General features: G+C 41.8%; 12 protein-coding genes across 30 annotated transcripts; 3 read left to right on the forward strand and 9 right to left on the reverse strand.

Annotated features, from left to right (window-relative positions):
• LOC8075255 lies at positions 19,043-20,109 on the reverse strand. The gene is made up of 4 exons (XM_002447724.2): positions 19,785-20,109; positions 19,626-19,703; positions 19,444-19,542; positions 19,043-19,275 (listed from the first exon to the last, which is right to left on the reverse strand). The coding sequence occupies exons 1-4, from the start codon at positions 19,924-19,926 to the stop codon at positions 19,118-19,120; spliced, it is 477 nt and encodes a 158-aa protein (XP_002447769.1). The 5' UTR covers positions 19,927-20,109; the 3' UTR covers positions 19,043-19,117.
• Positions 27,225-30,983, reverse strand: LOC110436468 (serine/arginine repetitive matrix protein 1-like). The gene is made up of 3 exons (XM_021463569.1): positions 30,723-30,983; positions 28,246-28,836; positions 27,225-27,715 (listed from the first exon to the last, which is right to left on the reverse strand). Exons 1-3 carry the CDS (start codon positions 30,981-30,983, stop codon positions 27,686-27,688), a joined length of 882 nt encoding a protein of 293 aa, XP_021319244.1. The 3' UTR covers positions 27,225-27,685.
• Positions 39,306-41,095, forward strand: LOC8075256 (arogenate dehydratase/prephenate dehydratase 6, chloroplastic). Its single transcript, XM_002446352.2, has one exon. It carries the CDS (start codon positions 39,582-39,584, stop codon positions 40,878-40,880), a length of 1,299 nt encoding a protein of 432 aa, XP_002446397.1. The 5' UTR covers positions 39,306-39,581; the 3' UTR covers positions 40,881-41,095.
• Positions 49,353-51,333, forward strand: LOC8072697. The gene has a single exon (XM_021462667.1). The coding sequence runs from the start codon at positions 49,908-49,910 to the stop codon at positions 51,027-51,029; it is 1,122 nt and encodes a 373-aa protein (XP_021318342.1). The 5' UTR covers positions 49,353-49,907; the 3' UTR covers positions 51,030-51,333.
• Positions 69,324-71,358, forward strand: LOC8072954 (cytochrome P450 77A4). The gene has a single exon (XM_002446354.2). The coding sequence runs from the start codon at positions 69,359-69,361 to the stop codon at positions 70,991-70,993; it is 1,635 nt and encodes a 544-aa protein (XP_002446399.1). The 5' UTR covers positions 69,324-69,358; the 3' UTR covers positions 70,994-71,358.
• Positions 76,677-78,264, reverse strand: LOC8072955. Its single transcript, XM_002447725.2, has 4 exons — positions 77,696-78,264; positions 77,410-77,520; positions 77,207-77,287; positions 76,677-77,065 (listed from the first exon to the last, which is right to left on the reverse strand). The coding sequence occupies exons 1-4, from the start codon at positions 77,936-77,938 to the stop codon at positions 76,991-76,993; spliced, it is 510 nt and encodes a 169-aa protein (XP_002447770.1). The 5' UTR covers positions 77,939-78,264; the 3' UTR covers positions 76,677-76,990.
• LOC110436172 (DNA-binding protein S1FA2) lies at positions 79,784-81,981 on the reverse strand. 4 transcript variants are annotated; one of them, XM_021462526.1, is made up of 3 exons: positions 81,847-81,981; positions 81,691-81,749; positions 79,784-80,234 (listed from the first exon to the last, which is right to left on the reverse strand). In XM_021462526.1, the coding sequence occupies exons 2-3, from the start codon at positions 81,715-81,717 to the stop codon at positions 80,019-80,021; spliced, it is 243 nt and encodes an 80-aa protein (XP_021318201.1). In that variant the 5' UTR covers positions 81,718-81,749; positions 81,847-81,981; the 3' UTR covers positions 79,784-80,018. The 4 variants fall into 4 exon arrangements, with proteins under 4 accessions (XP_021318201.1, XP_021318203.1, XP_021318202.1 ...); XM_021462528.1 differs by having other exon boundaries at positions 81,691-81,726; positions 81,847-81,958; XM_021462527.1 differs by having other exon boundaries at positions 81,691-81,731; positions 81,847-81,954.
• LOC110436171 lies at positions 82,869-89,368 on the reverse strand. 14 transcript variants are annotated; one of them, XR_002453902.1, is made up of 5 exons: positions 87,938-89,361; positions 87,768-87,824; positions 87,572-87,621; positions 87,280-87,375; positions 82,869-86,261 (listed from the first exon to the last, which is right to left on the reverse strand). XR_002453902.1 is itself a non-coding variant. In XM_021462524.1 (4 exons), the coding sequence occupies exons 1-4, from the start codon at positions 89,203-89,205 to the stop codon at positions 86,651-86,653; spliced, it is 273 nt and encodes a 90-aa protein (XP_021318199.1). In that variant the 5' UTR covers positions 89,206-89,368; the 3' UTR covers positions 82,869-86,650. The 14 variants fall into 14 exon arrangements, 2 of the variants coding, with proteins under 2 accessions (XP_021318199.1, XP_021318198.1); XR_002453899.1 differs by having other exon boundaries at positions 82,869-86,056; positions 86,157-86,656; positions 87,572-89,362; XR_002453900.1 differs by having other exon boundaries at positions 82,869-86,013; positions 86,157-86,656; positions 87,572-89,361.
• On the reverse strand, positions 90,955-94,310 carry LOC8075257 (F-box/FBD/LRR-repeat protein At1g13570). The gene is made up of 3 exons (XM_002447726.2): positions 93,441-94,310; positions 93,204-93,344; positions 90,955-91,792 (listed from the first exon to the last, which is right to left on the reverse strand). Exons 1-3 carry the CDS (start codon positions 94,308-94,310, stop codon positions 91,397-91,399), a joined length of 1,407 nt encoding a protein of 468 aa, XP_002447771.1. The 3' UTR covers positions 90,955-91,396.
• LOC8075258 (1,4-alpha-glucan-branching enzyme 2, chloroplastic/amyloplastic) lies at positions 95,908-105,726 on the reverse strand. Its single transcript, XM_002447727.2, has 22 exons — positions 105,325-105,726; positions 104,746-104,867; positions 104,282-104,502; positions 103,840-103,938; positions 103,705-103,747; positions 103,457-103,516; positions 103,001-103,081; positions 102,786-102,902; positions 102,411-102,494; positions 101,681-101,802; positions 101,370-101,489; positions 100,618-100,747; positions 100,429-100,539; positions 100,095-100,223; positions 99,496-99,599; positions 98,854-98,998; positions 97,827-97,974; positions 97,605-97,705; positions 97,365-97,442; positions 96,949-97,104; positions 96,562-96,636; positions 95,908-96,460 (listed from the first exon to the last, which is right to left on the reverse strand). Exons 1-22 carry the CDS (start codon positions 105,464-105,466, stop codon positions 96,365-96,367), a joined length of 2,484 nt encoding a protein of 827 aa, XP_002447772.1. The 5' UTR covers positions 105,467-105,726; the 3' UTR covers positions 95,908-96,364.
• On the reverse strand, positions 106,912-113,563 carry LOC8075259 (putative pentatricopeptide repeat-containing protein At1g74580). 3 transcript variants are annotated; one of them, XM_021462367.1, is made up of 6 exons: positions 111,781-113,563; positions 111,601-111,693; positions 109,933-110,000; positions 109,497-109,676; positions 108,651-108,857; positions 106,912-108,097 (listed from the first exon to the last, which is right to left on the reverse strand). In XM_021462367.1, the coding sequence occupies exon 1, from the start codon at positions 113,494-113,496 to the stop codon at positions 111,883-111,885; it is 1,614 nt and encodes a 537-aa protein (XP_021318042.1). In that variant the 5' UTR covers positions 113,497-113,563; the 3' UTR covers positions 106,912-108,097; positions 108,651-108,857; positions 109,497-109,676; positions 109,933-110,000; positions 111,601-111,693; positions 111,781-111,882. The 3 variants fall into 3 exon arrangements, with proteins under 3 accessions (XP_021318042.1, XP_021318043.1, XP_021318044.1); XM_021462368.1 differs by having other exon boundaries at positions 109,497-109,694; XM_021462369.1 differs by lacking the exons at positions 106,912-108,097; positions 108,651-108,857; positions 109,497-109,676; positions 109,933-110,000 and adding an exon at positions 110,333-110,599.
• On the reverse strand, positions 108,765-110,526 carry LOC110436469. The gene is made up of 4 exons (XM_021463570.1): positions 110,517-110,526; positions 109,933-110,000; positions 109,497-109,676; positions 108,765-108,857 (listed from the first exon to the last, which is right to left on the reverse strand). The coding sequence occupies exons 1-4, from the start codon at positions 110,524-110,526 to the stop codon at positions 108,765-108,767; spliced, it is 351 nt and encodes a 116-aa protein (XP_021319245.1).

The raw sequence follows: 121,662 nt of genomic DNA on the forward strand, positions 1-121,662 counted from the left end.
GGCTTGAAGGATGTGACATTTGAGAAAGACAAGCTTTGTAGTGCATGTCAAGCCGGCAAGCAAGTTGCAAACACTCATCCAACAAAGGCCTATCTCTCTACTTCAAGAGTGCTTGAGCTACTTCACATGGATTTATTTGGACCAACCACATATGGTAGTCTTGGAGGCAACAAATATTGCTTGGTCATAGTTGATGATTTCTCCCGGTACACTTGGACATTCTTTTTGCAAGACAAGGCCGAAGTTGCATCAATATTCAAGAAGTTTGCAAAGAATGCCCAAAATCAATTTGATGTCAAGATCAAGAAGATTAGAAGTGACAATGGCAAAGAGTTTGACAACACCAACATTGAAGAGTATTGTGATGAAGTGGGAATCAAGCATGAGTTCTCCTCAACATACACACCACAACAAAATGGGGTTGTAGAAAGAAAGAACCGGACATTGATCACCTTGGCAAGAACAATGCTAGATGAGTATAACACTTCGGAGAAAATGTGGGCCGAGGCAATCAACACCGCATGCTATGCTTCAAACCGGCTCTTTCCTCACAAGTTCCTAGAGAAGACACCTTATGAGTTGCTCAATGGGAAGAAGCCCGATGTCTCATTCTTTAGAGTGTTTGGATGCAAATGCTACATCTACAAGAAGCGCCAACACTTGGGAAAGTTCCAAAGAAGATGTGACATTGGCTACTTGGTTGGCTATTCATCAAAGTCAATGGCATATAGGGTCTTTAACCATGCCACAAACATGGTTGAAGAAACATTTGATGTTGAATTTGATGAAACTAATGGCTCCCAAAGAGCAAGTGATAATCTTGATGATGTAGGTGGTGAACCATTGAGGGATGCCATGAAAAACATGCCGGTGGGGGACATCAAGCCAAAAGAAGAAGATGATGATGTGCAAGTCATTGAGCCACCATCCACCTCACATAGTCCACAAGACGAAGACAAGGATGTGAGAGATGCTCATGAAGACACTCAAGTCACTCTTGAGCAAGCGGTGGCACAAGCACAAGATGTTGATGCTCCCCAACCTACCCCCCAAGTGGCACCAAGAAGAACATCACATCTCCTCCAAGATCACTCTCAAGATCTCATCATCGGGAGCCCATCACATGGTGTAACTACTCGTTCTAGACATGCTTTATTTATTGAACATCATGCTTTTGTGTCTCTTGAAGATGAACCAAAGACCATAGAGGAAGCTCTTCGTGATGCGGATTGGATCATGGCCATGCAAGAGGAGTTGAACAACTTCTCTCGCAACCAAGTATGGACACTTAAAGAGCGACCCAAAGATGCAAGAGTGATTGGAACAAAGTGGGTCTTCCGGAACAAGAAGGATGATCAAGGCAAAGTGGTGCGCAACAAGGCAAGGCTCGTGGCAAAAGGCTTTTCACAAGTGGAAGGTCTTGACTTCGGTGAAACCTTTGCACCGGTGGCAAGACTTGAAGCAATCCGTATCCTACTTGCATATGCATCTAGTCATGATATCAAGTTATTTCAAATGGATGTGAAAAGTGCCTTTTTGAATGGATATATTAATGAGCTTGTCTATGTTGAGCAACCCCCCGGTTTTGAAGACCCTAGGTACCCCAAACATGTCTACCGGTTGTCCAAGGCTCTCTATGGTCTCAAGCAAGCTCCTAGAGCATGGTATGAAAGGCTTAGGGACTTCCTCATTGAGAAGGGCTTCAAGATTGGGAAAGTTGACACAACACTCTTCACCAAGAAAATGAATGGGGAAATCTTCATTTGCCAAGTTTATGTTGATGATATTATTTTTGGCTCTACTAATGAAGATTTTTGCAAGGAATTTGGTGATTTGATGTCCAAGGAGTTTGAGATGTCCATGATTGGCGAGCTATCCTTCTTCCTAGGATTTCAAGTCAAGCAAATGAAGGAAGGAGTTTTCATCTCTCAAGAGAAGTACACACAAGATCTTCTCAAGAGTTCAAGATCATGGATTGCAAGCCAATCAAGACTCCCATGGCATCAAATGGGCATCTCGACTTGGATGAGGGAGGTAACCCAATTGACAAGACTCTCTATCGCTCCATGATAGGAAGTCTCCTCTACCTCACCGCATCTAGGCCCGATATCATGTTTAGTGTGTGTATGTGTGCTAGATATCAAGCAATGCCTATGGAATCTCACTTGATTGCGGTCAAGAGAATTCTTAGGTATCTAAAATACACACCTGGCCTAGGTTTGTGGTATCCCAAAGGTGCAAGATTCCAACTTGTAGGCTATTCCGATTTGGATTATGCCGGGTGCCGGATTGATAGAAAAAGCACATCCGGAGGGTGCCACTTCCTAGGTAGATCACTTGTCTCTTGGATGTCAAAGAAACAAAATAGTGTTGCCTTGTCAACGGCCGAGGCGGAATACATTGCCGCCGGTGCTTGATGTGCACAAATACTCTACATGAAACAAACTTTGCTAGACTATGAAGCAGTACTAGACAAAGTACCTTTGTTGTGTGACAACAAAAGTGCCGTAAAACTTGCAAACAACCCGGTTCAACACACCCGCACAAAACATATTGATATCCGCCACCACTTCCTTAGGGATCATGTTGCTAAAGGTGACATATCTCTAGAGAATGTGGGAACGGAAAATCAATTGGCGGATATCTTCACAAAACCCCTAGATGAAGCTAGGTTTTGTATGTTAAGAAATGAACTTAATGTGCTTGATCTCTCTAACTTCACTAAAAGATAAAAGTTGTGTGTTGAAACTTGTAAATAGCTTTTGTTTTGCATGTCATGCATACTTAAATCTAAAAAAAAACAACTTGCATGTAGGGTTTGTCTAACATGGTTAAGATAACCCCTTTGTGTGTGTGAAAAAGCTTAACCTTGGATCAAACTTGACAAGCATTAGTTTACTTTCAAGTATTGCATCACAACTCATATCATATGCATGCTTGTTAGTTGACCGTTTCTTTTCGGTTATTCGTTGAGCATCCGCTGTGTTCGTCCATAGATAGGGGGAGCATTCAAAGCTCATTATGATTCAAACCCATAGCTTTATGGCCATATGATGCTCCTTGGTGATTTTCTCGAACTATTTTCGTAAAAACTATTAAGCCTATGGCTAAATATTTGTGAAAATTTGAGGGTTTGAGAGAAGTCACCCATACCAGTTCCATTTGGTGTTAATTTGTGTGTTATTGAAGATGGAACTTGGTTCAGACGATGCAGCTCGCTTCGAGGCCGTGCCGAGGGACTCCACTGCTTCACCTCCTCCACCGACTTCTTAGGCTTTTGGCTCTTGATGCCAAAGGGGGAGAGAGTGTGAGTATGAGAGTTAGGAGTTAGGGGGAGCTAGAGAGCTAGAGAGCTTGAGAGGGTCCCTATTCTTTTGAGATACTTTTATGTGTGCCACTCCATCATGCATCATGTCTATGTTTATGCATTGCACCTGTGAGAGTTACTATGGTTGTGAGACATGACTTGTGCTTTTTATGATATCCTAATGTCATGTATTTTGGCTCATATTTCTTTTGCTTCCGTATTTTACTCCGATGTACTTATGAGCCTTGTGTTTATTATCCTGTTCTATACCACTCACATATTTGGATGCAGTGTATTGGAATTGGTGGATATAAGCATGACTAATCCCCTTGCTCTTATTGTAACATGCTTATTGAAACCAAGTTATTTGAAAACCTCAACTCCCTTCATACTCGAGGTTGTCATCAATCACCAAAAATGGGGAGATTGAAAGGGCATCTAGGCCCCTAGTAGTTTCGGTGATTAATGACATTATTTATTACTATGACTAACGCGTGTTTTGCAGAGCCAAAGTCATAGGTAAGGTCATGGTAAATAGGTACTCGATGGAAAGGGACGTACATGCCTACTTAATAGTGGAAATCGTTTCGGTTTTCAAAGGATGGATGGACATCGTCAAGACTAGACTAGGTTTAAGTGCCATATGGTGAAGAAGGGCACTTAGAGTAGTTTAGGACTTTGTTGTCCTTTGACCGTACTATTAAGAGGGGCTTTGATCTAGTAGCTTAACTTAGGCAAGGCTTTAGGTTTAGGTGTGGTGCACACTTGGTAAACCTAGCACTAGGCAGCTCAGAGATAGTCCTTAGATCGAGAGGAACAAACTTCGTTTTGGAGCGATCGCGTTTCGACGAAGTTAGGGTGCCCAAGGAGGCACCAGACGCTGCACCGGACGCTCTGTGAATGCGTCCGGTGAGGTTCTTAGCCGTTAGAACAGTGCCGTGCTTAGGGTTAGGCACCGGACGCTGGCACCGGACTCACCGGGCAGCGTCCGGTCCCTTACGCAGGGAGGTTGCAAACCTGCCCTGAGCACCGGACGCTAGCACCGGACGCACCGGGTAGCGTCCGGTCCCATGCGCAGTGTAACACTCTCGTGTTAAGCGAACTAAAACATGACATGTCATCATGAGCATTGCATCGTAAATTCGTTAAGCACACACTAATGCATTAACTTAAAATAAATTCAAATTGGATGAATGTGTTTAGGAAGTAAAGTGTGTTTATTTTATGTATGGATGTTTGTTTTGGAGTTTAAAAACCTTGGGTGAAAGTTTTTCCGAAAAGCTTAGGGGGGAAACCCTAGTTTTCAAAACCCTAGATTTGTCCCCTTTTGTGTAATTTAAAAACTAAGCAAAATTTGAAGTTGAGTTCAAAAGCAAAGTTGTACATATTGTCAAGATGTACAACTTTGGTGTTTTGAGTTTTTGGAGTTTCCATACAAAATTCAAAGTAATTTTGAAAATACAGATTTCCGGAAAATGTCCCCTTTTCAAACTTAAATCCCCAATTCAAAATCTGTTTGGAATTTTGAAAAATGGTCAACATGAAAGTTGTAGGGCTTGAAAAGTTGAACAACTTTCATGTTGGGAGTTTTTCAAGTTGTTATGCAAAATCAAAAGTAATTTTAGAAATTCTGTTTTGCCCCAATTCAAAAATTTGGAATTAAGCTTGAATTTCAAACTGTTTGGCCAATCTAGCTATTTTCCACTCAGAATTAGCTCTGGCCACCAAAAGATGTTTTGTAGCTTACAAAATTTTGCACAAGTTTCTTTTTGGTGAAAATTTGATTTCAGTTCAATTTTTGGTCGATTTTTGCAAAAGGACAGAAAGGGGTAAATGGGGATAAGTTCTAGCCCTGTTCATGGCGGTGGACAACCGAGCGTTGATCGGCGTTTGCCAGCGCGTGAACCACCGTTTCATCTCGTCCAAGCACGTGCTCGCGTCCGTGGCAAGGTGAAGCAGCTGCTGGCGAAGTGGAGCGCGACGTGCCTTTCTCTCTTGCGCTCACCGACGTCGTTTTGCCACGGAGCACCGACGGGCAGCATGTCACTCCAATCCAAAATTCACCGCCACGGTTGATCCATATCCAAATTCACCGCGGGCATATCTTCGTTACTTCCTTGCGCATCTCCAGAACCCACCCTTCTTTCCTCATTCGCACCAGATCACCGGAGCTCTTCGTTTTCCTCTCCGTCTGCGACAGAGCGCCACCGTGGTCAAGCTCGTCGTGGTCAGCCCATCCGGGCAACTTTCTGCTCTCTCTTTCTCTCGTCTTTGCTTCGCCATGACCTTGTGATGCTCATCGGCTCGCTCTTTTCTTCTTTGCTTCACAGCTGACGCCGGAACATCGTCTTCTTCGTCGGAGCTCGCCGCCGGAGTCACTGGTCGCGTGAACGAGCAACACCCGACTGTTCTCCGCTCCTTCTCTCTGCGTCAGCACACCCAGGGTGAGACGCCGATGCTTCCTGACCTCTCCATTCTTTCTCTACCGGTCCAGAGCCACCGGCGTAAGCACCGCCGCGGCCATGTCCGCCGTCGCTCGTGGCCAGAGTTCGTTAGAGCAGTAGAGTGCGGGTTTGATAGCTTGTTCGGTTGCGGGTTGTTTGCTGGTGCTCGTGCTCGTCTCAGTTTGGCTCGGGGTGACCGGAGTTGGCCGGCGTAACCCACGCCACCGCGCTCTGCCGCGCTCTGGACGGCCGGAGTGTCGAGGATCTCGTGTTTGTAAAGATAAGCAAGGGGAGGGGTTTGATTGCAAAGCCGTAGACTCATGTGAATAGTAGCGTGGTCTGCGGGTTGGTTGCTAAGAAAGCCGAGGGCTTTTCTGCAAATCTGCCAGCGCGCGCGGGGGAAGGCCGGCTGGGCCAAGTTCACGCGGGCTTGGGCCGAGCTCCTGGGCCGCAGAGGCACAGTATTGCTTTTCTTTTTCCTTTTTGTTTAAAAATGGTTGATGTTTGAATTTCTGTCATAAATTGTTTGGTGATCCAAAAATAATGAAAATTTTTGTATCAGCTCCCTGAAATATTTAGAACCCAATAAAAATATTAGATTCCAATTTCTGGTAGTTTGCATGTATATGAAAATTGCCCCTGTTTATTAATGAATAAACCTTCCATGAATTTTAACAATTTATAGATATATCCAAAAATTATGAAATTTAATATGTGAACTTGTGTTAATATTATCTAGCTTCAGAAATTATTTCAGTTATTTTTGATTAAGTATGCTCTGTTTATTAATAAAGCTATTTAAATGCTTATAAAAGAAATAGAAATAATTATTCCTTTAGGCTTTGGGGTGATATTTTGGATTGTTTGACAACCATGGTTACTTGGCATGATATGCTCCCTGGTTATGGTTTATTTCATATAAATGATCTTTGTTGTATGATAGCTTCACAATCTTGTTTAATAAAGATGATAAAATTGGTTTAGTAATACTCTATGCTTTGATAGCTAGATTAATTTGCTTCTTTACCATGAAGGTAAATTGTACTCGAGATAATCATATTTTGTTGTTATCATCCAAGAACATGTAACCTGTCTTTATCATGCCATGAGTATATCATAATCATGCATATGCACTTTTACGTATAGAATACGCTCCGGAAGAATCTGATCCCCAGTGGGTTTCTTCCGAGTTTGTGGATCCTTCGATTGTTGTTGAGTTGCCGAACTTCCCTTCCGGTCAAGGCAAGCCCCGGACATTAAACCCTATCCTTGTATTTTCATAAAGTTATTTATATCACTTGAGTTAATATGATGCATTAGGTGAATAGGAGTTGAGTGAATCCTATTTGCTGCATTATCTACCTTGATGATTTCTATATTAACCTTGATACCTGTTTTATGAAAATGCTTAGTATGCTTAGTCCTGCTTATTAGATAGGTTTTCAATGAGAAAGTTTGAAGGGTTGTTGTGAAATACTTTTATGGTCAATAAAGTTTCAACTTGAGACCGGTCGGTGGACTTGCTTTAAGAATGGAGTCTTAAAGTAGTGTCTCCAACTGAGTCGATTAAGGACCGTACCGTTGATTGGCCTGTTGTGATTGAGAACTTTGAGTACAGCCCACATGCGGCGGTAAGCCTTACCTATAGCTATTCCGATACTTGAGAACGGCTAACCGCGTACTGGGAGTGGAGAGATGGCGAGAGTAGCGTGTACACACCTTACGGATCTGAGATGACCGGGAAACATCTAGATTGGCTGTAGGATGGTGGTGTACTGTACTCTCGGGTGACGCTGGACCCGTTCTTGTATGGGAGGATCTATAGAAAAGGTTGACATATGCAAGATTAAGTTCTACATATGTCGTGTGGTACTGAATCCCCAGCTGGGTTTAATCGATTCGAATCGCCGTGTTTCCTCGGATATGGAGCCTCAATCCTCGTACCATCATCGTAGTAATAAGTGAATCTTTGGTATAAGAAAGAGATGATTTGCTTATGAAAGTTGGATAATGATCTTGGCTAGTTATAAGTGATAATCTTGAGTTAAAACTTGAAAGTAGGCTTTAATCTTAGTAAGCTTTTATGCAAAAGAAATACTTGATCTTGTTAAAGCTTTACCTTGAATCCCCATAGCCTGCATACCTGAGTCTTCACCTCTTTTATAGTCGGTTAAGTCTTGTTGAGTACTTTTGTACTCAGGGTTTTATTAACCCATGTTGCAGGTGAATCTCTTGATAATCCTTTTGATGGTCATGGTTATTTTACTCTTGTGGAGGAGAGTGATGATGATGAACCTGATGTGTGACCTTGGGCAAGTAAAAGTTGTTGTGTGAACCCATGGTTTATGTAATTATAAAGTTCCGAAGCTTTTATGTATCAAATACTTATGGTTTGTAAACTTTGAACTTAAGTTTCAATCTATGTTATGTAACCTTTCCGCTTTTACTCTGATTTCTCTTATCTATGAAATGTTGTAATACTGTGATGCTTGATGAGGGAATTCCTGAAAAGATTGTTACGTGGATGATTCGGGCTTCCCGAGGACACCCGACAGACTTCTTGAGTCATTTGGAACTCGTGCACGTCGATCAGAAGTCTTTGGGACAATGATGTGTGCATGTGGGCCACTTAATTCAGGAGGTTCTGCCACAGCTGGTATCAGAGCAGGTTTCCCTTAGAAAGTATAGCAGTATTCGATTTTGAAAACTTCAAAAGCTTTTGAGTCAAACTAAATTTCAAATTAGTTTGAGTCCAAATTGCTTCTAAGCTTGTCTTATGCTTCTAACTTGTCTCAGTTCATTCTTTAGACTTATCCTTCTATCTAAATGGATATGTTCTTAGTATAATTATGGTAATATCTATATACAAGGAACGATGCTTATGATAATATAATAATGCCCTATTTATGAAAAGAAAGTTTATGCACTTTTATGATTAAGTGACTAATTTAAAGTTAGTTACTTGTTTGATGTATGCTTTGTTCGTAAGTACGTTTCATGCATCATTATTGATAAACATGTACTTAACTTTCCTCCTTAAAGTTGTTATAATTAGAGGTAATATGTCCATCTAATTGTAAAACTCTATCCTTTAACCTTGAAACATATATAGTTCTAATATTCAAAATAAAAATATTTTGGCAGATGGCTCGTACCCGCCTAACCGCTCGCAAGTCCACCGGAGGTCGTGTTCCCAGGCATCAGTTGGCATCAAGGGATCCGCCACCCTCCGACAGCAGCGACAGCAGCACTGATAACTCCAGCGACAGAAACGGGAGTGACACCAGCGGAGGTCCTCCTTCGCCAAGGACCTACAGGCTTATGAAGAATGATATGCGCCTGATGCTCACTGACAACATCAATATGGAAGTTCAGCTGTACCATATGGCAGGGTATGTGGTCACTCTTGAGGCCTATACCAACACCCTCCATGAGGAAGTGCACCAGCTGCAGGATGCCCTCAATCCACCCGAGGCTCCTGAAGCAGCGGAGGAAGGACCAGTTGTCATCCAAGTGGATAGTGATACTTCTGAGGATGAAGCAGAGGAGCCAGGAACTCCCACTCCAGATGAGGGTGTTACCACCAGTGAGTCGGATATGGATGATGACTAGGTGTTGAGTAGGCACGAAGTATGACCTAGTGTGCTCTTCTGACTTTGTAACTTAGTTAGTCAGAAAAACCTCTAGTATGGGAAGTTGTGTAAGATAGTGGTTTCAGTAGTCCTGCCCAGGAGCGGACTTGTATGATAAATAAGATGAACGTGTTTGTGTTATGTAAGTCATGATGTATGATGGTTAAGTAAGCATGTTAATTAAAGTGTGATGTGTTTTTAAACAGATGTCTGCTAACAACCTTGGAGCTAGTTCTTCCCAGGGTGGGGATGATTTTCCTAATGCACCACCCGTTCCACCCTCTTTGGCTGATGCAATTGCAGCATTGGTCAATGCAACAACTCTGTTAGCACAAAACCAGAATGTTGGTCAGCGTGGCCGTGGTCGCCATAACCGAGAAGAAACCACATATGTTGACTTCACAGATACTCGTCCCCCAGTTTTCACAAAAGCCGATGAACCTCTTGAAGCTGAGGATTGGCTCCGCACTATGGAGCAAAAGTTCAGTCTCATCAACTGTACTGAAACCCAGAAGCCAGCTTTCGCCGCTCAGCAGCTGAGAGGAGCAGCAGGAGTTTGGTGGGAAAACTTACTGGCTGTTCAACCAGCCCGCCACCGAATCACTTGGGGAGAATTCAAGGAAGCCTTCAGGGCTCATTACATTCCCAAGGGGGTTATGAAAATGAAGCTCGAAGAGTTCTTAGCTCTCCGTCAGGGGGATGACTCAGTTATACAGTATATTGGAAAGTTTAATCATCTGTCCCAATATGCAATTGAGCAAGTCAACACTGATGAAAAGAAGAAGGATTGTTTTATGAGAGGCTTGAATACAAAACTTCAACTGATGATGGCATCGTGTGGCAATATATCTTATCATGAGGCAGTGAACATTGCTATCTCCAGTGAAGAGAAAAACCGCAAACATAAGGAGGCTAAGAAGAAGAAGGGGTTTGTCTCAGGGTCTGGATCATCTGGCGGCAACAAGAAGCGCCAGAGGCTCATATATCATCCAGCTCAGCAGTTCCGCCCATCTTATCGTCCTTCTTATCAGCCGCCTCAGCAGCAGAATATGCAGAGGAGTTTTGCAAGACCGACAATGCCGTTCAATGTTCAACGTCAGCCGAATGTTCCTGCCATTCGTCCGCCAATGCCACAAGCTGCAAACAACCCTTGTTACAATTGTGGGAAGAGTGGACATTTTTCTCGTGAATGTCCATATCCAAGGCAAAATGTTCCAAATGTCAACGCACCAAGGCCAGTTGGAAATCAACAAACAAATCAAAACAAAGGTCATGCCCAGAATCCGCAGAAGGGTAAGGGTACTCAGAAAACAGGAAGGGTTTTCCATACTCAAGTTGAAGCTATACCTGAGGGAGAGCCAGTGATGCTTGGTATGTTCCCTGTTGCCCAACACCCAGCACTTACACTTTTTGATTCTGGAGCATCACATACTTTCATGAATAGAACATTTGCGGAAAAGCATAATATACCTATTGGTGCAACCAAAGATGAGTTCTTTATACAGTCACCTGGGGGTAGACTATGCACTAAGGAAATGGTATATCAGGTACCAATAGACTTGGGTGGATATATATTTCCAACATCCATGATAGTGTTAAAAAATCCGAGTATAGATGTGATATTGGGTATGAACTGGATGAGCCAGAGAGGTGCAGTTATAGACACCTTAAATAGAACCATCAAGGTCAACTTACCTAATAGCAAGTCTCAACTTCTTATCCATCTTCCTACTCTCAAGAGAGCAGTTGAGCAAGTGTGTGCTATCTCTGTTAAGGAAATCAAGGATATTCCAGTGGTCTGTGAGTTTCCTAATGTGTTTCCAGAAGATTTACCTGGTCTGCCACCTGATCGTGATGTGGAGTTTGAGATAGAACTCAAGCCAGGGACAGCACCAATATCTAGAAGAGCTTATAGAATGCCACCAAAAGAATTAGCAGAATTGAAGACTCAGTTGCAAGAATTGATGGATAAAGGTTTCATTCGACCTAGTTCATCACCATGGGGTTGTCCGGCAATCTTTGTGAAGAAAAAGGACAATACCTTGAGGCTATGTGTAGACTATCGTCCTTTGAATGAGGTAACAATCAAGAATAAGTATCCTTTGCCCCGTATTGATCTTCTCTTTGATCAACTAACTGGTGCTAAGGTATTTTCAAAGATAGACTTGAGATCGGGGTATCATCAAATTAAGATCAAGCCAAAAGATGTTCCGAAAACAGCATTCACTACCAGATATGGTTTGTATGAATATCTGGTCATGTCTTTTGGTCTGACAAATGCCCCAGCACATTTTATGTACTTGATGAATTCAGTTTTCATGCCAGAGTTAGATAAGTTCGTGGTGGTATTCATTGATGACATTCTCATCTATTCCAAAACTAAAGAAGAGCATGAAGAGCATCTCAGGATAGTGTTAACTCGCCTGAGAGAACATCATTTATATGCTAAGTTTAGTAAGTGTGAGTTCTGGATAGATGAAGTCCAATTTTTGGGTCATGTCCTGTCAGCTGAAGGTGTTGCGGTAGATCCAAGCAAAGTTCAGGAAGTTCTTGACTGGAAGTCACCAACTTCAGTACATCAAGTTCGGAGTTTCTTAGGATTAGCGGGGTATTATCGCAGGTTTATCCCTGACTTCTCCAAGATCTCTAAACCAATGACGACACTGCTGAAGAATGATACCAAGTTTGTGTGGTCATCCGAGTGTGAAGAAGCTTTTCGGACTTTGAAAAAGTTGTTGACCACTGCACCAGTGTTAGCTCAACCTAATATTGAAAAATCTTTTGATGTGTATTGTGATGCTTCAGGCAAAGGCATTGGGTGTGTACTAATGCAAGAAGGCAGAGTCATTGCATATGCTTCACGACAACTTAAGCGTCATGAAGAGCATTATCCAACCCATGATCTAGAGTTGGCAGCTGTAGTCCATGCTCTCAAAATTTGGCGACACTATCTGCTGGGTAATACTTGTCACATATATACTGATCACAAGAGTTTGAAATACATCTTCACCCAGTCAGAATTGAATATGCGTCAGAGAAGATGGTTAGAACTGATAAAAGATTATGATATTGAAGTACACTATCACCCAGGCAAAGCCAATGTAGTGGCAGATGCACTCAGCCGAAAGAGCCATTGCAATTGTCTGGAAGTTAAGCCGATAAACCTTACCTTGTGTTATGAATTTGAGAAGTTAAGTCTAGAAATGGTTCCACAAGGAAGTCTTGCAAATATGACAGTTCATTCATCTATCAAAGATCAGATTATTACAGCTCAGAAAGAAAATAAGGGTATGAGCTTTTTGAAAGAAAAGATCCAGTCTGAGCAGAATTCCAAGTTCAGGATAGATGAAACTGGAGTGATTTGGTTCAAGGATCGGTTAGTAGTTCCAAAAGTTCCTGAACTCAGAAAACAAATTCTTGATGAAGCTCATGCAACAAGATTTTCAATCCATCCAGGCAGTAATAAGATGTATCATGATCTAAAACAAAGATTCTGGTGGACTAAGATGAAGCTTGAAATTGCTAGTTATGTGGCTAGATGTGATACTTGTCAAAAGGTGAAAGCAGTTCATCTTAGGTCTGCTGGAGAATTGCAACCGTTGCCAATTCCATCTTGGAAGTGGGATGACATCAGTATGGACTTCATAGTGGGTCTACCCAGAACATCGAGAGGGTTTGATTCCATATGGGTCATTGTTGATCGTCTGACCAAATCGGCTCATTTCATTCCAGTAAGAAAGGATTATCGAGCTTCTGACTATGCTAAGATATACTTTAACAGAATTGTGAGTCTACATGGTGTTCCAAAGACTATTGTATCTGATAGAGGGACACAATTTGTGAATGCTTTCTGGAAGCATCTGCATAAGTCCTTGGGTACCAAACTTCTGCATAGTACAGCTTATCATCCACAAACTGGAGGCCAGACTGAAAGAGTCAACCAAATCTTAGAAGATATGTTAAGATCTTGTGTGCTCAGTTATTCAGAGAAGTGGCACGAATGTTTGCCTTTAGCAGAATTCTCTTATAATAATAGTTATCAAGAGAGCATTAAGATGGCACCATTCGAAGCTCTGTATGGCAGAAGGTGCAGGACACCTTTGAATTGGTCAGAACCTGGAGAACATAGTCTCTTCGGGGTTGACTTAGTCAAAGAAACCGAAGAAAAAGTCAGGCTCATTCAAGAGAACATGAAGATAGCACAGTCCAGGCAAAAGAGTTATGCTGATAAGAGACGCCGATCTCTTAGCTTTGAGGTTAGTGACTATGTATACCTCAAAGTGTCACCTATGAAAGGAGTCACTCGTTTTGGAGTAAAAGGAAAGTTGGCACCTCGATACATAGGTCCATATCAAATCCTTGAAAGATGTGGAAAGGTGGCATATCGTCTAGATTTACCACCACAGTTGTTATCAGTACACAATGTGTTCCATGTCTCTCAATTAAAGAAATGTCTTCGAGTGCCTGATCATATCATTCATGTTGAAGAAATTGAGTTAAAGCCTGATCTAACATATTCAGAGTATCCCATCAAGATTCTGGATCAAAAAGATCGAGTCACTCGTAGAAGAACTATCAAATATTACAAGGTGCAATGGAATCAACATACCGAAGAAGAAGCCACTTGGGAATCCGAAGAGTTTCTCTTAGAACGTTTTCCTGAGTTCTTTTCTTCTGTCTTATCCTTGTAATCTATAGTATAATGATCTACCCCTGTTTTTATAAAGGTTGGGAATGGAAGTGCTTGACAAATTTCCTTTTCCAGTAGTTAGCCTTTAAGGTAAATCTCGGGACGAGATTTCTTTAAGGGGGAAAGAGCTGTAACACTCTCGTGTTAAGCGAACTAAAACATGACATGTCATCATGAGCATTGCATCGTAAATTCGTTAAGCACACACTAATGCATTAACTTAAAATAAATTCAAATTGGATGAATGTGTTTAGGAAGTAAAGTGTGTTTATTTTATGTATGGATGTTTGTTTTGGAGTTTAAAAACCTTGGGTGAAAGTTTTTCCGAAAAGCTTAGGGGGGAAACCCTAGTTTTCAAAACCCTAGATTTGTCCCCTTTTGTGTAATTTAAAAACTAAGCAAAATTTGAAGTTGAGTTCAAAAGCAAAGTTGTACATATTGTCAAGATGTACAACTTTGGTGTTTTGAGTTTTTGGAGTTTCCATACAAAATTCAAAGTAATTTTGAAAATACAGATTTCCGGAAAATGTCCCCTTTTCAAACTTAAATCCCCAATTCAAAATCTGTTTGGAATTTTGAAAAATGGTCAACATGAAAGTTGTAGGGCTTGAAAAGTTGAACAACTTTCATGTTGGGAGTTTTTCAAGTTGTTATGCAAAATCAAAAGTAATTTTAGAAATTCTGTTTTGCCCCAATTCAAAAATTTGGAATTAAGCTTGAATTTCAAACTGTTTGGCCAATCTAGCTATTTTCCACTCAGAATTAGCTCTGGCCACCAAAAGATGTTTTGTAGCTTACAAAATTTTGCACAAGTTTCTTTTTGGTGAAAATTTGATTTCAGTTCAATTTTTGGTCGATTTTTGCAAAAGGACGGAAAGGGGTAAATGGGGATAAGTTCTAGCCCTGTTCATGGCGGTGGACAACCGAGCGTTGATCGGCGTTTGCCAGCGCGTGAACCACCGTTTCATCTCGTCCAAGCACGTGCTCGCGTCCGTGGCAAGGTGAAGCAGCTGCTGGCGAAGTGGAGCGCGACGTGCCTTTCTCTCTTGCGCTCACCGACGTCGTTTTGCCACGGAGCACCGACGGGCAGCATGTCACTCCAATCCAAAATTCACCGCCACGGTTGATCCATATCCAAATTCACCGCGGGCATATCTTCGTTACTTCCTTGCGCATCTCCAGAACCCACCCTTCTTTCCTCATTCGCACCAGATCACCGGAGCTCTTCGTTTTCCTCTCCGTCTGCGACAGAGCGCCACCGTGGTCAAGCTCGTCGTGGTCAGCCCATCCGGGCAACTTTCTGCTCTCTCTTTCTCTCGTCTTTGCTTCGCCATGACCTTGTGATGCTCATCGGCTCGCTCTTTTCTTCTTTGCTTCACAGCTGACGCCGGAACATCGTCTTCTTCGTCGGAGCTCGCCGCCGGAGTCACTGGTCGCGTGAACGAGCAACACCCGACTGTTCTCCGCTCCTTCTCTCTGCGTCAGCACACCCAGGGTGAGACGCCGATGCTTCCTGACCTCTCCATTCTTTCTCTACCGGTCCAGAGCCACCGGCGTAAGCACCGCCGCGGCCATGTCCGCCGTCGCTCGTGGCCAGAGTTCGTTAGAGCAGTAGAGTGCGGGTTTGATAGCTTGTTCGGTTGCGGGTTGTTTGCTGGTGCTCGTGCTCGTCTCAGTTTGGCTCGGGGTGACCGGAGTTGGCCGGCGTAACCCACGCCACCGCGCTCTGCCGCGCTCTGGACGGCCGGAGTGTCGAGGATCTCGTGTTTGTAAAGATAAGCAAGGGGAGGGGTTTGATTGCAAAGCCGTAGACTCATGTGAATAGTAGCGTGGTCTGCGGGTTGGTTGCTAAGAAAGCCGAGGGCTTTTCTGCAAATCTGCCAGCGCGCGCGGGGGAAGGCCGGCTGGGCCAAGTTCACGCGGGCTTGGGCCGAGCTCCTGGGCCGCAGAGGCACAGTATTGCTTTTCTTTTTCCTTTTTGTTTAAAAATGGTTGATGTTTGAATTTCTGTCATAAATTGTTTGGTGATCCAAAAATAATGAAAATTTTTGTATCAGCTCCCTGAAATATTTAGAACCCAATAAAAATATTAGATTCCAATTTCTGGTAGTTTGCATGTATATGAAAATTGCCCCTGTTTATTAATGAATAAACCTTCCATGAATTTTAACAATTTATAGATATATCCAAAAATTATGAAATTTAATATGTGAACTTGTGTTAATATTATCTAGCTTCAGAAATTATTTCAGTTATTTTTGATTAAGTATGCTCTGTTTATTAATAAAGCTATTTAAATGCTTATAAAAGAAATAGAAATAATTATTCCTTTAGGCTTTGGGGTGATATTTTGGATTGTTTGACAACCATGGTTACTTGGCATGATATGCTCCCTGGTTATGGTTTATTTCATATAAATGATCTTTGTTGTATGATAGCTTCACAATCTTGTTTAATAAAGATGATAAAATTGGTTTAGTAATACTCTATGCTTTGATAGCTAGATTAATTTGCTTCTTTACCATGAAGGTAAATTGTACTCGAGATAATCATATTTTGTTGTTATCATCCAAGAACATGTAACCTGTCTTTATCATGCCATGAGTATATCATAATCATGCATATGCACTTTTACGTATAGAATACGCTCCGGAAGAATCTGATCCCCAGTGGGTTTCTTCCGAGTTTGTGGATCCTTCGATTGTTGTTGAGTTGCCGAACTTCCCTTCCGGTCAAGGCAAGCCCCGGACATTAAACCCTATCCTTGTATTTTCATAAAGTTATTTATATCACTTGAGTTAATATGATGCATTAGGTGAATAGGAGTTGAGTGAATCCTATTTGCTGCATTATCTACCTTGATGATTTCTATATTAACCTTGATACCTGTTTTATGAAAATGCTTAGTATGCTTAGTCCTGCTTATTAGATAGGTTTTCAATGAGAAAGTTTGAAGGGTTGTTGTGAAATACTTTTATGGTCAATAAAGTTTCAACTTGAGACCGGTCGGTGGACTTGCTTTAAGAATGGAGTCTTAAAGTAGTGTCTCCAACTGAGTCGATTAAGGACCGTACCGTTGATTGGCCTGTTGTGATTGAGAACTTTGAGTACAGCCCACATGCGGCGGTAAGCCTTACCTATAGCTATTCCGATACTTGAGAACGGCTAACCGCGTACTGGGAGTGGAGAGATGGCGAGAGTAGCGTGTACACACCTTACGGATCTGAGATGACCGGGAAACATCTAGATTGGCTGTAGGATGGTGGTGTACTGTACTCTCGGGTGACGCTGGACCCGTTCTTGTATGGGAGGATCTATAGAAAAGGTTGACATATGCAAGATTAAGTTCTACATATGTCGTGTGGTACTGAATCCCCAGCTGGGTTTAATCGATTCGAATCGCCGTGTTTCCTCGGATATGGAGCCTCAATCCTCGTACCATCATCGTAGTAATAAGTGAATCTTTGGTATAAGAAAGAGATGATTTGCTTATGAAAGTTGGATAATGATCTTGGCTAGTTATAAGTGATAATCTTGAGTTAAAACTTGAAAGTAGGCTTTAATCTTAGTAAGCTTTTATGCAAAAGAAATACTTGATCTTGTTAAAGCTTTACCTTGAATCCCCATAGCCTGCATACCTGAGTCTTCACCTCTTTTATAGTCGGTTAAGTCTTGTTGAGTACTTTTGTACTCAGGGTTTTATTAACCCATGTTGCAGGTGAATCTCTTGATAATCCTTTTGATGGTCATGGTTATTTTACTCTTGTGGAGGAGAGTGATGATGATGAACCTGATGTGTGACCTTGGGCAAGTAAAAGTTGTTGTGTGAACCCATGGTTTATGTAATTATAAAGTTCCGAAGCTTTTATGTATCAAATACTTATGGTTTGTAAACTTTGAACTTAAGTTTCAATCTATGTTATGTAACCTTTCCGCTTTTACTCTGATTTCTCTTATCTATGAAATGTTGTAATACTGTGATGCTTGATGAGGGAATTCCTGAAAAGATTGTTACGTGGATGATTCGGGCTTCCCGAGGACACCCGACAGACTTCTTGAGTCATTTGGAACTCGTGCACGTCGATCAGAAGTCTTTGGGACAATGATGTGTGCATGTGGGCCACTTAATTCAGGAGGTTCTGCCACACGCAGGGAGCATGTAAATCTTCCCCGAGCACCGGACGGTGCACCGGACGCTGGAAGTTAGCGTCCGGTGACCTGTCAGAAGCAAGTACAGTTAGCCGTTATGGATCACCGGACGCTCAGTGCAGTGCGTCCGGTGCAACATAATGTGCGTCCGGTGACCCCGTTTTCAGTGGAAAACGGTTGGCTGACCTTTGGACTTCGTGGGTAGTATTTATACTCCTCCACCTCGTCCATGAGAGCTCTCTTGCCTATTTGAACATCAGAGAAACTTGTTGTGGAGCAAGAGAGTAGCAAGAGCCTAGAGAGGATTGAGAATTGAGTGATTTCTTGAGAGAATTCTTCTCTAGTGAGTTCCAAGAGTCAAGTGTGCATCCACCACTCTCTAGAGCCTTGTTTGGGTCAAGTGAGAGTTCTTTGCTTGTTACTCTTGGTGATCGCCATCACCTAGACGGTTAGGTGGTGATTGGAGGCACGAAGACCGCCCGGAGTTCTTGTGGGTGGCTCGTGTCAATCTTGTGAGCGGTTTTGGGCGATTCACCGTGACGTAGTGTCGAAGAATCAGCCCATAGAGAGCACTTGGTCCTTGCGCGGACCAAGGGGGAGCAAGACCCTTGCGCGGGTGCTCCAACGAGGACTAGTGGAGAGTGGCGACTCTCCGATACTTCGACAAAACATCGCCGAGCACTTTCTTCCACTACTCCTTTACATTCTAGCTTTTACTTTGTGTTTTTACATTCTTAGAATTGTCATGCTAGAATAGGTTTGGAACTAGGTTGTAAAACTTTTATCCGGTAGCTCTCTAGATCATACTAGGCACAAGGGGTTGAATTGGTGCTTATAGGTTGCTTAAATTTTTTAGAGAAGCCCAATTCAACCCCCCCCCCCTCTTGGGCACTTTTCAGTACTGCACAATCCGTAGAGGGACACCAAACTTCTCTGCAACAGCCTTTGTAACTCCACGACGAAGTTTAAGAGGATCTGTTTTTGCTAACAGTTCTAGATAAATGGAGATCTTGAGCTCATCAGAATAGAACTTCCTTCTCTTGTTGCTAGAATCTACAAATAAAAACATACACTAAGTATGCAGATAACAGACTAAATTGGATACTGATAAAATAACTGAAGCCATGTCACAACTGAATCAAACTTATTGAAGCCATGTCACTACTGAATCAAACTTACTGAAGCCATGTGTAACTAGAGTATTCTGAAAAAAAATTATACCTGAAGCACCAGCTCTATTTGTTGATGCACCTTGCAGACCATCAACTTCAGGCAATTGCACGCCTTCTGTTCCAGCACCACCTTGCTCTTCAACATGTTCTGGACACAAGTAAAAGAACAAAGGCACTTGAATCCAATGATCCCAAACCATCTACTAACTGTATCTGTCTGACAACACAAACCTGAAGCATCACCTCCATCTCCTTGCTGAACATCAGATCCATCTCCTTGTAGACCATCGGCTCCATCTCCTTGCACTCCTATTGTAGCACAAAAAAGAAAGAATAAGATCATCGACCAAAAAAACAGAAGGCAAAACAAAGATCATGACAGTTTTGCACCTTGGCTGCCATTGTCCCAAACCATATCATAATCAAGTTGGTGTGCTGGCCCATGATACTCAAGGATCTCATCCCAATCTATGGGATACAAGTCGCCAGATTCAGGCAGCTCATCATTCAAATCAATTTCTAACCCCGGCATCTAATCAGAGGTGGAGAAAAAAGAGCAGGTGAGGTAAAACGTTCGGTGGATTTAGCTAGGTGTTTCCATCCTGTTTGGCGACTTATATAAGCCATGGAAAATTGAAAGCGAGATTGAAGAGTGGCGCCAATTGAGGTTTGATGCTTAAAATTTGGCTGCCAAAATTTCGTTGATAGACATTGGACATTAGGCGCCAGAAAGAGATGCGTACAGAAGAGGGAGCGCGGCGGCCGCGCGGCATCTGCGCGAGCGCGGGGTCACGCAGCGGGAGACGGAGATTTTTTACGGCGTTATCATCGGGGAAGCTAAACATCGCACAGTAATTACTTTCGTCACAGCGATTCAATGAAAAGCCCGTGGGCCTCTGCTTCTCCTTGGTCTGTACGCATAGGGCTAAGATGAAAGATATAGATGGACGGAGGGAGTATATTACAAGATGTTGTAGAGCTTGTCCTGAAGATCAATATATGGAAACAAAAATACACAAATATCCCTACAAGAGAGTCATTGCACCCAATCTGATGTCCGTAGATGGACCTCGGGAGCAGTGCTTTGGCAAGGAAATAATTTTTATTCAACTCTCCACACTATTATTGCACACCATCGGTAGATTTTTTTATTTTTTTATTCATCTTCAGCTAGTGGACGACAACGAAGTGACAATTGATGGCAGGCTGGGTTCGGATTAGGCCTTGTTTAGGTGGGAGATTGTGTCGGAAAGATGTCGGTATAAGTTTTTAGAAACTAATAAAAAAATAAATTATATAACTTGTCTGAAAACGGCAAGACAAATCCATTAAGCATAATTAATGTATCATTAGCACATGTGGGTTACTGTAGTACTTAAGACTAATTATGGACTAACTAGGCTTAAAAGATTCGTCTCGTGTTTTTCAACCAAACTGTGTAATTAGTTTATTTTTTTATCTACATTTAATGTTCCATGCATGTGTCCAAATATTCGATGGGATGGATGGAATTTTTTTGGGTGGGAAACTAAACAGAGCCTTATTTTGAGACACATTTTGAATCCTACAACGTTTAGCATTCTAGGTTGAAGGGAGTATATATCATATACAAACAAGATTACAGAGGTATGTTTTGAAATAGATGAATTGTAATAATGTTTCTCAAATTTTGAAAATTATAATGACACCGTTCCAATTAACCCTTGTTATTTTTTGAAACATTAACCCTTGTTTTTACTAGCGGTTCATATAAGTCTACCATTAGTGCTAATGTATTTAGAGCATCTTCACCAGATTGAGCAAATGTAATCCCTTTTACCCTCTAACCACAAATAAAGGGGATTCATGGCAACCAAATGAACTCTCCTATATCCTCTTTCCAATCCCCTTATCTCAAAACCTTCCTTCGATCCCTCAAAGAAATGGGAACATCCAGAATTTTTGCTCAATACCCTTTCTTCCTTCCTCTCGCAATGATGTCCTAGATCCACAATGCAGACTAATGCCGAGCGAAGCAGGCACACAGGTGTCGCGCTACCACTGTATTGTGGCTCACTAGGCAGTCTACTCGTGTCGTGCCACCTCCACTACTTCACCGTATCGCCGCGCCCTGCGTCACATGCGGGGCGCACGTTGGGCGGAGAAGCAGACACTGTGCCGCCGGGTCGTGTCTAGCGGTGAAACAGGTGCTACGCCTCTCAGCCGTATGGTGAGTAGGGGAGTTGTCGACGAAAGCTAGTCGGCAGTCTACCTTGGGGTATACCCACGGTAGTAGTTTATCGGTAGACGGTGCGCAAACTACGAACTCGATGGTGACGCAAGACACGGACAAGCTTTTTATCCAGGTTCGGCCGCCGAGTTGGCGTAATACCTACGTCCTGCGTCTGGTTGTATTGGATTGTGTTGAGAGAATATGATATGATCTGTCCTCTAGGGGACCTCTGCCCCTCCTTATATATCCTGGAGGGACAGAATTACAAGCAAAGTATCCTATTTGGTACAATATATTGTAGCCTTGCGGTGCACGCCGACCAGTCGTGCGCCGCACGTCTTCATCCTGTGGGCTGAGCCACCTCTGATGGTGCGGCCCATATAGGCCCATGAGGGTATAGGGGTTTATACCCCCACAGCTAGTCCCCGAGCACCATGTATTGTGATGTAACACGTCGTCTTGAGCTTCTTCGATCAGTGAGGCTTGACGTCTTCAATAAGTAGGAAAGTCGCCCAAACAGTTGCAACGGTATTTTGACCAACTCCAAAGACAGTTGATCAACATTGACATCGAAGAAGCAGGTTGTTCGAAGAATGCATGGTGCTCTTAATTAAAAAAGATTTCTTTCCTAGTGAAGTGTGCCCACTTTACTTTTCTGAAAAGTATACACCTCAAAAAAGCAAGCATATTCACCGCATGGTGAAGTGTGCCCACTTAGTCCCCGAGCCTGGTAGTAGGTGACGTGGGCACGTGGTGCCAGGGTCAAAAGAAAAGTCCTCAAAGAAATTCTGAAACGAGATGCATCGCCAGATGCATCGTACCGATGTAGTCCCCGAGCTTGCTGGAAGGCGAAGTATGAGCCTTGTAGCAAGGTCTAAAAAATTGAATTTACCAGTCCCCGAGCATATCATGCTCGTCTGCAATTGAATAGACTAATCGACCAGTCCCCAAGCATATAACGCTCGGTGGTTGGTACAGTCCCCGAATTCTCAAATTGGTGGGCTGGTCGACCAGTCCCCGAGCGTATAGTGCTCGGTGGTCGGTACAGTCCCAAAACTCTCAAATTGGTGAGCTGGTCGAACAGTCCCCGAGCGTATAGTGCTCGGTGGTCGACACAGTCCCCGAGCACGGCGTAGGGACCGGTGGACAAGTCCCCGAGCGTGGTTGGGAACGTAAACGTGCTCGGTGGTCGGCACAGTCTTCGAGCACAGCATAGAGAGTAGTCGACAAGTCCCCGAGCGTGGTTGGGAACGTAAACGTGCTCGGTGGTCGGAGCAGTCCCCGGGCACAGCGTAGGAGTCGATGAGCCTCCAAGCGTAGCTTGTCGACTGGGCCAAACTCCTGAAAAATAAATATAAAGAATTGGTAGTACATGATGTATAAATAACCTTTAGATAAAAAATCAGTACTAAGATAAGTTTTAGATTTTTTGTTATAAAATTAGCACGAGTAGTTAATTCATCCTAGAGCTTGTACCAGCTCTGGTTTAGCCAACAATCAGCATGAGGTGCGGAACCTAGGCACGCGTAGGATTGTCAGCCACGTCAGAGAGCTACTGCCGACCACCCGGAACGCAGAGGGCGGATCTCGTGCACGTGTAGGGAGGAGTCGGAGACAGTACCGGCTCTGGAAAGCTCGTGTAGGAGAAAAAACTAGTCGGCTAAAAAAGTTGTTTTGAAGAATAATAATATTAAAAATATTATGCCAAAAATAAATAAAATATTAGAATTGTACTTATCTTTGGACGAAAGTCTGGTCGGGAGAGTTGCTTGACTTGTTGTCGTGATGGTGGTCGCGGCTGTCGTAGCGCCGTTCTTCGCGGCGATTATTATTGCGACTCGTGGTCAGAGCAAGTAGACCAAACAACTTGGTCGATAGCCTGAGCAGGTCGGTGTCGTCGATCTGTCTCCCTTTGTAGCAGAGAAGCGGGTGACGCGTTGTCGGCGTGGTCGGAGACGTTGCTGGAGTAGTTGGAGTCGTAGCTAACGTGGTTGAAGCCGCCGCCGACGTCGATGAAGAAGTGGTTGGCGCAGATCGGATCTACACCTCCTCCGTGGTCGTGGCGGTGAAGCTGTTGAAGCTGTCGGTGAACGTGAAGTCGCCCGCCATGGCCACGAAGTCGGGGATGATGACCATCTCGTTCGTCGGGAGAGCTGTACGCACACCCCCTATCTGGCGCGCCACTGTCGACGAAAGCTAGTCGGCAGTCTACCTTGGGGTATACCCACGGTAGTAGTTTATCGGTAGACGGTGCGCAAACTACGAACTCGATGGTGACGCAAGACACGGACAAGCTTTTTATCCAGGTTCGGCCGCCGAGTTGGCGTAATACCTACGTCCTGCGTCTGGTTGTATTGGATTGTGTTGAGAGAATATGATATGATCTGTCCTCTAGGGGACCCCTGCCCCTCCTTATATATCCTGGAGGGACAGAATTACAAGCAAAGTATCTTATTTGGTACAATATATTGTAGCCTTGCGGTGCACACCGACCAGTCGTGCGCCGCACGTCTTCATCCTGTGGGCCGAGCCACCTCTGATGGTGCGGCCCATATAGGCCCATGAGGGTATAGGGGTTTATACCCCCACAGGAGTAGGCTGAGTGGAGTGGGTGGAGGAGCACCAAACCACGAGGACATGCTAGGCTTGGGGCGGGAGATCAGCATGCATTGTATCAAGCGCCGTCGTGAGAGGAGGAAAGAGAGTTTATTTCTAATGCCATTGGCACATGTGATTCATATATAAGGGGATATAATTTTTCTCAATGTACTGCAATAAAACCCCCCTATTCCCTTTTATCTAGTTTTCTAATTCTCCTATTTGAATATTTTAGAAAAGTAAGATGTTCTTCTGTTTGTTTGAACTTATTAACACTGCTTTTCCCAATTCCATTACCACGGTCGCTCGCATGTCTTTAACTCATTGGGTAGTATGCGAGGCGACCAGTCGTGGCTTGTTAGTTGCACGTTCAGGGAATTGTTGGCCATGGACGCATAGAGAGAGCCGATCGAGCAAGCCACGCTCGAGTGAACCATCCTAGCTACTTTTTTCCTTTACCTTTTTATTTTGTTTCTTTTTTTCTTATTGTTTTGTGTTTTTAGAATTCTTTTCATCTTCTATATGTTTTATCCTTCTAACTTCTTTTTGGCAGCGTTGGCGAGCTACATAGATTAACTTATAATCACATAGCTTATGACTTACAACTTACTCCATCCATCCTAAAATAATTATCGTTCTCGCTCTTAGAGAAACAACTCTGACCGAATATATATTAAAAATATCAATACTTATGGTACATAATTAGTATTATCGGAAAGATCTTTGAATCTATTTTTAATAAGTGTATTTGAAAATACAAATATTGCATGCATTTTCTATAAATTTAGTCAAATTTTGACATGGAAACCCGAGGATAGTTATTTTGGGACGAAGGGAGTATGCACACAAATTGTATTGAATAACTTATGTACATAAGTTTATATAGAATAACTTATGTACAAAGTTGTGTGTGATAACTTTTGTTCATAAGTTGTATACATAATTTTTGTATTTCTAAGTTTTTGTATAAGTTATAAGTAAATTTGTTCCTTTTGTGTGTTAATAACTTTTGTGTTAGCAAGCTTTGGCATAAGTTATAAGTTAATTTGTTACTTTGCGTCTAATAACTTTTTAAAATAATTATGTTTTATAACTCTTGAGTTTCCAAGTCTTCACATAAGTTATATGTTATAAGTTTATTTTATAAGTTATATGTATACGTTAGTACACATAAATTTTTACTAGAATGAAAATTTTCAAAATATATTCAAGTGGGGGTCTAGTTTTATTCGTTTCGTCGCGTAGAACATACTGGTGCAAATATAATTAAAAATAGATACACCATTTAAAATAAATGTTTTGTTTTTTCCTACCTTACACTAAGTTGATGTCATAGCCAGAGGAAAAAAGAGCGGAGGAGGGGAAGGGTTGCTGGGGCATAGCATGGGAGCACGAGAAATAGAAACTGCGCCTATAAAAATGATTTTTTTTTCCTAAAATAAAAAGTGGGACGTGTTAGAATTTTGATCACCCACCTAGGAATGGGTAAACGTTCACCAATGGTGTGGCCGCTGCTTTTTAGCGAAGGAACATTGGATCAAAAGCTATGGCAAAAAATATTGTTTGCTAATTTATTATGAGAGAAAACACTATTGAATGACAGATTTAGATGATAAACTCAAACAAATATGGCACAAGAAATCAGCAGCAACAGCGGAATTTCAGCGAACCAATGCTTTTGCATAAGTTTACCGCCAGTGAAAATCCTCCTAATCTTTTTTGAAGTGTTTCCTTAAGTGTAACTCCTATTTTGCCTACTAGCCGTATCTATTTATATCCTACTACTTACATTAATGATATGTTTGGTAAGATAGGACAAACAGAGGTCGACGCACGCATTCATGAAAGGAAGGAACAAATGTGGGGAGTTTATAATCGGAGGAGGCAATATATGTGATCCTCAGCTGATTATCGTGGTTCGTCGTGCGTCCAGTTAACCATCGACAACACACGTCCTTGTCGAGTGTCAAGTTGACGACCATATATGAGCTGGGCAGTTATATAGCATCGATCGCTCGGTGCGCCGGCCACTAGTACTGTGAGTGATGATATATGCATGAACTAAAGGCAACTAGATCGTTTTCCGGCCACACGATGAGCTTCGGGTCCCAAGAGAAGTTTTTTTTGTACTATACATTTTGCTTGTAGCACCAATAATAACGAGTTATTAGGTGGTTACGAAAATTCGTGAAGAAGAAGGTTGGTAGTACATATTGTTTATAAAATGTGTAGACCGTAGAATTACGGGAGTAGTTGTTACGAGTAGTTGTTGTTTGAACAATTACTCCATTCACTACTGGATCCGGCTTCTTTGCCGAGAGCCGAGAGCCCTCGGCAAAGGCCTAAAAACCCTCGGCAAAGTCTTTGCCGAGAGCCAGAAACGCCCTCGGCAAAGCCCACGGCGCCGTCGAGGAACGTCAATGTTGACGTCGTCTTTGCCGAGAGCCGTGCTGGCAGGCTCTCGGCAAAGACTTTTTATTTTTTTTAAAAAAAAGTCTTTGCCGAGAGCCTGCCAGGCTGGCTCTCGGCAAAGGAGAGCTTTGCCGAGAGCCGTGCTAGCTGGCTCTCGGCAAAGACTTTTTTAAAAAATAAAAAAAAGTCTTTGCCGAGAACCCGTCAAGCTGGCTCTCGGCAAAGGAGGGCTTTGCCGAGAGCCGTCCAGGAAGGCTCTCGGCAAAGACATTTTATTTTTTTTTAAAAAAAACTTGTCCTGTGTCTACAATGACAAAGCTTAAACCAATTAGTACAATTAAACAAGAAGTACTTACAAAGATATGCAAAATGACGAAACATAATGGTTGCACCATTAATTGGACATACAAACACCTAGCTAAGAGCATCAGCTCTGCCCTTAAATTGAAATGATGTCTGCTGAAGTTTTAACAAGTGTTTGAAGTATTCTGAAACTTCCAAAATAGCTCTTTTTAGTTTTGAGGTGAGAGCACCACTCTGCTACTGTACTAAATCTCATTTCAGTTTTTACTCATGATGTCTGCTGAAATTTGTTTGCTTAGTTGACCTTTTTGGAGGGGGTAAAAAGGAAGAGTTGAATTAAAAAAGAATTAGTATATGTTACAGACAGCTGAAAGATAGATGGAACCCACATTGTTTTGCCCTTGGGAAACCATAGAGCACTGAGTTGCAAGCAAGATTGCTGCAACAACAGCATGGTAGGAGTACAATGGTTTGCAACAGTAGCCAATCCACTCTGCAAGTTGGAGACTGCATAGAAGAGTTCTTACAAACTACTACTAGTAGATGAGTATTCCCATCAGGCCGAAGAGCAGTTACAACTTGAACAGCCTATCCACGGATCATTACGTCGCCCTTTGCCAAAAGACCAACATTCCTACAGAAAATTTCTTGACTACCGCAAGAGCAAGAACATCACAACAGCACACCTAATCTAGGAAACAAGAAACTAGATAAGAACTGAGAAAATCGAGAGACATACCACCGAAATGTTGCCTCTCCAGCTCTCCTATATAACTCCCTCCAACTCCTGTTGAACCTGAAACAAGATCTGACGAAATTAAAAGAAAAAAAAACACAAAGCATGATCAGAGATCGCAAACCGGTCGCAGTGAACTAGTGAAGCAAGCACACAGCAACCTATCAGATCAAATAAATTCAGAGGGATAGCTTTCACAGACTATTTACATTGCAGCTCGAAATGGCTTTCCACTCACCAGTGTTAAACCCGCATTTACATTAGTGCAAGGTTATGGGATAGCTTTCACAGACTATTTACGTTGGTCTTATCCTGTTTATTATATTTATTAAAAAAAATAGTGTATGTCAGGTGTCCAGCTGTAAATAGAGATAAGCCCATTTCCTGAGTAATCAGAAACAGTTTCACTTAATAGACTACTCCGCAGCACCACTTCATCCACTACCAGTCCTGTCGTATTAGCTGAGTGACCAGATCATAAGGATGTAAAGCACAGTTTCTTTTTCGCTATATCAAGAATTTAAATAAAGCAAATAAAGTTCACGAATGTACTAATTGGATCTGAAGGAATTTTTAAGCAAGAAATTTACCATCTGAATCTGAGTGACCACTACGGTTATTTGCCATCTGAATCTGCTACGGAAGTGTGCTGCAACTAGATAACCAACACAGTAACGAAATTTACCAACATCTGAACGGAAGTGTGCTGCAACTATCAGATCAAATAAATTCAGGGGGAACAAAAGCCAGCGGCAGCAGATGGAAATTAAAATCCAGACCAAGACACGGGAGGAGGAGGAGGTTACCTCGGCGAGAACCTGACCCAGAGAGCGGAGCATCCATGGTCTTGTCCTCTCGCCGACGCCCTTTGGCTGTGCGAGGGCCCAGGGAAGGAGCGGCGGCGGCGCACGGGGCCGGGGAGGGGCGGCGGTGGCGGTGGCGCACGGGGCCGGGGAGGGGCGGGACAGGGGCGGGGCCGGGGGATCTGGACGGCGGCGGCGGCGGCGGCGGCGCACGGGGAGCAGCAGTACTGCGGTGGCGGCGCGGGGGCTTCGGCGGCGTGCGGGCGTCGGCGGCGGGAGCAGCGGTGTGGGGCGTCTGGTTGGGCCACGGGTGTTAGGGTTGGCGTCTGGTTGGGCCACTGGTGGAGATAAGGGGATTTTATTTTTTCTGAGAATATCCTTTGCCGAGAGCCGCAGAAAAAAAACTCTCGGCAAAGAAAAAGACTAGTTATTTTCTACAAATACCCTTTGCCGAGAGCCAGTCAGTAAGGCTCTCGGCAAAGATCCTTTGCCGAGAGCCAGATGTACAGGCTCTCGGCAAAGAGCTGTTGACTTTTTTTATTTTTTTTTATTTTAGAGCTGAGTTTTTTTGTGTGTATTTGTGACACAATTTCTAAATACATTTCAAAATTTGGTATCAATTTGACTTTTTTTACTATATTTAACTAATTAATCTTGTTTCTTTATATTTTTCACATAATTCAAATTTGAACTGCAGGTACATGCAATATTGGAACTCGGTGATTCGAAAAATGATAGTCTGGATATTTGGTGTATGTTGAGGCCGTATCCACAACCATACATGAAATCTCAACCCTCTCGCTAATGTAACATGTCGAGGAATGTGAGGGAAAGTGATTTTTAATTATATAAATTCAAAATGAAGTCCAGAAATCACGAAACTTGGCAACGAGTTGTGTTATCGCATGTTGAGGGTGTGGTAAAAAATTCATAAGGTTTCGAGCAAGTTGGGACACCGGATGTCTAAAACCCATACTTCTCCACATGTGATCAATTGTGATCATATATGGAGAAGTTTGGGTTTTAGACATCCGGAGTTGCAACTTACTTGAAACCTTATGATTTTTTTACCACAGCGTCGACATACAATAATACGGCATGTCGCCAAGTTTTGTGATTTTTGGAGTTCATTTGGATTTTTTATAATTAAAAATCACATCTACAACACATGGATGGTCATGTTTCGTATACAAGACATTCAAACTTTTGGGTGACTTTATGGATACAGCCTCAAAATACACTCTCGAACATGAATATCATTTTTTGAATGGCTATATTTTATTATTTAATACACCTCTAGTTCAAATTGACTTTTTCAAGAAAAATGCAAGGAAAATAAATTAATTGATGAAATATAGCAAAATATCATAAAAATCTCTAAACTTTTAACATATGCTTGTATACAATATGCAACGGCTACAGAAAAAGTTTGGGTCCAAAATTCAAAAAAAAAATTCCCTCTTTGCCGAGGGCCAATTTTGGCTCTCGGCAAAGAAGCTCTTTGCCGAGGGTCAGTTATGGCTCTCGGCAAAGGAGCTCTTTGCCGAGAGCCAGAGTGGCATGCGCTCGGCAAAGGTTGCTGGTCTGGGTCCAGCTTTAAGCATGTGAGATTTGCCACCCTCCTCTTTTCCGACAGCCTAACAGGGTGGCTCTCGGCAAAGGCGACGACTACGGGAGCCGTTCACGGCGCGGCACCTTTGCCGAGAGCCTTCCTTTGCCGAGAGTCGTACTTTCGGCAAAGCTGGCCTTTGCCGAGTGCTCGGCTTTGCCGAGAGCTTAGCCGTCGGCAAAGGGTCTTTGCCTAGAGTCCGTCCTGGCTCTCGGCAAAGGATGCTTTGCCGAGGGTCTGACTCTCGGCAAAGCTGGACCCTCGGCAAAGCTTCGGTTTCCCGTAGTGATTCATGGTTTCTTTAAACAATCACTACTAGCTAACCACACTAGACCGACCAAGGCATGCATGCAGATGCAGCCACAGCACCAGACGACTTGAGTACACATCGCGCGCCGGTCCTCCTGCGCTTTAATTTCTCTCCCTCTCCCGACTCGCGCTTTCCACATTCGGTGTGGATCGGAGTACACTGGAAATTCAGTGAGGACCACACACGACGAGCAAAAGGATCAGAAAAAACACCGGCCGGGACCCTGAGCATGGACGACGGAGGATTCAAGGATACCACCACAGTCTTGAGCGGCGCATAGCTAGCTACGACATGGCCCTACACGATGCATGAAGCTATGCGGCAGAGGGTGAGAGGGAGCAGCACCCTTGGGTTTGTGTGGCTGGGGAGGTAGGCACGGCGGACGTGGAGCCGTGGAGGGAGTTGCATGGGGCCAACCGACGTGGGCGCGCAACACGCCACGGCCGCACCAGCAGGCACCGCGCCACATCTCCGGCGGTCTGCTGGTTCTGCGCTGGCGAGCTTGATGGGCCGGCCTTTTTCCTCGTCCTCCCTCTCGTCCCCCGCGCGCGGTGACCGGTGACCGGTGACCTCGATCGCGGTCGGGTCGGGTCGGGTCTTCTTCATCGGTCGGTCCTCGATCGTGTCGTCGTGATGGGTCTACCGCGTTCGCACGCACACGGACACGTCCCGCCCAACGTGAACGTGCTGCGTGCTGCCTTGACTGTTGACTCCGCGGATCTACACGAACGCTGGGTTTCCGTGGGTAGTGGGTACACGATAATTGCTCGGTACTTTGGGTGGCGCGCCTCACAAGTGTGACAACGATTCGAGTGTACTCTCGAAAAATAGTAATATTTTTGACATTTAACGATTTATCTTATTTAAAAAATTATGTAAATTAAAAAAATAAACAAATTATTTTTAAAATATCTTTAATGATAAAATAAGTTTTAACAAAATACTTGATATTGATAAAAAAAAATCTAAAACCAGCAACGGATCATCAAATCAAATAAGATGTGTAAAATTCTAAAACCAAGGCACGTAGAGATTCTCTATCATATTGAATCTTGCGGCACATGTATGGAGTATTAAATATGGATAAAAATTAACTAATTGTACAATTTATCTATAATTCGCGAGACAAATTTTTTAAGCCTAAACTATAATTAGATAATATTTGTCAAATACTCCCTCCGTCCCAAAAAAGAGTGTTGTTTTAGGTTTTCGTATCACAAGTTTGACTCGATTTATAGAAAATACATACAATATTTGTATCTTTAAATAAATTTGTTAAAAAACTAGACTTAAAGATCTTTTCAATGATACTAATTATATACTATAAATATTAATATTTTTTACTATATATTTAGTTATCTATTTGTATCTTTAAATAAATTTGTTAAAAACCAGTCGTTACTATACAGTAACCCCAATGACACCTCTACCAAACATTGGACAGATTTAGTGGTGACTCAACACCACTGTAGACCACTTTGGAGTAACTGTTTGGTGCCATAGCTTTGGTGCCTTACATAGAAAATGCTCTGTGCACTAAAGCTTTGATGTGATAACTCTGATGCACACCGAAAGTCAAGGTGTTTGCGCTACTATTTGAGATAGTGGATTGTAGGGGAACTTCTATGCACTCTTCGGTGCAAACTCCGGTGCTTCCCTAGGAACTCTGGTGCATCTAGAACAACTCCAAACTCTTCCAATTCAAACACATTTGAGTTTGGTTCTGATTCCATTGAGCCTTGGGCTTCATTTGCTCTAGATAGCTCTAGTCCCACAAGTGTGTATCATATCCACTATTGGTATTTTTAAACGCACATAGATAAATCCGCAAGCGCGTAGATACAGGTATAGCTTTCACCTGGAAGTATTCCAAGATATCGTATTTATCCACAGGGAAACAATGGTCAAATAAGTTGACAGTTTCACTATCATGTATCTACTAACTAGTATACCAACTAAACTAAAGTGGGGGTAAGTGTTGATAACGATAAGAGTTACAGTAATAACACACACATGAGAGAATTCCATGGTAAAGTAAATGAGTAGTCTAGCTAAGTTGAGAGGACAATGGGTGAGTTCAAGGTTCCCAAATACTTCTCTATTACTTTGATTCTATTCTAGTTTAGACTTGTGGGTATAACTAAAGCATGGATAAATAAAGGGATCACACCATTACACTTTGGGACATCATAACACTAGCCACAGACAGGGATGAGAAGGGGGCTAAGAAGCTCAGACTATAGTCCTACAAACACCAACCCATATATGGTGGACTACGTTGGCCATTAGAGCTGTCACCATCTAGGGCTACCACAATTATCCATGGGACTGGACGCAATCTCAAATAACCTATGGTTTAGACACCATGTCTACACTCTTGACTATTACTCTAATCATGATCTATAACTAGAGCACTCAATGCGAGTGGAGATCCCATGACAAGATGTAAAATTATACTAACCATACACATGGAATGCATAAAAAGTAAATAGATAAGATAACTATATTAAAGCATAAGTCTTTCAAAGGTAAAACACATAGATATACCAAACCTTCGAAGATTTCTCTAGAACTTGAGCATGGCTCAACTCTCATAACTATAATTTATAACCATAATTTATACTATTGATGTAAACGATAAACCATAACTAAAATCCTACTCATAACAGGGATAAGTCACTTGATAAAAGATATAAGATAAATAATGATCAGTCATCATAAATAGATAAACATCAGAGCTCTTCTAGTCATAGTAATAGCTAGCCAATGGATAAACTCAGGAAGAAATACTAAGGTAATTATATAACTACATCAATAAATAACTCTAATTAGTGTAATTACATCTAGAAATCATTGTTAAGTCAACCCTATATCATAGTCACATGTAAAGAGGCATCAACTAATGAGAATATTAAGACACAAGCGCCACCTCCTTCGTGACCGTGCCCAAGCTTGTCCTACGTACGGAGGGTGGACTACAGAGGAACCAACACAGTTGTCACCTGCGCGGACTACCACATGTCTCGGCATGTCAGGGTGTCCTCGTAGATAAACAAGATATCTAGACACCACGTCTACAGTCTACCATCTACCCAACAATTAATTAGATAAACGCTATACGAGCAATTACATGAATTCAATAAGATCAAACCAACTATCCTAGACATATAATCAAAGTAGACAATGACTATTGCAATTAAGAATATATAAGAGATTAAGAACAATGTTGCCTGAATCATAATATTGAATACAATTAGAGAAAGGTACTAGAACTATACTGAACTCTGCGCTCTAGACAGACGCCAGGGGCTCCGGATCCCGCTGAAGAACTAGAACTCTTCTACTTCTAATCTAACTAGGCTAAAACTATGAACTAGAGAGGCTCTGATGAACTAGAGAAGGCTCTTGATGGATTGATCTCCAAATGACTTAATGCCTTCAGGGAGGGGGGTCTGCCTCTTTATTTATAGCCCGGTGGGATCGACGTGCGTCGCAAGATCAAACCAACTTAACCAAGAGCCAAGATGACTCCTCGGAGGCGATGGAGGAAGCCTCCAGAAGGGGGGGGGCAAAACCCTAGAGTAGGGGCGGCCACTGGCCCCAAGTTTCTTCTAGTGTCTTCTGGATCCTTCCCACGTCCCAATCGTGATCTTTTTCATGGCGGATAAGTTTTGTGTTTATTTTGCACTTGAATCCCTCTTTTTAGCTTTTCTAGAAATAGACCCTGGAAAATACAGAATATGCAAAACTCGTGGAAATTGTCAGTTTAAACCCTAGACTAGTGTGTTTTCATGTTCTCCTTTGGGTTTAAAATTCTAATAAAAGTTGACATTATCGACCGTCAACAACAGACAAAATGTAGATGGATGGAAAAATATATACCTTCTATTAATAGGTATATAGATATAGATACGAAAGACATGATTCAATATATTTTGGCTCGGGCTCTATATGACTATCGGCTAACACGAGCTATTGTACCTCATATGAGTACATGTCGCTACGGATTTATCTTTTCCGACCACCTGCATCTCTCTTCCCTCTATCAATTATTCAACGCCGTGCAGGGGCCTTGAAATGCATCGACGTAACTTCTAGCGCTACTGCTAGCTTGGATCAATTCCAAGAAGTTGTAGGGGAGCAGTGTCGGGCCAGGCCTCCCAAATCAACATGATCTTCAATGCCAGGATAGACTCATCGCCCTTACGTATGATGTGATCTTGGGTGTGTGCGTGCGCTGGGTGCGCCAGGTGCATCGTGTAGGCGCTGCGTCGATTTGCAGCTCCACAAGCTAGTTCATGTTTGATCTTAATTATATATTGTTTTTGTTGTCTTCTGAGTCTTGGGTGGCCACGGAAGTGTAAGAGCTAACGAGTTCTGGACAGCCACCCATGGGAATAGAATATTAGCTATAGAAAGATACCTGGTGGACTGAAATTTTCATAATTATATGTTATGGAAAGATACATTGTACAAAAATAAAAATAATTACTCTCTTTATTTCTTAGAAGATAATATCAGATCGTAGACAACATGTACATACCTACATGGACAATGTTATATGGTACTCCCTTATTCACAAATAAATCTAAGCCACTAAGTTTTAAGATTTTTTAATTAATTGATTCATTAGTTAACCTGTATAGGAAAAGAAAAAAAATATTAACAAAACTTGTTGTTGTCTCAATAAACGGCTTTGGGTAATTGTTATTGCATGACTTGCAATTCTTTATGCACGGACAATATCTGTTGAGTGCTCCGTAGGGACCATGCATTATATGTTTGACTATCAATTTGTATAGCTCTCGGTATTTATGTTTGTTAGGTAGCTCGGCGGAGATGATTCTATCATACTGTTCTGGGCATGTATACTTGTATTTTCCTGTCATGATCAGTAAGAAGTGAGCATGTGGTAGTCCCCTCTTTTGGAATTCTACCACATAGGTATAAGTCTTGACCTCTTCAAGAATGTTCTTTTTGAATAGTTGCTTTTTCATTTCTTCTAGTTTTGCTCTGAAAACATGAACAACCAGGTCTGGGCAATGTTGTGGCGTCTGACTGAACTTCAGTTTATTTGTTATCTTTTCAGATTTGGGGTTGCATGTCATCGTAAGGAATATGTCTAGTTTTCCAAATTTTCTAACTAGAGCCATAACATCTAGATACTGACGATGTTTATCTCATGGCCCTCCAATAAATGATGATGGAAGTATTCTTTTCCCAATTTCATTCTCCTGTTGCTCGGCGGCTTGAATGCTATCCAGAAGCCCTTTGTATAGGTCTGCTCTGATTTCTTTCTAATGATGATACAAGTATTCCAATCTAGAGTTTTCAATCTTGATGTATGTATCTACAGCAAACTGTTGGAATAGTCGTCCGCCATGTAACACTAGATCAAAACTATTTGGTCATTCTCTCATAGTCACGCACAACCTGCTATTTGAATCTGTTTTAATATTGAAAAGTCAAGAGTCAATTTCACATGGATGCACATGCTATATATCGTAATTTAATTTTGTATAATACACAAGTATGTGGTATACTGACCTAGGTCCTCGCCATTATCTTTATTCTTTGCACGAGCCTTTATCACATCTTCCATGCTAACACCGATTTTTGGGATATCTGGATACCTACCTAGTTTGCCCTTTGAAAATAATATAGGATATGATAATGGATCGTAGAATCCATGGTATGATTGTATGCCTTTTATTTCATCATTTATGCCATGTATGTTCTTGTTAGTGGTATTTCTTCTTTCGTTTCGTCTATCCATACTGCAGCTACCTCTTTAGTGATTGGTTCGTTGTATACTCTCTGATCCAATCTTTGGTCAAGGTTCAAGATAATTCTATAGACCTGGATCATCATCATAAAAGTAGAGCTCTAGGTGTGTGGCATTTGCTGGAGTATTACCAATTGAGGGTACATTATGGTATATCTGACCATGTGCTCGAAAGGTGTAGATGTTGGAGTTTCTAATGTCAGTCATGTCTCTGTCAAGCTGACAATATAGAGTGTTAAATGAGAAGTGTTCATTGAAGAACCTTTTGTTTCAAAAATGTAGTGCATCTGAATCATTGCTTGTCCAGAGCCTCATGAGTTGAGTTGGTGTCTCTATATTTGCTACTCTAATATCTCCTTTCTTGTAACATAAGTCTTCGGACTCATACTCCAACTTTTTTGCATTGCAAAATTTACAATTTTCCACATTTTGAGCATGTGAGCCTTTTCTGGTATGTTGCTGTAGACAATGTCATACGAGTCAGGGACTTTTGAATCCTCATCTTCCTTGTTGTCTGAGATTTCAATTTCATCATCTATGTCCCACTATGTTTTAGTAATAGAATTTAAAAATCGTCAAAGTATATACTAATTTAAATGTACTAATATAAACATACAATGGTGCGAATATGTTTTGAATATATTTAGCATACCTTGAATAGAGAACATATATTCATCCTTATTGGTGTCTTGTTCAAATATCACTCCATCATTATCTACACATTAATGTTTTTCATTTATATTAGTTCTTGATTTCATAAGAGCATAAATAATATCTTTATAAACATACCCTGATCTTCGTTGTGGATTGATATTGGTACATCTTTGTCTTCGGTGGCTGGACACATTGAAGAGGGAATATCTATCCAAGAAGTATGGTTAGTTATACATAATATTGTATATTGTCTTGTAAATAATTACTCGATAAACTTATCATGATCTTTACGGTAGGTTGTTTGTGGTCCATCTTTATTTTTGGTCGCTTGACACATCGAAGCAGGAATATCTGTCAAAGAACATGTCCAAGAAGCATGGTTAGTTATACATAAGGTTTTATATTGTCTTGTAAATAATAACTCGATAAACTTACAATGATATTTACTGTAGGCTATTTGTGGTCCATCTTTGTTTTTGGTGGCTGGACACATTGAAGCGAGAATATCTATACAAGAACCATGGTTAGTTTTCATGAGCTTCTAATTTGTCTTGTGACGTTAGAAGTATCGTATAGTTATAGTGTTACCATTAATGATGGCCTCTTGTAAATGTGGACGCTCCCCATCGTCATCTCCATTTCTCATTTTGGATGTCCCTTCTTTTGATGATACATCAACATTTCATATTTTTCTTGTGAATTCATCGTTATTTAAATCAAAGGTTGATGTTCTAACTTCTAGGTCTGGTTCTGTATATGCAGGGTTCTCCAAGGCGATTGAATATTTGGTTTCTGCTCTATGCTCCAACTCTTTGTTTTCTGTATTTTTTCTGAATTCTAGTTGCCTTTTGTTCTGGTTGCATATTTGCATACTCTTCACGGTACCTTTTGACTCTTTCCTTCTTTTTTCATTGCTCATATGTGCATATCGCTCTCTATCTCTTTTTATTTTCTTTTCTTTTCCTTGGCATCCATTATCTTCTGACCCTAATGGATTGTTTCATCATTGTTTTTTTATTTGTTTGGATCAATAGAGCAAAAGAATGTATAGTAAGTATAGTGTGATATTTGGCATTAATGTAATAGAGAAAATAAAAAACAATATTTAATTAATTTTACCTAGAGGCAATTCTTTTTATGTTTTCAAGTTCCCCTATGCTATCTCCAGCATGTACATCTTGACGAGCATCAATCCTGGCATCTTCATGATGTAGAATATCACCTTCTGTTAGTGGGGCTTGCCCTGTGATGGTATATCCAAGTACGGGTCCGATAAGGGAATCTTTATTTTTTTTCATGATAGGCTTCACGAAGCCTTTTAAGCCTTTCTTGCTTTTTTTTATTTGTCATCTTGGCATACCACTCTCTGTCTCTTTTCCTTTTTTCCTTAGCATCCATTAATGTATCTTCTGCCTGATTGTTTTTTGTAATATATGGATCTATAGATCAAAAAGAGTGTACAATAAGAACATTATGATATTTTTCATGAATACAATAGAGAAAAACATTAAAGCAATATATTGATGTAAATTTACCTCGATGCAATTCTGTTTTTAGGTTTTCAGTTGCCTCTATGCCACCTTCAGTGTGTACATCTTGACCTCCAGTGTGTACATCTTGACAGGCATCAACATATAGAGATCTAGGTGCATGTCTGGCGGGGGACGTGGAGGCGAGGCTGGCTCGCTGGCCGGTGCTGGCCCTAGCTCGCGTCGCAAGGGGTGGACTCGGCGGTCGGTGCTGGTCCTTGATATCCATGACATTTTGGAGAAATTGTTCTGTTGATTTTGCTTTCCTCTCTTTAGGCTGTTTTCGTTGGTTTTGCTTTGCTCTCTCTAGGGTTGTTTCTGCTGATTTTGCTTTCCTCTCTCTAGGCTATTTATATAAAATATATGTAGTCCTATTTGAATTTGGACAATACCATATTCCTATACGGAATCTATATGTGCTAATTTAAAGATAATAAAGACATACGGACTGGAAGTTTAAAGATATGTTTTGCTTTCTGTATGTGGTTGTCTATATAAAATATATGTAGTCCTATTTGGATTTCGACTATACCATATCTGGTGGACTGAAACCTACGCGGACTGGACATACAGAAAGTTTAAAAATATGCTTTGCTCTCTATAGAGTTGTTTATATAAAATATATACAGTTTTATTTGGATTTAGACAATACAATACCTAGTGGACTAAAGCCTATACGAACTGGATAGACGGACGGACATAAAGATTTCTGTTGGACTAAAATTTTTATAATTATATATTAGAGAAAGATAGGGAGTAAATATTCTCGTGTTCCACGAAGTGACGCAAAAGGCTGAAACTGCCAAGTGCCAAGGCAAGCGTGGGGAAATGCAGATGCACTGCACGGCACGTTCCGTTTCATTCCACGGTGAGCTGGGGTAGTTTATGTTGGTTGGTGTGGCGGGGATATATTTTGACGCTGACCGAACCAACCCCTCCCCGTCCCGGACCTCCCGAGTCCATGAACCTGCGCCCACGCATCCCCACCGCGCCACCAACCCCTTTGCACTCCAAGCAGCAAGCCTCAGCCTCAGCCTCAGACCATACCAAACGCCGGCGCCGGGCGCCCCCTATATAACTGTCCCCACACGCCCGTGTCCTCCTCAGCTTCTCGCTCTGAAGCTTCAAACTACCCCCAGCAGTTACCCGGCCGAGCAAGCAGAGAGCACAAACCCAAGAAACAGACGAGGCGGAGAGGTAGCTAGCTTCCTGAACTAATCGGCCGGGGGTGTCGCAATGGCTGCAGCGAGTATGATCAAGGCGCCGGTCGGCCAGAATCCGAGGCTCGCGTGCCACGCCCCGGCGAGGGGCGGAGGCGTGGTCAGGTGTTCGTTGCAGGGCGCGGTCGTCGGCGGCCGGGCGGACTGGCAGAGCAGCTGCGCCGTGCTGTCCAGCAAGGTGGCCGCGCTCGGGACGCACTCCATCAACGGCCACGTCGCGCCGGCGCCGGCCCCGGAGCCGAGCCAGAACGGGGCGGTGCTGGATTTGGTCCCCGTGACTAGTATCACCGGCGGCGCCATCACCAAGGCGAACCTGCCGCAGCCGCTCCGCATCGCGGACCTGTCCCCGGCTCCGATGCACGGGTCGCAGCTGCGCGTGGCGTACCAGGGCGTGCCCGGCGCGTACAGCGAGAAGGCGGCCGGGAAGGCGTACCCGGGCAGCGACGCCATCCCCTGCGACCAGTTCGAGGTGGCGTTCCAGGCCGTGGAGCTGTGGATCGCGGACCGCGCCGTGCTCCCCGTGGAGAACTCGCTGGGCGGCAGCATCCACCGCAACTACGACCTGCTGCTCCGTCACCGGCTCCACATCGTCGGTGAGGTGCAGCTCCCCGTGCACCACTGCCTGCTGGCGCTGCCCGGGGTGCGCAAGGAGTGCCTGACCCGGGTGATGAGCCACCCGCAGGCGCTGGCGCAGTGCGAGCACACGCTCACGGCCATGGGCCTCAACGTCGTCCGCGAGGCGTTCGACGACACGGCGGGCGCCGCCGAGTACGTGGCCGCCAACGGGCTCCGCGACACGGCCGCCATCGCGTCGTCCCGCGCCGCCGAGCTGTACGGGATGGAGGTGCTGGCCGACGGCGTCCAGGACGACTCCGGGAACGTGACCCGCTTCGTGATGCTGGCGAGGGAGCCCATCGTGCCGCGCACGGACCGACCTTTCAAGACCAGCATCGTGTTCGCGCACGACAAGGAGGGCACCTCCGTGCTCTTCAAGGTGCTCTCCGCCTTCGCCTTCCGGGACATCTCGCTCACCAAGATCGAGAGCAGGCCGCACCGCCACCGGCCCATCCGCCTCGTCGACGACGCCAACGTCGGCACCGCCAAGCACTTCGAGTACATGTTCTACGTCGACTTCCAGGCGTCCCTCGCGGAGCCCCGCGCGCAGAACGCGCTGGCCGAGGTCCAGGAGTACACGTCCTTCCTCCGGGTGCTCGGGAGCTACCCCATGGACATGACCCCCATGACCGCCGGCTCATCCACCACCATTTCCTCGTCCGATGGTCCCTCGTCGTCGTCGTCGTCGTCGTCGTCATGATTACTCCTCCTGGAGGCCGGCCGGAGATCCGTCCGAGGAGAAGTCGTCGAGTGGGGACGTTGGTTTTCTGCTCATGTCGTCCTACTCGCCCCTCGCTGCGGCCAGGAGTAATTGATTTTGGGTTCACTTTAACCCGTCGTGGTAATATACGTGTAATTGTTCAAATTCATCTTCAGTGAATATATAGTACTACTTGTAGAAGACATTCATGTCCATCTGTTGTCGGAAACTCTGAACACTTTCTACTTACTGGTAGCAGTAGTTGCTATACATAAAAAAAAAAGGTTTGCATACAAAGCTGACCGCGTCCAAAATGGGTTGGTGGCACGATAATTCTCCTGTCCGTCCCACCTTGGGTAACCTTTGGTAGATTTGGCTGCACGTTGCTGGCCAATTGGATGCAATGCATCTAGCCTAGCCCTCTCTGTGCTCGCGCCCATTTCCTGGAAGTGGGACGAAATCGTCAGGAAAAATGTGTTGATGCGGTCAGAGAGAGCATGCGCGTTGGTTGGTGGTGTTTCAAAGAAAGGGAGGTGAACTGCTCCCCTCCCCTCTACGTATACAATTATCAAATGTATGTCTCATTGCTCACATGTTTGTGGTGCGACATTGACGAATCTGACGTTAAATCACTAACGAGCCGGAGGGCCGGGACCCCAGGACAGCGACGTCGCACCTACACCACGCGACGGCCACCCGGCAACCACGCAGAGTAACAACAGCAGCCACAGGCTGTTCCACGACGCTACGATACAAGAGAGCGAGCGTCATAGATCATAGAAGCAGCTCCTGGAGCTGAATATAAAAGAGAGGGTATCAGTATCAGGGATCAATTATATACTCTTTTCGGAAAAGAAGGGTTTCAACCAATGACGGCGCGACGCCACGACGAAAGAGCACGTAGACAGACGACCTTTTTTTCTTCTTTTTTGGTAAAAGACACCTCACTTTTGACAATTCTCAGTGGCAGCAAAGACCAATATAAACAATAGACAAAAAGACACAAAACAACCTCTAAAAATAATTATACATCAAAGATCAAATCAATCGTCTCCTTCCTTAGAGCGTTCACTGTCTGCCGGAGTTCAAAGATCGCACTGCAAAGATGGCAAAGGACCTAAAAACACTCTCGCCAAACATGGCTTTGAAGATCGCAAAATTGACTCAACACTGACATTGAGATCTAGTATCCAATGAAAGAGCATCGGGTTGAAGGAATCTCCTAAGGAACACAGGTTTACAATTTGTAGAACATACCAAAAGAAGATATCGAGATTGTCGCATCGAAAATCAAGCATTAGCTAACTTTGATAAATATACAAAATATAAAGATCTGAAGAAGATCTCCAGATCTGATAGATGCAACTCTCATTGGCCCTTCGACGACCCCAAATCAAACGTCATCGAAATATGAATAATCAGAAAGACCTTATTCCAAAGTATCATTGACGCCATCCCCATGTCAACGATGATACTAGAACCAAATACTAGATCGATCCACAGACTAATCTAAAAAAACTAAAGCCTTGTTTAAATCCAAAAAGTTTTTGGATTTTGATACTGTAGTACTTTTGTTTTTATTTGACAAACATTATCCAATCATGGAGTAACTAGACATAAAAGATTCGTCTCGCAATTTATAGGCAAACTGTGCAATTAGTTTTGGTCTTCATCTATATTTAATACTCTATGCATGTGCCACAAGTAGTAAAATTAGTTTCAGTCTTCATCTATAAACAAGGCTTAAAAAAGACAAGAGATTGGAACCCGCTCCTCTGCTCACTAGCCAGATTGCCGGTTAGGAGGGACGAGGGGGACCGAGCCGGTGTGGCAGCAGAGGCGACGGTGGCGGCTGTGTTGGGAGAGGTGAGGAGCGCGTTGCAGATGACTGCAATGTTGACAGACGACCATTTTCCGACCACCTACAGCACGCCAATCAATTTTAACTGCAACATTTATGCACCACAAGATGGGCAATCAAATGGCTGGCGCCATTTCAGCAGACGTGGCCAGCGGTTCTTTGGAGGAGCTCCACGGGTATTGTAGGCGGTAATGTGCTTTATTTGCTTAGTGAGAGAGAGAGAAAAATATTTGTCACTTCTTATGTGGATACTAAAAACAATATGGCTTTATTTTCTGGTTGAGTGCAACAATTTTAAATGTCAATCGGTTGCATATAAAAAATGATTGTTGCGATGTCATAAACTTTAGTTTAATTATGACCAACTTGCCCAGAAAGCAAAACATCTCCACTTCATCATCATGGATAAAAATGATGGCCTTATTTTCTATATCTCCCGTAATCAATTTTTGACAAAAAAAAACTTGACATCCTGCCACCAAAGGATATCTATCGCTGCACTCAACTTCAAAGAATAATCGCGCTTATATTCAACACCAAACCTAGCAAAAGCTAAGTTCAATTCAACATACGTCTGGAACCTTTTCAAGGTCATTTGCTATTCTCTTTTTTTTACAATAGTGGAACTGAAGCCATCCGATGCAATTTTTGAGAGGTTCATTGTTTCTGGCTCCAATCAGATCGTTAGTTTTTCTTCTTCACATTCTTTTGCTGCCTACTATTTTTCTTCTCGTAAAAGTCTGCTGACCGCTCCCTATTATATTATGCCGCAGAGCATCTCTAACATTTGAACAAATGACTCTCCATCCATAAAATTTTTAGCAAAACGAGGAAAAACTCTCTCTAATAGTTTGGCATCCTAATTTCTCATCTTTTCTAACTTGGTATATCTTTCTGCCTAGCATGCAAATATACGTGTGAGCTCCGTGCTTGCATCGGTCTTTCTCTTCATACTTAGCGGGTCTCTTTGTTCGTTTAGCGGGGCTCTTTGTTTCGTTAGAGGTTTTTTGGATTTTTGGAAATGAAATTTACCAAACTGTTGGAGATGAGATCTTTTTCTTCTCTCCATATTATTTTGAGAGTTAGCAAATAACAAGATTTGAGAAATGAATTTTGCCAAACAGTTGGAGATGAGCAAGACCAGATTTCCTATTTCATCTACCAAAAATGTTTCGGTGGGCGGTGAGGGTGGGTAGCATTCAAAATAGACAACGTCGATTTGCGTCATATTGAAACTTGAAAGCAACATGACCATCCTATATACATATAGTAGTACGGTTTTCACTGTATAAATCAACAGGAAAGGGCATGATCAAATTCCAATTGTGTTTTTTAAGGAACAAGTTTTGCCACAACTTTTATTAGAAGAAGAAAACAAAATATCAAAGTTTCGGCCAAGAGCATCTCCAAAAGCCTTTCTAAATCTCACTTTCTAAATCATCATTTGTATTAAAATTGTTTTCTATATCTTTTTTTTTCTAACAGTTTTTTTATGTCTTATGCGCACGAGTTATTTTGGTCTTCTATTTTTGGCTAGCAAAAAAAATCTAGATTATCGACTATATTTAGATGACCATTTTACAAAAACTGTTGAAGGATAGTTTCTCACTAAAATCTCTATTCTTAGTATTTAGGAAGAATATAAATCGTCTTTTGGAGATGTTCTAACACTAATAAATAAAAGGTGACATCCATAAAAATGATAAAGATAACAAATAATTTAATATCCTTCTGTCCGGACTCGTTCTTGTGCAGTGCAGGATGCAAACCGTGAGAGCCCACAAGATGACAAGAGTCGCAGCCCTCCTTATGATTTAGGAACAGAACGTTGTGAAAGCTGGGCTGGTGGGCTAGCTACTGACTGCTATATTCCTGAACCTATTCATTTGGCCCAAGTTACTATAAGCCCAACAGACTTCTGATTTCCGCTCTTCTATCGGAAGGATGGCCACAATTTGTTCGTGGAGCACTCGTGAACACACCAACAGAGCAGTATCTTTGAACTTGATTAATTACACGCCACCAACTGTAAGAAATCTCTCGAGGCACTAGCACGTTGCAGTATCCTTAAACTTGATTAATTACAAAGCTTTTCTAGGTACTACATTATATCTAGATGTTAGAATAACTTATAATTTAGAATAAAGCAGAGTACAGAGTTTCGCTGGTCTAAAAAGTTATGGCTGAAATTACGGTTGCCTATGTTTTGACATTGTTACTGTAGCATAGCATGTCATGGGCTCATTTGTGCAACCAGAGGGGGCTGCCCTACTTGTGTTTAGCGCTGCTCCCTGCAAAGACACCATCATCGTGCTATCGCAGCGGCATGCCGATATATACACATTGTGTCAAATCAGCAGTGCAGTTGCACCATTTGTAACACCGCCATCTCTAAGGTCTGTTTGGATCTAAGGATTTCCAAAAGAGTATTGGAGAAATAAATTTTCCAAAGGAATCACTTCATAGTGTTTGGAATAAAGGAATGTTGAATTCCTTATCAAAGAAAAGGAATCCATTGTACTGCAAAAAATGGAAATAAAACATCCACATACTCCAACTAGGGAAAAGAATCTTTCCCATTTTGAAATCCTGTAGTTTTCCATTATTCCAAACAGCTCAAAAATATGCATTCTTATGTTTTGAAATCCCGTAGTTTTCCACTACTCACTCCGTTTTTTCTATTTCTCAGTTTTGTATTTCTTTGTTCCAAACAAGTCCTAAATTATATATATGAAACAAATATTTCCTATTTTCTAGTGGTTAATGTGTTGATGTTCTAGATAAATAGAGCCCTTCTAAACACAAGTACATTTCTTATATAATGAATGCACTGATCAATCCTAAAATCTTAGCTACACTATAAGATCTAACATTTCAAAATCAAACGAAATAGATCATGATTGATAAAAGAACCTTGACCGTTAAATTATCGAATACAACAAAAACTGCAGACTGAACACCTCCAACGATTGATCCATCAAGTTGGATGCCTGATTTCTTCTATGTAACTGAGGTCAACAATCCGGAACTAATATCCTAGAGCATTCTTTCCCTTGTAAATAGTAACCACAAATTGGCCTTGTCGATAAAATTAACTCCACAATAGTGACCTTGTCAATGGCCATCGTCGAAGTTATCGCAGTTAACAACCCTCAACCTAAAAACAGGATGATTTCATTACTAGATTTATTATACTAAATTTAAAAAAAACGATTAAACTGTGTACAAGAGATGAGACACCGGAAGGCTCGCCAGAGAAGAAGAGCCCTGTAGATAGCAGCGCGCGGCGGCTAGGAGCAGCATTTTTTTTTTCGATCCTTAGGAGCAGCATTCCTTTCAACATATACAAACAGTGATGAAACAATAGCATCAGAACCGGCCGTGGGAACTGGACGCCTTGTTCTTGGATGGTGCGTGCCGACGGGCGATGACTATGCGGCCCAAGCCCAGGAAGGTTCTTTGCACAAATTCCCTTCCATTTTCTATACGCCTGCTTCCAATTCAACGTATACTGTACTTGTTCGTCTACATTTTCTCACACGCTACTGTTTGTCATTAAGTTCGCGTACGTACGTGGTATATCTATTTCCTATTCCTCCGATTGATTATTGATTCCTCATGGCCATGGGCCGGCTCGCACATGCCCTGTAGCCTGCAGCAAGTGCTGCTGTGACTGTGAGGTTCCAATGAGGCTTAGACGTATGCAAGGAACATTAATAGATAAAAAATTAACTAATTATATAGTTTGATCATAATTTATGAGACAAAATTTTTAAACATAATTAATCTATAATTGAACAATAATTATTAAATACAAATAAAGTGCTACAACATTCAAATCCTTTTTCATCGGGCCTTGTTTAGTTCTCTACCCAAAATTTTTTATTCATCCATCGAATCTTTGGACACATGCATTGAGCATTAAATATAAATAAAAAGTAATTGCATAGTTTGGTTGTAAATCGCGAGACGAATTTTTTAAACCTAATTAGCATATGATTAGTCATAACTGCTACAGCCACATATGCTAATGATAGATTAATTAGCTTAATAAATTTATCTCATAGTTTTTAGACGAGCTATATAATTTATTTTTTATTAGTCTATATTTAATACTTTAAATATGTACCGATATATTTGATGATGTCAAAAACTTTTCTTTTTGAAAGACGAATACAAGAAAACAGTACGACCACGCACAATGATATGACATGTGCAGTCAGTACGTCCGGTAGAAGCACTCCTGTGGCTATGCAGATGCCGAAAAGAACGTGCAGTGCAGCCGCCTCTGCAGACTGCAGTCATTAGTCAATGATTATGGCAGTAGATCGATCGTAGAGGAAAAAGAGAAGGGTTTCGTTTGTATTTGACAAATATTGTCCAATCATAAACTAACTAGCCTCAAAAGATTCGTCTCGTCAATCGACCAAACTGTGCAATTAGTTTTTATTTTCATTTATATTTAATATTCCATGCATGCGTCTAAAGATTCGATGTAACGGAGAATCTGAAAAATTTTGCAAAATTTTTTTAGAAACTAAACAAGGCAAAGAGCGAAGTATACTATACGACACAAGTATGACGTACTGCATGTACTCTGCAACAAACAAACAACCGCTACGTATGACAGTAGTTTTGATATCACAATTTCCTGCGATATTGCTGGCGCTGCTGGGTGACGCATCAATCTTGCGTGCTCCAACGCCCCAGCCCAGCCATCCGCGTCGTCGTCGATCACATGGTTTGGCGCAAAGGGCGTTTCGCACTCTTCGCGGCCGTGTTTGTTTACTACGACGACTCTCTCTACCAGCGCAGGCAAAGCCGATGCGTGCAGGGTTCATGCTTCGGCAGGCGAAGAGAAAAGTAGGGCGTGCCGGCCAACCACCGGTACCCATGCTCGCTCGCTCTTTCGTTGGGCGCCGGCCGGCGTGAAGGCGTGCAGCAGCGAAATGGAGGAATGCCAAAACGAGGATCTCTTCTCGGTTGTAACGGAAGGCAGGATTCTGATCATTCCCATCTGAGAATGCTTAGCTTAGGTCTTGTTTAATTCACCCTATAATTCAAAAACTTTTCAAGATTTCTCGTCACATCAAATTTTACTACACATACATAGAGCATTAATATTTATTTATAATTTACAAGCCGAATCTCTTTTAGTTTATGATTAGACAGTAATTATCAAATACAAACAAAAGTACTACAATATCAAAATTCAAAAATATTTCGGATCTAGACAAGAGCTTATTACTAGCTTCTCGCTCGCGTAGTACTGGCGGTGCTCCCACGTAGGTGTACTGTATTTACTATCTACTCCCTCCGTCTCAAAATAAGTGTCGTTTTCGCTTTCCGAGAAATAACTTTAACTAAATATATAGTAAAAAATATTAATATTTATAATACATAAGTAATATTATTGGAAAAAATCTTTAAGTCTAGTTTTTTAACAAATTTATTTATAGAGATATAAATATTGAACGTATTTTCTATAAATCAAGTCAAACTTGTGGCACAAAAACCTAAAACGACACTCTTTTTTGGGACGGAGGAAGTAGGCATCTGGCCCTTGTGAGCTCCTGTGTGCTGGAGTATGTACTGTACCGCACTAGAAAGACAGCAACGAGGCTTGCTTTCATTCGGCGCAAACGCTCGTCGCATTGAAAGGCCTGCACGTACCGTTTCGTATCGGCCCAGACCGGACGAAGGCCAACTCGCCATCCAATAACGTAAAAGCGGCGCCATGCATTCAACGCCGCCGCGCGGCCGTTTTCGGTTTCGAGTCGGGGGGCGACGCATCGGCGGTTCGGCTTGGCTGACCCACGCAGCACGCACCCACCCGTAGTAGAGCGCAGGTGGCGTCCTCGGCGCGGCGAAAGTACAGCGGCCCGTGGCAAATTGCAATACGTGTGAGTGGGCAGGATGATCATGTTCGAATCGGCAGCATACTGTTAGTGTCAATCCACACAGCAGCGGTACGTAGTAGTACGCTTCTTCGTAACGCTTGCGACGCAAAACGGGGAACGCACACTAGACCTGCTGCCAGGGAGAGGGAAGATCCTAGATGTTGCCTTCTAATCCAACGGTTCCCACGAGTAGTGTAATTCTACTCTAGACGTGTACTAGTACCCGTTTCGTACTCACTCACTCCTATTCATTATATATTCATTCCGTGTCACGTACTGTACGTATACGTGGTGCATACCTCGCTCGGCCTAGAAAGAGGCAAGCCTCGTTCCAGGGCTTCCTTTTTGTGGTCGCAGGTGCCCGCCGCCCCGCCCGTTTCGTCTGGGAAGTTTCAGTTTGTTAAAGCGCACCGCAGTAGAGAAAAGCGATGCGTTTCCCTCCTCCGTTCCGTTGCATGCTCTGCTCGCACCCGGCAGTTTACAACAAAAGCCCCGGAACCTGATGAAGGAAAGGCCGAAACGCAGCACCAGCCTCTGGGAGCCGAAACCGAGATTTGCCTCGGCTGCGACACAGGAATTTGTGCTCCCGTCGGTCGGTCCCACTGCTGTGATTGAAAAGCCTTGAAGGAGCACGGCGGGAGGAAACTGTCTATACGCTAGCTGTGGTGGCCGCCAGAACCGTATGAGAGCAAGTTTAATAATACAGTCCACTTGCTGGCTGTAAGTTTTCTTATAGTCTTCTTGCAGGTCATCCATAAAATAGTTAGCTATTCATTATTAATACATGACCTACTTATCTCTCTCACAAAATTTCTTGGTTTTTTGTGTCTAAGCTGACTGTAAGCTTACAACCTCACAGCCTGCTTCTTCTCTCTCTTCTCCCTTCTCTCCTCCACATCAGCATTTAGCCAGCTTACAGTCCACTATAATACTTGCTCTGAGAGCGAGAGATTATGATACCTACCTTGTTGTAAGCCCCAGCCTATTGCCTGGCAGGCTTCCCAGTTAAGAGATACCTTTCTCCTGCGATTACCGAACCACTCTAATGCCCGTCGCCATCACCAATTCAGCATAATGCCTCTGCCGTTGCTGTCCGCAAAGCCATATCCTCCCTCTCGGCCCGGTGGTGGTGAGTGGTAGGCGGCCGGCCGGCCGGCCCAAGAATTCCATCCAGGGTGGGGACTGGGACTGGGGAGCGCCGCCGCGTCCGTCCAAGAAACAAGAGGACCGCCCGGAGAGAAGGAAGGAAGGAAGATCGAGCGAGGCATGAAGGACCTGGTGTCGTGCTTCAGCGAGCACGCCGTGCGGATCTCCGACGTCGCCGCCTGCTCCGGCTCCGGCGCCGCCAATGCCGCGGCCGCGGGCGGCGCGCCGGAGGCAGGCGGCGGGGGGAGGGCGCCGGCTGTGAGCGCGGTGACCACCGCGTACCGGTCCCGGCTCTCGGCGTCCGGGAAGGAGCTACTCATCGACGTCACGTGGTCTCGGGCGCCCGACGGGCCGGCGCTCTCCGTCGCCGTCCACGAGGCCGCCACCGCCGCCGCCGCCGCCGCCTCGCGCCACCACCGGGCCAGCAACGCGGCGGCGGCGCTGCGCCACCTGCACAAGAAGAAGGGGAGCGGGACGTTCACGGCGGGGAGCTGCGTGGTGGGCGTGTTCTGGGACTACGCCGCGGCGCGGTACGCCGACACCGCTGGCGCTGGCGCGTGGGCGGGGCCCGAGCCGACCTCCGGGTTCTACGTGGCCGTGGTGGCCGACGCCGAGTTCGTGCTCCTGCTGGGCGACCTCAGCCGCGGGTACGTCGACCGCCTGCACGGCGGGATACCGATCGCGGGGTCCCGTTTGGCGCGGCGCCGGGAGCGGTTCGTCGGGTGCGGCTGCTGGTCCACGAGGGCGCGGTTCCTCGAGTCCGGCGACGAGCACGAGATCGGCGTCGTGGTGCGGGACGGCGACGCGGAGGCGTGGGTCACCGTGGACGGCCGGAAAGTCGTGCAGCTCCGGCGGCTGCGGTGGAACTTCCGCGGCAGCCACACCATCTTCCTCGACGGCGGCGCGCCCGTCGACATGACGTGGGACCTGCACGGCTGGCTCTTCCACGCGGCGGGCGCCGCCGAGTTGCCGCCCCACCCGTCCTCCTCCTCCTCCTCTTCCTCTTCCTCCTGCGCCGTGTTCACGTTCCAGGCGCGCGGCGCGTCGGAGACAACGAAGCTGTGGACGGACGACGATTGCTTCTTCGCCGCCGCCGACGACGACGGCGAGGAGACGGACAAGCTGCCGGTGACGCCGAGCGGCGGTCGGCGACAGAAGGCGGGAGGAGGCGGTGGGGCGTCGTCGGGGCAGGGGTTCTGCCTGCTGATCCAAGGATTCAGGGGCTTTTCCAAGAGCACTTAACCTGTACATGCGACTTTCGATCGCCATTTTCTCACTTCTTGGCTTCCTTGGGGTTTGTTATCTTGGGATTGATTAGGATAGTAGACATTCAGTTGGTTGACTGTTGTTGATCAATCTGATGCATCACAAGGGGTGGTGTGATTGTGAATAGGGTCAGAGAGAGAGAGGTTGACACACACAAAGAGATTCGTTTCAGTTTGCTGCATCGCGCTGTGCTAATTTCCTACAATGACATGACTGTAACTGCGTTCTCCTAGTTACTTATCAGAAATACACCAATGATTGGATCTTATGTTTACTCTTATTTTGTCTTCACCGTGCTCAACTTACTAGTTACTACACTACCTTTGTTGGCTGAAAAGCCGTGGCAGCAGAAAAATATTGTTCGCTAATTTATTGTAAAAAAAATATTATTGAATGACAGATAAATTTAATTGATAAGCTTAAATAAATAAGACGATGATTTGCATATCAGGGAGTTGTTAGAATACGATGAGGCCTGCAGTTGTCACTCTCTAACTATTATAAAAAACATAGTAACCACAAAAAATAGTATACTTGTTTCCTTTAAAATAGAGAGAAATTCTGTATTATGCAGTCATTGTCAATGAAGATGCGGAGATAACGATGAAAACACTTTTCTCTACGGTGCCGCACAATCGTTGTCATTTTCTTGAGGAAACTGCCTACATCCATACCCATCAGAGATGAGGGCATATTTGTGTTTGGTCGATCACTCACTCACTCCCCCGTCTGCCGTGTGCCATACAACTTATCATCCACATTATCACTTGCAAAGAAATAATGTTGTTGACTGCGCGTGCTGGTGTTTCATAAAAGAAAAACAATATCGATCGGCACCGTTCTTTGTTATTGCCGGGTGCGTTTTCTGAATCAGACTCCAGCACGCTGCACGCTCCATCCAATGCACCGGAGACCGGACTCGGCCTACTTTCTCTAGTAGGCCTATTGGGCTGAGATTGCACACCCTGAAAATCTAAAGAAAAAAAAGTCCACTTTAGGTCCTCGACTTTCACGAAAATCTAATTTTCATCCCTAAAGGACAAAATATATCCTTCAACTTTTAAAAGCATGCACATTACATCTCTAACCTTGTTTTAAAAGCGGTTTTGTCTTTTTTGTTTTATTTATTTCGTCTGAATTTTTGAAAAATGAAAGTAAATCACACAAAAATCATAAAATAGAAAACTCAATTTTGTTAGACTTCATATGAGTAGATCTACACGTTGAATATATAATATAGTATGTTTTAGTATAAAATTTTTTATATAGCTTTAGATTTATGCTTTTTTATAATTAATTAGACTAATTATAGCTACAGTTTCTATGGTCCAATTGTGATGAAATTTATATGGTGGGCTAATTATTCTATGCTTGAGTTGTAAAAACATTTATACTCATTGGATCATGTATTACTTAGTTATAGATTTATTTAGGTTTATGCTTGTTAAATCTTAATAAATCTTTAACTAAGTTATACATGATCTAATGAGTATAAAATTTTTACCACAGTTTAAACATATAATAATTGGCCCAACATAAAAAAATCACCACAATTGGACCATACAAACTATAGCTATGAATTATTCTAATTAATTATAGAAAAACACAGATCTAAAACTACAACAAAATTTTGTACTAAAGTATTTCATATTATATGTTCACTGTGTAGATCTACTTATCTAGAGTCCAATAAAATAAGATGTACTATTTTATGAATTTTATATGATTTACTAAAATTTTACAAATATTCAGCCAAAATAAATAAAAATGAAAAAGACAAAACTGCCTTTAAAACCGCTTATAACCATATTAGAGATGTAATATATATGGTTTTAGAAGTTGAGAAATATATTTTTTCTGATTTTAAAGTTGAGGAATGAAGGACTTCCAAATCTAAAGTCCGGCAGTTTTAGCATAGTGGCACGTGTCTTACGGAAATACGACTACCATGACACTTCAATATCCAGACCTGAGAGTCAGACAGTCACTGAGAGTGCTTCCAAGTCTGCCCTTTCTCGTTCGTGGCATCTTTTCCAAGCAATTTACTAACCAATCTAAAGCCATGGCCACAACAACTTTATGCAACCCTCTTTAGTCTTTACACACTGTGCTAGTATGTTTGTCTGTCGGGTACTCGTCAGGTGAAGTACCGAGTGTGTAGTGCCTCCGTCTAAAACAAATTATGTACTTTCTTCGTCTCAAAAAAATATTCATCCATTTAATTGTAAGAAGTTTTAACTTTCGTAGATTCATAATTTTTGCTTTATACTTAGATATATGCTATATCTAAATACTCCCTCTATACCCGAAATAGTCACCATTCCCGTGAAGAATTCGCAAAACCTATAGTTGTGCATTCGTGAAGTTTTAACTTTCATAGATTCATAACTTTTGCTTTATGCTTAGATATATGTGATGTCTAAATACTCCCTCCATACCCAAAATAGTAACGTTCCCGTGGAGAATTCGCAAAACATATCGTTGTCCATTTGTAGCTGCTCCCCTGACGCTCGCGTCCGTTCGGCTCTCACACGGACGGGTATACCCCTAGGGCTCGCGTTCGTTTGCCTCACCACCGGTCTGAAATTAATCGCTCGATGCCTTGGTCACCACCCGTTCTTGACTCTCACGCGCGTGCTCGATGACTTGGTCACCGCCCGTTCTCGGCTCTCGCGCGCGTTGGCTTGGTCATCACCCGTTCTTAGCTCTCGTGCGCGTAAAGGCCATTCAACAAAAAAGTGGGGCTGCCAAGTTTGAACTTGAGACGCAGCACTGAAGTCTCCATGCACTAGCCAATTGAGCTGGTTAACTTTCTCATACATGGAGCAACTGCAAACCCATTTATTAGGGGCAAAGAAGGAAAAGTAACCTCTAATTAATCGCTCCTTGGTTACCACAATCATGTTCTAAATGTCAGGTTTTTTGATATGGAGGAAGTACATTGTAAAATCAAAGTATCTAAAAAAAAATTAAAACTTATAATATGAAATGGAGTACAACTATAAGATTTATATAAGTTAAATTAACTTAATTTAACTAAAATTATATTTTATAATATTAATATTTATGTCTCTAACTAGTTTACTATGAAACTATATTTCATAATTAGTTTAATAGTATTTATCTTCTATCATTAATGTTAGTATTTTTTTTACTGCTAAAAACAAGAATTGTGTCTTTTTTGATAGAGGAAGTATGTTTTAAGGTTTATTGCGAGAAGTAGCTATAACATTCTCCTAGTGCAAATGCAGCTTTTTAAGTGTAAATATCATCTGCAAACACAAGTGCCCAATAAAGTTGTAATTCTTGTATGTTAAGGATACTAGTACTTTGATTCCACGTGCAGATAAACCCGCACACATGCTCTAGTTCTCATAATAAACCCTAGTATGCAAAAACATATATCCACCCTTGATAGTGTAGCTATCTAGCTTATGAACCTAGAAGCTTATCATATTCTAATCACCTCATGGCAGGAACAAACAAACCCTATCTTATACCTTCCCTTGAGCCTTGTGGACATGTTTTCCACCATCTTCACCATGCCATCCATGTTGCTCGATGTCTTCTATGTGGACTAACTTTTACCTCTTAATTTCTCACGAAATGTTAGTCTACAAATGTTGTTATTAATTATCAAAATCTAAACAAAGGTCTAGATGCTTTCACTAGTAAACACTTTGCAGGCCATGATAAACATTCCACCATGGCCTAACACCACCTAAAGTTGTCATTCGCCTTTTCGCTATCCTTACCCTGGACACTACATGGTGGTTACAACAACATACAAAATAAAAGGCCATTTTTCTCCTAATCTAGTCAAATGAAAGTAGCCCCCTAGTTGTGTTTGATTGTAATTAGGCTTCAAGGCTAGGGATGGCAACCGGAAATTCCCTATTAGGGAATGCCCCCCACCTCCATCTCCATCTCAATCTCCACAAAGAGAAAAAAAAACCATTGTTCTCATCCCCGCAAAAGATCATGGAGAGATCCCATCGTCACAAAAGATCGCATCCCTATCACCTCTCATGAGAATTCGCGTCCCCGCATTGATACATTATGAAATATAGATGGCAATTCAAATTTAATATAGAAGTAAGTGATAGTTTTTAGCACTACAAGTGCGCAACCGATGAATTGCAATGTACACATAGAGTCCATCGTTAATACTCTAGCACAAATGTACACTACAGTACTACACAACGAAACGCATCACAAATTTTAGTGCTACTTAGCAGAGGGAAGAATGGAAGTGAATGGGCCGGAGAAGAGAAGAAACGTGCGGCCTCGTTTTGGGATATGGGTGACACCTCCCCTCCATTGAAGGAGCCTTGGAGGAGATGTGGGCCGTGCGTACATAACCGTGGCCGGCTGCGGCTCTCGGCCTCTCGCTCCTGCTCGTCAAAAATCAAAAGCGAATACTGATGAGTGACACAGCACGGATGGACCATGACCACTGCACCAGCGACCCTGGCCGAGTGGCCGGCGCTTCTGGTCCCTGCTGCTGCCGACTCGTTCAATTCAGACTCCCCGTTTGCCAAGGCCAACGCTGCTTTTTTTGAACGAAAACGAATGCTGGTCCAGACCCGTTGTTAATCATAGACGATAGATGCGTAAATAAAGCTCCCCCATCTCGGCGTCGCAATGGCGATCGATCGTTGAATGCCCTGCCCGTGCATGGTGGCGCCCCATGCCCCCCCCCCCATTACGATCCTTTTCGAGGACCAGTACTTCGCCGCCTTCTCCGTTGGAGAAGTATAGTCCCGTCGTACCTGCAGGCAACCGGCATATACATACAATCTCCTGATCCCCTAGATTTACCATCATTCCCTGCTTTTTATGGGAGACAGTAGTAGTACACAACATCATTAGAATGGCAAATATAATGCACCCGCTCCTACCTAATATTCGTCATTCGCTTTTCCTATATGTACAAAGTACAGTAGCTTACTACCTACTACCTCATCTCTTCTTATATATTCTAAAAATAAAATAGGATGTATTCTAGATTTGGTCAAAAACAGTGTTAACGTGTAAGTCATTTTATTTTTTTTTAAAGATTCAATGCATTTCAAGTTCGATCAAAATTATATAATAAAATAATAATATTTATAATATCAAATAAATATAATTAGATTCTTCATTAGTTATATTTTCATAGTAATTTATTTGATGTCATAAATTTTTGTATTTGTTTTAATAATTTTGATCAAACTTAAGATATTTTTTATTTCCAAGAAAGCTAAAAACTTATGATTTAAAATAGATGGAGATTATATCATAAAAATACATTTCATATTCAGGTGAAAGTTCATGTTACTTTCGCACGAGAAAGCACCATGAGGAGGACACGTGTATCAATAACTTCACGCCGTCAAAGCCATGATTGAAAACACTGTTTGCTGGTCTGAAAAACTATGACTAAAAATATCATTCGTTAATTTGTTATATGAGCAAAACACTGTTGTCTAATAGAAAAAATAAAAAAAATAAGTGAACGGACCCGTCAAACTGTTGAGGCGAGCTCACCCGGTCCGTGGCCCAGGGACCCCTCTCTCGGCCGTCAGCCCCGCTGCTGCCCGTCTATCGGTGGCCAGCTTCTAGAATCGCTTCTCTTGGCTTTCCACGCGGTCATCAATAAAGTTTGTGCAAATTAAAGGAAATTTTTCACTCGCTTTGTACGTAAATAACTTGTCATAAAAGCAAGTAAAATTTTACTATTTGACTAGAGATGAGAGCCTTCTATCTGGCCCATTCACTCCTTTCTTCTGGCATCAAAGTTAAGTAAGTTCCACTACGAGAAAAACGATTTATCGAAACGCTACCCTTTTTTAAATGGCGGCTTTATATTAATCCGCTCTAGTTTACAAACAAGTCGGCTCTGCAAATTGAATTGTAGGAGCGGTTAGTGTATTTAGCCGCTCCTATAATTAATGTCTATTTATACAGCCGCTTCTTTAATTGATTTGCTATATATTGAGACGCACCTACAAATGAACGCTGAATAATTAAAGTAAAGTACTAAAATTTAAATTTCTCAAAACGATCTAGGATGGAGAAACGACCAAAATAAAAGTTGTAGATTGCGAAAAATTTATGAATCTTTGTTGTTAACAACTTTTTTCTATTTGAATTTATTTGATGCTTCAAAATACCGTTTGAAATTTAATTTCAAATTGTTGATGAACACTTATTTCTCTTTTTAATCTCTACCTAAAACTTGTAACTAGTCTTTCTCCCTCGTACAAACTCCAAATATGATGTTTTTTCCCTAAATTTTTCTAAAATTATGGTCCCTCAAGATATTATGTTCTTAATGTTATTCTTTTCATTATCTTCTCTTGTGTACATTTAAAATTTTGAATTTAAAAATGACAACTTCGGACAGTATTTTGAAACATCAAACGATTTCGGCTGAAGAAATCGTGAACATAAATAGTTGTATAGCTCATCAAATTGTACAATTTTCGTTTTAGTCATTTTCCATATGATAAAGTGAAAATAATAATTCACAAATTTTACATATCTCTCTTGTAGTTTATGAAACTACATAAATGACAATAGAGATATATAAGATTTGTGATCAATGTTAGAACCATCATGTCGGATAAATATTTGATCAAATGACCAAAATAAACTTTGTAGATCTTGAGAAGTTATAGAATTTTGTAGTTGGCAACTTTTTCGTTTGAATTCGTTTTGTCAAGCAAAACTACGTTTGAATTTATTCAATTTTATTTTGAATTTTTCAAACGACCTCAGATAAAGAAACAACTAAAATAAACTTTGTAGATCTTGAGATGTTATGAAACTTTATAGTTGGTAACTTTTTAATGTGAAGTCAACTTGTCATACAAAACTACGTTTGAATTTTAAAAATTTAAAATTCAAATTTTTCAAACAAATTTGGATAGAAAAACCACCAAAAAGAAAATTATAGATTAAAAAAGTTATGAAACTTTATAGTTGACAACTTTTAGATTTGAAATTATTTTGTCATGCAATACTATGTTTGAATTTCTTAAATTTAAAATTCAAATTTTATAAACGACCTTGGATGGAGAAACTACCTAAATAAAAGTTATAGATCTCAAAAGGTTATAAAACTTTGTAGTTCATAACTTTTTGATTTGAAATTGTTTGGTGCCTCAGACAATCAATTTACACTCGGATAAGTATAATATGTGAAGAACCGAAATGCCTTACACAAGTAATAAAGAGGTGCAGTGGTAGATTATGGTTCGTACGAGTGGGAGGTTAATGAGTTCGAATGGCAGAAATCACGGAGTCTCCAAAATCGTGAAAAATAGCCATGGGGTTGGAGCTAGCAAGTGGCTGATCAGTGGGGTGACCGGTGGGGGTCTCCCCAGGATTTTTTTAAAAAAATATTTTGCTATTTTTTGGAATTTTTTATGGTCAATTTCAAAATAATTTATAGAGGCGCTTAATATCCAACATGGCTAGCCGCTCCTACAAATAGTGTATTTATAAAAATACCTTGGTATAGACGGCTGGTAAAACCGCCCCTACAAATACTCTTTAGTCACACTTAAAAATAATATTCGAAGTTGTGTTCTTCTCCTATTTCACCTCTACTCCATATCAACTAAAATATCTACTAACTTGGTTTCTTCTTTTTTCCCTCTTCACATCAATCAAAATATCTAAAAAAAACTTGGCTATGAGAAGAAGAGATTAACTCTCATACAAATGACAAACTAGGTATGAAAGGCTATGAACTGGTAGACCTAGCTACTATAAAGTAAATATGAGGATGATTACAAAAGAGGATATTAGACTTGGGTAAAAATTAATAAAAAAAGTTTGTTTAAATAACTATTATATAGTTTGACTCTTACCATTTGACTTATAATCAAATACTTAGTTTTATTATTAGACTTGCTCTAAAATATACTTCGTCTTTCCGGAAAAGAAAGCAAATCTCTATTACCTAGGAGAACGCAGTCACAAGGAGAAATGGCGCACTTGCCCCTACACTGGCAATCTGTCCACAGCAGTCACGAGGCAAAAGACTGCTCCATCCATCCTAAAATAGAGTGTATTGTGACTACAAAAATTTATATTAAAATAAAATACATTTTGTATAATGACTATGTTTTAATGTGACAAGATATGTTAAAAAAAGAAGCCATGATTTGAGGAGAAACTTTATAATTGGAATAATCTATGGGTATATGCATCATTTGAGTATTCTCTTAAGTTGTTTTAAAACATATAAAATGCATTATATTACAAGACAGAGAAAAATAACAATACTATTAAGGCCATGTTTAGTTTCGCGTCTAAAAACTTTTCACCCATCTCATCGAATCTTTACATATACATTGGTAAATGAAAAACTAATTGGATAGTTTGGTTGTAAATCGCGAGATGAATCTTTTAATCATAATTAGTCTATGATTAGTCATAATTACTGCAGTAGCCCACATGTGCTAATGACAGATTGTTAGACTTAATAATTTCGTCTCGTAATTTCTAAATGAGCCATGTAATTTGTTTTTTATTAGTATCCGAAAATTTATCAACATCCTTCTAGCCTTGTTTAGTTCCCAGAAAATTTTGCAAAATTTTTCAGATTCCCCGTCACATCAAATCTTTAAACGCATGCATGAAGTATTATATATAGACGAAAATAAAAACTAATTGCACAGTTTGGTCGAAATTGACGAGACGAACCTTTTGAGTCTAGTTAGTATATGTTTGGATAATATTTTTCAAATACAAACGAAATGGGTACTATTCCTATTTTGCAAATTTTTTTGAACTAAACAAGGCCCTAGACACGTCAATACGAACTAAACAAGGCCTAAACTCACACATGCCGGAAGGACTATGCGTCCAGCGCATCAACATACAAAGGCATGGTTTACTTAAATCCAAAATCAAAAAACTTTTCAAGATTTTTTATCACATCAAATCTTGTGGCATATGCATGAAATATAAATATAAATTAAAAATTAATTGATTATATAATTTATCTATAATTTACGAGATGAATTTTTAAACCTAATTAATTTATGATTGGACAATAATTATTAAATACAAATGAAAGTGTTATAGTAACCAAATCTAAAAAACTTTGCCAGCTAAGGCTGTCTCCAATAGCATATGCATTTGGGAACCCAAACCTAAAATAGGTTTCCAACACAATACCTATAGCCTCCAACAGAGTACCCATACAGAAAACCCATTTTGGGTATCAGGGGAGGCATAACCCAGATTTGGGTATCCTCTCTTCTCGAGACCCATTTGCAGAGAGTGTTGTCTTTTAGATCTTGTTGTTGGAGAAGACTAAAAATAGGTATGGAACTTTTTACCTGTAGCGCTACCAAAGGACAAATGAGTCTTATATTTTGAGTGACGATCGGATAGTAAGCAGGATCAGAATATTTTAAAAGCACCCTGACAGCCACTGACAGATGTACCGTATCGCACAGCTACTCCACGGCTCTTGTCGTCCTAAAGTTGTACTTGCTCTGTTCCTTTTTAATTGTCGCCGTTGGTGTATGTGCCACAAGTTTAACTCGATTTGTAGAAAATACGTGCAACATTTATATCTCAAATTATGTATTATAAATATTAATATTTTTTAATATATAATTATCAGCAGTTGTTTTTCGAGAAGCGCAAACGACAATTAAAAAAGGGACAGAGAGAGTATTCTTTTTGGACACAGCTCTACTTAGAGTTGCGTTATTTTTGGATGGAGCTAGTAATTCTTGTATCCACAAAGCAATGCAATTTTCACTTTTCAAAAAAAACAAAAAATAGTTTTAAGTTTCACCAAAATTATATAAAGACACTAACAATTATAATACAAAATAAGTATTGTTAAATTAATTATAAAATGTATTTTTATAGTAAATTTAGTTGGAGATGTAAATATTGATATTGTTTTTTATATAAAATCCCAAAGTTAAGTTAGTTTGATTTGCATAAATCCTATAGTTCTTTGGATACAGGGAGTATATATTATATTGAAATTTTTAGGGTCCCATTTGATTGCAGGAAAAATAAAGGAAAACCGTAGGACTTCCCTTCCTACGGATGTACTTTCTTCTTCACAAATTATAAGTCATTCCAAAAATCTTAGAGAGTCAAATCATTTTTATGTTTGACCAAACTTATAGAGAAAAATACTAAGATTTGTAATGTAAAGTGAGTATATTATGAAAATATAATTCAGGAAGAATCTAATGATACTTAGTTGGTATCATAATAATAATTATTTTATCATATAAATTTGGTCAAACTTAGAAAAGTTTAACTCTCCAAGATTCTTAGAATGACTTACAATTTGGGATGGAGGGAGTAGTTACTATAGCCTCATTGGTTTACCGGAATCGCTAGGAAAAAACATAGAAAACTTTCCTTTCTCTTTGATTTCACACGAAATTATAGGAAAAAAAAACATCACTCCAACCTCGTTGTTTCTTGTTCTTACTGTTTTTGCTGTGGTTCTTTCAAACACCTATTTCTATAGAATTCCTGTGTTTTTCATTCTTTTGTTTTGCATATTAATTTCTATCGATTTCCTAAGTTTTTTTAAGTAAGAATTCCTGTCTTTTGTTTTCTATTCCTATATTTTTAAATCCTGCATTTCAAAAGGGATTTACTGTTTTTTTATATATTTTTAGAATATATATTGTACTCTCTTTGTCCCTTTTTAATTGTCGCTTGCGCTTCCCAAAGAATAACTACCGGCAATTATATATTAAAAAATATTAATATTTATAATACATAATTAGTATCATTAGAAAGATCTTTGAATCTAGTTTTTTAACAATTTTTTTTAGATATACAAATATTGCATGTATTTTCTACAAATTAAGTCAAACTTGTGGCACGTACACCAACAACAACAATTAAAAAGGGAGAGTGTCACAAGACGGGACGAGACACGCTGCTACACCATGACAGGCCCATAAACACCGCGCCCGTGTCCGGCGTCCCGTCCCCATCCGGAACCAGTGAACGACCTGCCCTCCCGGGCCGCCCGTCCTCCGCCTCTCGCCTCATCAAATTTTTAGGCCCATAAGCGAAAGTCCTGCCAGTACAGTACAGCCTCGAAGATCGGCAGTGCGACGCAATCATGCAATGCCCGGTACTCGCGTTGCTTCATCGTGCCGGCCGGTTGGGCTGAGTACGGCGGTTCAACGTGACGTGCTTCCCTTCCCGGCCAAGAGGGGAGCCAGCGAACGAAACGGCGACTGCCCGGCCGGCACCGCCGCTCTGAATGACCCGGCGGCCGGCGCTGCAATGGAGACCGGACTTCTGCGTCCGACTGTCACGGCAGCTGTCTCACAAGACATTTTATTCTTTCCCGATCCATCAGGCGTTTGCTGGGACTTGTTTAGCACTTTCGTTCATATTTTATAAGTACTGTCTAATTATGTTTCAAAAAATTTGTTTAGTAAATTACAAATAAATTATATAATTAGTTATTTTTTATTAATATTTAATGTTTCATATATGTGCTGTAAGATTCGATGTAATGTTTAAAAATTTTTTACAAATTTTTAAGAACTAAACAATTGAATACACTCGCCGAGCCTGGAAGTCCGGAGAGGCTGCATTCTGTAGCGGGGCCTGTACTTTGTCATAAAAATCTGAGGATGGCGTGGGTCTAGAATTTATCAAGGTGGCAGAACAGGGACGGTTGGCTGTACTTCTGTGAACAAAATGGACGCAACAAGAAAGTTTAACTCCTAAAGAAAGCTAGGGCGAGCTAGCGCATCCGTCCTAGGTTTTTATAGCTGATCTGAAGAAATTTTAAATATTAGTGCAAAGGAAGAAGAGACTCCTCGAGTATCCGATGAAGATTGAAAACAACTTAGACATTTTGGGTCATCATGTGTGGTTCAGTCCATATAGAAAACCACAGACCCACAAAGCGCAATAAGACCGGCGTTTCTCATGTTTCTTGCTGTTCTCGACTTGCTTCTCTTAATTTAAGAAACAAACTTATCTAATTTTGATGTGGAAAATATATGCTGAAAACTTCAATATTAGTCAAATTATTATGTTACCAAAGCAACTTAAGGAATTTGTTGGCTTATATCGCCATTGGTTCACCAAAATTTTATAGCATAAGTTCGCCCTAGGTCATTTCTCAAGCTGAATTCGCCACTGGAATCAGGAAATTCTTAGAAAAGGATTTAGAAGCTCAATGTGCCACCAAAGGTCCGGGTTTTCTGGTGAGGAGTTCTTCATGAATTTCTCTCGGCAAAAGAGGTGCTGCATCAGCGCCATATTGAGCTGACGACAGTCTGTGATGTGTGTGGAGCTGCTAGCTAGAATTTGGATGCACAGAAATGTGAATGCTACTTTTAGTCTACAAGATGGACAAGGATCATTAGGAGCAGTGCTATAAAATTTGGCGGAGGGATTTGAGGGTGTCCGAGCCCAATGGTACCCCCACGGTTTGGATGCTCTGATGATAGAAGCCCTTGCGTGCAGGGATAGAATTCGGCTTGCAAGACCGAAGAGAGTCTCACAATTGCAAGTGGAAACTGATTGTGAGATGTTGGCCAAGTTGTGGAAAAAGGGGAGCTTCATGCGCTCGCATATAGGACTGATTCTTACTGACATGTTAGAGCTTAGCACAAGTTTTACTCATTTTTCCTTGATGTATGCTCCGATCGAGTAGCACACTTGTTAGCTAAGCAGGTCACAGGTGACATTAGGTTGGGGAGTGGCAAATAGCTCCAACTTGTATTGATCACTTGTTGAATGAAGACTGTAATTCTGATGTTTAGTGATATATGAAAGAAGTCAGAATTGCCAAAAGAAGAAGGTTTAACTCCATCTCAAAACATTGCTTACTCCATTTCAAAGTGTCGTTCTAAGGTGTCAAACGATTCTAACAAAAATATTAATAATATTTATATTACATAAAAAATAATATCGTTAGATAGATCATTGCATCTATTTTCATAATAATATTGTTTCACTATACCACATTTAGCATTGCCTGGTGGGTCATTATAAGCCATTTCAACGATCCATGGTCGGTCGTTATAAATCTATAGTGACCCATGTATGCATCGTTGATACCGGCCTCGTTATAAATCTATAACGATCGTCTGACTTTTAACGACTAACCGTTGGACGCTATGTAATAGATATAACGACAGGCTATGTGACTTCTATTATAAACTTATAACGACACATTATTTGATGATATTTATTTATAGGGACCAACTGTCTAACATTAAGCATACAAAAAAATACCATACAATATCATTTGTTTATATATTAACCATACAATCATATTAACCTTGTCAGACTTGAGATAATACACATAAACCGGAATAAAGTTCACAATTTATATTAAGGCCCAATATCTGTTATATGCCATCTTTAACACATAATATATTCATGGCAAAAAAACCAAAGTGAGAAGTTTGGTTGCACATCTCATATATTGCTTGCGCTCTTTATAAAATGATTCAACCCTAGGAAGTCTTTATAAAAGTTTTTATCTCTAACTAGGGTGTCCAAAACAATAAAACAATAGTTTTGTGTAGTGTAACGACCGATTGTTTGTTACTAATCTTTAATGTTCCACCTTCTGATGTTATTTTGGTATTTTTAATGACTCTCATGCGATGCTAAAAATGAGTTGTGCTGTAGTGTTTGAAGATACAAATGTTGCCTTTTTAAAAAATCTAGCTAAACTTAAAAAACCGGCACGAATACTATAGTGACACTTGGAGAGTATAATTTTATTTTAAAAAATGATTCATATATATATATATATATATATATATATATATATGAGCTTAGACTAACAGGTGTATAAGCTTACATTACACTAACATGAAAATGACTTGTGTCAGAAAAAAGGTCTCTCCGCCCAGACCTCTAGTCTAGAGTCTAAACTCTAAAGTCTAAATGCTTCTCATCCATTATTTAAGGCCTTATTTACAACCAAAATCTAATTTTTTTAAAATTTTCTGTCACATTGAATCTTGCGGCACATGTATGGAGCTTTAAATATAGATAAAACAAATAATTGATTGCACAGTTCGCCTGTAAATCACGAGACGAGTCTTTTGAGCCTAGTTAGTTTATGATTGGACACTAATTGTTAAATACAAACAAAAGTGCTATAGTAGCCAAATCCAAAAAGGTTTTGGATCTAGTTCCATTTTTAAGATTCTCCATCACATCGAATCTTTAGACATATGCATATATAAAACATTAAATATATATTAAAAAATAACCAATTATATAGTTTGTCTATGATTTACGAGACAAATTTTTTAAATCTATTTAGTCCCTAGACAACAATTGCCAAATACAAACGAAAGTGCTATAATAGCCGGATTCAAATAAATTCAGAAACTAAACAAGGACTACGACAAATGTTTTTATTCAACTCGGTCCACAAAGGCATAGCCGATGGTCGGAAAAATCTTTCGGTCACACATCGAGCGACGAGCGGGGACGCTGCAACAGGGAGCACGGCTCACGACACAGCCCACAACGAGCGCAGAAACAAGCACAATCCATAGCGAGTGCCCCATGCGCACGACGTTAAGATGAAAACCACACCGACCCTAACATATACAAGGGCGAAGCCAGCTTAAAATTCATGGTGGTACACAGTATTCAGAGCCACGTAGAAATATATTAAGGCTCTAATATATCGAATCTTGCGGCATATGCATAAAATATTAAATATAAATAAAAAATAACTAATTGCATAATTTGTCTGTAATTCGCGAGACGAATCTTTTAAGTCTAGTTAGATGATGGTTAGATAATATTTGTTAAATATAAACGAAAGTGCTACAGTGTCCAAATCCAAAAAAAATGGATCTAAACATGCCTTAATTTCAACTAATTTATATGGTAAAAATAGGTTATACAGTAATAGGGGGTGTTTAGTTCCCCTTAGTCCAAAAAAATTAGGTTTTTGGTTCATCATTTTGCATAATGAAAATAAAGACAATGCACTTTTTTTTTGGCAAAAAGTGGTTATTTTTCATTTTAGGGAATAAAAAAAAAGCTCAAAAGAGCCCTAAAAGGCCCTCATGAGAACAATAAATTCTGTATTTTGAATAGAATTAAACATAACCCCGATTGCATTCTGTCATTCTAAAGTAGTTAATATTTATATTTTGTATTTTATGAAGAACTAAAGCCCCTAAATATATTTTTTTGCCTGGTGCCGGTGCACCACCCAAACATAGTGTGGCGTCGCCCCTGTACATATATCCGTTGGTTTCTTCTGAGTTTGGACGTCGACCCAACATGGTTTCTTACTTGAGACCAGCTTTAGTAAATAGATTCACGGTGTTATTTATAAGACTCTCTCTCTCTCTCTCTCTCTCTCTCTATATATATATATATATATATATATATATATATATATATATATATATATATATATATATATATATATATATATATATATATATATATATATATATATATATATATATATATATATATATATATATATATATATATATATATATATATATATATATATATATATATATATATAATTCCTTTCCACACGTACGTGTAGTTACTCTCATCCTCAATAAACTATATTGTGTATGTATTTATACTACTCATATTAAGATACTCTAAATCTTACCATGCGAAAAATTTTCAAAAAAAATTATATTTTAAATATATTACTAAAATGCCACTACTATATTATATACAATAAGTATAACCATATACTTTATGTATGCATGCATACTTAACATACATATCACTCTAGATGGTCTAGTATGATCATATACTTTGTCTATATACTTTTCGTTCGGTCATATACACCTTAAATCTAGAGATATATAGATGAGAGTAACTGCACGCGCGTGTAAAAAAAACGCGTCCTATATATATATAATGGAGTGAAATTTGAATGAAATAATTCCTCACAGTATAAAGTTTTATTCTATAGTTTCATAGTCAGGTCTGTTTAGTTCACCTCTTCTGCCAAAACTTTTGTTGTTTTACCCCATCTTTTGACAAAAATGGATCTAAATAGTATAGGCAAAAAGAGCAAAACTTGGTCTGTTAAACTTTTAGCATTTAGGATCCAAAAGGCCCAAAACTAAGCAAAAAAATTATGGGGATGCGTGTTGTGTCAGCATGACTAAAGTTTTACCATGCATCTAATTAAACACTAAGATGTATAAACAAAAGTTTTGCAGTAAAAGATTATGAACAAAAGTTTTGCCATTACAAAAATATCTAAACACTTTTACTTTCATGACTCCTATAGAGTTGATAATCGTACCAAGTGAAACTAAACACTCTCATAGAGAAAGGATCGATAAATAGTCTTATTTTTTTTCTCTTTCTTCGTAAATGTCATAACAATTAACTCAGTTTAGAAAATTACCTTATGTGCAAGGATATTTAATGTCATAACAATTAACCTAGTTTAGGGTTGGAACTGCCTTTATGTGGCAGAGTATTTAATAGCACAGAAACTATCCTGGTGTTTAGAGTTTTTTTGACAAGTAATCAACTTTATTAAAAGCACAAGGCTGATAGAACATTTACAGAGGTGATGGTTACAGAGTTGATCGCCCTAAGAAGGGGACAATCATTTGCATGACTAGGATTGGAACACCTGAAGTCATATTGAATCCGATTGGATGTAATTGCTTGAAAAGCCTGTCTTGCCAAAGAATCCGCCATTTGGTTTTGGGTTCTTTTAATTCTTCGCACTTGTGTACTGTAAATTGCCAGCAAATTTGCTGCGCTTTGAGAGTAAGGCTTGATTCTCCAGTCCGGCGGGTTGGAGAGATTGGATTTATTGAGAAAATACACCAGCTGCTGATTATCAGAAAAAATGGTGTATCTCGTGCACTGGATCTGGTTTAACAGATCGGTTGCTAAGGCCAATGCTGCCGATTCTGCCATCAAAACAGAGGATGATTCCTGCAGGAGAGCTTTAACAAAAATACTTATTGGAGGGTTTTCATCTGTGTTAATAATAAAAACTCCGAGGCCTGCTTGTGTAGTGCCAGAAGTTTGATTGTCTGGCAATGTGGTCGCATCTGTGTAGCACCTGGTTCCTGCAAAGGAGGAAGGGAAAGAGACCAGAAAAGGATCTGAAGCTTGAAAGCTCCTTTTCTCAGTTCCTGCAGAAGTGTTGTTAGTGTAAAGGCTGATATCTAGAGAAACTGGGTTTTGGAGAGCATCCAAATGAGCATTGATGTGGGCAGCTGCTGCTAGCCTAATCAGATTTGCAGTCCAAGTTTTTCTTTGGAACCTGATATCATTACGAGCTTTCCAAATATACCAGAGAAAAAACAGTTTATTACATAAATTATGGTCAGTTATATCATTTTGGAAAAGGAATGATAAAGATAGCTGAACCCCATCCTCTTCTTCTGGAATGTGATTAGTGATGAAGGGAGGGTTGGCTGGAGACCAGACCTGGGCTGGCACAATACATGTGAAAAAGAGATGCTGATCTGTCTCCTGCTGCCCACAGTAAGCACACTTCATATCTATATGGATGGATGGGACTGTCCTTCCCAAAGCACTATCTCGTGTCTTTGTTGAGCTGTATTTTGAGTGGTCGGCTGTTCAAATTAACTTAGTTTGATCAAACGACGAAATTAAAGGCTACACGCTACTGGATATATATAGTTGCTGCACTGCCGTCGAAAGGAACACTGGTGTACCGGGAAATAATTCGCTTTAGAAAAAAAAATATCCAGGCCTTGTTTAGATTTTTTTTTGATTTTGACACTATACCATTTTCGTTTTTATTTGACAAACATTGTCCAATCAGAGTAACTAGGTTTAAAAGATTCGTCTCGCAATTTACAGATAAACTGTGTAATTAATTTTTGTTTTTATTTATATTTAATGCTTTATGCATATGCCGTAAGATTCGATGTGATGGAGAATTTTGAAAAATTTTTGGTTTTTGTGTGAACTGAACAAGGCCTCAGTGAAATAATTTGCTTGATTTTCAGTTACCGTCAAACATTATTGGGACAAAATACAAAGCTTGTCCTTATCACTGCTACTAGTCTACCGTACCGTGACCTGAGTTTACCCTCGGTCCTTCGCTAGTCCGGCCCGGTGCTGCACACGTAGGAGTAGAGTGTGTTCGGTCAGCTGAGCTAGCTGCCCCGGGTCCGGAGATCGCCATTGAATGCCGCCCCAACCATATTTTCCACCTCCCATTTACTCCGCCCCCGCGTCACCGGAGCGCTATATCTAGGGCGGCAGCGCGGCACTGACTTCTCCAACCAACTCATGCTCCACAGACCACCGCAGTTATCGTGGCGTCCATGCCCATGCAACAGCCGACGAGCGTCGTTCACGCCGCGATGGAAGAAGCGTCACTGTCGTCGCTCTCGTTCCTGCAGCTCGCCTTCACGGCGGTTGCGGCGACCGCCGCGCTGGCCCTCGCCGTGGCCGTCACCAGGTACAACCGGAGGTACACCGGCCTGCGGCTGCCTCCTGGCCCTCCCGGGTGGCCCGTCGTCGGCAACCTCTTCCAGGTGGCCTTCTCCGGCAAGCTCTTCATCCACTACATCCGCGACCTCCGCAAGGAGTACGGCCCCATCCTGACGCTGCGCATGGGGGAGCGCACGCTCGTCATCATCAGCAGCGCCGAGCTCGCGCACGAGGCGCTGGTGGAGAAAGGGCGCGAGTTCGCGAGCCGGCCCCGGGAGAACACGACGCGCAACATCTTCTCCTCCAACAAGTTCACCGTCAACTCCGCGGTGTACGGCGCCGAGTGGCGGTCGCTGCGCCGGAACATGGTGTCCGGGATGCTCAGCACGTCGCGGCTCAGGGAGTTCGCGCACGCCAGGCGGCGCGCCATGGACCGGTTCGTGTCGCGGATGCGCGCCGAGGCCGCCGCGTCGCCCGACGGCGGGTCCGTCTGGGTGCTCCGCAACGCGCGCTTCGCCGTCTTCTGCATCCTGCTCGACATGACCTTCGGCCTGCTGGACCTCCACGAGGAGCACATCGTGCGCATCGACGCCGTCATGAAGCGCGTGCTGCTCGCCGTCGGCGTGCGCATGGACGACTACCTCCCGTTCCTCCGCCCCTTCTTCTGGCGCCACCAGCGACGTGCGCTCGCCGTCCGCCGCGAGCAGATCGACACGCTGCTCCCGCTCATCAGCAGGCGCCGCGCCATCCTCCGCGACATGCAGCAGCGGAGCTCCTCGCCGTCGCCGCCACCGGACCCCAACGTCGCCGCGCCATTCTCGTACCTCGACTCCGTGCTCGACCTCCACATCGAGGGCCGCGACGGTGCGCCCACCGACGACGAGCTGGTCACGCTCTGCGCGGAGCTTATCAACGGCGGCACCGACACGACGGCGACGGCGATCGAGTGGGGCATGGCGCGCATCGTCGACAACCCGTCCATCCAGGCACGGCTCCACGAGGAGATCATGCAGCAGGTCGGCGACGCGCGGCCGGTGGACGACAAGGACACCGACGCCATGCCCTACCTACAGGCCTTCGTCAAGGAGCTCCTCCGGAAGCACCCGCCCACGTACTTCTCGCTCACCCACGCCGCCGTGCAGCCGGGGAGCAAGCTCGCCGGCTACGACGTGCCCGTGGACGCGAACCTGGACATCTTCCTCCCGGCCATCTCCGAGGACCCGAAGCTGTGGGACCGGCCGACGGAGTTCGACCCGGACAGGTTCCTGTCCGGCGGCGAGACGGCGGACATGACGGGGTCGGGCGGTATCCGGATGATCCCGTTCGGCGCGGGGCGGAGGATCTGCCCCGGGCTCGCCATGGGGACGACGCACATCGCGCTGATGGTGGCGCGGATGGTGCAGGCGTTCGAGTGGCGCGCGCACCCGTCGCAGCCGCCGCTGGACTTCAAGGACAAGGTGGAGTTCACGGTGGTGATGGACCGGCCGCTGCTCGCCGCAGTGAAGCCCCGAAACCTCTCCTTCTGATGATGGAACGCGTACGTACGTGTTCGGTGTTCCCATGGCTACGTACGGTGTGCGTGCGCTTGCCAACGCATGTCAGCTAGCGTGGTGGTACGACGTCGAGCGTACGTGTGCAGGCGGCCGACCCAACTGCACATGCTGACATGCACGATGTATCGCGCGCCGTGTGGCCATGCTAGTCGTCGTTCATGAGTTGTGAACGCGCCACCATATTGTCGTGTACTCGTGTGCACGATATGATGTAGCATATATATAAATGTATACGCGGAAATGCTAGACGTTTGCATGTGTGGGCGTGTACGTAGTAGTTCACGATGTATAAGAATGAACTCTTTTGCGAATTTGAATGTGCCATCAGTTGACCACCACAGATATTCGTGATGCATTGTATCCCTGTATAGATCGATCAGGGTATGATTGATCATGCACAGAAATGCTGCGCTCAACACCGATTTTCACCTAAACTGCACATGCTAGTGTTCGCCGGAGCTTTGGTATGAGCTCCGGTGAAACCTAGCGTGCTGCGACGGGGTGATGGATGGCGGTGGGGAAGGAAAAGAAAATGAACAGTAGCTGGATAGGGTGATCCTACATGCATGGCTCGTGGCTTCGTGTTCTTGCATCACAATTCACACGTAGAGCATCATCTGTGATATATCAACTGATTGAATACGTCATCTGTGGTTGACTTGTGTTGGCCACCAAAGTAGGAGTACGTCGTACGTGTTTAGCCGTTGGGACTTTTGCCGCCTCCTCTTCGGTTCTTCCCATCCTGACCATGACCAACCATTTTATCACGAACAAGCTAATGCCTTGTTTAGTTCGCAAAAACTTTTAAGATTTTCTGTCACATCGAATCTTTAATCGCATACATGGAGTATTAAATATAGACGAAAATAAAAACTAATTGCACAGTTTATCTGTAATTTGTAAGATGAATCTTTTAAGCCTAGTTACTTCGTGATTGGACAATGTTTGTCAAATAAAAACGAAAGTGTTATAATAGCCAAAAGCCAAACTTTTTTGCGAACTAAACAAGACCTAAATACATATCTGCTACAGTCTAACAGTGGACATACCATTGTCCATATGTATGCATGTATACACATATATTATGCATGTATTACACACACACAAATCCAAAACAGAATCTAAACTGCCGATAGGCTGCAAGCACGGAGATGACCGTATAATGGTGTCTGTCCCATATGCAGTGGCGTTCATCTCTTTTAAGATTGTCACTATACCAGGCGTGTTTGGGAAGGGCATTGCAATATAGTTGGGTAATGAACAGTTGCGACCTTCTACGTGGGAACTAGGAGACTCGGTATAAAGTTGGTGGGACAAGTTAGATCGCACACCTTCAATGGTGAGACGAGGACTACACTCTATCATCATTCTTGTTTGTTGGGAGGTGTGGAAGGAAAAAATGCGAGAATCTTTGAGCACAAAGAAGCCGCACCAATGCAGCTTCTCCAGAAAATCAAAGAGGAGGCGAGTCTATGGGCAATGACAGGAGCAAAACACGTCTCTACATTATTATTACGTGTGTAACGTGAGGTCAATCTCATGAGCTGAGACGTTTTAGACCTTTGCGTCCACTTATACTTTATATGTTTATATGTTGTATAGTGTATTTTTAGACTTTTTTTCTTTTTAAAACAACAGGCAGCTCTCCTGCTGGTTCTGTTTTTTTTAAAAAAAAAAGATCGACCTTGTATGTCTCGGGCAAAAACACAACTCCCAGCCCGTACGTATACACCAGTGCTATCAACATCAAAGTAGCATAGATGGACAATTCAATGATAGCCAGCACAGCATGCTCTCCTACGTAACAACCAACCATATTTTCATGCAACCACAGTGAGGCGAAAAATTCAGAACAGTGTGTGCACATCATGCAGGATCGTGAAGTGTTTAGCTTAGCTTAGCTGTGTGCACAGTACCAGCATTCAGCAGCGTTGAAATCAGGCCGGATCACGACCATGTACAGCGAATCAGGGACGTGCTTAGTTCTGGCAGATGCATACTTTTAAAAAACTTTGCAAAATGTTATTATAGCATTTTTGTTTGTATTTGGTAATTATTATTTAATTTTAAACCAACTAGACTCAAAAGATTCGTCTCGCAAATTACATGTGAACTGTATAATTAGTTATTTTTTATTTATATTTAGTGTTTCATGTATATGAAGCAAAATTCGATATGACGAAGAATTGAGCACTTTGCAAAATATTTCGAAAAGTAAACAAGTCCTAAGATGTCTGCCCAACTGTTTCGTTCTGCACTGGCGGTGTCGGTGTATGCAATAACGAAGTGCCTGCGGTCTTGTATCATCATCATCGTCGTCGTCGTGGCAAGTGCCAATAATCCTCGGCTCGGAGTCGTGCAGTGCAGGAGTACAGCACAATCGTGTCTGGACACTGTAGCAAAATTTTTTAAAAAATAAATATTATAGTACTTTTATTTATATTTGACAAATATTCTTCAATCGTTTAAAAAAATTGTCTCACAAATTATATGTAAATTGTATAATTAATTATATTTTTTATTTATATTTAATGCTTAGAAAATTTTACAATTTTTTTTTAACTGAACAAAACTGGCGTTGGAGGTGGCAAACTGCTGCAGTCATAATTCGCCCTCGTACAAACGCACGCATGTGCAGAGCAAAGTAGTCCTGGGCTCCTGGCATAGGTACTGCCACCGCTGTGCAGGGCATGGGCGAGATAAAACCGGATCACGTCTCGACCTCTCTTGCCGCTTCGGCAGCTAGCAGATGTACCTGAAATCTGTTGTAGTACTATGGAAGTACGATGCTTGGACAGTTAAGTTTTGAGTTTTGGGTTTCGAATTTGTGGTGTTCTGTTATGTCCCGAGGCCTTGTTAGTTTCAAAAAATTTTACAAAATTTTTCGAATTCTCTGTCACATTGAATCTTTAGGCACATGCATGGAGTATTAAATATAGACGAAAATAAAAACTAGTTATACAGTTTGGTCGGAATTGACGAGACAAATCTTTTGAGCCTAGTTAGTCCATGATTGGACAATATTTATCAAATACAAACGAAGGTGCTATAGTATGGATTTCCTAAAATTTTTTGGAGCCCGAGATATGTTTGCAGTTCGAGACTTCAAAACCTATGCACGTGTACTAAATTTTAACTTCAAATCCTGAGGTATGTCCTAAGATATCTTTGAGTTTTGATTTTTTTAAAAAAAAATCGATCAAAGTTTAAAAAATTTAATTTAAGACAACTTTAAAAATTAAAACTTTCAGAAACAAAGAGAGTATATTTTAGAAATATATTCTATTTTAAGTCGAATAGTAGAAATTTGATATGAGAAAATAGTACTAAGCTCTATTCGCTTGGCTGATAAGCCATATTTGAAAATACTGTTCAGTAATTTATCGTGAGAGAAAAACATTCATGAATAGCGGGTAGATTCAGCTCAAACTTACCTACTCTCCACGCCGGTAGAACTTCTATCAGGAGAAATGGACCGTTAAATTTTAGTTTTGCACTGGGCCTGCTGGCCTGGTACCGATACCGATCAACCATGATCTAGGCGCTGGCCAATCAAGCGGAGTAGATCGCTGCTCCTTTTTTTTTAAAAAAAAAAGAAAGAAAGAAATGGGGTAGATCGCCGACAGAAGGGAGCACCATACTACGTCCATACAGCTACGGCATGTATACGAAGTTACGAACAAGTAGACGTCCCTCCTGCTGTTCCTCCGCGACTCCCTGAGGCCTGGATTTGCATTTGTCCGAAGCAGGAGCCGTAGGTGGTTGCGCATCAATGCATCGTCGAGGATGAGGCCACGTAATTGTTCAAGAGCTGGCTCTTTCTTTCTTTTTTTCTTTTTTTTTACGATGACAGTTGACAGGAGGACGACGACGAGGCTCGAAACGAAAGTTGCTGCGTCAATTTGGATCTGGGTCGCCTTTGGTGTCTATAAAAAGGGCATGGAGCAGACGTCGGTGGCTCTGTTTTCCTTGAACTGGCAGCAATTGCTGTTCCGCCATGAACAGTGCTATGCTTTCTTCTGTCCTTTGCAACATCAGTCATAATAATTAGTTTTAGAGGATGTTAAAGTTTAACAAATACGATAGTATTTTCGTTTATTTGGCAATTAGTGTTCAGTTTTAGGCTTACAAAATTCATTTCACAACTGTATTTTTAGTTCCTAAATAATCTATATTTAGTATTTCATGTATGTGTCGAAATATTTGATGTAAGAGAAGTTAACTTTACCACTCTCGTTACAATCTTCTATGCTCTGCTAACATCAGTTATAACTGTCCTTTGCAACACCAGACAATCTTTTACGCTCTGCTGCATGTGGGCATGCATGCTTGTACGCTAAGCAATCCTACGATGATTACACAGTATCAGGCTGGAATAAGCACTTTGTCCGCATGGCTATATGTGAGAGCCGGTAACCTTACCAGAGAAGAGGTAATTCTGTGTAAAATAAGATAGACCACTAAACATATCTAATACTAGCAAGGCTAGTACAATGTACACAACCAAACAATTACAAATTAACCTAGTTAGAATAGGCTAAAGCTAGCCTGGCTTAGTTTTACTAGCCAGGCTAGTATATAAAACGAACCAAACACACCCAAGGACTCTAGGAGTAGACATGTTGTTCTGTTCTGACATGTTAGGGCTTGTTTAGTTCTAAAAATTTTCAAGATTTCCCACCATATCGAATCTTTAGACGCATGCATAGAGCATTAAATATAAATAAAACTAACTGCACAGTTTACCTGTAATTTACGAGACGAATTTTTTTAGCCTAGTTAGTATATGATTGGACAATAATTATCAAATAAAAACAAAATGCTACAGTAGCTAAAGTCAAAATTTTTCTTCAATTAAACAAGGCCTTAGTGCAATCCACCTTCAAGCACGCACAGTAATCTTGCTTGCCTGCTGGTCCATCATGGTCCATGATCCGGTACTCATGGTATGCACGGAAACATGATGGTCTCATCTCTCATGGCTTGGACCTCTCTGCTCGCCCGTTAACTGGTATCCATCAGTAACCATGCTGTCTCTGTGACTCTGTCTCTCATCTACCTTTCGTCGAGAACCAGACATATGTACCTGAAAGGCAGGGGCAATTGACATCGTTTCACAGGGTTTAATTGAATGTTTAAGTGCAGTACGGACTCATAGAGCCACTGTAGCAGCTCTCGTCTGCTACTCCATCAAGTTTCTGTCTGTGATCAACTTCTTGCCGAGCAGCCAGCAAACATGAGCTGCTGTCGAACCACAATTGTGGGTTCATTCATGACTGGATCGATACAAGACAAAGTGATAAATAAAGGCTTGGCAAGTAAGTGTGTCATTAAGCTACAAAATGGTGTGTAGTACTCCTTTGAATCAGAGGCCCTTCAAACTGCTGTGTTGTGTGTGTACTGTGTACCGAATCGAAGCCCCCCTTAACTAATTCATGTGGTGGCCTGGCCTCTGTACGTTGGCTGGCAAATGCGAGATCACCGGATTACTGCTCGCATTAATCCCTCAGGTTAGGCTCTACAACTAGCTAGAATGGGAAGCTAGCAGTAACCCTTCATGAAATGTTCTCTCTCATGGCAGTGGAACTGGTTCAGAATCTGAAGCTATTAAGGTGAACAACCCTTATAAAGACTGCAGGCACTAGCGTCATGAATGAACCCTCAAAAAGTTGTTAGATTAGACAGCAGCTAGTACTTGTTTGTTGCTTAAATACGTCAGTTTTACTCGACAGTGACAGTGCAGCGAGACACAAACCAACAACTGGTGAAATAAAAGAAAAGAAACCAAAGGAAAAAAGAAAAGAAAAGAAAAGAACCACCCAATGAAAAACATCAGTTACACAACACCTTGAACATACAGGTCACGAATCCATGGCACACGGAGATGATCAGATTACAGAGGGCGAGCGAGCGTGCAAGCTCTGGATGGAGGATTGGAGGTGGGTGAGCAGAGCATAGGCTGGCTGGCGTCTAGTAGAGTGAGTCGACTGTCTTGTTGAGCTCCTCCAGCTTCTTCATCCGCATCCTCTCGCTCTCGCTCACAAGCTGCATGCAACAAATATCCCAGGCGATGCAGAGCAAGTCCTTTTTAGTGATTCAGAAGTTCATGAGTATCAAGAGCTGATTACAGTGATCGAGCTACCAGCTTTTCCTTTTCACGGTCAGAGAGAGAGAGAGGTGTTTTACCTCGATTAGCCTGTTCACTAGCAGCGCTTTCTCCTTGCTCTTCTCGTTGTACGCCTCCAGGACCTCCTTGTACTCCTTCTCCTTTATTTTTTTCAGTTGGCCAAAACAAAATCCACAAGTCAACTCATGAAGATATATACATCAATTATCATCTACTAGCTACTTAATCCATTCAACGCATGTGTGAGCTCTCTCTCTCTCACCTTCTTGACGCAGCTCTTGCTGAGAGGCTTGAGCTGACGGTTCACCGTGTCAATCCGCTTCCGTATCGACTCCACCTCCTTCCGTGTAGGATCCGCCATCCCTTCCAGCTCCTAACAACAGAGGAAACAAAGCCGATGCATATAAGTGTGTGCAAGTAGCAAATAGTAGAAGCTAGACATGTCAGTCGCGTGACAACGAGGGCAGAACATAGTATAGTACAGATTACAGATTTACAGAGCCAAGGTAAGTGAAGCCCAAGGTTGACGGACGGACGGACGGACGTACCTGCCTGATGAAGGCGAGTCGCTTGGACTCCTCCTCGACGCGTCCGAGGTGCGCGAACACCTTCTCCCGGACCTCCATCTTGCGCCTCTCGATCTGCTCCTCCTTGGCCTTGAACACCGAGAGCGCCGACCTGGAGGAGCCCTCGCCTTCGTCGTCGTCGCCCGCGCTGCTGCCCAGCGACGACGGGTGCTTCACCCGCAGCACCATCTGCATCGGCTGCTCCACGCCGCCGCCGCCCTGCATATCTGGCCTCCTCCTCCTCCTCCTCCTCCTCGTCTGTGCGCGCGTGTGCGGCAGTTCGGCGCGGCCTACTAGCTAGCTAGCTATTCTCTCTTCCTTCTCTTCCTCGCTTCACGCCATTTATAGCACAAGCAAGCTGCCGGCCTGCAGGTTCGCCGGGCGTGGCCTCTACCTGTTGCTTTCCCGGCAATGCTGGTTGTCTAAGCAAACCCCAGCACAGTGGCAAGCAAGTGGAACCGAGCAAAAAGGCAAAACGATCGCTAGCAGAACCAGAACTGCTGCTGTGTCGCCCAAGGAAGAGTACCGTACCGGAGAGCAGGAACTTGTTGTTGATGTACTACATCAGTAGTGCATCCATCCATGTGACGGAGCGTGTGCGTCGTGCGGGTGCGGCGCACGCACGGTAGCTTGTGCCAGAGACCACCACCAATCCAAGATGGCGATGGCGATCAGCCGAGCGATCACTGCACCGTGTATAGTATTGTATGGTTGCCGTTAGGTACGGTGGTGGTGATGTCGTGCGCTGCCGGCTGCCGCCAGAGGTCGAGTACAAGTAACTCTATCTATATCTTCCCCTTGCTCTAGCTCGCCCGAGAACTGTGCCGGGGAAGCGACTCCGGTGAGGTGAGGTGAGGCTTTCCTCGGGTTGGTGCTCCCGCGTCTCGTCGCGCGCGCTTGGACGTCGCTGACCTACGCATTGGCCGGCGCATCGTCGTCTTAGCCAACTTTTTCGCGTCCATTGTTGTTGTGGGGGGCGCGGCGACGACGACAATGACATGGTGCCTGCAAGTCTGAAACGCTTAGAGAGAGAAGCCGACACGCCGTCGTCAGTCGCGCCACCGGAATGGATTGACGACGGAGCGTCGGTCCGAGAGTGAGAGATCAGCGATGTACGGCCGGCCGAGATTAGCAGCAGCAGCAGCCAACACACAGCAGAGCAAGGCGTCAATAAACCCAAACTTTTCTATGTGCCCGCCGTTCATCATCATGATTACCGATGGTAAGCGACCATCATAGTACGCAGCATCATGTGAAATCATCTCAAATCTTGTTGAACGTCATCGTCATCCTGTACCAGTTGGCAGCTGATAGCAAATGCCAATATACGGGTGCCAGTTGGACAAAGGAGCTGCAAGACGGTAAAGTTACGGCCCGTAGAGCTCCTATCGGCTCCAATTTTTTTTGACATATTTATTATTTATGTACCGTTCACAAGAGCTTTTTTTCTCTCTCTCATATCTCCTCTCACGGAGCCGGTGGAAGCAGATGAAGCCAGTTTTTTTAGCTTCATCTGCTCCAACCGGCTCTGTAAGAAAATATATGAGAGAGAAAAAGAGCTCCTATAAACAGTACATGAATAGTGAATACGTCAAAAAAGCAGAGCTGGTGAGAGTCCTACCAAATGGAGCCTAAAGGGGTGTTTGGGACTGCTCCACAAACTCTGCTCCGTAAACTTCACCATGGAGCAGCTCCATAAAAAATTGGAGTTTGTGAAGTACCTCTTTAGGTGCTCTCACAACTCCACCCTTTTTCTTCGAACTGAGTGCGTGGAGCTAAAACCGTTTGACTAAAAAACGTAGAGCAGAGCTGAAAAACGTAGAGCAGAGCAGTCCCAAACACTCCCTAAATGTGTCTTTAAGGACACTCTCTCCATATTGGATTCGCATTGAGAAGTGTACGACACACTTCTCAATGCAATGACGGAGAGAGTAAAAACACATGTCCTCAAGAGCAAAAAAAAAAAAAAACAGCTAAGGCATCTAACTTTCTATTTAGTATATTCATGCTATTTTTTTCCTGACGCAAAAAGAACCGCAGAAGAGTAATAAGTGGGAGTCGGGACTCAGGTTCACCATAACCAAAATTTGAAGAACTTGCAGCAATAAGGAACAGCAGAGTAGCTCGGTTTAGGCTAAGATTCATCAGTTGCTGAAACAAGGTGTCCAATACAAATGTACCATTAAACACAAAGCATCTACAGAACAAAGTCACTTCCAACACTGCGGCTCCAGCTGGTATATTTTTTTCCTTTAATAATCATGTAAATAGGAGCTCAGGACGGGAGGATCAGCAGCATGGCTGTTTACTCTCCTGGCGCAGAGACCCCCTGCTTCAGCTTTTCCCTCTTGAGCTTCTTCTTCGAGACCGGCTTCTTCTTCTTTGGCGGAAGTGTCTTCTGTGCATACACATACAGCACATAGTTTCCAACAAAGAAGAGCAGCAGGAAGCTTGCAACTACAAGCAGGACCACCATTCCTGGGTTCAGGCCCTTGTTCACCTCCTCAATGACAACATTGTTCTGAAACACATGCAGCATAGTCTATGAGAAAAATAAACAGGATACTGAAGACAAGAGTAGCAGAGTAGGTGCATGGGTCTTGCACGATCATATGTTGAAGGTTAGGATAATCAAACAACAGATCAACACGTATATCCTTTACAAATTGGCAGACCAAATGATAACTGAACAGCACCATAAAGATATGAGTAATATCACTATTATAGAGCGCTTGTGCTAACTGTTATCCACAACTGCAAAGACTAGTCATAACACAAAGATGAAGCCTAATTTAATTCGATCAGTAAGGCAATTGGCAGACCTACAAAATCTTCACAAATAGGCTGACAGGGCAGGTGTGGAGAAGTGGTATGCATACAGACTACAGTCACCATTTAGAAAAGAATATGCAGATTAGCTAGCACAGAGATCAACTGATATCAGCTCGATAATAATCAAACTACAGCCACTCAGCATCAACTTAAAGTAACTAAAAATCAACTAAAGGATTACACATACAAACACTGGCTAGCCAGGTAAGTGTGCATCAGAGTAGGGGAACAGATAGTATTGCTGGTAACCTTGTATAAAATTTAAAATGCACGAGATTTTAAAGACATCAAACTAATCAGACTATTGTAACAGATAACATTGGCTATCTAGAGAATTGGACAGACCTAAAACACTGAACACAATATTGATCAAACATGACACACATATATGATAGTCAGCAAGCTCCAGACTTGTAGTACGGCTGTAACAGTTAGCAAGCTTATGCAAATTTTGCTAGTATATGATATCAACGCTCACGAACAAGATAAAAGCACTCTGCAATCTCTTTCTAGGAGACAACTGAAACACGCATTTTCTAACAACCACAATTATGATATGGTCTATTGATCACGTACAAGCCTTGCACAAATTCTACAGATCCGATCCTCCACACATCAAATTCAAGGCAGGTGCACCAAAATCAGCTACAACTCCGATCAGGGTATGATTACTGCATCCACCCCGAATGTTTAGCCCAAGGTGGCTCGCGCGAGCAGAAGGGAACCTGCCAGTGCACGAGGCCCAGAGAGCCGGGCAAGCGGGACAACGGCCTGCCCGCGCCACGGAACCAGTGCCGAGCATCAAAGCCCACCGGGGCGAGAAGACACCAGATCCGGGGAAGGTAGGACCGGATCCGCACCTGGAGGCTCCGGATCCACACCACCGCCGACCGGACGGCCGCCGACGCTGTCGGAGGTCGAATCGCAAGATAGAAAAAGAGAGGGATAGGGAAGGGAGAAGAGGTGGTGCGGACAGGCAACGGCGGCGGACGGGGCGAGGGGGCAATCGGTGGCTTTCCGGCGGCGGCGGAGTCGCCCAGAGAGACGGGCACCGCGTCTAACCTTCACCTCTGTACATTCGGACCTGCTTCGGACTCCCACAGCATAGCAAGGATTAAGGAAGGAAGGAAGAACTCGAGGCTTACCGCCGAATCCGCGAACTGATCCGCCATGGCGGCCGCCTGATCTGTGCCAACACCCCGCTCTGGATTAGAAGATTTAGTATGGATTTGCGGAAGGACGGATGAGGTGAGCACGAGAGTTGACGAGGACGAATGGTAGATTCTGAAGAAAAAGCTCACCTTTGCGCTGCTGGTCCCTCTCCTTCCAATATCGATATCACCCCCTCTGCTTGGCTCGTTTCCGCGTCGTGGTTTTATGGGCCGTTCGATTTGGAAGCTTCTAGTCCACCGTTTTTCTTTGATTTCTCAGCTTTTATTTTGTCGTTGTTACCTAAAAAAAATAATATTCTTTGTTTATATATACGTGTATCTGCATCATTTTTGTTTTGAGCGAGATAAGTTTGCACTAGTGTTTATCATGACGTATATATTTTTAGGTTTGTGTTAATTGTGTTATGATGGCAAATATTCCATGTCTTTTAACATGACGTATAGTTTAGGCCCTATTTTTCATAGCTCCACTTTACCTAAGCTATTTTTTTTTCTCAACTCCACTAATAACTCTGCTGTCGGAACTTTTGGGTTGTTTTTATAAATTGAATAGTGGACATAACCTCTTCTTGTTCGCTCCAACTATCGCAAGAGTTCAAACAAACTAAACACTACACGCACACATGTCCTGCCAGTTAAAGAGGTTATATTTGTGCCCGGAAAAAAAATCACACAAGGCAACAAAATTAAGCTAAACACTCTAATTACCAAGGATGAGGGTAGTCAAGAGTGAGAGCCCTTTTTTTTAGCAACAAGAGTGAGAGCCATTGAGCCTCTGATATAGCCAACAAATGACGCTCCTCGCCAGCTAAAATCAGCGTGAAGGTAGGTTTTAGTTGTCAATGCATGCTTTCTGAGGACCAACATGTTGTGTCTACTATATTTCACATAATATTCCGTAGTAACGTACGAAAAATTCATCTAGTAATATGTAGAAGTTTGAGCGCTATATGTCACAACATTACGCTGCATGGTGATATTTAGTGCCTATTTGGTTTAATTCACCACTAGTGGCAGGGCGCGCCTTCGCGCGCCAGTGCGGTCACAAATTGAAGGAAATGAAAATAGTATTATTTATGAAGCTAACTATATTAATTAAATATGACCTGTCATGATTATTTTTGGATGCTACAACTGAAAAGCAGTGCGACTAAAACAAGCTGAGGCCATATTACACTAATATATATATGGTGCATACATGGTCTGTTGTACAAATAAGAATTTTACAATTAAGAGTTCATGGTACATACTATAAACTTTATACAAAGGGTGGGTGGTGTGAGCTGACAGAGCACATAAGGTTGATGGCAGGGCATGAGCCTTTCTTTTTGCAGTGCAGATGCTAATTTACTGAAGAGGTTGTTACTGAAGCTATCATCCTGCATCGACTTCATCCTGCATCGAGTTCATGGATGTTAGTCACCACTGACAAAAAGTCATCATATAGGTATACACTATAGTAGTTGTGCTAATCATCCTAGCAGTAAATTTCCGTGAAGAGAGATCAAAGAGACATACAGTATATAAGCATCCATCATGAATTTATCATCCTGCATGTAACTAATATAGATGAATCATCAGAATGGAAACAATGCAAGCTCGATCGTATCTGCGCTGACATCTGGCACAGCCACACCGTCACACTGGTGCTTGATTCTGTACAAATAAACAAACTGACAAGCATTTCTGTGCCATCAGCCCATTCGTGCATCAAAGAAGAATGGGGAAAATATAAAAAAATGTGTTATTCACCGGTTAGCATAACTCTCTGTTGGAGTCTGACAAATGTGGCGCTTGGGCACAAAATAGGAGCATCTAAAATATATATACATTGCTATCTGTGGCAGGTCAGCCACATTATAGGCATTACTTTTCTTCCTACATTTTGTGCATATACTAATCCTAATTTTGTAGCGTTTGAACTATTACTTGCAACCGTAGTTTTTCTTATTGTCACCAACAACCTGTGTTAAAGTAGTATGCTATCACGTTAAGTATTCACAAACCAAAAGTGCATGAAGATTGCACATACCTGTCTACCTGGTAGCGCTTCAGATAATAAGAAGTCCATTTAATTGCAGAAAGAGCTCAATGCAGAGTGGGAAGGAGTGGAGAGCGTACTACTTAGTGTTCACAAAACAAAAGTGTTTGAAGATTTTAGGTACCTATGTACCTGGTAGCACTTCAGATAATAAGAAGTTTATTTAATTGTAGGAAGAACTCAATGCCTGGTAGCACTTCAGATAAATAAGAAGTCTATTTAATTGCAGGAAGAACTCAATGCAGAGTGGGAAGGAGTGCAGAGCCTACAACTCATCATGTACACAACAAAAAAGATTAAAATTTTTCTTAATGAAGACATGATTTTTAAAGGCCACAGAAACATTCTAATCATCACTTGTTTATCAACTTGGAGCTTTGAGGCATGGTCACAATTTTGTTATTTCCATAAATTGCACAACATAAGTAGCAGATCATGCCTAGTACCTCACAGGTGAATGACCATAAGTTCATATCCTTGACCAATAGGTCTAGAATTTTCATCATAGGCTAAAGAAGGGAAAACTTTAGAGGCCTCAGAAATATTTGAGTCATGACTTGTTCGTCAACTTGGAGCTTCGAGGCATGGTCATAATTTTGTTACTCCCATAAACTGCACAACATAAGTAGCAGATCATGCCTAGTACCTCACAAGCGAACAAACATCAGTTCATATCCTTGACCAATGGGTCTAGAATTTTCTTCACAGGCCAAAGAAGGGAAAAGTTTAGACGCCTCAGAAATATTCCAATCATCACTTGTTCATGAACTTGGAGCTTCTAGGCGTGGTCATAATTTTGTTACTCCCATAAAATGCACAAGATAAGTAGCAGATCATGCCTAGTACCTCACAAACGAACAAACATCAGTTCATATCCTTGACCAATATTCTAGAATTTTCATCACAGGCCAAAGAAGAAAAAAGTTTAGGAATCCAAGCCAATGTAGGAAGAAATCAAAGAGACAGAATCAAATTCAAGAATGAGAGGAAACAAGGCACCGGACTGCCTCAGGAGGAATCTATGATGATTCGGCGTATATATTTGTCTCTAGCTGATCTGGAGAAGAAACAAGAGGTACCGCATAAAGACTGAAGGAATCGAGCGGAAGGTAGGCAACACAGTTAGAATCAGCTTCAAAGCACGATTTATGGGGTAATGCAGATAATCAAATGGCAGGACTTATTTAGGTAGACCTGGATGTGGTTTCTTGTTGAGGAGCTGATGCACTTTGTAGTCTTTAATTGCACAACTAATTGACAGGCGAACGGACATCAATTCATATCCTTGATCAGTGGGTCTGGAATTTTCATCACAGTCTCCAGGGAAAAAGTTTAGGAATCAAAGCCAACCTAGGAAGAAATCAGAGAGAATCGAGAGAATGAAAACCACGAAAGGAGAGGAAACAGGAGCACCTAATTAAGATTGCTCCTTCCCAAACCGTGGGTTGCTAAGGCCCATCTGTCCTGGGTGTGTCTACCATGTGTGGCCAATGCAGAGTCCCAGGCAGAGCACCATGGCACGTGGAGAGAGAGATAGACAGAGGGAAAGAAGACGCTGCCGAGTGGCGAGCAAAGAGGGAGACACTGAGAAGGGCAGCCATTGGGACGTGCATCGGAAGGGTACTGCCGCCATCGCCCACATCTAGGGAAGAGAGGGGGGAGACACCGCAAGGTCCCCAACAACCAAACCTGCTACTGTCCCCCTTGGACTTCAGCGTATCAAATCATACCACTTGTGCCTGAACTGTATATAACTATGAAGGAATTCATGCAGAGTAGTGCTCTGTGCCATTTACAAAGAAAAAAAATTAGCATGTCATTGACAAAGTTTGGATGCAACAGTAGGTAAATAACAACATATTTAACGATTCATATTAATCAATTTTTTATGAAGTATCTATTATTGAGAGAACTTTTGATTCAAAATATAGGGCACATGACAAATCCGTGTGCGGTTACATCTAAACATTAGTATTGACAGCTGAGAAGTCTATAGACACCTTTTTATCCTATTCTCTAAATCAGTATTCAAAATTATAGCAAGAGTGCAGGACAATACATTAAATGTGACAACTATTTGTCCTAAACACCAAATAAAGGACCTCAGTTAGCAATCATCATGTGTGGCAATGAAGCTGGTATGCACAATATAAAAGCAAGCAAGGGCAGAGGCAGGGGAAATACCAAACTGAGCAATGTTGCTGGAATCACCTACATCTTGGGGCGTGCGAAAGAAAAGCAAGTAGTGATGCCACCTACATTGTTGGAAGCACCTATATTTTCACTTTGCATGTTGACCTAAAATAGAATCTTACATTCGTGAAATACAAGATGATGGCCATCGTAATACCTATCTATTAGGTCTGTATTGTGAGTTAGCTAAAAAAATACGTAGTACCTAGTGTGGAGGCTACTTTTGTGCACATCCTGGAGAATTGGGAGGTTGCTTTGGCTGTTATCCGGAGACTGCGCCCTGCACTGTGGGGTTTGGAATATGGAAGCCCTGCCATTTTTATAGAACAATGAATAATCCATTATTTAGTTGTCAAGGTTCCACATAGCATCCATCCAGCACATCCTAAACATGAATAAGCAGACCATAAATATAGTATGTCTCTAAATTAGCTCAATTTCACATAAATAAACTAACTCAACTATAGAAAAGCAAAAATAGCAGTGTTGCACATACACTGTAAAATCCTAATTCCAAACCATGGTGAAGCATTTAAAGTTCATCTTTGGACAAAACACATAAGAAGTGAGCAGGATAGGTAGCCTCATCCGGTAGAGGCAGATGCTTCAATAGGATTGGAGGCACGAAACATATTACAGGAAGGAGATCTAGGTACGGATGACAATACTGAACTATGAAGGAATCCTAGATATGGACAATCAAACCTACAGCAGAAAAACAGCAGATCTCACATTAGCATAGTCAGCTAAACTCTGTACATTGCCAGCTAGAAGCATGTATTTGTAGATGAAGGCATTAATATACACATTAGGTGGGATGAATATACAACTAAGAGAGATACTGCATGAAGACATACTATAGAGTGTGCTGCCATTCATCCTACAAAGGCAGGGGACACGCAAACTTTCATCGAGCCAAAGGCAGGCAGGCTTCCAGCAGTTTGAGTTGATAATTTAAAAATAGCAGCATACTATGAAGATATAGCCATAACCAAATTTGTAACAGGTACATAATGCACACACCTAGTTATCAAGAAGAGATGAATAATTAAAGAAAGAACAGGAATCAGAATATGTTGGTATTGACGTGATTGTGGCAAGCAACAAATCGGCTGGGGTAATAATTATCTGAGAACAAGAAAAGAACTACACGCAGAAATCTAGAGTTAAGAAAAATAGCTGCAAGTATTGACAAGAATCTACTAAAAAAATACTCAATTCAGTGTACAGGACCAGAACGAACATGTTTGGTAAGGCCAAGTAAGATTTTAGCACACAAAAAATCAACAATTGTTCACTGGATTTTCAAGCACACACAATGCACTAACCTGGAGAAGATCATTTGATCCTATCCTATGCACATCAAGGAAGAAGTCGTACTGTTGTGCTCCCACTGAGGCAAGGTCGTAGCAAGGGACCTTCACCTTTATATTATAGAAAATATTAGTCAGTTCATGCATGGAAGTCTTACTTTCAGAAAATTGAAGCAGCAACATTTAAGAAATCACAAAGTGTTGCTTCCGTGTAGACTACTGGCTTGAGAACAGTATCCCATATCTAATAGAAAAAAACTGTGATACATGGCAAAGATGAAAGCAGGTAAGCAGATTGCATTTGCACCTTTTCAATATATCCTCCTTGAGAACTTGTGCTAGGTACTCTAGCGATTTCTGCAAAGATCGGAAAATCAGAACACAAGAAAAGGCAGACAAAGTAAAAATATCAAACCGCAGAAATAGAGAAATGAATGTCTCCGTGCTCACCCAAATCTTAACTTGCAATAAAGCAGTAATACTTGAAACAGAAACTTACAAACCTATCGTAAAAATGTCTGAAACTGCAAGAGTAAACAGAGCACTCTGCTTCTCGAAAGCTGTACAACACATGAAGAGCAGGAAAACTTAAATGATCAGGTGAAATGTGCTTTCCACTCAGGAGATCAAGCAAGAGAGTGCAAAGACTGTAAACCACATTGTCAGGACTTACTTTGCCTGCAGAACAGATAATAGGTACAAAAAGTAGAGAGGCACAATCCCAAAGTGTTTCAACAATAATAGTTTGAAGCCTACATGCTGGAAGTCTGAAACAAAACATAGTGACACTTTGCAAAGGAATCATTGGACAATATATGTTAACTGAAAATAAGGTGCCAAAACTAATGGGACCTGACATTGATGTGAAAGAAGTAATAGGTAATACTGGCTATCAAAAATCTAATAGGTGATGTCGGGTATTATATTTTTCCAAGTACTTGATTTATATAGCATCATTGTATAAAAACAGAATGGAACAAAGAGACTGGGACTGTCTGAATATCTACTGCTATGTAAGCAGGTGCATAGGTCCTAACATAGATATGGATAAACAAAATATTTATTGATCTAACAAAAGATCAGGAGAGTAGAAAGAAGTAGAGAGCCTACCAACCATCATATGTCGAAATGAAAAAGATAAGTTTTTTTAACGAAGATAGGATTTTTAAAGGCCTCAGAAACATAGTAATCATCATTTGTTCATAAACTTGGAGCTTGTAGGCATGGCCCAATCGGGTTAGTCGAATATGCTGCAGAAGATATAGATTCCAAAAAGCAGGATCCGGGTATATATTGGTCGGGCCGCATATGCCATCGTGAAGCAAGTGGCAGCATATCCAAACTGAAGGAATCTCTCAGATTCGGTAAACAAAGGCATCTAATTTTAAGGAATCGTAGGCAAACTAATCTGCAGAGGTAATTACGGGGATCAGACCACACAAAAATTTAAGGATACATGGACCCGGCTTACGGGGATCAGAATATAGGTAGGTGAGCATGCCTAGTACCTCACAAGCGAACAAACATCAGTTCATATCCTTGATCAACGGTTCTAGAATTTTTATCACAGGCCATAGAAGGAAAAAATTTAGGAATCGAAGTCAACATAGAAAGAAATCAAAGAGACAAAATCAAAATCAAAATCGAAAACAAGATACTGCTCCTTCCTAGTGACATCACCGCCGATAGCTACCTGCAGCGGGTGCGGCCACCATGTGCGGCCAACGCAGGGCCCAGATGGTGCGCCATGGCATGGGGATAGAGGTAGAATCACAGGCAAGTGGCGAGCGCAAGGGGACTGACGCGCGGTGAGGGAGCACCTAGGGTTTCGTCGAGGCCATGCGGATCACCAGGAGGAGGCATCATGAAGGCTAACGCGCACCGGCGGCGATTGGTGGGGGCCGGCCGCGCGGCTCCACAGCAGCTATGGACAGCCACCATGGGGGCGCACACCGCAAAGGCGTCGTCGCCATCGCCTGCGTCGGGAGAAGAGAGGGAGGAGGTGCGAGAAGGGAGGGGGACGGAAGTGGAGTGGGCCAGGAGCGGAGGCAACGAAGAGAACCAGAAAAGCACAGTGGGCCTGCTAGCTTCCAAGAGCAGGATCTAGATATATATTGGATAGACTGCATATGCCATCAGGAAGCTGGCTGCAACCTATGAGAACTGAAAGAATCTACCAGATTCGATGAAGAAAGACAGATTCTGATTTCAGGACACTGCAGGCCAACTAATCTACACCGGTGATTACAGGGATCAGACGGCAGGAAAAATTTAAGGATACGTGGACTCGGCTTCTATTTGAGGAGCTGTTGCACTCTATAGTTTTAAATTTCCTATTGAACTACCGAGATTATCTAACAAGATCTAGGGGCATCCCTCCAAGGAGGAAGGGTGATGAGGGTGCTGGAATTTGTGCGTGAGCACCAACATTACGCTGCATGATGATACTGGTGCGCATGTCTTTTTATGCATTCTAATGTAATGCCTCTGTCACATCAATACAAGAGGGTGAAGACTGAAGAACGCTGGCGAGGACAGCCTCAGCCTTAGGCCTTGTTTAGTTTCCTTGTGAAAACTTTTCAGACTACTATAGCACTTTCGTTTGTATGTGACAATTATTATCTAATTATAGACTAACTAAGTTTAAAATTTTCGTCTCGCAAATTATTTTTTATCTATATTTAATACTCCATGCATATGTCGTATGATTCGATGTGACAGATAATTTTGAAAAGCTTTTGACTTTCGGGAGGAACTAAGGCCTTGTTTAGTTCCCAAAATTTTTCAGGATTTTTCGTCACATCAAATCTTGCAGTACATGCATGGAGCATTAAATATAGATAAAAAAGATAACTAATTGCACAGTTCACTTGTAATTTACGAGATAAATCTTTTAAGCCTAGTTAGACCATAATTAAACAATAATTGTCAAATAAAAACAAAAGTGCTACAGTAGTCAAACTCAAAAAATTTTACGAACTAAACAAGGCCTTGGGGAATTTCTGGCCTTGTTCAGTTCGCAAAATCGTTTATATTTGACAAATATTATCCAATCTTAGAGTAACTAGGCTTAAAAGATTCGTCCCGCGATTTACAGCTGTATAATTAGTTTTTGTTTTCATGTATATTTAATGTATCATGCATATACTGCAAGATTCGATGTGACGAGGAATCTTGAAAACTTTTTACAATTAAACAAGGCCTCTGTTTCGATTTGTGAATTACTCGATCCCCTTAGAGTTTGAGCACCTATGTGCCATTACAGTCTCTGTCGAAGCGGGCCCGCATGACAGTACATGAATAGAAAACGAAGAGTGTCAAATACGCTAACAGGAAAACACCTTTACTCTCCGCGCCACCTTCCTCATTGATAAGTGTCAGGTGTGACAGTCACTTGCAACATGAGGTTGGCTGGCCAGTTGCGGCTCTGCTGTCGCCATGAGTAACGGGCCAGGAACAAGCTGAATGGCTGACATGTTGCACTAGGAGCTTCAAATTTATGCGCAGAGGTCCATCTCAGATGTCCAGAATTCAACAATTTCTCAAAGGAAAAGGGGTGTACCGATTACCGAAGGAGCGCATCCCTTGTGCGGGGAAAAAAAAGCATCGGACAAAACGATGAAACAAAATTTAACGATTTATCCAAAACATACAGATTAGAAGCCACAAATGAGACGCCATTGCTAGTAATTTTCAGCAAGTAAAGACCATGTAGGAGTACTACAGATTTGAAGCTTATGAAATATCACACAATCTGACAAGGGACATGAACTTCAAAATTATTTTCAAAGTGCAAGAAAAACAGATGACTGACAAATGTAGGAGTATTATTTTCAGCAAGTAAAGACCATGTAGGAGTACTACGGCCAAAAGGCCTGCCACTGGCATCATCGGTAGCAACTCTTCAAGGATTAACCATAAAGACCACATAAATCAGTCTAGATTCAGAACATCAATCAACCCAGGACAGTGGAAACTATCTGACAGTGGCACCATGGATATTGCTCTTCTTTAGAACGAGAGCAGAAATGCTGCCTAAATTTAAAAGTAGATTCAGATAACCAGATAACATAACACAAAATGCCTTCAACGGTTTGTAGGCGAATTATCTCTGCAGTAAGACTCAAGCCATTTAGTAGCCCATGATGTCGATATCACTATCAAAGGGGTCAGGTAGAGCATTCACAGCCTCTATACTGAACCCCTTGTGATGGACGACTTTCAGGCCCTCGAACACGACTTTGGCTTCCACAGAGGCCCTGTGGCATTGGATGAGATTTTGCTGTTCAGTAGTCCATGCAGGGGTGTCGGACATGGCAGATTGAATCTTCATGATCTGCAGCACCTGTGCATTCGCAAGGAGAAAACACACAAATTCAAACATGTTTCGCTCAACTTCGATTATTAGATCCTTAACTTTGCTTTCCAGCCTCACGGTCTTGAGATGGTTAACAATACATCCAATGGGTTCATTCTTCTGGTAGTAGCCGAAGTCAATTGTGTCAACCTGGCGTTCCCCGGGCTTGCCCTTTTACACAGAAATGAAGAATCAGATGAAGTTCTTTACAATGTTTAGCTAATGAGTAAAAGTCCGATTTACCCCTAAACAAGTCGTTGAATTTGAAAGACCCCCTCGATCTTGAATAACGGAGAACATACACACTTCAACTTTTAAAACCGGACAAAAAATACTGCCTTAAACATTTCAAAGTGGTTTTTTGGTAGTTTTGCTGATGTGGCAGTGGGACCCACCTATAATTTGGTCTCTCTTTCTTTTATATAAAAAACATAACTTCTTCATATGAAGTCATATGAATACAAACTTTATACCAAAGTTGTAGTTCTCGACACGATCTACAAATTAGTAATTGACAATTTTTTTATTTAATATATTTTAGCGGCTCAAATATTCGTTTTAAGTTATCAGATTTTAAATTTCATTTCTCTAATTTTTCAAATGAACTCAAAATCTCAAACGTTGACATAGTCTATGCCAAAGTTGTATTTTCAAGTAAGATCTACAACTTTGTAGTTGACAATTTTTTTATTTCAGATTGTTTAGAGGCCCAAATATTCATTTTATGTTTTGTAACTTTGAAATTTAATTTATTTTTGAATTTTTAAACGACCTCAGATGTTGACATGGTCTACACCAAAGTTGCTACTTCGTAGTTGATACCATTTTTATTGGGGACATTTAGAGGCACAAATATTTGTTTTAAATTCTCAGATTTTGAAATTCAATTTCCTTGATTTTTGTTCAAACAATAAAAGTATGGGCCTCTAAATGATCTCAAATGAAAAATTTGTCAACTACAAAGTTATAAATGTTACGAGCTACAACTTTGGTGTAGACCACATCAACATCAGAGGTCATTTGAAACAATTAAAAAAATGAATTTCAAAATTAGAGAACTTAAAACGAATATTTGGAGTCTCAAATAAAAAAGCTGCCAACTACAAAGTTGTAGATTTTACTGCAAACTACAACTTTGATATAGACTATGTCAACAGAACAACACAGGTCCTTTGAAAAATAAAATAAAAAAATAAAATTTTAAAATCTAGTTACTTAAACCAAATATTTGAGTCTCTAAAATGTATTAAATAAAACAAATTATCAACTACAAAGTTGTATATTGTGTCGAGCTCTATAACTTTGATATAAAGTTTATATTCATATGACTTCATATGGAAAGATTAGACCAATGACGGATGGGCCCCACTGCCATGACCACCTAAGAAACCATTTTGAAATGTCGGCAAGGGGATGTGTTGTCTGATTTTAAAAGCTAAGTTGTGTATGTTGTCTGGTATGGTAGTCCAAATTCAACGACTAGTTGAGTGGATGAATTGCACTTTACTCTTACCTAATGCATAGTATGTACACAGACCAACAAAGCAATTGCCAATGGGTGGCAACCTCAAGCTGTAATTACCTGGATATGCAATGTCTCCAGTAAGGGAAAGCACTTGAGCAAGTTCATCAGCGTCTCCATGTTCTTCTTGCTCGAGAATGTCATGCTGATAGCTAGAATCTTCACGCTATTGAAAGGAGCTCGCAGTCCCTTGTTAACCTTCTGAGATGTACAGTACGAGTGAGCAATGCCTCATTTAGGCTCAGCTATTCAAGACGAAGAAGGAGAACGAGAAGTGAACTGAAATAAGGTAACTACCTCCTCAACAGCAGGCTTGTCGATGCCGTGCAAGAAACCCCTGAAGCCCACCACGAGATAGCCTAAAGCAGTAAGCTTTGGCGCGCCGATGATGGTGACCGATGCTCCCAGATGCACGTCGCCGAGCAGGCACTCCAGGCGCGGGGCGTCCTCGACGGTGAGCTCCTCTAGGTGCTTGTACTGCCACACACCGAACAGCACGAGGCTGCGGCAAGAAGTGATGCGGATGCGGCGGGGTCCCTGGATGTGCCTGAACATGACGTTACGCAGCGCGGGGCAGCCAGATAGCAGGCTCTGGAGTGCAGCCTCGGAGATGTGGGTGCGAGAAAGGGTGAGGTCCGTGAGACGGGACGCGGCGGCGGCCCCGGCGTCGGAGAAGCGGCACTCGCCGAGGGCGAGGGTCTCGAGCGTGGCGGAGGTGAGGAGTGGGTCGGCGAGCGCGCGGTGGCACCACTCGGGCGGGCAGACGAGCGAGACCTCGCGGGCGCGGCGGTCGCCGGCCGCGAGGTCGTGGAACCAGGCCTCCGCGGCGGGGACGCGGGCGCGGAGGGTGGTGCGGGCGAGGCGGAAGCGCGCGACGGGGCCCGGGTGGGAGGCGAGCGCGAGGGAGACGGTGTCGGCGCGCGCCGCCCAGGGTGCTCCCGACGCCGACGCGGCGCGGGCGATGGAGGGGCGGGGCGCGACGGGAAGCTCGAGGTCGTCGAGGCGGAGCGGGGTCCCACGCCACGCGTCGCGCCAGCGAGGGGAGAGCACGGCGGTGCGCGCGGCCTCGGCGGTATCGAGGCGGGAGATGATCGCAGAGAGGAGCTCAAACGGGAGGTTGCTGATGAAGTCCTTGCCGCCGGCATCGCATCGCAGCGGCGGCGCCATCTCGCCGCGCCGGGATTTTGCGGAGGTTTGGGCGGAGAGGTTTTGTTCACGAAGCGAATTTGGTTGTTTTCAGGAGAGTTTGGAGACTTTGGAGGAAAGGAAGCGTGGACTGTGGAGAATGGAGATGAACGGGCTTCAAGTTGGACTGAGCCAGTGACAGTGAGCTGAATTGTAGGCTGTCGGCCTGTTGCGCTGCATAGATAAATGGGCCTCATGGAGTATGGGCTGGGATAGATCAGCCTTTTCCCACTTATTACTTCCTCGAAAATCTTCTCAAAAAAACTTCCTCGAAAAAATGTCCGATAACTCAACTTTTGCAGTCCTCCCATTTGCCTCTCTTATCTATAAATCTTTTTTTAACTTAACTTTTAAAGTCGTTTATTTTTATATCCTGGGTGGTTTTACTAACTTAATGCTAGTGGATAAATCAGACTAAGTTAAGAGTTCAGAAGGTAAATTGGACTAGAAATATATTTTTAAAATATCTAGAAAATATAAAAAAATATTTTTTTAAAAAAATTATCCAAATATTTTATATATGGAAAAGTAACACAATTGAAAATCCTAAAATCTGGCTTAATTTAGTAAAATTAATAGAAATATTGTTTTAGCTTGAAAAATTATGAAACTAGTTTTATTTTATTTTTTTTCTAAAATCATGTTCATCTTACTTATGGTGGCTAGCTTGAAATTGTTTGAATCTTGATGAACTCATTTTATTGCTTATTTACTACTAGAAGTTCTTGTTATCTAATAGTCTAATAGTATAATTAGTCGATGTTGACATAGCAAGACAAGAAAACCACCATAAAAACCGCCTGGGGTGCAAAAGTCAGACCATCACAAAAGTTAGGGGTGAAAAGGGTTTTTTGCTACTTCCTCTCCCAAAATAAACCAATTTCATAACACTCTAATTCAAATTATATTAATTTTGATCAACTTTATAGAAAAGGATAAAAACATCTATGACACCAAATAAGAACATTATAAAAACATATGATATATCTGTCACAAATATTGATGTTTTTTTCCTGTAAAGTTGGCCAAATTTAAAATAGTTTGAATCAAGATAACTCAAAAGGTTGATTTAACAAAATACCCATAGGTTTGCAAGTTTGTGTAAAATACTTATTTTTCATTATACTTTATATTTTACTTATGCATATTGGACTAGCAGTAACAATTCAGTGATCATTCTTTTTATTGTGAATCACATTATAGATATAGACGCTCACAATATGCACGTACACTCACTTCTATGAATAAACAAACATCCTATTTCACTATGAGCACTTTTGAAATACTAAGACGATAGATTTTAGGATTCACGAGTCATCACATGCACCACGTTGTCGACAGAACAGTCACCCACCACAGATATGAATATTTTGAAAATGAGCTGATAGATTTTAATATTCATTAGCGAACATAGTAAGATCATCAAATACTAGAATAAATTTAGAAAAATATAGCTTAACCCTAGAACAAAAATCTAATCAATTAAACTACACTAAATTATCATATATTGTAGCTCTTTGACGGCCCCCTTATACATAACTTCTAGCTCCGCCACTGGCTGTGTATGGACAACTGTTCCTGCTAACATGAACAGAGCCATAGGTAGGGTACACAAAGAGCATATGCACGAGACGTAGTTACGCAGACGTCACCGTATTGAGAAGCACAGCAGCACGCCGAAGTTTGCTATGGTAGCAATTAGCAAAAGACCAGATTTTCACTGGCTTATTAACACAGCTAATCAGTATAGCGCAAATGATTGATTCAGAGAATTCAATGATACGATGCCTACTGATGCGATATGTACAAAACCACATGGTGTGCGCGGTCCATTTCCTTCACCAGTCACTCGAAAGCGAGAGCTCATCGATAAGCTAACCTATCCACCTGAATAAGCCGATCGTCCTGCCACGCGGTCTCGATTGACAACATCCGGCAGCATCGCGCGTGGTCGCATCTCGCAGTGGTGTCAGGCCACCAGCAGTGGAGTACATCCTGAAGTTCTTCCCCGATAACCGCTGTTGTGCGGTTGTGCCCTATTCGTCCTCTTCACCTGCAGGTGCATATACGACGGCTGTTCTGCTGGGTGCATAGACCGAGAAAGAACACGGCCTGTTGTCATGCGGCCAGTCCTGTAACAAGCATCAGAAAATGGGTCGTTATCTTAGATGTAGGGGGGCAATAAAATAAGAGAAGCAGCCTGTGTGCCACAATCCTCAAAACCAGGACTTACAGCAGTGAAGTACTCAGCATCATGATCAAGCCGACTAAATCCACCGAAAAGGCCATCGTCAGAATCTAACACGATCTGACAAGGAAAAAGAGAAAAGCCATCAGCATCCAGCCACAACACATTTAAGTCCTCAAATGGGCTGATTTGAATACATTTTGGAAACAAATTTCAGTATTACAGAGTTCGATGAAGAAGATCGATATTCGATAAGTTCGTAAGTTAGTGAAGATAAAAAGAAATTATAGGAGTGCTAAACTGCTACGTGGCTATAAAGACCACATCATCTCAGCAACAGATTTATCAATGCTGGAAAAAAATTCTTAGAACCCCAACAATGATGAAAGGTTGGACAATGAAATTACAGATGCATGCAAAAAAGCTGCATACCTTGTACTTCCCAGGCTTGAAACAACCAACACGATAGTCAAAATAGCTATTGCTCCAGTGGAAGTTGAATACAAAGACCAAATCTCCTCTCTCGAAGATGATCACCTTATCCTCCTCATGTTTCCGTGATACATATGAGTGATCAGATGTCATGAACTGGAATCATATTACACATTTCATCAGTAAAATGCACCAACCACCCTCCTACAGAGAGCAATTCCATATCCTCCTCTCCAGCAGTTTTCCTCAATTTATTAATTTGTTTTAGATTCTGTACTAATATAAAAAACATTAACGAGATAAAAATTTAACAGCAAGCCAACCCCAACTTGCATGGGACTAAATGATTTGTTGTTGTTGTTGTATAGAAATTTAGCGTTAAGTTATTGTGCAACAGAGAAAAACCAGGGACATACTTCATATTTTCCCTCAAGGTGCTGCATTGCCTGATCAAACTCTTGCATGCCACGATATCTCAGATAATCTGCATCTCCCTGAAAAAAAAGATGGATTAAAATTGTATTCAACAACAATGATGACATATGGTAGTATTAGCTTATATAGAACATTATTGATCTTTCCAACGCAAGATTTACCAAGAAATATGTGGCAAATCCAGATACGTTGAAAGAATATAGTAGCACAGATAAACTTACAAGGTCAAATCTACGACGGCATTTATCAAAGCTATAGTTATTCCCAGGAATGACAGAGCCATTTGGAAGACTTTGAGGACCTCTTGGAAAATCTATCCATTCTGCCACGTAAAATGAAACTAGTCATAACTTCCTCAGATGAAGTAGGATACATGCCACAAAAAGAACAAACACGTTATAACTCGTAATTATGCAACATGCAATAAAATTGAAAAGACTAACCAGGATGCCCAAACTCATTTCCCATGAAATTTAGATAGCCTTCACCTCCTAAACCCATTGTGATAAGCCTAATCATTTTATGTAATGCTATCCCACGATCGATGACAGGTGTTGAAGGCCTGTCCAGAGCCATGAAATCATACATATCCTGCAGGAAAAGAAGTCGAAATGTTCATGTCATTCTGTTCTATTTTGAACCAGCAGTTTACAGCACAATACTACACTTCTGCATGTACTGAGTATCAACAATATGTGATGATATTTAAGTGGAAGCGTGCTTTTCTAGGAGAAAAACACAAAGCATAAAAAAAATAAAAAAATATCTTCAATGTGCAAGCATAGAAAGCCCTTCAATACTCTGGGTAGTTAAAGACAAAACATACAAGGACACATTAATGAATAAACAAATGAAAGATGGGACACCTAAATGTCCTTTGGTCGAGAAGTCATCAAATAACACGGATAGATCTTATGTGTTTCTCCTGATAATATTGGTTTAGCTATTTCCTTTAAAAATACGAAGGAGCATAGCGCCTTGACCAGTAGACCTACAAGAAGATCTATGTTCAAGGGACTCCTAGATATTTCAGAAACTGTTACAATCCAGTTGCCTAAAACTGCAACCAGATTGATTTTAATTGGGTGTAAAACGAATTTCTGGTTTCTCCTCAGCTATGAGTGTAAACCAATCTGATAGTTTTGATTGAAGCTGCCAATTTACAGAGTTATCATTGGTGAGTTACTCATCCTTGCCCTGTTTCTGTAAGTTGTATGACTTTCTTAGCAAAATAGTTGATAGATGATTCATTAGTCAGTTAATTTTTACTGACTGAAAAGTATTTGCAAGAAGATGTGTTGTGTTCAGCTGATTAGCAAATCATCATACACACTGTGCTTAGCAATCATTGCATAGTATCAAGTAACATGCTCAGTTTGCCCATGCGGCTAATGACTAGTGAACAAACAGATAACTATCCCAAGAAAGACAAGAAATCTGATAGAAAAACATAAGAGTAACAGCTAGTACCTTGTCCATCAACCAGAATGCAATTGTCTTGTCACCAACTAAAGCTTGATCATGACTTTCACAATAAGTGACACACTTTTCTAGCCACCTTCTATTTGTTAAGGTGTGCACGATATCACCCATTTTCCAATATTCATCACTTTGCCTGTGGTAATAGAGAATGTTGAAATTTGATCACATCATGTTTATTTGGAACTACCCAGAATATGTATGGGGTACTAACATTCCAGCTCAAAGTAGGAAATATGTACATGAAGGGCACACATTTTACTTGTCACATAAAATATTGGCATGGTCCCAATACACCTTTGACAATTGCATGCTCTGACGGTCATTATATCTAAAACGAAAAAAATATTATAGACATAATGATAAGGAAGTGCTAGCTTGCCATTTGATGATAATTCTACTAATATCTATTCCCTGCGACAAACCTAAAGCATTTTTTTTTAGATATTTGGGGCACAAAGTTTAAACGACGACTACATGTGTTTTAGGACGATAAAAGAGAATGAAGGTGCTATGTTATTGACAATTCTCATATTGAACCTGATACCACAAATATTATCTGAAGAATAACATAAATGTAGACTTGAATCAATTAAGAACTCAATATGTAACCACTAATATTCGACCACTTACTTCAGAAGTTCAATCCATTTGTCTGGGACAGCCATATGAAGGCGATAATCAAAACCAACACCACCATCTTGGACAGGAATACAAAACGTAGGCATTCCGCTGACCTGAACATAATCAGACAAGTTGAACAATGAATACTGAAGATCTGGTGGAACCTCCTATTTGTATCCGACTGTCATGTTGATGTTCAAAAGCCATATTTTTAGAACCTTAAACACACAGAAGTTTAATAATACTGGTATAGGCCCAGGCATGTGTACAGTTGGAGTCCATAACTACTTTGCATGTATGCTAAACCTTGTTCCTTTTGCAAAATATACCATCGTAATAGCATTCCAGATCAACCTTCTCAAGATATTTATGAGGATGAACTTTTCTTTTCACCAATAATATCAAATCAATTGACACTTGCATACTAGGTTAAAGAACTAAATGCAATCTGAGAACATGCGTGCAAGGTAAATAGGAATATAAACTTCCTTCCCAAAATGAATAATACTAACCTAGTCCCTCAGGGGGGACAAAAGCACCAACTAAATTAACTGCTTTGAAGAAGAGTATTTACAAAAGAAAAACACCAAAATATCGTGAGCACTCACATCTTCACCAATGGATACAGCTTCTGGATAAAGCCCATGAATAAGATCGTTTACCAGCATTAGGTAAACTACTGCATCAACATCAGTAGCAAATCCAAAATACTCGCCATAGTTCCCGGTGAATGCCACCTACAGTAAATAATAGCAATTTTAGAAAAGTCAATTATCCCTTTCATCATGTACAACTAAGGTAAGCTATCTTGGACTTGGTAGCTGGACGAGGAGACATGATACATGTAATTATGCAGAGCAATTATTTTAGAAAAACGGACAGCACAATGCATCCACAGGAGAACTGTGAAATCAAACTACCAGAATCATCTGGTAAACTTACTTGTAATCCATGGTGAGTATACATCATGGAGGTCACCCCATCAAATCGAAATCCATCAAACTTATATTCTTCAAGCCACCATCTTGCATTTGACAGTAGATATCTCAAAACCTGCACAAAACGTAATGTTATGTATGTATGGAAAGATAAATAGGAACTGTTAGCTAATATATTGTGCACATTACATACTTCCCAACTCCCATAATTGAATAGGCGAGAATCCCACATCCAATGATGGCCCCGTGGACCACCATGGAAGTAATGTGTATCAGTGCCATCGAAACCATTCAAACCGTCCAAGGTATTATTTGATGAATGACTGCAGGATACACAGAAATATTGGTAAATCTATGCAATTCAAAAGGACAAACCAATCAAGACATGAAGTATGTTGAGTTACTGTCTTATTAAGAATACAAAGGCCAGAACACAAATTTCAACTGCTAAAGCAGGTGGATTTCTTAAAGCCCATTTGACTCCCTGTACAACTCTTCCGTAAAGATATTGGCAAGTGTCTACATTGTGTTCGTTCTTTACATACCTTACAACAATATACCAAATATGGATTTAGCTCAGTAACTATGCGAAGATGCATAAATGGATGGAGGATGATAAGTGGCACCTAGGACCACTTATCCATAAGAAACCAATTATACTTTCCCAACTCACGACTTCGGTGTAGCAGTGTAGCATCACCTAGAAAATTTCCAGGTAAATAAGTTTATTGCATCTGAGCCTCTCTGTCCATATCCACACCATCTGTGTGACTATTTATAAAGCAAGGTTCCAAGAAGTACTGTATCTACTCATAGGTGTCAAATACATTTAACTTCCAACCAAGTTAATACATCTAACAAAGAAAAATCAATGGTGTCTGCATGATAAAAATAGGGCCATCCAACAAGGCAACGACCAAGTCTAGAATACCTGAACAGACATACCTATGAACAATATCCATGAGCACTAGCAAGCCAAGCTCATGCGCTTTGTCAATCAGAGATTTTAGGTCCTCAGGAGTCCCAAAACGGCTACTTGGCGCAAAAAAGTTCGTAACATGGTACCTGAAAATGGAAGTATACAGTAATCATATGAAGTAATAAAACTAAGGATTGTTGTATGGCCTACGAAAATAATGAAGCAGATCCAAATGTTTATGTTTGTACAAAGCATTAGGATGCAAGAGTTCCAGATGGACGGAAAAAAAACAGAAACAACGAAGAGAAGTGGATGGATCTATTGAAAGTGTGAATACCCAAAGCTTGCATAATAAGAGTGTTCCTGGATTGCCATTATCTGTACTGCATTGTATCCAAGCCTTTTAATTCTTGGCAGCACCTCATCTCGGAAGTTAGCATACGTATTTATCTTTGGTTCCTGTGTAACAGATCATCCAAAATACTCTGTTTATCTCAAGTATAGATGATCATAGTTTATAGTACTGAAACTTCAATTACCCAACAGAATGGTACAAACAATCACCCATAAGCTACCTTTATTTTAAATGGTCTTTCTTATCCTTACAAATAGTTTGCACAGCTTTCTCTTCTGAAACTACTAACATGGCAATATTTATTACCACAAAGATAACATTCACAATGGAAACAACAAGCCATGTTTTCCATTTATGTTAATATGGAATGTCTTTACAAAAAGAAGGAATTAGGAATCATGCAAGAAAATAGAAGACGACCTGATATACACATATAAAAGTCTCTATGCAAATTAAGTTCCACATTAACCAATTTAAAGATGTTCCAAAATCTGACTAGCTGTCACATGAATTAAATGTGTCTGAGAGAGTAGCTAAGCGAAGAACAAACAGAGAGCAGCTAAATGAAGAACTAACAGCTTTTCTCCCTTTCTCTTTTGCAGAAGAAATATGAACAATTGGATGTTAAAAATATTACAGAAGTAGTATGGGCTACAAGGGACTAAACAATAAGCACAGCAAAAAATAAATAAATCATAACTTATTGGCATACCGGACTACTCATTCCAATATGTGATTCGTATATCCGCAGTGACTTTGGCCGCTTAGGTTGAGGGTGTTTGAATACATATTTCTCCTGCATTTTGCATGTAAAAACCCCTTAGTAAATGGTCATAAAAAGTTCAAAATGGAGAAGCGAACCAAAAAAAAGGAGTAAGTAGGCATCTCTAAGAGGCTCAAGTGGAACAAAGACACAGAATCCTTTCCACTAATAAGAAGACATATTTGTACATGTCAATTCCAAGATTCAAAATATTGTTCTGTATCCACATGCTATAAGAAAAAAGTTGAGAATAAAACGATACGAGGCAGTGGTAAGCATCAAAACAAATGCTATTAAAAATGCAACATAAAAACTAGAGCATACCTCTTCAGGTGGATCATAATATATACCATTGTATGGTATTTCACCTGGAGCTTGTACAGAAAACTTGATCCACGCAGGAATGGAATCCTTCACACCAGATGGTGTATCCATCCGTATCTAAAAATAATAGGAAGGAGAGAGAGAGAAAAAAGACCCTTTAGCAGACAAAATCTGAAGAATTGTTTACTCCCAAACTAACCAATCAGAAAATCTACCTTTACACGTGAGCCATGAGGAATAGCAGGGGAACCATCAGCGTTATTAGGCAGGAAAATCTCCCAAACGCCATACTCATTCTAAAAGTGATAATTCCATATATCAGGATAAATAGAAAAAAAAAATACTTATCAAATGGAAATGTGTTTGTATGCTATGAAAACTCATCAGCTTATCTCACATTAAAAAGTGCAAAAATGTTCTACAGATTATTAATAATACAACCACATCCATGCCGTGAACCTTGCATCAATTTTTGAATTTAGGATTAAATGATATGATGGTTAAGCAAAAGAATAGAACCAAGGAATCAGTGCACTCATTGTACTGAATTTATACAATATTGTTAATATGAGAGCTTCAGGGTCAACTTGAACAAGTAAAATAGACACAGTAGATGAAATACATCAACAATTACAAGGCAAACACGGAATATCGCAGAACTGTAGACATACTCTGGTCATAGCATCAGCATTTGGATTCCAGTTGTTGAAGTCACCTACTAATGCTGCAGACTGCAGTAAGATGTAAGGATCAGTTCTTAAATTTTAATGAGTTGATCAGCAAGATAAACTATCACTTTGAAGAGAGTGATGATATTCATGAGAACTATCTGTATAAGTCTCGTGCACATGGTATCAAGTGAATCATGAACATTATCAAGTGTTCAAAAGGTGATTGCCAAGACTTGTTGAGAACATACGGATGCTCCAGGAGCCCATTCTCTATAAGTGATACCTTCAGCGCTGGAAAAGGAAGGGGAAGCAAGTAATAAATATTAGCTCATATGATGTCTGGTTTACTAAAAAAGAGCATATTCATGTGGCTGTAAATTTACCTGCGAGTAAATCCAAGCTTTTCGTAACCGCGTGAAAATGCATCCAAGCCACCTTCATGTTGATCAATAGCCGCACGCATTCTCTTATATTCACTGTATCTGTTGAATCCACCAAGGCAAACCAAGCAAAAAATGTCAAATTTGCACTTTTCCCAACAAAAGCAACAAATATTGGACTGGAGCTCAACTTGTCTAATTGTCGGTGAATCGGCAGAGTAAATTGCACAGCCCGCTTACCAGTTACACATTCTTATCAGTTTAGTTGCTCTGTTTTGAACGATGAAAATAACTTATATTGCATTTATGAGTTTCAAATGTAGAGGTTATGTTTTTCAGTCATTAATTCCAAACTGCTTTCTAATACAGCCACAAAACCATGATGAATAGTCCCATTACGAGCAGAGCGTGATTTCAGCAGCTTAGCTCATGGTTAACAGCTTACCGGTAGTCAAGGTGGCCCCGATACCCTTCCAGCATTGGGTCAATCTCATATATTCGCTGACCATCTCCTGGTGGGGAGATAACTCGTGGTTTCTCCTCCACGAGTGGTGCTTTGGCTTTGATGGCTGCGTCAACTTCTGAGCTTTCTTCAGCCGCTGCTGAGGTTGCTTGAGCTGCTGATGAGTATGCTTTCTCCTCCACAACCTGTTCTGCATCAGGTATCTACAGCAAAGAAATAGATAAGTTTTATGTAGAACAGCAGAAATAACCAAAAAATGGTGTATTATTCCTTAGTGATCTTCTTGATAGGTGTATATAGGTGGGATCACAAGCTAACATGTCAGTAGCCCAAGAACCAGCACGGTGTCCTAACTCCTAACCAACAATGCACGAGGCCCCGTAATTTGATTTCATCAGACATTTGGGCAAGTGCATCATGAAGGCACAGAAGGGGGACAGTCGAACCTGTAGTTCTTCGTGCTGCTCTGAAGTGTCCACGACAGGCTCTGCGGAGGAAAGCACGTCATCACTGCCACCTCCAGGCACCAGCACCTTTCCAGGAGCACCAGCGCAGCTCAGAACGGTACCTGCAAATTCCAAAGCCAGCAGCTCCACTGATAAGAACAGAGAAAATAACACCACCACCAGTTTCCAGGCTGCAACGATTGAGAAAAACAAAATAATAAGAAGAAAACGAGTAAAGCCATTGGCTCAGACGTTGAAACGATCGCTGTAGCAACTGGTAACACTAACGCATATTGGCGCAACAAAATGCAGGTTCCGGGTTCAGGAAAACCGCGCTCGATCGCTTCCACCGGTCGGAATGCAGACATAGGGGGAAAAAAGGGGAAAAAAAAAGTATGCGTGCGCGTATGAGAACCAGAACCACTCAGGATCCAGGGCACTCCCTCTTGGAACCGTACCAGCACGTACGCATACGCCACACGAGTGCAGAGAGAGAGAGAGAGAAGCGAGGAGAGCCGGCGACCGACCGACTAAGAATAGAGGAGGGAGAGGGGGGGAAGAAGCGAGAGGGAGCCGTACGAGAGATGGCGTCCTTCCTCCTGAAGAGCACCGACGGCAAGTCCACCCCACTCCTCCGCTCCCCGCCGCCAGATCGCGCCGAGCCGCCGGGCCGCACGACCCCGAGCCTCGCGCCCGCGCCGGACACAGCGAACGACGCCATCCCGTCCCGCGCGCACCCAGCCGCAGATCCGAGTCCAACCGCCCGCCCGCCCGCCCGCCCGCACGTACGCGCGCGCGCTCCTTCACCCGCGCAGGCGCAGCCCACGGGAAGCGAGTGCGCGCGTGGAGGGGAGTGGAGTGGAGTGGCGGCAGCCGAGGCCGAGGAGGAGGAGCAGCGCGAGATATTATTTAGCCCGCGGGAGCGAGCAAGGCGAAGGAATGGGGGGGCAGACGCAGACAACGTGTGCGGCGGAGGTGGAAGGCAGTGGCGCTGCATGGGGATGGGAGAGGGAAAAAAGCTACTAGCACCTAGCGGGGTTGGGGGGGGGGGGGGGCCCGCGGAAGAGCGTGTGTGGCGTCGTCTTCCCCGTGCGCCCGGGCCGGAGGTGGCAGCGGACGGAGACGTGACGTGGGGGCGGGGCAGCAGAGCAGCAGATCGCGAACCAACGGCTGGGAGCGCGTTCCCGGCCATCCGTTGCGCTAGAGTAGCCCTGCCGCTACCGGCTGCCGGTAGTGCAGTACCAGTACAAGTCCCGTAAGCTACTGGCTCTCCGTTTTTTACGAAAAGAAAAGTCTTAGTTTATGAAAAAAAAAGTGAAAAGAAAAATCTTAGTTTATGAAAAAAAAACTTTGTAAATATTGCAGCATATTTACAATTATAATAATTAAAAATTAATTAGATTTAAAAGATTCATCTTATAAAATCTATACATATGTTAAACAAAAAAGTCTTAAGAAGAACAAAAGGAGTCTCGCTCGTAATAAATAATAAAAAAAGGTGACGTGCTTTAGCTCCTCCGTTCACAAGAGTCACGGCTATTCGCTCGCGCCGTGTTTCCATCAATGGGGTTCATGTGTCTTCTTGTGCCTGGTGACGACGGACGGCCCTTGCTCGTGCCCCGTGGACCGTGCGTCATGTACTGGCGTTCGCTGTCATGTGCCTGTCTATTAGGGTTTCCAGATGAATGCTCGAGTGTTCTCGTCCGCGAGTGACAACATCTTAGACTGGACTAGAGGGCGAGCGAAGGAGCATATCTGAGGATTTGTTTGCTTGCTGCGTGCCAGGTAGGTTCGCAGCCCGGGGGAGATGATATCTAGGCCGCAGGCCATCAAAATCTAACGGATGAGAATCCTTGCCTTGTCATAAGCAAATCATTCAAACCTGGCGTATATTTTACATTCGATTTCATGAAAATATATTATCCAAACCTCATGCTGTAACATTTAAACAGAGGTCCTGAAGAGTGTACCCTTCGATATTTTACATTTGATTTCATAAAAACATCATTCAAACCTCATGCTATGACCTTTAAAAATACGTTTGGGACAACTCCACGAGCTTTAGATTCACCAAAGACAGTTTTCACTCTACTAAGAACAAGTTAATAATACAACCTATTTGTTGGCTGTAAGGTTCCTTTCAGCCTTCTCTCAGCCCACTCATCATACAATAGTTAGCTATTCACTATTAATACATGGTCCACTTATCTCTCTCATAAAGTTTCTTAGTTCCTGTGCCTAAGCTGGATGTAAGCTTACAATCTGCTTCTCCTCTCTATCATTTCTTCTCTCCTCCACCTCAATATTTAGTCGGCTTACAGCTTACTATAATACTTGCTCTAAAGGTTACTCAAACGGTCTACTCTACATCTGGATTCTCCGGAATGGTAGATTTAGCGGTGCCAAATTCATCATTTTAGTGGAGCTCTTCAAGGGTGATTCACCAAAATGAAAAAAAAAAACCTACCACTGTCGCTGGTCACGCACATGTCCGTCCGTTTCCATTCCCCACGCGTCCAAATTAGCTACGAAAAACATTATCCAAACCTTATGATGTATCCTTTAAACAAGACACTTCTATAGCAACGAGATCTCAGTATCTCACTCACCACTACTGTCATCTTGGAGTCATCTTGCCTAATAATGCACAAATTTTAATTAGGGGGTGTTTAGTTCTCCCTTTTTTCTCAAAAATTTTTAGGTTTTGGTCAATCATTTTGCAAAATGAAACTAAATACCATGTCAAACTTTTGGTAAAAAGGTGTTTATTCTCCATTTTGGATTTTGCCCTCAAGAGACAAAAAAAAAAAACCAAAAAGAGTCTCAAGAGGCTTTCATAAGAGCAATAAATTCTGCATTTTGGATGGAACTAAACATGACCGTGAAAATTTTGGTATTTTGCATTCCACCATTCCAAAATAGTTGTCATTTTGCATTTTGTATTTTTTTTGAACTAAACACACCCTTAGTTATCATCCAACACCAGAAAGCGTGCAGCCGTGCAACCCATGCCTAGTTTAATCACTCGTTGATCCTAGATACGAGGGAGATTTTTCTATAGCTTGTCGACTGGTGTTGACTAGTAGGGGATGATGGCAACCGTCTTATACTTTTTTCAGTCCCTATCGGCGATTGCTTTCGTAGCACGGCCAGATCGCCGCACAGTACCAGAAACAAACGGACGAAAAGGCCCGGCCGGGGTACGATGGGCCTAGGACCAGCCGCGCTCTCCTCCCTGACCGTCAATTCGGCCGAGCTGATATTTCGCTGCTCTTTGCTCTGCCGCCAGAAATTTTCACGGCGCAAAATGGCAAGCGAGCCTGCACCGTGCACATGCCCGTCCCTCCCAAATCTGTCAAATAGCATCAAGAGAGGGACAGCACATCATGTTACAATAGGAAATCATGTGCTGACGTGTAAAAGGAAAGCCTTTGCCTTGAGATCTAGGGCCTTGTTTAGTTCAAAAAAATTTGCAAAACTTTTCATATTCCCCCTCATATATCAAATCTTAACACACATGCATTAAACATTAAATATAGATAAAAAAATAACTAATTACACAGTTTGTCTATAATTTGCAAGACGAATCTTTTAAGCATATTCTATGATTGGACAATATTTGTTATATACAAACGAAAGTGCTACAGTGCCTATTTCCCAAAATATTTTGGAACTAAACAAGGCCTAGTGAGAATCTAGAATGCAAACAGGCAGCCATGTCACAAGCTCACACAACCGACATAGTTACACTTCACACTAGCGACTTAGTAATAAACATGAGAAAACGCAGGTCTGGTTAACCAACTTATTTCCTTCGGACGTTTGTCCCTATTGTCGTTTGACATGATACATGAGTTATGAGTACATGACTACAAGCAGTAATTACAAGGGGAAAAAAACTGCACCTCCGTGCTCATTGCTCCTGAGCCCTGACGATATCTAGATCAGCTCTCTGATGTGGTTCCCGCTTCCTCGGTACTTATCAATATCTTTGAAGGAAAAACGATTGCAGCAATAGGTTAGTCTTCATAACCACCATTGAATCGGAGACTGCCGATGTGGAGCTTCCCGTGGTGGCCACTTACAATGACAGTCTGCTTGCCAGTCAGATCCTGAAAAACAGATGTTCATGATACATTTCTGTTCAAGCTTCAAGTCTTCAACATAAATACAATGGCGCTCATGACTCATGAGGGCTAATGAGGTCACATAACGTGATACTGTGCACTACCCTACATTCAGGACAGGTCATATAGGTACAATAGGTGTTGTGTGTATCTGCCGTGACATAAATCATGTCTACCAATGTTCTATAGGCAGCCCATGCACATGCACTCATGCTACATTGTTTCAAGTTTCAACAAAACCAGAGAATCACAGAACATGCAAAAAAGACAAGGCTTGCAGCCAGAGGAACCACACACCCGGGCCAGGTTCACCAATTTATATGACAAGCAGAGATTTTCAAGAAATATATGAGTGTTGTAGTGATAAGTACATAGGTGTATCAAATTTGGATGTCACAATGTAATGGTGCAATTAGCACTGAACTCCCATGTTTAATTTTATCTAATAATGAAAATTCTGTACCTATACTTCCCTAAAACTCATGATACTGAAATAAGCACTCGCAGAATCATTCTCACATTCTGCAGAGTATATTGTCTCACCAAGCTGGTAGATATTAAAAACCAAGAAACTATGTTTCTTTTATGGTAAACTAGACAGAAATAAGATGCAGATTTTTTCACCTTGGGTGTGTCCCAAACATCTTGCCGCCCACTAAACATTTGAACCTTTGGCACCCTTGTGTCTCTAGTTCTCAAAACTCTAAGCTGCTCATTCAAATCTATGGTCCTCTCTAGGCCAGCATGGACTGAAATCAGATTGCAGATGATTTCTCCTTCATCTGTATCAATCGGCACCTTTTCCTGTCATAAAACCATAACCTGAATACCTTAGGAGCAACACCTCTTGCTTGAATACTTACAATTCACACAATAAAAATAAGGGAGTTGCTATATTTCAGATGCCTGAATTTTCAGGCAACAATCTTTGACAATACTAGTACAATTAAAAAGACAATTCATAATTTTTTTTGTATAAAATGACAAAATTACATGTTGCCTCACAACAACACAAAATCAGGCACCTAAAATATAGCAGAAGTGTAAAAATAATACTCACCTCTTCATGTATCCAAACCAAGTCATGTAGAAACCTCTTGTGCTCATCTGACACAGCCTTTCTGAGATCTGTGAAGAAATTAGAACCAACAGCAAATTAGAAGATGATCTTGTTTGAAATAGGGAGCTGTTTGCTCAACAACAACAACAACAACAACAACAACAACAACAACAAAGCCTTTACTCTTTTAGTCCCAAGCAAGTTGGGGTACGCTAGAGTTGAAACCCAACATGGGCCTTGTTTAGTTCCGAAAAGTGAAAAGATTTCGGTACTGTAGCACTTTCGTTTGTTTGTGACAAATATTATCCAATTATGGACTAACTAGGATCAAAAGATTCGTCTCGTGATTTATAGCTAAACTGTGTAATTAATTTTTGTTTTCGTCTATATTTAATGTTTCATGCATGTGCCACAAGATTCGATGTGACGGGGAATCTTGAAAACTTTTTGGTTTTCAGGGTGAACTAAACAAGGCCATGAGCCCCAAGTCATGGTTCAGGCACGTCAATAGCTGCTTTCCAAGCACTCCTATCTAAACAAAGATCTCTAGGTATATCCCAACCCTTTAAATCTCTTTTTATTACCTCCCCCCATGTCAGCTTCGGTCTTCCTCTACCTCTCCTCATATTGATATCTCGGCTTAGGACTCCACAATGCACTAGTGCCTCTGAAGGTCAAAATTAGAAATTGTCTGGTTATTGGCAGGAGATTACGTATGATTATATGCTTACACAATCTAGTTGAGAACCAAATTCCTTGTTTCATATCTCAAGTAAGATAAATGGTACTAGTATCTTGCTTTATTAGTGAATAGCTTGCCAAGTTTTACTGTGTTAAGTGTTAAACATAAAACTCCATTGAAGCAGTCAGTCTCATCTTCTGTAGAAAATTTACATTATCTGGCTTACTTTGCGCAACTGCTGTTGGATGGCAGATCGGCTTGCTAAGAGAGGACACTCCTCATCCAGCAGCCTGCCCTCTTTGTGATCAGGAGGAAGAATCAATTCAGCACCTGTTGCTTTCCAGTGTCTTTGCTCTACAGGTTTGGTTTATAATTTTCCAGTGGTTGGGCCTCACTGCCATGGCATCACACCACAACCTTCCACCAGCAGATTCTCAAGTTTGTGGTGCAAGGCAATGAAGGAGGTCTCGAAAGAAGGTCAAGAAAGGGCTTATTACCTCATTATCTCATTATGGATGCAAAATTAACTGAAGGTGGATCCAGAAGGTTTGTAGTTCACAAAGGTGATATCTTCACCTCAATCTAAACAACTTAATGAGGTGTTGATGGTAAACTTTAAATCATTGGTTTCCAAGGAGGTGCTTAGCTAAAGTGAACTATAATCTGTGCTCGCAAGATGTTTGACCATACAAGATGTTTCGGTTGCCCATGCCTATAATAATATCGAAACCATGATGCACATAAGATATTTTTTTTCATGTGTTAGCTGAAAAATACATAGGAGTATGTGGATTTTAAAATCTGTAGCAATGCACGGGAACGAACCTAGTACAGTATAAATGTGACTGAGAAAACTATAGTCCAACAGTATTTAACATATAAAAAATTCTACTGGAAAGAAAAGCACAATGCAAAATTAATGACAGATTAAAATTCAACAACTGTATTGTCTATAGGGGAAGAAAATCTTAAGCCAAAGAGCATACCTTTAGGCTCATCACAATAATCTTGTTTGGACTGCTTGAATCTTTGTGCCACGTAAAATGGTTCATGGTAGCCATAGCTTAGTTCCTCCTAACCTGAAAAGTTAAAAGGAACTGACGTCATATACACAAGCCAAGAAAGCATATAAACAGGACAATTTGTTGTCATCAGTGCCAACTGACCTGGTGAAGGTTGAGTAGTTCAATGTATTACTGGACAGCTAGTTGAATAGCTCAAGGAGGATCAGACAGCAAACTGGATATTTGTGTGATTATACAGCTACATTACTGGCTGACATGTGCTGTTTGCTGGAGACATTCCAGCATACAGTCAAGTATAAGAGAAACTTCATAGAAAGTCTCACGCTTACAGTACCCCTCCCAGCAAAAAATCCTAACCATCGAATTAAATAAGCAAACATCTAGCACAAGACCTTTAGAACGCATTGCACGGAGCAGGGTCAGTACATATTTCCATCTTTTTGCTTTTACCAACCAATTATTCAGGCGAAAAAAATGATCAGGAACCAAGCATCCTTCTGAATATTCAAGAAAAACTTCGATTGCTGCACCAAACTCTTGCACTTTGCAGAAACTGTTAATTACCATACCAATGGTAAAGTTGTTTGGAGAAACATTTCTACTGGTCATATCCATATAAGTTTGCAACATTTCATGTAGATCTCCAGCCATGCACAAACCATGAATCAAAGTATTGAATGCCACGGCATCATATTCAATTCCCTTATTATCCAATAGGCATTTTGCCACCTTGAATTTCCCAGCCCGGCAGAGGCTCCGGATTGCAATAGTGAAACTAAACATATCTGGCCCAATTCCCTTCTTTACAAGATCAACCAACAGCTTCAGGACTCTAGCAAAATCACCAGCGTCGCAGAGCCTACTCATCAGAGTGTTATAGCAGAACACATCAACATTCCAGTTGAGCTCTTCGCTGTATTCCAGCAAGGATACTGCTTCTGAAAACATTGAATCACGGCACAAGCAATCGAAGAGAATATTCACTGTCTCAATGGTCATGGACACTCCTCTGCTAAGCATAACATCTACTTGCCGGAATGCCTCATCCAAGAAACCCATTCTGCACAGGGCAGACATGTAAATATTATAGGTAACAGCATTCGGCGTCCACCCCTTTGCCTCACTCTCCCCTAAAATTCGTTCCACCTTGCCGAATTCCCCTACACGACAAAGCCCCTGGATGAGCACACTGTATGAGATGACATCCGGTGCGCACCCGACTTGGATCATGGTATCAACTAACCTCTCTGCCTCGAGGACCCTGCCCTGCTTACAGTACCCGTGCAGTATCGCGGTGTAGGAGCGGACGGTGGGGCAGATGCCTTCCTCTAGCATGCTGTCAAGGACGCCCCATGCCTCGTCCAACCGCTGGGAATCGCAGAGCATCCAAATGAGGCAGTTGTACGTGGCAGCGTCAGGGGCGCACCCCATGGCGGCCATGGTTCCGAAGAAGGCGCGGTACACTGACTCGGATGGGGCAGCGTCGATGGACTTAAGCAGCGCGGTGAAGGCGGAGGTGGTGGGTCCGAGGCCGGAAGCAAGGAGGGAGAAGGCGTCCAACGCGGCGCTTTTGCTGCCGGAGGCAGCGAGGGAGGAGATAAGCGTGGTGAAGAGTGGCGCCGTAGGCGAGAAAGGAAGGGAGCGGAAGAGGCGGAGAACCTCGTCGTGGCGGCCGGCGCGGGAGTAGGCGGACATAAGGGCGTTGTAAGCGGTGGGGGTGAGAGCTGCAGGCACTGCGCCGGCCGGCGGCGAGGCTGGGGGCGAGCGGGCGTCGGCGAGGGAGGTGACAGCGGATAGGAAGGAGGTGAGCCTGCGGTCAAAGGGACAGCGGCGCGGTAGCGAGGGGCGGATGGGCATAGGCGGCGGCAGCGGCGGACGGCGGCGGGGCGGGCACGGGCAAACGGCAGGGATTTTGCCGAGGAGTAGCTTTAGGGGAGTTTGCAGCGGGCGGGTTGCTGAGTCGTTGGGCCGGAGCCTCTGCTGCTACTGGAGATCGCTGCACCGCCGGAATAGTTGTGGCCTTGTGGGCCGGAGGAGTTGTGGCCTTGTTGGGCTGGAGAAGTTGGCTTATGAGGCCCAAATCGTTGATATAGATTAGCCTAGGTGTCCTAAGAACATCTCCAAAACACTCTCTATATTCTTTGTAAATACTGGGAATAGAGATTTTGATAAAAAATTACTCTCCAACAGTTTCTCTAAATGGTCATCCAAATATAGCCATTGCCTATTCTAGATTTTTCGCTAGCCAAATATAGAAGACGAGAATGACTTTCTATAGTGCGCATGAGATTTAGCAAAACTGTTGTAAAGTGAAAAATTATAGAAAGCGTTTTTTATATAAATGGCTCTCTAAATGATAGTTTAGAAAGTGGAATTTAGAAGAGCTCTTGGAGATGCTCTAAAATCAGTAAACGCAAAAATGCAAAAAAAAAGTCTACGACTCACAAACCGACCAATCGGAAAATAGAGCATGATAAAACATGTGGAACTGGTTTCATAATTTTCAGAGTGCAAACAAATTTTCTATGAATTTTCTAACATTGAATTACATTTTGGTATTTTTTAATGTATATTAATTTTTTCAGAAAAAAATATTTGGATTATTTTTTGAAAAAAATATTTTAATCAGCATGGAAGAAATGTCAGTCATACCACAGCCACACCAAGGAAGCAATACGTGAAAGAAGTCGATTCACACAAAACCACAGTATCATCTAATCCATATAAATTCCATCATGTCTGAACACTATGTCACTATCAAACAAACATTTCGATTTGTATTGTGGCGCTTGAAAACTACACTTATCCCCAAAAAAAAAACCATTGGGTTAATCATCTTCTTTCCTCGGAGACTTAAAATTAGCAACAAGAAGATGACGACGGCATCATGAGCTCACGGCCGTATCCATCTTGGGGGGGCTTCTTCGATGCCCTTGAAGGCCACACGGAGCTTCCTCAATGAGGACACTTTCTTCCCGTTGTTCTCTGCCGATGCCCGTGGCATGGACAGTGGTGTATGGGATCTCTTTGAGGAGCTCAAACATGGGAATGCTCAGGTTTAATTTGGCCGTGACATCTGCTCCCAGCACCTCCGGCGACTGCATGTACAGGCTGTTACCTTCGTGCGTGGCTTTTGACATCCGTAACGTGGGGTGCTCTTCAAGCATCTTGATGAACTGTCAATCAGGCAACAGGCTTTAGACAGATCAAACAGCAGACAAATAAAAGTGGTTACGGGGAAATGTTTGCATAAACGTATGCAGACCAATCATTTAGAGTTATCCTTTAACTCCTTGAGCTCATATATAAAATGGCACCTTAAATTAGCAAATAGAGTAAATTTCTGAAACCTACAGCTATTTGACATGTGTATGAAAAAGTTATGACTTATGTGGCATGTTACAATAACTACAACAGTCTTGAGACCAACCCCCACATGTTCACTTCATGGAGCCATGTTGCATTGCATGCCATGAGGCCGAACATATATAGTCATGTGGTCACAAAGCTGTATTTTTTTTTACATATGTCAAAATAGTTATATGTTTTTGAATCTCCTTAAGACGATTGATGCACTAAAAGAAGGCCAGCCAACGTGGCCACGTCGCCCGCAATTCCCGGCCATCCGATTGGTCGGACGGACGGTCCAGATTGGCCCATTTTCTACCATTTTGCAAAAAAGCCCTCATAATTTGTTGAAATTAACTTGTCGTCCAGCCTGCTCTCTCAAGTTTTTATTCAAAATAGTCCTCGAAATTTACTGAAATTGAAGATCAGTTCATGACTATAGTGGGCCAGCCTGAGCTAGCCTCAAGCTTGCTGGGCCTAAGTGGGCCGAATACGGCCCTATGCTATTTTTATTTTCCTATTAATTTTAATCTTTTCTTTTCAAAATAGAGATCTCCAAAAATTTGTAAAAAATTATAGAAAAATCATAAAAAAAATACCAACTAATTTTGTTGAGTTTCTTATGACTAGATCTATGCATTTAACTTAAAATATCATATGATTTAGTGTATTTTATTTGATAGATATATACATCTATAATTTTATGTCACTGATTAATTTTTTGCTCGTATCGCATATTTACTGAAAATATCTCCCCAAAATTAACTCTAAATAAATTCATACCCTTTTTCACAATCTTCGCTTTCTAATTCTCCCCACCTTAACTCTAAATCAATTCATACATTTTTCATATTCTTCGTTTCCTAATCCTTTAATTTTATACTAACTTGTAATACAAAATAATCCAAAACAAATAATCGCTGAGATACATATACGAAGCCAAATATTTCACCATATATATGACATTCCATACACTCACATATATAAGTACATCATGTCACGCATGTAAACAAACAAATTGAATACACTTGAAATGTACATCGTACAAAGAAAAAACAAAAACACATAGACACACGAACGACACATAGCTAACCACTGGCTATAAAGCAGCAATGCCGCGCACATTTCTAGTAGGAACTAAAATTGTAGTTAATTGATAAAAATGTCACTCTACCAAATAATATGTCCAGGTATATATTATTGTCCTTTTGGGGTTGTTATATGATGATTGTGATCATCGCATGCGTATCTGTGTATATGCAATATAGATAGAATCTATACCTTTGCATGCTTAAAACATTTCATATCTATGTCCCTTTCACAATTTCATAGATAGCGTGTACTAGAATACATAAATCAATCTACGACAGACTAACATACACAATTGACATGGCATGGATAGGAGTTTTCATAAGGTAATCCTCGTTCAAGAAATTGCTCATGCAGTAACAATTTTCCTCCACGACATGGGTTTATGAGGTTTTGGCATTGGCACTCACATCTGAAAGAGTAGATGATGTATCCAGCTCAACAAGGGTACCAGGCCCACATACAAGACAATATTTGTCTCTGGCAAACTCAGTTACTTTAATATGTTCCTTCCAAACCGTTGTACCTGCAAATAGACAATAATCAATAGCTGTCGTCAAACAGAGCATGAGTTGTGTTTTTGTAACCCTATTAAGAAACACATTGGATTCAGAAATAATTATTAAAAAAGTTAACAGCACTAGCACCTAGGAGGATAACAATTAACATGGTTTGAAGAAATATAGTTATCAATGAAAAGAGGATATAAACATCAAATCAAGCATATATGCAGAGTGGCAATGCAAAAACCAAATAATAAAATATAATAAACTCGGCACCACAGACTTATGGATAGGATCAGAGATATCGGAATTACTGTGGAGGTTGTAGGGATGGAAGTGGGGAGGACGAGGGTTAAGGAGGTGGCAGCGAGTTGGTGCCGTGGTGATCATGGCACCGACAGCGAGGAGAGTCGAGAAGAGGAAGCCTCGCAACAAATCATTGCTCTACTTAATCTTCTCATTATTGTTTTGTTGATATCTTAGGGTTTCAAGTTCTAGCCCTTCTCCTCATACCCCCGTTCTTATCTGCTTGTATTCGCCTCTGTACAAGCACTTCGGTGCAAGATAATACAATCTCTCCATGCGCTGGACGTAGGGCCTTCTTTGCCCGAACCAAGATAAATCGTCTGTGTTCTTCTTGCATCACCATCCAAAAGAGGGAGCACGCATACAAAATTCACTCGTTGGTGTTGGCTATTGACGGTCCTTAAGTATCAAATTTAATTATCAAATAAACAAAGAAAAGGATCCAAATGAAATCAACATCCAGACTTAGGGTTTTATCTGACAGAATTCCACGAGTTTTGGTGTTTATCTATTTCTGCAAGGAGTTATCAGGAAATACGGAAGAAAGGCCCACACGTCGGGATTACGTAAAGATATTAACGTGTTGCGCAATTATCTTACATCTAGAAGACTCCAGAAGCCACGAGACCGAAGCGGAGACGAAACGGGGCCAGAGGCAGGGCGCCCGCCCTGTCTTACTGGGTGCCCGCCCCCTCCCTGAGTCCAATCAGGACTCTGCTTTGCGGGAAGTCTCCACCGACCTAAAGGATGAATCTAAACCATACAATCTATGTCGGTTTGATCCAATGGCCCATATTCACTTGAAGGGACTATAAAACCAGACCCCCTGGCCCCTGGAGGAGAGAGCCTCTCAACCCTAATTCATTGTTTCATCAAGGGAGAAGAAGCCTCTGATCAAGATTAGAGCCACCACATCAATTAGATATCTAGATTAGCATAGCTACATAGGATTAGAACTAGAAGGAGTCAATCTTCGATTGGTTTCCGGATCTGTCAGGAGGATTCTTGGTAATTCTCTAATTGTGCTTCTAATTGTTCTTCTAATTATCTTTGTTCTTCAATATTATGAATATGACTTTGTTCTACTTCAATATATTGCTTATGACTTTGCTCTACTTGCTTATATTCAAGATTATATTGTTCTTAGTTTATCATAGTTATGTACTTGGTTTAGTTAGATTGGATCTATATACATGCTTAGGATCGTATAGCGTTTATCCATCGGATCCATGGGTAAATGATAGATATTGTGTAGGCGTGGTGCTTATACCATATTTATCTGCGATTGTACCCAATATGCCAGATCGTGGGGTAGTTCGTGATAGTGACAGCTTCATTGATTCTTATATAATCCCCCTCTCGTGTATTGGGCTGGCAGAGCAACATTATTACAGGGGAGTGATTGCTATTTTTCTCATATTCCTTGCTAATATCACTATGCATGGGCGTAGTCTTGTCTCACAATGATTGCTAAGTATGCTTGCACTAACTATGATAATGCTAGACTATATAGTTGAGAATAACTTAGGGAATATTCTTGTAGTTCGTTCTAATACCATGCTAATGACTTTCTAGAGTATCTAATTGAGGTGCTTATCATATTTATTATGTGGCTAGATCAGATTAGTTATCCTTGTCACTATTATTATTTCATATATCTTTTATGTGACACTTATCCCTGTATGAAGAGTTAGATATAATGTTCTCAATTATACATGCAATGATAGATACTCAATCTCATATTCTATTCTGTAATCAATATTGATGATTGCTAATCCCTTCCCAGTGGTAAAAATATAAATAACGATACCTGGAATACTTCCCGGTTAAAATCCCATTCATTATTTATTTAGAAGAGCAATTGCATATTTCAATACCGCGTCTCTTATATCATGCTGGGGATGACAACTTGGCTTAAGTGGTGTGCGGGATAGGTTTGGCATTTTTGGCACCGTTACTAGATTTAGAGAACTTAGTCTACTTTTGGTAATGATGTTAAGAATACCCAACATTGGCCCTGGGGTCGAAACACCGACAATTGGCGCGCCAGGTAGGGGCTCTGCGTGTTACTAACGATTTCCCACCATTCTTCTGGATGGCCGACTCTACCTCACCACTTCCGTGCGCTACGGTGATCTGGTTTGGGAGTTTGGAGTTCATGTCCACCGGCCATGGCTATGACATGATCCTGCTCTCGGTCGGAGATACGAGGAGAACTCGCACCGATCCCCCACGCACAGGAGGGCCACACGCCGATCTCGCCATGATGCTTCCACGCCTAGGAGGAGGCGATCGACGCCACCGCCATTAGCACCCTGCGTCTAGGCCGACGGCCGCCGTTTACCCACCATCCCCGGTAGGCCACGCGGAGCCCCTGGTTGGAGATCCATCTAATCCACTGTTGATGGTAGATAACTCCTAATTTTAACCATCAACTAGATATGAAGATGGACCTATATGCAAACACCTAGTAGATATAGGGTTATCACTAACAAAATTCCATGAGTTTTGGTGAATATCTGTTTCTATAGGGTGTTAGCTGAAAACAACCAAAGATGGTCCACATGTCATGTTTACATAGAGAGAATACCATGAACTACAACTCAAGAACATTTTGAAGGTTCGAGGAGGCTCCAGACCAAAGGGGAATTAAATCAGGTCTCGAAGCTAGGCGGCCGCCTGTAGGGTAGGGGCGCCCACCCCACTATCTCCACCAATCAGATTCAACCTCGCAGATCCTGCCTCCACTGCCTTTGATGAGTAATCTTGGCTGTCTATCAAGGTCGATTTGATCCGAGGGCTATGGTGCCTCCTAGGGGGCTATAAATACAAGCCTGACCCCCTAGCTAGTAGCTAATTCAGAAACCCTAATTCATATTTTCTAGAGAGAATTAGCCAAAGAGGGGTCCCTTGAATGGATCTGTCTTTTTAAGGTTTTAGCAACAAGAGAGGTTGAGGGAGTATAGGGTGGAGTAGAAGTGGAGGAAGCCCGGCCTGTCGGTATCTTCTTTCTTGTATATGCGGGATCAAGTCTCCTAACCTGAGGCTTGGTTCTAGAATCATTTGGCAATTTGACTTCTAATACTAGTGAGTTTATTGTTGTTACTATTATTTGGTTTACGAGTTTACTTTATTCGCTTTGCATTGGGAATAGAGGAATCATTCATAGCGTAATCGTGGTGCTTGGGCTAGGAATACTCGTAGATACTCCCTATCTGGTCAGATTTGTGGTAGCATTGGGGGAAGTGACAATCTCCTCGTGTCTCTGTAATCTACGTCCTATCAGGAGGTAAGGTAGGATAGTGTGTCGGGCTTAAGCATTCTCTAAGAGGTGCCCCCTTAGAACAATAACTACAATAGCTTACCATAGGTTAGAAGAAGACTGACGAAGGAGTCCTCTTTATATCGTTCATATCTCGTTATCTTGAGGTGACTAGCCAAGCAAGGAAAGCTTCCACAAGATGTTATGGCTTCAACATGCTTCAATACTAAAGAGTCCATACACTTGATCTCTGGTTTGTCTATATGAGCATGACACACCTTAACATGCACACTAAGCAAAGATGTTGCCAGCCCCCCACAACTAGTACTTCACACTTCAAACTGCTGAAAGAGCAATGAACATGGGTGACACCATCTTAAGGGGTGCAACTATCACGGCCTCCACCTTTGGAACTAGATAAAGCACCTAAGGAATTAACATGGTAAGAGGTCCTATTCGGAGGACCTAAATCACCAAACACCATACCAAGAGGTAACTTGGTAGTTATCAATATTATCCTTTGGACAAGACAAAGTCAATAACACTTTAAATGACATCTTCATGTTCCTGCAAATCCCGAAGGACCCACCATGTAAAGACTAGTTTGGGGGAGGACCCCCTTTATCAAGGTAAGTTTTCTTTTCATTTCAGTTTGTTTCCTTTTTATCACATATAAAAACCTCAGAAAACAAAATAAATATTTGCTTTTTAAGTTTGGAGCTTGCTTAAAAATGGAAACCAAATAAAAAGTGTGTAATATGAGTTTGCTTTACTTTTCTATTAAGTTTGCTATAAATAAAATATGTAGACTTGAATGATGCATGATGGAAATGATGAATAGTTGCTCTGCCATAATTCTTTTCAAGTACCTAGCTTTAAATTTGAGTTCTCCCAACGATTGGATACACTGTTAAACAACTAAATTTACTCTACTCTTTAAACCTATGGGAGCATATGCTTAAAACTAAGTCTAGATAGTTCATGGACATGATATGATATAGTCTAAGCTGTTGTTTATTATGTTCTTAGTGCTACTAAATTCTAGAGATTTGTTTGTGAACATTTAAAATGTTTCATGATGAGTTCCCTATATGACAGAGAATATAAAATTCCTACCACAACTATACTTATTTAGAATAGGAAGCCTCCACATATTTGTAGGGCTTGTGTTTGCTCGAGCTATGTTGACCCTTAGGAACTCATCAAATGGCTAATCCCGGTATCACACACTCATGTTCACCCTTTAGTGCTTCTACTCTGGAAGTACGCACCACATATATATTCGATCTTCACCTATCCAAAAATGTTTCACTCTTACACTAAGAGTGAGCACCAAAAATATTTCCCTTGTTCATTTGCTAGCCAATTACCTCAAGTTCAGTGCTCCAAGTTTCATTTTTCATTCCTCTACAAATTTTCAAAAAATAGAGTTATTGGGCTACAAGAAAAATATTGGACAAAAGTCCCATGTAAAAAAAGAGAGAAGAAAGAGTGAAAGATTCATGAGCCCAAATT

The sequence above is a fragment of the Sorghum bicolor genome, chromosome 6 (genome assembly GCF_000003195.3).
Source record: "Sorghum bicolor cultivar BTx623 chromosome 6, Sorghum_bicolor_NCBIv3, whole genome shotgun sequence".
In the NCBI taxonomy this organism is placed as follows: domain Eukaryota; kingdom Viridiplantae; phylum Streptophyta; class Magnoliopsida; order Poales; family Poaceae; genus Sorghum; species Sorghum bicolor.

Excerpts from the sequence above, each read along its gene's own strand:
- LOC8075259 (XM_021462367.1), bottom strand. The coding sequence starts at position 113,496 with ATGCCCATCCGCCCCTCGCTACCGCGCCGCTGTCCCTTTGACCGCAGG.
- LOC110436469 (XM_021463570.1), bottom strand. Across the intron at positions 109,677-109,932 it reads TGGTTTGGATACATGAAGAG|GAAAAGGTGCCGATTGATAC; the intron begins GTGAGTATTATT and ends GTTTTATGACAG. Across the intron at positions 108,858-109,496 it reads ATGTTTGGGACACACCCAAG|GATCTGACTGGCAAGCAGAC; the intron begins GTGAAAAAATCT and ends TCTGTTTTTCAG.
- LOC8072954 (XM_002446354.2), top strand. The coding sequence starts at position 69,359 with ATGCCCATGCAACAGCCGACGAGCGTCGTTCACGCCGCGATGGAAGAA.
- LOC110436171 (XM_021462523.1), bottom strand. The coding sequence starts at position 89,205 with ATGGTGGCTGTCCATAGCTGCTGTGGAGCCGCGCGGCCGGCCCCCACC. Across the intron at positions 87,376-87,571 it reads AAGGAGGATATATTGAAAAG|GTGAAGGTCCCTTGCTACGA; the intron begins GTGCAAATGCAA and ends TATAATATAAAG. Across the intron at positions 86,262-87,279 it reads GATCAAATGATCTTCTCCAG|GGCTTCCATATTCCAAACCC; the intron begins GTTAGTGCATTG and ends TAAAAATGGCAG.
- LOC8072697 (XM_021462667.1), top strand. The coding sequence starts at position 49,908 with ATGAAGGACCTGGTGTCGTGCTTCAGCGAGCACGCCGTGCGGATCTCC.
- LOC8075257 (XM_002447726.2), bottom strand. The coding sequence starts at position 94,310 with ATGGCGCCGCCGCTGCGATGCGATGCCGGCGGCAAGGACTTCATCAGC. Across the intron at positions 93,345-93,440 it reads ACAAGCCTGCTGTTGAGGAG|AAGGTTAACAAGGGACTGCG; the intron begins GTAGTTACCTTA and ends TGTACATCTCAG. Across the intron at positions 91,793-93,203 it reads TGGAGACATTGCATATCCAG|GGCAAGCCCGGGGAACGCCA; the intron begins GTAATTACAGCT and ends TCTGTGTAAAAG.
- LOC110436172 (XM_021462526.1), bottom strand. The coding sequence starts at position 81,717 with ATGGCGGATCAGTTCGCGGATTCGGCG. Across the intron at positions 80,235-81,690 it reads ATCAGTTCGCGGATTCGGCG|AACAATGTTGTCATTGAGGA; the intron begins GTAAGCCTCGAG and ends CATGTGTTTCAG.
- LOC8075256 (XM_002446352.2), top strand. The coding sequence starts at position 39,582 with ATGGCTGCAGCGAGTATGATCAAGGCGCCGGTCGGCCAGAATCCGAGG.
- LOC8072955 (XM_002447725.2), bottom strand. The coding sequence starts at position 77,938 with ATGCAGGGCGGCGGCGGCGTGGAGCAGCCGATGCAGATGGTGCTGCGG. Across the intron at positions 77,521-77,695 it reads GACTCGCCTTCATCAGGCAG|GAGCTGGAAGGGATGGCGGA; the intron begins GTACGTCCGTCC and ends CTCTGTTGTTAG. Across the intron at positions 77,288-77,409 it reads GCAAGAGCTGCGTCAAGAAG|GAGAAGGAGTACAAGGAGGT; the intron begins GTGAGAGAGAGA and ends AAAAAAATAAAG.
- LOC8075255 (XM_002447724.2), bottom strand. The coding sequence starts at position 19,926 with ATGCCGGGGTTAGAAATTGATTTGAATGATGAGCTGCCTGAATCTGGC. Across the intron at positions 19,704-19,784 it reads TTGGGACAATGGCAGCCAAG|GAGTGCAAGGAGATGGAGCC; the intron begins GTGCAAAACTGT and ends GTGCTACAATAG. Across the intron at positions 19,276-19,443 it reads AAATAGAGCTGGTGCTTCAG|ATTCTAGCAACAAGAGAAGG; the intron begins GTATAATTTTTT and ends TTTTATTTGTAG.
- LOC8075258 (XM_002447727.2), bottom strand. The coding sequence starts at position 105,466 with ATGGCGTCGTTCGCTGTGTCCGGCGCGGGCGCGAGGCTCGGGGTCGTG. Across the intron at positions 104,868-105,324 it reads GAGGAAGGACGCCATCTCTC|GTACCGTTCTGAGCTGCGCT; the intron begins GTACGGCTCCCT and ends TGGAATTTGCAG. Across the intron at positions 104,503-104,745 it reads AGCAGCACGAAGAACTACAG|ATACCTGATGCAGAACAGGT; the intron begins GTTCGACTGTCC and ends TCTTTGCTGTAG.
- LOC110436468 (XM_021463569.1), bottom strand. The coding sequence starts at position 30,983 with ATGAAGAAGACCCGACCCGACCCGACCGCGATCGAGGTCACCGGTCAC. Across the intron at positions 28,837-30,722 it reads CCAGCCACACAAACCCAAGG|GATATTCTCAGAAAAAATAA; the intron begins GTGCTGCTCCCT and ends CTCTCGGCAAAG. Across the intron at positions 27,716-28,245 it reads TGGTCACTCAGATTCAGATG|GTTCAACAGGAGTTGGAGGG; the intron begins GTAAATTTCTTG and ends ATCTTGTTTCAG.